Source organism: Oncorhynchus clarkii, chromosome 23 (assembly GCF_045791955.1).
Source record: "Oncorhynchus clarkii lewisi isolate Uvic-CL-2024 chromosome 23, UVic_Ocla_1.0, whole genome shotgun sequence".
In the NCBI taxonomy this organism is placed as follows: domain Eukaryota; kingdom Metazoa; phylum Chordata; class Actinopteri; order Salmoniformes; family Salmonidae; genus Oncorhynchus; species Oncorhynchus clarkii.
Genome location: NC_092169.1, coordinates 27,679,918 through 27,801,813, shown reverse-complemented (window position 1 = coordinate 27,801,813; position 121,896 = coordinate 27,679,918). Strand labels below are relative to the sequence as shown.

Sequence of the window (121,896 nt, the reverse complement as noted above, 5' to 3'; positions counted from 1 at the left end):
CTGTTAATCCGGTAAACTGGGAAGTGGGGAAAAAACGGGGTCAAATCATGACATCAGGGATTTTTAGGTCAGAGAAAGATGCCAGAGTTTCTGATTGGAATTCCGAGTTGGATGACCATTTAAAACAAAAAAAATCAGTCAGCTCATTTTTTTCAGAGTTCCCAGTTGTCTTGAACGCACTGAAGTTGGAAGTCAGAGATTGCCCACTTCCGAGTTGTTTTGAATGTGCCACTAGAGACGTAGGCTACCTCTTGTTTCTACCTCCAACAAAGAAGCCCTTGTGTCTGTATTGATGTGAGACATAGGCATATCTACACAGTAATGGTGGATGGCTACGATATCAACTAGCCTAATAGGTTTTGTATTGAGGTCATAGCCCTATTTTAGCAAAAACATTTTTGACCTCTGTCATTGCCAACAAAGGGTATATAACAAAGTATTGAGATAAACGTTTGTTCTTGACCAAATACTTATTTTCCACCATAATTTGCAAATAAATTCAATAAAAATCCTACAATGTGATTTTCTGGATTTTTTTTCCTCATTTTGTCTGTCATAGTTGAAGTGTACCTATGGTGAAAATTACAGGCCTCTCCCATCTTTTTAAGTGGGAGAACTTGCACAATTGGTGGCTGACTAAATCCTTTTTGCCCCACTGTATATGGTAGATACATGGGGTTTGAACTATGTTTTTCTGACCAAATTCTCTATTGAATTAACATATTTGCGTAAACCTTGAATAAATTAATCATTTTATGGGTGATATGGGGGTTGGATAATTTATTTTGACATTATAAAGAAAACCATCTCCCGACTTCATTCCTTGACTTTCCTCTTCAGTCAGTTGCTTCAACCTTACCACTCAAACAAGTCCGATGTCATGGTGATGTTGGCTAGCTAAACTCATTAGTAGAAACAATTAATTGGGTCTGTCATCTCGCGTCCGAACTGCGCATGTGCAGGCAGTCAACTCAAAGACACTCCTTCGGTGTAAAGTTGTTTTTAATGAAAAGGAAATCTTGTCAGTTTTTCACTTTCACAAGTGTGAGGTTCTGTGTTATGCACTATAGCCCGTTACCATATCATATGTGATTGAATATTATCTGATGTTGGCTTGTGTGGATGTATGTGTTATGCAACATAGCTGACTTGAGACATTGTTAACCGTTTCAGGGCCATGGGCCTTTCTCGTGATGGAAAAATACAGAATAATATTAAAAAACAGGAACGGTGCAATGAGTTGCGGGGGACACAAACAGAACGTAGTGTAGGTAACAAACAGTCTTTTGCTAGATAACAGGAGACAGGTGTGTGATAACTGTATCGAGAGTATGAGCGCACAGATATTCTACACAACGATGCCTGACCGCTGAAGCGCCTAGGGGGCTGGGACTAGCTCGTGCGTCAACAATCAACGATAGGCTGGGTGAGTTTAAACCACGCCCAGTCTCTACTCTGTGACAGGCCGGCTCGGAAGCAGGAACTACTTCGGTCAGAGTATATTATAATAACTTGGTCAGGAACAAGTCAGTTCTCTGTTCTACACTGCGTGGTTACAGCGAACCCGTATATACGAAAATTGCATTTACCACTTATTGCTTAGCTAATAAAAAGTACATAGTATACAATCGGTGACTCAGTGTTATATTTATCCTGATACCAGATTCGATTGACGCAACCCTTAACACAAGGTTGGAATAATAACACGTTCAAGTACTTAAGACGTTGACTTGAATCTAGGTTGTGCCGTTAGATTGAGAAAATTAACTAAGGATGAATATGTGTTTAGAAGTCAAAATATCGTAAACATTTAAAAATGTTTTTTTTGGTCAAGGTTGGTAGTGTGCTTGAAGAAGAATAATTGTAGAAATAGGCAGGGTTTATTACTGTGGCAACCCAATGGAAGGACTGGAGATATGATGCTACGCTGACATGCACGGGTAAAATAACATACATTGTGAATAAACATTAAAAGACAAATCACATTTTCTCTGACGATTTCACGCCTACATTTCCTCAAGAGATGTCATAACAAGCCATTTTTAAATATTAACATTTCAAAACGTAACTACAATTCGTATGGGTCTTTCTCAATATTTAAAGCAATGGGCTAACTAAATCTTATTGAATGTGAGAACAAGTGAGCCTAGGCTAGATTATGCACATGGAGTAATAAGTAGGGTTCTGTTTTAAATGCATAAGTAATTTTTGAAAATCTTTTTTTATTTAAACAAATTCTGCCTTCCAAATTAAACTAGTTTGAAAATTCAAACATATTTTATGGGAAAGAGATGTTTCTGGACGATGCATTATCAAATTAAAGCAATTAACAAAATTAGAGTGTCTATCCACCAATGAGTTTATTGAATATAAAACCAAAACAGAATTGATGTCAAAGACATGACCTTACAGCTTGTCCAAAAACAGTTATCAAGAAAAGAATGTGTCATTACAATACCACATAAAAATTTTTTTTGCAATGGCATTTGGTAACTGGCAGTTATGTTTGTACAATTTGGCCCAGCAGATAAACCAAGTCAACAGTATGGCCTCCCTCTCAATAAAAAAAAAGAGCCATGTAATTCAATACAAACAGTTGTTTAAAATAAAACTTGAACAATTAATAAAATCTAAAAGAATGCATCAAATACAAGTGTTTTTCTGTATTGCATTACAGAATGTTTCATGAAAGAAAGCACCAAGATAAATAGATTAAAACAAAAACAAGACAAATCGGCAACATAAAAACAGGGTTCAGCCAAAATATCACAGTGATATTTGCAATATAAAATGCATAAAGACTGGATAGGTAATTTAAACATCATGGAGGCGTTTTACAAAATCTATGGAATAAACATTCTACAAAGGCAACAAAGGGGGTGAGAAAGCTATGCAATAAACAAACCTGGTAGGGAATTTGTCACCAAACCAAATAAAAAAATAAATCTATTGCATGTGATAACACCAACTTTTTGCTGAATGCATTTAGCCATATAATACACATACATTGAAAATGTTGTACATTGAACAATATATACACAGAATAATACAAAACCAGGGTTATTGCTGTATAACACATACATACTTTGATATGAAAAACTGATGTTTTCCTTTTATAGGGAAAAGAGAAAATCAGGAACACAGACATCTGTACCAGGCCATAACACAAATGCCCCAAAGAGGCCACTAGCGGTGTCCATATTTGGCAGACCAGTCTGTGCGCCCATGGATGGCCTGTACTGGGGGGCGAGACCGTAGGCCAGATGTAGTCTTGGTGGGTGACGGCACATAGGATGAGGCACCCACCTGACTTCTGCTTGACGACCTCCAGGTTGCATAATCTGTGACAGCAGGGACAAGCCACATTATTACATTACTAAACAGCACTAAGCCTGGGTTGACAACTGTGCATTGAGACTACAAAGATCACTCACTTGATGCTGCGGAGTCCCCTATAGGTCCAAGTTGCACTCTTTGACCGGCAGAGTCAACCTCTTTTTTGAAATAGGATGGTACATATCCACTTGGAAGTGTATTTGAACCTGCGATTGGGCCATCAAAGATAAAGGACATTCAAGTTACATTTTTGCTGTAAACACAGACAGAAATCATCCTAGCTTTTACCACAGCCCTCTGTTTAGTAAGGTGACAGGACGTTGGTCTCAACCCAAACCGTTACCATGAGTGTTTCTGCTAGGAAACATCCCTCCTACAGGAATACTGCTGCTGCCCCGGAGGTTGCTTTCACTGTAGTCTTTGTTGGAATTTATTGCCATATTATTTTTGGTACTTAAACCTGCAGGTGAGATACGAGAGATTAGGAAGTAGGAGTTGAGAAAGTTTGCAATGTAACTTAATTCACAACAAGACAAGACTAAATCATCATGACTCAGCAACATTAACAAATCCTTAGATTATCATTGATAAATCAAGTGATGAAAATAATGTAGTTTCACCCAGATTAAAAAAAATATTTGGCATTCTATATCAGAGCATATGTCTCTGATTTGGTAGACAAATGGCAAATAAAGCGAGTTCAAAGTTCACTGATAAAAAAGTCTCAATGCCGAATAATGAGTGACCCCATTTTATGATATACATAAGCAGTAACTAGACGTTCCTTACTGAAAATATGAATTTGTAAAGGTGGTCATGTTTCTGTATTTTCTACCTGGTAGATATCTTGACTGCTTCAAGTAATGCTGTTTGGCAGAGGCTGTCCTCAAAGGCTCCTGGTAGGACATGGCCTTGTTCAGATTCAAAGGTGCATTGTCACCTGTCGACACCTGCCCCTTAACTTTAGGGTTGCTGACATCCAAAACAAGACAACAGACAAAGCAGAAATACATAAAGCCTTTATCTGAAAATATCAAACTGATAACACATGGGGACAGTCTCACCTGCTCAAAGTCTCCTCTCTTCGTTTTTCAGTAGGAAAGTTTGTTTTGCACAGAACACGTAGAGAGGTCAACTCTGTGTCCTCAAAGTCCTCCCAGCCGTCACCCTTTAAAAGGCCTGAGCCATGGCCCCATCGCCGGCGTCCTCCACCCTTAGGTTTCACCTGATAGCTTAAGAAGTTGGCATTTTCAGCCTCCTGGGTCAACTGGAAAAAGGAAATAGTGTATTAACAAATAAGGAAAATGGTTCAATTACATTTCATCAACTTTGCATGCCTAGCCATTGAATTGTGGATGAATTTAACAAGGTATTCTAACATCTAATGACATGACTACACTGATGACAAGCATTCGTGCTCAGCTAGCCCTGGTTGATGACCTCAAACTCACCTGGCTCGGCAAGCTCTTATCAACAATGTAAGGTAAACGGGTCAGTGGGACTCTCGCAGTCTCCTCCTGCTTCACAATGCGGTTGGGCTGCTCTCGCAGCAGCTCTGTGTGCCTCTGGTATAATGGAACCAGGGTGGGGGCTCGCTCGATCTGTTGCAGGGGCCTGGACGAGGTGAAATGTGGATTTGGGGTCACTGACTGGGGAGGGGGCACTGGTTTGAGCAGCAGTGGTTGTTGCTGCTGTGATGGTTGTGGAGGTAGAGGACCAGGCTGAGGCCTGCCCTGCTCCAGGATCTGCTGAGGAGTGCCCAATGCCTGACCCACGTAGAAGTACGAGTACCTGAGGGCCTGCAAATGGAGAATAAAATGATTGATTGGTTTCCATTGAGCCCTAAGCAGGACATATTAATCAGCCAACATGCCATTAAATGTTAGAATATCTACAATTGTTTAGCTATGCACAAGCTAACATAGCTGTAGATCTATTAATTATTTCAGTATTCACCAGTCTATTGGTGGATGTTAAAATAACTATTCTATGGATGCATGCATGTTCATATCGGTCCATTCTCAACATTTATTTTAGTACAGTTTATAACAGAGATATGTCCCAGCCAGGGTTAGCTACCTGTGCAGAGGCTGGCCTCTTCTTAGGGTCCCACTGGAGTAGGTCTCTCATGAGGTGGATGGCCTCAGTACTTGCGCTGGGAATCAGACTCCTTAGATTACTGGGGACACATTGAGGCCAGCGGAAATTCATGGCTAACGACAACTGGAAGCCCTCTGGCCAGTCATTCTAGAGGAAGTGGATTAAAACCTATTATTGAAATGCTTAAATTTCACCATACAGAAATAAAACAGAACATTTTAAAAATCTTATGACAAATTAAATTATTAATTTCAAAAGCATGTCACACAAAGACCAATCACATCTTCAGTGAGGTTTGATTTATGCATTTAACAACACCATGAGACATTCTACATGAAGATGTGAGGACAGTATAGCTTATAGTCAGGTTGATATACTGGATCTAACAGCCCCAGAGAACAAGGCTACCTTCTTCGGAGTTCCCAAGACTTGGCAAATTTTGAAGATGGTGTCCACTTCACTGGAGCCTGGGAACAGAGGCCTGAGGGTGTAGAGCTCTGCCATAATGCAGCCAACAGCCCACTGGTCTATAGGAGAGCTGTAGGTGGTGGACCTCAGCAGCACCTCTGGAGCTCTGTACCTGGAGATCAAACCAAAGTTTGTCGCATACACAGATTAGCAGATGTTAAAGCAGGTAACTAACTCCAGCAATGCAGTAAATGTCTAAAAGAACAATAGTAATACACAAATCATTCCCCCCTCCCCCCAAAAAAAGAAGAAACAAATATCAGAACTAGCAATGTCAGAGTTCGAGATATACTTGGGATGTATAGACAAATAGGGAAACCTTTACTTTTTCCACATTTTGTTACGTTACAGCCTTGTTTCAAAATTGATTAAATGTCCCCACCCCCCTCAATCTACACACAATACCCCATATAATGACAAAGCAAAAACAGGTCATTAGAAATTGTCGCAAATTCATTAAAAAAATGGAAATATTACATTTACATAAGTATTCAGACCCTTTCCTCAGTACTTTGTCGAAGCACCTTTGGCAGCGATTACAGCCTCAAGTCTTCTTGGGTATGATGCTACAAGCTTGGCACACCTGTATTTGGGGAGTTTCTCCCATTCTTCTCAGCAGATCCTCTCAAGCTCTGCCAGATCTCTCCGGAGATGTTCAATTGGTTTCAAATCCGGACTCTGGCTGGGCTACTCAAGGACATTCAGAAACTTGTTTCCCGAGGCCACTCAGGCATTGCCTTGGCTGTGTGCTTAGGGTCGTTGTCCTGTTGGAAGGTGAACCTTCACCCCAGTATGAGGTCCTGAGAACTCTGGAGCAGGTTTTCATCAAGGATCTCTGTACTTTGCTCCGTTCATCTTTCCCTCAATCCTAACTAGTCTCCCAGTCACTACCGCTGGATAACATCCCCACAGCATGCTGCCACCACCATGTTTCACCGTAGGGATGGTGCCGGGTTTCCACCAGACGTGACACTTGGCCTCGGCCGCCCAAAGCGTTCAATCGTGGTTTCATCAGACCAGAGAATCTTGTTTGAGGAGTGGCTTCCATCTGGCCACTGCCATAAAGGCCTGATTGATGGAGGGCTGCAGAGATTGTTGTCCTTCTAGAAGGTTCTCCCATCTCCACAGAGGAACTCTGTTACTCAGCTCTAGGAAGAGTCTTGGTCGGGTCTAAACTTCTTCCATTTAAGAATGATGGAGGCCACCGTGGGTATTGTGTGTAGGTTAATGGAGGGAAAAAATATATATTTAATACATTTTAGAATAAGGCTGTACCGTAACAAAATGTGAAAAATGTCAAGGGGTCTAAATACTTTCCAAATGCACTGTACATAAAGTGAGTAATCAATTGGTTTAAATCAAATTCAAACAGTATAATGTTGCAGGAATGCTAATCTTATCTTTGTCTAACTACAGAAACGATTTTTATAACAATAGACATTAGGTAAACATTAAAGTGAACAGTGTTCAATGACTACATAGAGCAGCAGTCTAAGGTCTCAACACAAGGAAGGGAGAAAGGCTTTATAGGCTGGTTGATGCTCCACATGAGAAAATACAAGAGGAATCATGTTGTCACAAGCTGACAGAAAAGGAGACCAATAAATTCAGATTGATCAAGTTCTGTCTTACTGATCAATCACAAAATGGTGTCATGGACACATCGTCTGAAGGTAACAAAACTAACCATCTTGTTGAAACATAGTCTGTGTACGGCGGCCGAGATCTTATCTCACGGGCAAGCCCAAAGTCAGCTATTTTCACCAGCTCTGGTCCCATGCACAGAAGGTTCTCAGGTTTCATATCCCTGTGAAAAAATCCTGAGGGGAAAATCATACAGCGAGCATACAAAGTAACAAGTGTACCTCATTTATAGAAAATGTGCAACTAAAAAAAAATCTCCATGCTAGTGTATTACTCTGATAAGTGGATCATACCATGCTTATGAATAAATGCTAATCCCTGCAGTATCTGGAACATAATATTTCGCACAGCAGATTCAGGGAACAGCCGAGACCTGTAACATGATACAAATAACAATAAATGAACCATGATTTTGACCTGACATACTGAGAAAAAGTATCCCCAAAGCATTGAACCCATTTCAAATAGCCTATATTTAGGCTGTGTGAATCAATTATTTTTATTAAATAAAAAAGTTACTTACCTGTCTTTCATTAGTTGATACAAGTTCTCCTTCATGTATTCAAACACAAAGTACAAATGGTCATTTTCCCGTATAACCTCCTTGAGTTTGACCACATTCGCATGATTGAGTTTCTTCAAGGACTGAAAGAAGGAACAAATTAGATGGTACCCCAGCAATCAAGAACAGGCATAAAGAAATCACCTAAATCTGTATATCATCAAAAACAGCTCTGCAACACTCCATGTAAGACTTCGATACATAAAACGTTAACACATTCAAGGCCTCACACAAACCTGCCATACAACAAAACATTTTTTGTTCAAAATCAAAACATGGTTTGACAATCAAAGCACTTCCCAGTGGTCACTGGCCAGGATGTCATCGTAAATAAGAATTAGTTCTTTATCGACTCACCTGGATAAATAAAAGGTCAGATTATATATTTTTAATAACCTGTATATCATCTTGGGTACAGTGTGGGAGACGACTGGTATTTCTAAAAGTGCAGCAATTAGTGATTGTTTATGCTTTTTAATGCTTTAAGGAAACTAGGGCAGCTCAACAATGTCAGACCCCAGTGGCTTGTCAATCTGGATGGAAAATTACTGATGATAATAGCACACGATATTGCCACATCTTCAATTTAAGCCTACTAGAAAGTGTGTGCCCTCAGGTGTGGAGAGAAGCTAAAGTCATTCCACTACCCAATAATAGTAAATCCCCCTTTACTGGCTCAAATAGCCGACCAAGCAGCCTGTTGCCAACCCTTAGTAAACTTCTGGGGGGAAAAAACGGTGTTGTTTGACCTGATACAATGTTATTTCACAGTAAACAAATTGACAGACTTTCAGCAAGCTTATAGGGAAGGAGACTAAACAAGCACAGCACTTACACAAATAACTGATGATTGGCTGAGAGAAATTGATGAAAAAAAGATTGCGTGGGCCGTCTTGTTAGACTTCAGTGCACCCTTTGACGTTATCGATCATAGTCTACTGCTGGAAAAACTTGTGTTATGGCTTTACACCCCCAGCTATAATGTGGATAAACAGTTACTTGTCTAACAGAACACAGAGGGTGTTCTTTAAATGGAAGTCTCTCAAATATAATCCAGGTAGAATAAGGAAATCCCCAGGGTAGCCGTTTAGGCACCTTGCTTTTTTCAATCTTTACTAATGACATGCCGCTGACTTTGGCAAAGCCAGTGTATGTATGGGAATGACAACACTATACACGTCAGTTACTACAGCAACTGAAATGACGGCAACACTTAAAGAGCTGCAGTTAGTTTCAGAGTGGGTGGCTAGGAATAAGTTAGCCCTAAATATTTCTAAACAGAAAAACATTTTATTTGGGACAAATAATTCACTAAACCCTAAACTAAATTGTGTAATTAATAATGTGGAAATTGAGATGACTAAACTGGATTGTAAACTGTCATGGTCAAAACATATTGATACAACAGTAGCTAAGATGGGGAGATAAAGTGCTGCTCTGCCTTAACAACACTATCAACAAGGCAGGTCCTACAGGCCCTAGTTGTCACACCTTGACTACTGTTCAGTTGTGTGGTCAGGAGCCACAAAAAACGACTTAGGAAAATTGCTGTCTGTCTGAACTACTGGCACACAGCTCAGACACCCATGCATACCCCACAAGAGGTCTCTTCACAGTCAGAACAGACTATGGGAGGCGCACAGTACTACATAGAGCCATGACTACATAGAAGTATATTCCACATCAAGTAACTGATGCAAGCAGTAAAATTAGATTTTTTTAAATTAACACACCTCATGGAACAGCGGGGACTGTGAAGCAACACAAACATCAGCACAGCCACATGCACACACACAGAAACATACACATGGATTTAGTACTGTAGATATGTGGTAGAGTAGGGGCCTGAGGACACCAAGTGGGTTGTGAAATCTGTCAATGTATTGTAATGTTTTAAAATTGTATAAACTGCATTAATTTTTCTGGACCCCAGGAAGAGTAGCTGCTGCCTTGGCAGAAGCTAATGGGGATCCATAATAAATACAAGTCCCAGTAAACGGGTGAAGCAGGACTCAGTTTTCCCATGCACTGGACAGTATGGAGGCAACTTTCAGCATGCCATATTTTCTTAGTAGAAGGGAAAGTCATTATGAGTCTTGGTGGTGGCACATGCTATTTACAGCTGACATTCCAACTAAGATCCCTCAGGGGCTGGATTATTCTAATATGTTGCTATGCTTCTTTGGTACCAAGCTCTAAAGGAAGGAATGAATGTCTGGCACAGGACCTAGAGTTCAAATCCAAGGGCAGTACACAGAAGAATCACCTTCTAGATTACTTGTGCTGGTTTGTGTGGTTCTGAGCTGAGGTGGAATTGAAATAGTCATACAAAAACTGTAACAGGTGAAACAGTCAACAGCTGTGGTAGGTTGTATTTAATATGTTTCCATGTTTTGGAATCAATAGGTGGAGCATTTTACCCACAAGCATCATATCTGGAAAGGAGCACTTACTATGACCTCACGAAGATTCATGCATTCTTCCCATGAGTAGAACTTTCTCTTCATTCTGAAACAAATTTGCAATCATTCACAATTAGCTTAACTTAAAGGGATATTTTGTCAATGAAGCCCTTTATCTACTTTCCCAGAGTCAGAAGAACTAATGGATACCATTTATGCTAACTAGCATTAGAGCAATGATTGGAAGTCTAAGGTATCTATCTACCAGCAATAGCGCTAATGCTACTTAGCAACTTCCTTGGGAAGTAAAACTGGTACCCACAAGTTCATCTTACTCCAGGGAAGTAGATAAAGGGCTTCATCGTCAAAGGGCTTTATTATCCTTTTAATAAAAGGGACAGACATCATAGATCCTTTTGATTATAAAACATACTGGGACTCTTATTTGATATAAATTTGAGTTATAAGAGATGAATACGTAGTGCGTAAAATATATGATTGAAAACACTAAACATGTTCATAACATATAGGCCTTCTCTATTTCAATCTCAAGACAGAGAAACAACCAACATCATGGATTTACACAGCTAATAATGGCTAGTCCAACATTACTATCTGTTCCAGCTGGCAGATTGCCGCTGATACGTTGGTAGTGAGGGATACTGCATGATTCTGGCATGTTCTACCTGCCCAGAGTCAGACGAACTTGTGGATAACATTTTTATATCTCTGCATGTATGGGTATGAAGGAAGTTAGTGGTAGTTTCACGAGCCAATCCTAACTGGCGTTAGCGCAATGACAAAGTCTACAGGTACAGTAGCGTTGCTTTTACAACCAACCTTTACTTGGCAATAGGCTACTTTCTCAATTCCTGACTTGGAAGCCACCTCTATCTTCTAAACTTCCATGGCTAGTTGCAGGTGGTTCGTGGGAATTTAGAAAATGCTCTGTTAAATAAAATAAATGTTTTGCTCCATGGTCGAAAATTTGCTGCTTACCCTAAACACTACCTACATATCAACAGCTATCCGCTAGCTGGAACAGATAGTAATGTCATTCTAGCCATTGATTTATTAGCTTGGATTTATGCTGCTCGTCTGCGGCTGACCCACACACTTCCTGTCAAAGCTATAAATAGAATCCAGACGCTTTTATGGTGCCGCCCAAAGGTACCGTACCCACCAAGATATGCTTTTTTATCAGCTAAATGGGTGGGCCTGTCAGTCATCTGTCCACTTTTATTTGTCTAATACATCTGTCTAGCCAGCTGTCAGCTTAACCACACGTACTGTGGGAGTGGCCACCTGCTAATGCCATTCCTAGCAAATCCCACAAGCACCGGCAGCTCATTTTACAACACGGCTTAGCAGCTACAACCACTTGTAGGCTAAAGCCCTTCAATTTAGCTACCAGAGGATAATATGTAGCCTACACTAGCTACCATCCCTGCAAGGATGGACTGGATAGGCACACAGAGATCAGACATATTTTTTCATAATAATAATATTTCAATGACAATGTGCCCTACACTCACTTCTTAATGGCAACTAATTCCCCTGATTCCAGGCTGCGGCCGAGGATGACTGAGCCGTAGGTGCCATCCCCGAGCTGCCTGAGAGTGGTGTATCTATTCATGGCGCTGCCCTCTCCTCGCCATTGCCTAGGGGAAGATCAGATCACTATGGGCAAGGGGAACACAGAGGTGGCAGGCTTGAAGCCCCCTGCATCTGTTGAGTGTAACCAGATTTTCCTGTGACAACAGCAGTGGACCACAGGCACAGCTGTAGGGCTCATGTTGTCATGGGCTTCTTGCCTCTTCCTGAGGAAAAGGGATGGGATGTCATTAGAGGAAGCCATAAAACCAGCAATGAAATCACAGAGGGAAAATATACACTTGGTAAATGCTAACTACCTTTAGCACCTAATTTAGGGATGCAAATTTCGGTCAATTTTGCTGCCGACTAACTGACCCTCAGTAACCTTAACAGGTCAACAAATATTTTTTACCCAGAAAAATACTATGCATGCATACAAGGAACGACCAATTTAAATTAAGAGTTTAATGGAAACATAAAACGTAAAACGTCGTTTTCAAACATTTGCCAAAAGGCAATTCGCGGGAAAACACCGTTCTAAACAGCGCACCTAACCTGAGCGGTTCCATGTGTCAGAGATGAAAATCTGTTAGACATTTTGAAGGAGGGGGCATCTAATAGCAACAACTATGATTAGTTGCTAATATGACTAGGATTAACGTTAGTTGCTAATATGACTAGGATTGTGCTTTTAGCTTCTGGACAAGGAAAGAAAGTTGACATGAAAACCAATAAAACAGGAAAGAAATGCTGGTTAAAGGCATGAGGAAGTCTCTAAAATAATTGCCTCCACGTTTCTGTGGATGGATTTTGGCAAGGCTACTTTGAATTAGGATAAAACATTATTTGAAGTAAAGTAAAAAAGCCTCAAGCTCACATTGCATAGTGGTGGGTGACAGTCTGCCTTACCGTTGACTATAGCCTATGCACTCGAATGGCAAACGGGAGAAGCGCTTTAATTACGAGTTGAGATGGATAAATAAAAAAAATACTAGTTTTAATCGTGGCCACCACAACAGTTAAACACGCGATTGCATTTATAATTGTTATTTTTTAGGCAATGACTAAGTCGGCTCTATATGCTGGCGCGTGTGATAAGATACATGACCACGAACGAAACGCACCAATGTCATTCCACAAAATTAAAAGTTAACATATCTAGCGCCTATTGATGAAGGCATCGGTTTTCTAAACGCGAACACGCATCGCTTGCGGTACGGTTTGGAAACATAAGGAATATCTTCCATATCAGCGAGAAATATTAAATAGAAAACGAAAGGTTAAATTACTAGGGTTAGTGTTACCACACAAACAGACCGGAGGCAGACCACCTGTGTTACAGTAATTAGCTATCTACCATGCTCCGAACACCGGTTTATGCGAAGAAGGCCTCCAGAAACCAGTTCCAACTGAAAACTACTGTGGGCTGCAACTGTCGGTAGGACACTACTAATTAAGAGTACATACTTTGAGTCTAGCTATTTCATCATTAGCTAGCTAGTGACCTAACGTTACCAAAATACATGCATAAGATTAAGTGTAAAAAATAACAAATAAACTGGTAAGATTTTACCATAATGTCATGTTTACATAGTTAGCAGTACTGTTAGATAACTTACTGCTGCAACAAGAAACAAAACAATACTGCAGCGAGCTAACGTTAACGCGTTGGTTAGCTAGCTAACGTTAGGAACACGATCAATCTTTGATTTCTGCTGATAATGACAAAAACTAAGAGTAAAAGGTGCTCACCCACTCTGTTTCAACTCGATGAACAAAGCATCGCTGAACTCCAATAGTCAACCACTCTCACATATGCCCATCAACAAATCACAGCTGCACGACCACCAAGGCAAGGGTGTAGCAGATTTGCGTATTCTTCTTCAGTGGTGTTTGGCAACCAATGTTATATTACCGCCACCTACTGGTATCATGGCATTCAAACATTTTGTTTGTGCATGCCACCACCTACTGTGCGGTAGTGTGTGGTCGATGACATTACATTTTGTGACACAAAAATAAAAAGAGGGAAAAGGAAAAAATGCACCACCAACTAACCCTACGCCTACAGTATATACCACTATTTCATCAAATTATCCTACACCAGGCCAACGGCCTGGGAGGACGGGAGTCTTTCGTTCAAAACACCTTGTAACTCTTGTGATTTATGTAACATTTCTGTAGTACAGTTGATAACCATGACAATGAATGCTAAGAAGCCAACCTTACTGAAGCACAAATTCGTATCACTCTGTATTGGCCTAGATCTACTACTCACTCTTGACCTATCATCCAATACTCTCTTCACTGCCTCAGCATCGGACACCGTCTGTTCTACTCTCACCCTGCCAACCTCAACCTGACTCACACCAGGCACTTCTGATCCCTAGCAACATGGGCACCCCCACAATTGACACACATCCACCGATACTACAAATTCCTTTGTCCCATGCCCTCCTGCACACTTCTCACATCTCAGAATCTCCCTCCTACAGACTGCTGCAACCTGACCATGAGCTTGACATCTAAAACACCTTAGTGGGTTCAGCACAAAAGCTGTCACAGAATAACTGACATATCCTAACATGACTTTGTCTGGTAAAGACTCTACTTCATAACGACAGACAGTGTCTTCTCAGTTTAACCAGATTCGCCACAGGTTCTGCGTCGCACCAAACGGAGACGCAGAACATGTGGCGAACCTGGTTAAACTGAGAAGACACTGTCTGTCGTCACGGACACAGCGAATCTTCCATTTCAGTTGCTCCACCTCAAGACTTAACTCCACCCCATCACTCCTTTCAAAGGTGCCTGCTCCGGACAGCAACACTAAATCAACCCCCCCCCCCCAAACAAAAAAAAATCACATGCGCCGAATACAACAGGTTACAGTGAAATGTTTACTTACAAGCCCTTAACCAACAATTCAGTTTTAAGAAAATCCCTAAAAAGATAATAAAAACAAATAATTAAAGAGCAGCAGTAAATAACAATAGCGGGGCTATATACAGGGGGTACCGGTACAGAGTCAATATGTCAGTTACAAAGAATAGTTCTCTAACATTCTCTGATTGGTACCCATCATCACATTTTTTAAATTTAACTAGGCAAGTCAGTTAAGAACTAATTCTTATTTACAATGACGGCCTAACCCGGACAAACCCTAACCCGGCGCCGCCCTATGGGACTCCCAATCACGGCCGGTTGTGATACAGCCTGGAAGATGCCAATTGTTGTGGAAATTCTTTCACAGGACACTCAATGTTAATATTAAATGAATCACTCTTTATTGTCAGCAAGCTGGAGAGGTCACAGTCAAGCTTAGATACATAAGTACCGGTCTGAAGTGAGATCTAAAAAGGGCGTTCCTTACATAGAGACTTATATACTGCTATCTAAACCTACATACACATTAATACTTGGATTGGATCCCACATGTGACTGGCTCCGTCTCTATCTCCCCCCCCCTTTTTTTTAATGCTCTACACTTGGTGCTTTCAAGACAACTGGGAAATCGGAAAAGAACGATGTCAAATCATGATGTCAGTGATCTTCAGCTCGGAGTTAAACAAATATGCCCGAGTTTCTGACTTGGAATTCCGAGTTGCGTGACCATTCAGAACGAGTTTCCCAGTCGGAGTTCGTTTTTCCCCAGAGTTCCCCGTTGTATGTAACGCAGTGAAGTCGGAGATTTCCGAGTTCCCAGTCGTTTTGAACACAGTATAAGTACTCAGCTGTTCGAGGCAAGTCGACGAAATGGCTGCATTTCTGCGATCTCTCAAATTTCCCCGATGTGTTGTCCGTTTTTCTGACCGTGATCTGTAGACACTCATTTGAATACGTTTACGGACAACAGAAGACCACGATGGTAGCTCAATGTCGTTTGCTATGGCTAAGCCTTGCACATAGGCAGTTGTTATCTAGCTAGCTAGGCTAACGTAGCTAGCCAGCAAGTATGGTCACTAACGCCTACTGCTTTGCTGGTGGTTGCATGACCTGTCTCGTAAACACGAAGGATACGAACTAACTCGCTAGTCAGCTACCGGTACCTAATGTATTGATAAATTAAAATGGCCAGGTGTCAACAGATGAATATACATACTAGCTAACTGTTTGACAAATAAAACATGGCAATGGCATGCTAAACCATGCTTGCTTCTTTAAGTAGCCAACTCCACGATTTACGACGGAGTTGAGGGCAACTAGTTTGGGCGGACTGGAGCTCCGACGTCCGATACGTTTTTATAAACATGTAAAAAACGACGTATTTCAGCAACCGAATAATAGCCTGCATTTACCCATGACAGTGTCCTCTGTGTAAATTAATGCTATTTCGTGCGGAAATACACATTTTGATCACTTTTATGTGACATAGAAACTCCAGTCCGCCGCACAAGTCGCTGTTCAAATCCATCATAAATCGTGGAGTTGAGTTTGCAATTGTTTAGGTAACGTCAACTAGCTAGTGCCATGTTGGGGATAGGTGAAGCCAAGAAAGGGTGCTTGTTTGTTTGCCAGCTATCTATTGTGGTGCCAAATGTGTTTGAATAATAGTGTTGTTAACTTGTGCATTTTTTTTTTGCATGCTCACACCTCAAAGTAACTTAAACACTTTTTCCTTCCTTGAATATTGGTTGGGTGTGGTTTGTCTGTCTTGTCTAACCGCTTCACGTCCATAAACACGGCTTGTATTTGGGAGAATGTGTATCAATATTTGCTGATGATTTAAGCCCTATTTGTTAAAACAGTCAGACACTCCACGTTTGATAGTCTGCCATGTTTAGGCCTAGTTGCTTTTTGTTTTTTTTAACAATACGTTTTTTTTTTTTTTCTGCAGGCTGAAAGCATTATCAATTCTCGTGGCATTGTAGAAGATCATGAGGGAGATAATGAAGATTCTGACTCAAACCTCCAAGTAAGATGGCCTATACAAAGGTCTAAACAATTGTCTCAGGACCGAGTGATAATGAAGAGTTTAATAGGAATCCATATTGGCAGTTTTTTTTGCCACGATAGCATACCTATACACTCAGTTGTGAACAAAGTTTACAAGATTGAGGATTATTGCATTTTGTGTGTACACAGGGATTGACATTAAAGTCTGAAATGCACTTGTCAGGAGTACTTTTTTTGGTTGCCTGAAGATCATGATCAATTAGCTATTTACACGCAGAATTGCCATATTATATTGCCTGCCTTTCACCTGCAAATAGGGGAAGAATCAGATCAGTACTGGAATTATTTTTTATTTAGTTATCAGTAAAAACATTCTCAGAGCAGGCTCAACTTGCCAGACTGCCATAAATTGTCTGTCTTCCACTTAAACAATGGGAAGGAACCAGAAATATCAGTTCTAGGCTCCTGGAATTCTTTGCAGTATTCTATATATTTTTTTTAATCACCTGCCCAATGGGGCAACCTCAGAGCATGCTAATCTTGCAAGACCGCTCAGTTCACTTAGGGAAACCCTTAATGTTAATCACTTATACACCGTTGTTCATGTGACTAGGTGGAGCTCAATGTGTTCAGGGCCCAATGGATGTCTGAACTGAAGCCCAACTCTGGGTCCAATGGGGGGAACAGAGGACTGTCGTCAAGAGCTGCAGACCTGAGAAGAAAACAGGAACTGGCCCGGGAGGAAAAAGTAAGCTGTTTTGTTAGAGCCATTTACAATGAACAAAAATATAAACGCAACATGTAAAGTGTTGGTCCAATCATGAGCTGAAATAAAATATCCCAGAAATGTTCCATATGCACTAAATGTATTTCTCAAAAATTTTGCACATACATTTGTTTACATCCCTGTTAGTGAGCATTTCTCCTTTGCCAAGATAATCCATCCACCTGACAGGTGTGGCATATCAAAAATCTGATTAAACAGCTTTAAACAGCATGATCTTTACACAGGTGCTGGGGACAATAAAAGGCCACTCTAAAATGTGCAGTTTTGTAACACAACACAATGCCACAAATGTTTCAAGTTTTGAGGGAGCGTGTTATTAGCATGCTGACTGCAAGAATGTCCACCAGAGAATTTTATGTTAATTTCTTGACCATAAGCCGCGTAGTTTTAGAGAATTTGGCAGTACGTCCAACTAGCCTCACAACCGCAGACCACGTGTAACCATGCCAGCCCAGGACTTCCATATCTGGCTTCTTCACCTTCAGGATCGTCTGAGACCAGCCACCCAGACAGCTGATGAAACTGTGGGTTTGCACAATTGAAGAATTTCTGCACAAACTGTCAGAAACGTCTCAGGGAAGCTCATATGCGTGCTCGTTGTCCTCACCAGGGTCTTGACCTGACTGAAGTGTGCCATTGTCACTGACTTCAGTGGGCAAATGCTCAGCTTCAATGGCCACTGGCACACTGAAGAAGTGTGCTCTTTACAGATGAATCCCGATACATTTTATCGATGGCAATTTGAATGCACAGAGATACCGTGATGCGGTCCTTAGGCCCATTGTCGTGTCATTCATCCGTCACCATCACCTCATGTTTCAGCATGATAAATCACGGCCCCATGTCCCAAGGATCTGTACACAATTCAGTTCTTCCATGGCCTGCATACTCACCAGACATATCACACATTAAGCGTGTTTTGTGATGCTCTGGATCGACGTGTACGACAGCGTGTTCCAGTTCCTGACAATATCCAGCAACTTCGCACAGCCTTTGAAAAGGAGTGGGACAACATTCCAAAGCCACAATCAACAGCCTGATCAACTCTGCAAAGGAGATGTCGCAATGCATGAGGCAAATGATAGTCACACCAGATACTGACTGGTTTTCTGATCCACACCCCTACCTATTTAAAAAAAAGAGTTATGTGACCAACAGATTCATATCTGTATTCCCAGTCTTGAGAAATCCATAGATTAGGGCCTAATGAATTTATTTCAATTGACTGATTTCCTTATGAACTGTAACGCAGTAAAATCTTTGAAATTGTTGCATGATGAGTTTTATATTTTTACTATCATAGAATATTAGTTTTACACCATATTTTACTGCCTGCTATCAGCATCATCTTCACTATCGTTCTCAACGTTTGTTTCTTTGTCTTAGGCCAGAGAGTTGTTCCTAAAAGCTGTTGAGGAAGAAGAAAATGGAGCTGTTTATGAAGGTATGTCTCTGAGACGAGATGTGCTACACAACATTTAATTTGTATTTTATGGTCAAAATGATTGACCTTTAAATGTATCGTTCAACCAAGTTACAAAATGACACATTGGTTTCCTTAATCAGTAAGCAGTCTATGGACAAGGTATGACCACAATCCATGCTTTGGTTTTATTTCCCTGCAACTGTTTCCAAATGCTAATGTTTTAGCATTTGGAGCATATCTCGTTCAAGTCATGGTACCATTTAGAATTTTTTGCACATCATGTTTAAATCATCTTAAAGTATGATTTTAAAAGTAATTACGATTTCAAATGTTAATATTGGTACCATGATTTGAATGGGATTATTGTGTGGCTATAGTTGGGATTGGGGAATAATGGTTTTACACAAAATAACAGCTAAACTTTTTCCCCTCCCTAATTTGCAGCAATTAAGTACTATCGCAGGGCAATGCAGATTGTGCCTGACATTGAGTTTAAAATCAACTACAGTCGTTCTCCTGATCCAGATGGTGGGTAAGTCTTAATATGTTGGTATACAGAAACACTACAATGACGACTACATACTGAAAGTGTCATGCCTCTTTTCCATACAAGTTCTACCATATGAATGATACTGCATATCTGTTTCCTAGCAATGAGAAGGACATGGATGGTGAAATAGAGGATCTACTGGCCTACTTCCATCAGCAGCTCACTCTGCAAGACAACTCTCTGAAGATATGTGCTCCTGAGGTGGAGATGACTCAGATGCACATCTCAGGTAGAGTTTCTGCAATAGTTAGAAAGGAACAATCCCCACATCCAATAACATTAAAGTTATGTTGGCAACTCTCATGCTACCACAGTGGTTTATTAAGATGCACCAGCATACAATGTTTCAATCCCAGTGGGATCTTGGTCAGGATTGGAACCACTCAATTAAACACTGTCTGGGAGAATATTGGATTTGCACTACTCAATTAGTATACTGGATTTTCTGTCTGGCCTTTACACAAACGTTGATGGACTTCTATACATTACATCATCTCTCTCACTGTCAGTCTGTTCCTTTGGGTTTCTGTCCACAGCCCTGCCTCCAGAGGTCTTGATATACATATTCCGCTGGGTTGTGTCTAGTGATCTGGACCTGCGTGCCCTGGAGCAGCTCTCCCTAGTTTGTAGAGGCTTCTACATTTGTGCTAGGTTAGACCAGTCATTACAAATCCAACATATTTTAAATGTACTTGCCACAAACATGGTTTTGATTAAGTTTAATTCATGCTGAACTTTCTAGTGCTGTGAAACACTGTCTATACACTATCAAAACAGGCTCCTGAATGATGTATTGTTTTTTTTTAAATGAAACAGATTGTTATGCCCTTGGTGTTGATTTCTCCTCAGGGACCCAGAAATTTGGCGTTCGGCCTGTCTAAGAGTGTGGGGCCGGAGCTGTACCAAACTGGTACCCTTCAACTCCTGGAGGGAGATGTTTCTTGAGAGGCCACGTGTGCGCTTTGATGGTAAACACTAAGGAATATTACTTATCATCCTTAGAGAAAAAAAAAACCTTCTAACATATGTGGATTTGTTTCATATACTTCTCAATTTTCTCAATACCAATGCACAATTGCCATGTCTAGCAAAGTTTGCATAGCTAAAACTAGATTGGTCCCATTTGATCAGATGCTTGTTATGTTTGGTAAATTCAATGTTGACTTTGCAGGTGTTTACATCAGCAAAACGGCATACATCCGTCAGGGAGAGGAGTCCCTTGATGGATTCTACAGGGCTTGGCACCAGGTGGAGTATTACAGGTCGGTGCTTCAGTCAGTCACTGGTGTCCTTGTTATGACATGCAAATGACTGTACAGTCGGACAAGACTAGCTATACTGTTTGTGTCCCCAGATATCTGCGTTTCTTCCCTGATGGCCAAGTCATGATGCTGACCACGCCTGAGGACCCACTGGTCACCGTTCCTCGTCTGCGTAGCAGGAACACCAGGTATTTAAAATGCAACATACACTGGCATCCAAGTCTGGGTAACACATTTGAGGGTAATAGTGTGTTTTTAGATGGTCACAACAGTTGGATTTGTAACATTCATGGCTTTTTTCCCTCTACACAGGGTGGAGTCCATTATGTGTGGTCATTACCGTCTGTCGCAGGACACAGACAATCAAACCAAAGTCTTTGTTGTTGTCTCCAAGAGAAAAGAAGAGGTGAGTGAGAGAAGTTACAGCATTGGACAGGGATTAATTGATGTGGGAAGGTATTTGCATATTTTGTTTTCCTGTTAACCCCTTTTTCTCCCCAATTTCGTGGTATCCAATTGGTAGTTAGTCTTGTCCCATCGCTGCAACTCCCATACGGACTCGGGAGAGGCGAAGGTTGAGAACCGTGTGTCCTCCGAAACACAACCCAGTTTAACCAGGAAGCCAGCCACACCAATGTGTTACAGGAAACACCGTACACCTGGCAACCGTGTCAGCATGTATTGCGCCCGGCCTGCCACAGGAGTCGCAATGGGACAAGAACATCCCTGCGGGCCAAACCCTCCTCTAACCCGGACAATGCTGGGCCAATTGTGCACCGCTCCATAGGTCTTCCGGTCGCGGCCGGCTGCGACAGAGCCTGGACTCGAACCAGGATCTCTAGTGGCACAGCTAGTGATGCAGTGCCTTGCGCCACTCGGGAGGCCCGTTTGTTTTCCTGTTATACCTTAAACCCAACAAGAGTCAGTTTCCTTACCTATTAACTGGTGCAGGACACAGGATAGGATAAAATACTTTTTGGACTCGTCACTGTTCACAGATGATTGAAGAGTGCTTTGGCTGTCCAGTTCTTACTGTCACTTATCTCTGTGTGCGTGTTCTCTCTTGACAGAAGGTGGCAGAGTACCAGAGAAACTCTCGGTTTTGCCGGCGGAACCCAGCGGCGCCTGAGACGGAGCACAGCTTTCACGTTGGACTGCAGCTGTCGTCTGGCGGGCGCCAGAGCTTCAACAAGCTGAATTGGATTCACCATTCCTGCCACATCAAGTACAGGTGATACACTGGGAAGTTAGGGTTTTGATTTGATACAGCTCATTCAATGAATGTCATTGCAAGAGAGAAAAGTGATTGGGAATTTAACTTTTCACTGAGTTCTCAGGTGTATCCATCTCCTAAAGCAGCATAAATTTGATTTTATTGTTTTTTTAGATCCACTGGAGAAACGGTTGTCACTGCCTTCGACTTGGACCAGATGTATGCATCTTTCTTCTTTGCACGTGTGAAAAGCTACACAGCATTTTCTGAACGCCCACTGTAGGGAAGCCTAGAGAGAAGAGATAAACATCACCACCCAACAGTTTACACAACACTTAAACTAAATGCATATTTCTCTGCCTGTTGGCTTTGGGCTGAACTATGATTTTTAATGAATGTATACCAATCAACCTGCATCTGATTCTAAACTTGTGTGTGTGCCGCATAGCCATTGTGTCTATGGCTGTCACAGAAAACAAAAATTATTCTACTGATTCTTCTTTTGAAGACTAGTCTAGTAGATACACTACTGATCAGTATGATGACATAAAATGTCAATAATAGATTTTTCACCCATTTCCAACAATGAATATGACATTGTTTTTGTTAATTCTCTAGTAATATATTTTCTCCCATATGGTAAATCAACTGGAATAAACAAAAGTGGGAACTGTGTAGTTTTTTTCACTATAAGGCGCACAACAAAGGCAGAACACTGATGGAGTTCCTCTTACCACACCCCCAATCGTAATACAACACTCTTCCTCGTCCCGAACACACATTTAAATTATTTCATTCTAAATCACTTTTCTTGACCAGGGCACACATAATCAATCCACTTATTGTATATTCTATGAACCCAGGGCTGAAATGGATTTCGATTAAAACAAATTTGATTTACTATATGTTTGTATCATATTACAAAATATGTCAAATATAAAAATTGTAAAGGCTCTCTTTAGTGATATTTATCTAAATGGACTTGATGAAATGCATAACCTCAAATCAGCGTACCTCTCAGATGATAATGGTGAAATCTTGTCTTTTCACATGACCTTTTGATAGTGTGTCCTCATAAGCGTCATAAATTGCATTGCCATGTTTTCCAATCCTGTTGTTTTTTTTTTAATCTTCAGAGCCATCATTTTTTTATAACCCATGGATCAGTCTATTGAAAAGTATTCCCCCAGGTGATAGTTTGGTCACATACCAGGGAAAATTAGCATATAAGAACAGGAAGAAATCATCTAGGATTTGTGACATGACAATCCCCACAAGCTTCAAATTATGATTACTTATGGGGTGATACGTATCTATATTTAAATAATAGGCTTACTGTATGATAGCTGGCTTAATAATAGGAAGGTGTGAAAGATGTGTATAGGGAATATCATTGTAAATGATAATTGCAATGGAGGTGATAAGATCCTAGTGCTATTTATTTAACTAGGCAAGTCACTTAAGAACAAGTTCTTATTTACAATGACAGCCTACCCTGGTTATTGAGGAAGCAGTACTGGCTTTACATGCCTGAAATACATCACAGGAGATACAGACAAAACATTCAGGATTTTATTATTTCCAATCTAGGACATTACAAATGCAACAGCTTCGAGACTGGCTTTACTTGCATTGTTAGAAAGCTGAGAATATTTTTTTACAGACTACTGTAGATACACTACTGATCTTGCAGTCCATTCACAGATTGGGAGAACATGAGAATGTTGTCATGCTGTTTCATTCTCATCTAGACAATTATTTGAGAACATTTCATCATTTGATTACATAATTCAAACAGCTAACATAGCACTTCCACTTTTCAGTATTATGTGGCTGTAAATGTCTTTCAAAGAGAGACATCTCTACAACATAATTTGGTCCCTTTTGTAATTAAGGCATATGTGGACTACAATACAACACCATAATTAAGGGAAAAAGTTAAACATGTACAAACATAAGTAGCAACATCTATTAAGGAAATGCTTTGGAGAAAATGAGTCACATTCAAACGTCATGGCTTGATGTAACTTATAGCCTGATTCAATCTAATGAGTGAAAACAAGGAGGCAAACACTTTGAGTGTAAGAGAGGTGTTGGTTTAAAACAGCATGAACCATGCACATATATATATACAAACAATATTAAATATGATACAGAATTGTGAGTTTAGTTTGTACATTAAATGTATTTATTATTTTATGCGTTCCATGGAGTTGAGGTTGAAATTCAAAGAATACAGGTAGTACCAGTAATACTAGGGTGACCTTGGGTAAATAGATACTGAGAATATGAGAATGTGTCATACCAGAGGCTGAATTCTGAGGGTGGAGTGGACACCTTTATCTACTTCATCATACTTCATTAATTTTCAACACAATCCATGACATTCTCAGTGTGATTTTTGCTGCATAATATGTTGCGATAAAGTAGGTCATAAATATACAAACTGGGAAACATTAAATAGAAACTAAATTGCTACTGTAGAGAAATGGTCTTGTGCAGTAGCTAGGGCTCTCAGACACCCATAAATAAAATATTACGTAATTGCATCTGTTCATGAGAGATTAAGGCTCTCATAAAATGTCCTCGTACATAAACTATTGTTACAACAACGGCAATATCTAAAGCAAGACCTAAAATATAAATGACAATTTCTAATATTTATCGTTCACAGAATTCATTGTTCTGATCAGTGCCATTTGATGCAAATACTTTCAAATATGATCAACTGATGGACAACAGACAAAGCTATTATTGCAACTGGTTTTGAGCTATAGCTCTCCTGAGTCATGAATTTACAGTGCAGGCGAACCTCTCTAAGGAGAGTTTCCATACTCACTGGATAAAGTTACTTACTGGATAAATTTGACACTGTGACAGCGTTCTCTATGCACCTGGTAGTTACTTGGCTCCAGACGACGAATACATAGATCATGTTAAATAGGAGTAATTCAACTTATCACGCACATGCAGAAGAATCTGACCCTAGTAACATTCCAGGGATCATTTGAGAGTGAAAGTACAGTCTTCACAGGTGTTTACCTCATTGCTGTATCTAAAACTTTAAAAGGTGCTGGACACAATGATCTCATAGTTTATATGGAATAAAAAAAGCCACCAATCCGTAAACCCATAATGCAAAATTTAAAAGAACTAGGGGGTTTGGGGCTCCCTCACTTTCAGAAATATTATTTGGCTGCAAACATTCATAATTTCATGTTTTGGATTCAGCCTCTTGACTTTAACTCCAGGGTCAATTATACAATCTAAATCCTGTATGGCCACATCAATAAGAGCTATCGTATGCTCTCCCCTACCAGCTCCATTTGCTACCTTCAGTAAAGATTACCTGGTCAGACAAACTCTCAAGATATGGAATAACCTAAGGCTGAACCTAGATATTAGTGATATTCTTGCCTACTCACCTTTAGTTTTTAGGCTATTTCCACCATCCCTTGCAGACAAAGCTTTTGATATATGGAGACAAAATGGTGTGAAATCACTCAGTGACCTCTATAAAGATGGCACCTTTGCATTATTACAATTTCTTTCAAATACATTCAATTTTCCAAATGCCCATTTCTTTAGATACTTACAAGCCTGAGATTGACCCAATATATATATATATATCCCACAGGTACCATCTCACACCATTTTGGGTGACATATTCAACACAACGCCAAAATTATGCCTATCCACTGTGTATTCAAAATTATTAACTTTTGGCACTCCATGCCTACAATCATTGAGATAAACTTGGGAACAGGATTTAGGATTTTAAATTAAAAAAATATAACTGTGAGCAGCAATGAACGGGGTTCACAGGATGACAGAAAGGACAAGATCAGTTGGATAACAAAGCAAGCACTCCATCATGTAGAAACAATATCTTTACGTGCAATCATGATTCTAAATACAAAATATGGAGTGGATCTGACATATAGTTCATTAGAAGATGATTGGAGATGATTTTCAGCATTAGCGCTACATATGTAAAGAATGAGTTGTTAAAAGTTTCCTTGTTTTTTGAGATATCAACACCAAATTCAGTGTGGGACGTCCATTGTAGTGATGTCAAGTTGATAGGCCAAGGTGGAGTGGATTTACAGAATTGGGCACTGATAAATGCCTAAATTGGAATGCAGTGGCTGTACAGTAACATGCTATACATGACATCAGAGCTCTAGCTCTGTGCTTCACAGCGCTGTATTGGTTTTGATGGACAGCCATTCTGAGCACCTCACACGAGGGATGGAAGTTGCCCCCATCCCCACAGCTAATTGGGCAACTGTTGCAAAAATATAAATTCTTAGTGAGGAAAATGCTGTAAATTAAGAGGACTGAGACATTGAGGATTATAATAAATACCGCTTTGATGTCATACAAGCAAGTGAAACACCCATGAGTCCAAATGTGCATGTCATATTTCCGTATAATAAAACTCATGTCAAATACAGTGTCAATGTTTATGATCACTATGTTTGGTGTACAGTTACAAGATGACATGGCGTCATACCCTTGGTTGTTCTGAACAGAATTACCCCGTTTGTCTATTGTGAAGAAAATTTTCCACGGTACACACACCTGAATGCACACGTCTCCTTTTTATGCACATCAAAATGCATGTTTCCCTGAATTGCATTGTGAAAGCATAACACTGAAATATCGTATTTTATAACTTAGCTAGTCATGTTGGCAATAGAACAGGATCCAAATAATGCCCACCTGACCCAGACTGTGATTTATAATGGACCGTTTTTGGATTACGTATACAAAAACAGTAATTGTGTGAGGGCGGGGTTGAATTGTTGTGTTCCAAACAAAACTACAAGTGAGCTTGGTCTAGTTCCTCAATGGCACAGCTAGGAGAGCTCAAAAAAGCACCACATAGTTGTTGACTCTTCTTTGAGTCATAAAAGTGCATTGAAATGACTTAGGAACAGTGCATATTTCAGACAGGTGTGTGGCCACCTGGAGATACCAGTTAGTTCTCTCACTCAAACCCTTGTAAAAATGTTTCGTCTTATGTTGCACCTACCCCACATTTTCCAGGAATACTCTTATCATGTTCCTGAACGTATCCAGAGTTTTTTCAGATTTCGTTATCAACAAATGAGGCAAAAAGTACAGTAAATGTCAATTGCCCAAAGTCTAATGTAATGTCTGGATTCATATGTGTGTCAACTGTTGTGACCTCACTTTTTGGTCTAATAATTTTCCCACAATCTCCAAACTGTACCCTTTCAATTGCTACCATGGTTATGCACATGCTTTTTTGGGGGGGAATGCATCAACACTATTTTCTCCAACTCTTTAGGGACTATTGTGATGAGTCCAAAAACCACATTTGGAGTGAATATTACTTTTAGTTCATGAGATTTCTTTATGATTATTTTAAGCATTAGCGTTGCATAGTCAAAAAAGTTCATTGTTAATCGTTTCCTTATTTTCTAAGATTTCAATGACAAACTTAACATGCTCCATCATGGTAATGTCTTTGATGACCCTAAACAGTTTGAAGTTCAAGTGAAGAGGGTTTATAAAGGATTTAAATGGACAAGTAAAATTAGATTTCCTCTCTTAACCAATCCCTTAATGTAGTTTGAGAAAAGCTAAGATATGGGCCTACATACCACATTTGGATAATCTATCCTGACAGACCTTATGGGTCCTTGAGGCAAATTTGTTCAGCATGAGGAAAGACACCTACATACAAGGTCTCTATGTCAAATATGGCTGCAGATATGAGGGTTTAAGTGAGACTGCTTGTAACAGCGCCACATTCAGGCCAATCAGTGCAATTCTTTTTCACCACGTTACTTATGGCGTATTTCTGTGTGCCAAATTAGAAAAAAAGTTCCCAATCTATGCTCGAGTTATTTGCCCATGTCAAGGGGGAAAAAAATCTAGGAATAACAATAGGTTTCACAGCTTTTATGTGAACCCCTAATTAACAGTTGTGATAAAACAAATATTTTTTTAAAAGCCCTTTTATATGTACCAGTCATGTTGTTACACACAAGTTACTACACAAATGCCAAGCTGTCTAAATTCTACTCCCAAGTTGACTCCAAATGTGAACAATGCCAACATACCTCTGCAACTTGTGAAAATATGTTCTGGTTGTGTGAGTGTCCAAAACGAAAAGGCTATTGGGATGCTATTTCTAATGCAATGTCCAATATAAACACAATAATCTATAAGTCCTGACCCACTAATATCTATCTGGGACAACTGTTGGTAGTTCTGGAATAGCAAAGGTGGAAGCAAATGCCTTGGTTTACGCCTGTCTGATTGCCAGAAACCTGATTTTGACCCAGAGGAAAAAGCCAAACACACCATTTTACAATCAGTGGGTTAATAGTATGTTTGCAAAGTCTCACTTTGGAGAAAATGAAATGTACACAAAGTGGATCCACAACTTTATTTTATAAGACATGGCAAACTTTTCTTTCTTTTGTTGAAACCGAAACCGGTGTCAGATTGATTATGTACCTGAGTTTAGATTTGTACTAGTGTGTATATACTCATGACGGGAACCTCAATAAGAGGATACAAAGAAAATAAAATCCTTGAGGAACATTGGGAAGGGAGGGTGGGAATGATACGGACACATAGTGTAAAAAAGAAAAAGATCACTATCTATTACTGGTATGTTAGGTAATAATGCTCAGCCATAAGTGACAATCCTGTTTGTTTTTTATCTTTCCTTTCTTGTATGCAAAGCCATTTTGGAACACAAATCAGTATCTAATTATTTATGTTGATATTGTACAGCTTGTGTATTTTAATACATTTTTTTGAAGCAACTCTTTTGCATACTTATGATTGTATGACCTTGTGGTCAAATAAAATATATTGAGAGAAATAAACAGATATAGTTTTTACAAAACAGAATCCCCAAAATATGTTTTTTTCCCTCATGGACAAGCATGTAGACAAGTGCATATGTTGTGAATTAAAACATAGAAAATAAGTTATTATTTCTGTATGGGTCAAGGTTGATTAAAGCTTTGTCCCCACCACACTGAAGACAGACAAAGTTGAACATCTTGTGCAGCATTAAAAGGAAGTGGGTCTCTGGGGTTACTGTGCTGTAGTTTACTCCCTATGCTATGCTTGTTTAGAAACTCTAATGAACTTTGATTCAATATGAATAATAACAGGTTGCGGTGTGCAAAATGTTAGGAATCTCTTTCAGATAAACATGTCTTGTCTTTTGTGAATTAACTAGCTTAGACTCTTCTAATACATTTCTTCATTAGTAATCCTCATGAAGAAATGTATTATCCCTTCTCTCCTGGCGACATTACATACAGTAGATATGTCTTACAGTTAAGATTGTAACAGTATTCAAGATTCAGTCCCCCCTCACTTTCCTGTGTGTAATGGTTTCCGTGGGTGTCACCCCATTCACATGGCCATTCAACGAAGCAACAGAGCCATTCTGATGATACTCCTTCTTTTGTGAAACAAGGTGCTTCTTGTAAGTCTAAAAACAGAGGGAAGGAGTCAATATATTAGGATGTGCTACAAATCTGAACCCCCCCCCCCCCAAAATGACTGACAACAATGCACTGTTATATTTAACCCCGTCACCATCATGGCAATGTAAAATACTTCATAAGACCATAATTCATTAATAATAATAACAATTACACTATGTCTAATTAATGCAAGGGTTTAAATTTGCTCACCTGAATGTAGAAGTTTGAGAAAAGGGCAATAAGTGTGACGACATAGAATATCTGGAAATACAGCCACCCTCTGGGGAAATCACATGGCCAAATGACTGCACATATCGTCTGGGACATGGTCAAAAAGAACTGAATCTAGAGAGTAAATGAGACAAAACTCAAATGACCTGTTTGTAAACTACGTGAATATCAAATACACATGCAGAAATAATCCAAGACAGTTTTGGAACATCTCCAAAATACATATTTCTGTAACTCAGGGCACTTAAAACACTGCTGCATCCATGGAAAACATTGCCATTGCATACAGTGCAGAAGATAATAGGGATCAGAATACACATGCTACTTTCACTCTGTACCAATGACCCAATGGTTCCTGTGGCCTTTGTTACATTCACTAAGACCCTGAGATTGGATGAACTATACACTGGATGATTACTATGGATGTGAAAGTCCACCTCTGAGGGTTTTAAACAATACATATGGAAATGCAGGCTCACCAGCTGTACTTGTGTGATGTATTTCTTCCACCATAGATAGGGCCGCAAGGCCGGGACAGCAGAGAGCCCATAGTAAGAGTACATCAGGACATGGATGAAGCTGTTCAGGGAGGCACCAAAGTAGGCTGAGGCAGAGACATAAGATAGGGGGTAAATGATTCATCTACATTAGCAGTGTCAGAGACTATGGGGTAGATAATTAATCTACATTAGACATCAATTCATGAGAATTATTGCTATCTCATGCCTGTTTTCTAATTTTCTTTGCATAGGTGATTAATATATTACTATTCTAGGACACTGTTTGCCACAGTGAGAGGGTAAAGAAATTACGAGGTGAGGGTACAGTATATCACAGCAAAAACATGCTGTGCCGTCCTGAAATAAAAGTAGGTTCAATTCACACTTAATTCTAACAACGGATCAACTTCACTTGAAGGTTTCTCAATCACAGAATCAAGTCAAGAAAAACATGTAATCAAACACACCCGTATGGCTACTTAGAATAATATACCATGTACAGTGCATTCAGAAAGTATTCAGACACCTTGACTTTTTCCCCATTTTGTTAGGTTACAGCCTTATTCTAAAATTGATTAAATTGTTTTTCCCCCCTCAATCTGCACACAATACCTACCCCATAATGAAAAAGCAAAAACAGGTTTAGACATTTTTGCAAGTTTATAAAAAATTTAAAAAAACAGAAATATCACATTTACATAAGTATTCAGACCCTTTACTCAGTACTTTGTTGAAGCACCTTTGGCAGCGATTACAGCCTTGAGTCTTCTTGAGTATTACGCTACAAGTTTGGCACACCTGTATTTGGGGAGTTTCTCCCATTCTTCTCTGCAGATCCTCTCAAGCTCTGTCAGGTTGGATGGGGAGCGTTGCTGCACAGCTATTTTCAGGTCTCTCCAGAGATGTTCGATCAGATTCAAGTCCGGGCTCTGGCTGGGCCACTCAAGGACATTTAGAGACATGTGCCGAAGCCACTCCTGTGTTGTCTTGGCTGTGTGCTGAGGATCGTTGTCCTGTTGGAAGGTGAACCTTTGCCCCAGTCTGAGGTCCTGAGCACTCTGGAGCAGGTTTTCATCAAGGATCTCTCTGTACTTTGCTCCATTCATCTTTCCCTTGATCCTGACCATTCTCCCAGTCCCTGCTGCTGAAGAACATCACAACAGCATGATGCTGCCACCACCATGCTTCACTGTAGTGATGGTGCCGGGTTTCCTCCAGACGTGACGCTTGGCATTCAGGCCAAAAAGTTAAATATTGGTTCCATCAGACCAGATAATCTTGTTTCTCATGGTCTGAGAGTCTTTAGGTGTCTTTTGGCATACTCCAAGCAGGCTGTTATGTGCCTTTTACTGAGGAGTGGCTTCTGTCTGGCCACCCTACCATAAAGGCCTGATTGGTGGAGTGCTGCTGAGATGCTTGTCCTTCTGTAAGGTTCTCCCATCTCTACAGAGGAACTCTGGAGCTCTGTCAGTTACCATTGGGTTCTTGGTCACCTCCCTGACCAAGGCCCTTCTCCCCCGATTCCTCAGTTTGGCTGGGCAGACAGCTCTAGGAAGAGTCTTGGTGGTTCCAAACTTCTTCCATTTAAGAATGATGGAGGCCACTATGTTCTTGGGGACCTTCAATGCTGCAGAAATGTTTTTCGTACCCTTGCCCAGATCTGTGCCTTCAACCTAATGGCTTGGTTTTTGCTCTGACATTCATTGTCAACTGTGGGAACTTATATAGACAGGTGTGCCCCTTTCCAAATCATGTCCAATCAATTGAATTTACCACAGGTGGACTCCAATCAAGTTGTAGAAACATCTCAAGGATGATCAATGGAAACAGGATGCACCGGAGCTCAATTTCGAATTTCATGGCAAAGGGTCTGAATACTTATGTAAATTTGCTAACATTTCTATAAAACATGTTTTCTTTTTTTTTAAGGGGTATTTTGTGTAGATTGATAAGGATATATATATATATGTTTTTATCCATTGTAGAATAAGCCTGTAATGTAACAAAATGTGGAAAAAGTCAAGGGATCTGAATGCACTGTATATACTATATATATGCTACTTGTCCAAGCCTATTTCAGGAATTGTGTAGAAAAGGTTCACCTAAAGCTCAGTGGATTTGACTTTAGTGGTTCTGAATGATTCATTGTGTAAACTGACTTGCTTATTCCACTGTGTTGAGGATAGAAGAGGAATTTTGTGTTAGAACACTCACAGTGACCACAGGGCACCCAGTTCATGACGAACCACCAGATGTTGAGCATGCTAGCATGGTGGTAGATGTGCAGAAACGTGATTTGATGGTTGTTCTTCCGCAGGATGAAGAAGAAGGTATCCATAAACTCTATGAGCTTGGAGAAGTAGTACCACCACAGCACATTTATGATCTGAAATGAGAAAAAAAGCGAAGAATAAGAGTCAAGCTTTCAGCCAATACAATACTTTTTCTAGTCGTTCACTTTATACTCAATACTCAATACTCATACATTGCCAGATTTATATTTCACCCTATGAGGAATGGCCAGTGAAAATCATTTGACCAGTTGTGTTGAGGGACAAAAAATTGTCATCTGTACTGAAATAATCTTGAAATCTCTATTAAGGACACAAATAAAAAATATGATCATCCACTGCTGTGACGGCAGGGACACTTTTACAAGTTTTAAATCACTGTAGAACAGGGATTCTTAAACTTTATCAGTTCGAGACCCAAATGAGAAATTGACCGTCCTCCCGTGACCCAAATCGTCCTCCAACAACCCAAATTAAGAAGAAATAGTGTGTGATTATATATGTATTCTCATAAATCACAACCCACCTCCCACAAACTCAGGGCCCACTTTGGGTCCCGACCCATAGTTTAAGAAACCCTGCTGTAGAACTGCAATCCAATCACACATTTCACTACTGATGACAGCAGCACAGATTAAATAGATGGGAAGCCACAGGGTCAGACAGCCAACTGGGCATAAACTGGTTGAATCAACTTTGTCTCCATGTCATTTCAACCAAAGAAATCTATGTGATAATGTTGAATCAATGTGGAAAACTGAATGGATTTGCAAAAAGTCATCAACGTAAGGGCTTTTCATATTTTTTTCACCCAACTTTTGACCTAAATCCAATGACATGGTGACATTTGTTGGTGATTTCACACTGAATTCGCGTTAGTTGACAATCAAAAGTAAATCAAAACTAGACGAACTGATGTCTGTGCCCAGTTGGTTATCTGTTAGAATTTGCAGGTACTGGCTGAGGTGAAATGTACCCGTAGAATTGGAAGCCACCAGGACAAGAAAATATCAATAAAAGTAGCTCAGTACATATTGATCTGGTAATTAGTTTATCTTTGAAGTTTGTTGTCAAGCTATTATTTGCATCTCTGGTAGTGAGCCAAAGGGTATGGAAATATCACGAAGAGAATGAACGAAAGGGTGAAGTCAAGCTGGTGTCTGGTGACAATGCATTTTTCACCTCACATACCATACACATTTTGAATCTAACAGATTGTTTTATATTAAATTCTATATAATGTGAACAGAGGGGTTACATAGAATGAGACTGCTTTACCTTGGTATCGGTTTCTCCTGCACTGTGTGTGTCTTGGCAAAAGAAGTTATAATCCCCGTGCCACACAGCAGACACCATCTGGGGACAGAGAACAAGGTGATTTAGAAAAACCTAGATCGTCATGTCTTTGGCATCTTCACACAGCTTGAATCACATTAATACCTCACTGCCCTTGTATTGTAATATCACATTTATTTCATTCTTGTATTGCAAGGGTCATAAGATTTTTTTAAACAAAAAAAAAAAAACACTTGCGACATCAATTTGCTTTCTCCCATACAAAATCTGATAGTAAACCTGTTAGAATTTACATTGGAATTTAGGATGCTAGCTTCGCATACTTGCTGCAGGCGTGGACAGTGGGCAATATTATATCCGTGAGTCATTTTGTGTCTCCTCCTCTCCATTTTAGTCTCATTTACCAGAGAGAATATCAGTACCCTTTTTGTTACCACTGCAACATTGTGACTGCATTGTTTATTGTTGTTGAGCAGACCAGTGATTCCACAGTTTCTAAATGGAGGCCTTGTTCACACATTTCATCTCATTTGGGATGGATGGAAATGGCTCTGCCTTTATCCACCACTGCCTTGAATAACTGACAAAAACAAAGGGTTAAATGTAACGAATTTAAAGTCCAGATTCAGGTTCAGCTTAAAGTGTATTATTTTAGCTGTGTTATGTGCTCAAACTCCAAGCACTACTCAGGGACAGAATTACCCCCCCTTTTTATGTTGTACTGAATAAAACATTTTCTGAAGAACATTCATCTTTCCCACAGGATTTTAGTGCATTTGAATCGAGACAGGACCCAGTCCAGAACAGGACGGTAAAAAAGCAGGGCAAAGCAGAGAGCTAATTATGTTGATGACTTCGAGGCAAACAGTGATATTATCCGATGATTGCGGCACCAGGAGCGTGACTGCCCTGTATGTGCCCATGGGGATGAAAGTAGAATAAGGACAGGCCTGTGATTGGCAAATGTTGTGCTCCACTACTCAACTGGGTAATCTCGTACATGCAGAGGACACATCAAATAACACTAAAGTCTCAACACAGACACTAATCACTTCAACAATGACATTGTTATGCCTGCTGTTGTTTTAAATGTAATGCTGCATGCCCACTTTTACTATAGCAAACGATTAGCAAAACGATTATTCACAACAATATACTGCAGACTAGGATATTTTTCCTTGACTTATAATACACCATTTATCAGTACTACACTAATACTAAATCTTCTTTATTCTTACTATGTAATTCAAAACGAAGGATATATGGGGTAAATGTCCATATACAGTACCAGTCAAAAGTTTGGACACCTGCCCATTCAAGCATTTTTCTTTGTTTTTACTATTTTCTACATTCACTAATGGTTAAGACATCACAAATATGAACTAACACAAATGGAATAATGTAGTAATCAAAAAAAGTGTTAAACAAATGTTATTTTTATACTTTAGATTCATAGGGCGGCGCACAATTGGCCCAGTGTCATCCGGGTTTGGCCAGGGACGGCCGTCATTGTAAATAACAATTTGTTCTTAACTGACTTGCCTGTTAAATAAAATGTTAAATTCTTCAAAGTAGCCACCCTTTGCCTTGATGACAGCTTTGCACACTCTTGGCACTCTCTCAACCAGCTTCACCTGGAAGGCTATTCCAACAGTCTTGAGGGAGTTCCCACATATATTGAGCACTTGTTGTCTGCTTTTCCTTCACTCTGCGGTCAAACTCATCCCAAACCATCTCAATTGGGTTGAGGTCAGGTGATTGTGGAGGCCAGGTCCTCTGATGGAGCACTGCATCACTCTCCGTCTTGGTCAAATAGCCACTACACAGACTGGAGGTGTTGGGTCATTGTCCTGCTGAAAAACAAATGATAGTGGGACTAAGTGCAAACCAGATGGGATGGCGTATCACTGCAGAATGCTGTGGTAGCCATGCTGGATAAGTGTGCCTTGGATTCAAAATAAATCACTGACAGTGTCACCAGAAAATCACTCCCACACCATCACACCTCCTCCATGCTTCACGGTGGAAACCACACACGTGGAGATCATCCATTCACCTACTCTGCGTCTCACAAAGACAAGTCGGTTGGAACCAAAAATCTCAAATTTGGACTCAGACAAAAGGACAGATTTACACCAGTCTAATGTGCATTGCTTGTGTTTCTTGTCCCAAGCAAGTATCCTTAGTATTGTTGTCCTTTAGTAATGGTTTCTTTGCAGCAATTCTACCATGAAGGCCTGATTCACACAGTCTCCTCTGAATGGTGTTGAGATGGGTCTGTTACTTGAACTCTGGGAAGCATTTATTTGGGTTGCAATTTCTGAGGCTGGTAACTCTAATGAACGTATCCTCTGCAGCAGATGTAAATGGGTCTCCCTTTCCTGTGGCGGTCCTCATGAGAGCCAGTTTCATCATAGCGCTTGGTGGTTTTTGGGACTGCACTTGAAGAAACTTAAAGTAATGACTGTTGTTGCTCTTTGCTTATTTGAGCAGTTCTTGCCATAATATGGATTTGGTCTTTTACCAGATAGGGCTACCTTGTCACAACACAACTGATTGGCTCAAACACATTAAGAAGGAAAGAAATTCCACAAATTAACAAGGCACACCAGTTAATTGAAACGCATTCTAGGTGACTGCCTCATGAAGCTGGTTGAGAGAATTCCAAGAGTGTGCAAAGCTGTCATCAAGGCAAAGGGTGGCTACTTTGAAGAATCTCAAATATGTTTTGATTTGTTTAACACATGATTCAATGTGTTATTTCATAGTTTTGATGTCTTCACTATTATTCTCTCTTTATGTGTATTCAGACCTTGAAGTTAAGCATGATGATGGCATTCTAATTACCCGCTATTCGTTTGGGGTGGAGATCGATTTCATGAAGTTTTTTTTTTTTTTTTCACCATTATTTAACCAGGTAGGCCAGCTGAGAACAAGCTTTCATTTACAACTGCGACCTGGCCAAGATAGAGCAAAGTAGTGCGACACAAAGGACACAGAAGGAGTGTTGTGTGGCATTGAAGCTCATCTGGAGGTTTGTTAACACAGTATCCAAAGAAGGGACAGAAGTGTTCAGAATGGTGTCGTCTGTGTAGAGGTGGATCAGAGAATCACCAGCAGCAAGAGCGACATCAATGATATTTTCAGAGAAAAGAGTCAGCCCGAGAATTGATCCCTGTGGCTCCCCCATAGAGACTGCTAAAGGTCCGGACAACAGGCCCTCCCCTCCGATTTGACACACTGAACTCTGTCTGAGAAGTAGTTGGTGAACCAGTCGAGGCAGTCATTTGAGAAGCCAAGGCTATTGAGTCTGCAGATAAGAATACGGTGATTGACAGAGTCGAAAGCCTTGGCCAGGTCGATGAAGACGGCTGCACAGTACCGTCTTCTATCGATGGCGGTTATGATATCGTTTAGGACCATGAGCGTGGCTGAGGTGCACTCATGACCAGCTCGGAAACCAGATTTGCATAGCGGAGAAGGTACAGTGGGATTCGAAATGGTCTGTGATCTGTTTGTTAACTTGGCTTTCGAATAACTTAGAAAAGCAGGGTAGGATAGATATAGGTCTGTAACAGTTTGGGTTTCGAGTGTCACCCCCTTTGAAGAGGGGGATGACCGCGGCAGCTTTCCAATCTTTAGGGATCTCAGACGATACGAAAGAGAGGTTGAATAGGCTAGTAATAGGGGTTGCAACAATTGCGGCAGATCATTTTAGAAAGAGAGGGTCCAGATTGTCTAACCCGGCTGATTTATAGGGGTCCAGATTTTACAGCTCTTTCAGAACATCAGCTATCTGATGGATTGGGATGAAGGAGAAACGGGGGAGGCTTGGGCAAGTTGCTGTTGACCAGTGTAGAGGTAGCCAGGTGGAAAGCATGATCAGCCGAAATTCTTGATTATCGTAGATTTATCGGTGGTGACAGTGTTTCCTAGCCTCAGTGCAGTGTGCAGCTGAGAGGAGGTGCTCTTATTCTCCATGGACTTTACAGTGTCCCAGAACTTTTTGGAGTTTGTGTCACAGGATGCAAATTTATGTTTGAAAAAGCTAGCCTTTGCTTTCCTAACTGCCTGTGTATATTTGTTCCTAACTTCCCTGAAAAGTTGCATATCGCGGGGGATATTCGATTCTAATGCAGTAAGCCACAGGATGTTTTTGTGCTGGTCAAGGGCAGTCAGGTCTGGAGTGAACCAAGGGTTCTTAGTTCTGCATTTTTTGAATGGGGCGTGCTTGTTTAAGATGGTGAGGAAAGCACTTTTAAAGAGCAACCAGGCATCCTCTACTGACGGAATGAGGTCAATATCCTTACAGGATACCCGGGCCAGGTCGATTAGAAAGGCCTGTTCGCTGAAGTGCTTTAGGGAGCGTTTGACAGTGATGAGGGGTGATCGTTTGACCACGGACCCAATATGGACGCAGGCAATGAGTGATCGCTGAGATCCTGGTAGAAGACAGCAGAGATGTATTTAGAGGGCAGGTTGGTCAGGATGATATCGATGAGGGTGCCCGTGTTTATGGATTTAGGGTTGTACCTGGTAGGTTCCATGATCATTTGTGTGTGATTGAGGGCATCTCGCTTAGATTGTAGGACGGCCGAGTTTAGGTCATCTAACAATACGAACTCTGAAGATAAACGGGGGACAATGAATTCACATATGGTGTGCAGGGCACAGCTTGGGGCTGAGGGGGGTCTATAACAAGTTCCAACAGTGAGAGACTTATTTCTGGAAAGGTGGATTTTTAAAAGAAGTAGCTCAAACTTTTTTGGGCACAGACCTCGATAGCATGACAGAACTCTGCAGGCTAACTCCACCCCCTTTAGCAGTTCTATCTTGGCGGAAAATGTTGTAGTTGAGGATGGAAATTTCTGAATTTTTGGTGGCCTTCCTAAGCCAGGATTCAGACATGGCTAGGACATCAGTGTTGGCGCAGTGTGCTAAAGCAGTGAATAAAACTTAGGGAAGAGGCTTCTGATGTTAACATGCATGAAACCACGGCTTTTACGGTTACAGAAGTCAACAAATTATAGCGCCTTGGGGATAGGAATGGAACTGGGTGCTACAGGGCCTGGGTTAACCTCTACATCACCTGAGGAACAGAGGAGGAGTAGGATAAGGCTAAAGGCTATAAGAAATGGTTGTCTAGTGCGTTGGGGACAGGGACTAAAAGGAGCATATTTCTGGGCGTGGTAGAATAGATTCAAGGCGTAATGTACAGACAAGGGTATGGTAGAATGTGAGTACAGTGGAGGTAAAGCTAGGCGTTGAGTGACGATGAGAGAGGTTTCATCTCTGGAGGGACAAGTGTGTGGTGGAGGTGTGTCTACAGATTTGCAGTATTATGTCCTTGACTTAATTCCCTAATTAAGTCCACTACCTTTACAATCAAAAAAAACATGAATAAGGTCCAGCAACCTGTCGGTTCCAAGTGGAAAAAGCATGTACTTTATTTCTCCCGATAGGAATAACACCATTCTTCATGCACTGTAATTTACATTTTGATACGAGTAGGTAAATTAGTAATCCATTTGGATAAGGGAATTGAAAATCAAATAAAAAATTTAATGACATTAACATTAATTGACACTAATTAAATTGTTCTGGAGCTGAGTGCAGACCAACCCATAACAGTTTGAACCCGACACATTGCGCAATACTTTGCCGTGTCATCACACAGATCAATGGTTAGTGCAGGCAATAGACGAGAGTATAGCCTACTAGTATACTATTTTTTCTATTATAATTCTGTCAAATCAAATGTTATTTTTCACATGTGCCGAATACAACTGGTGCAGACTTTACAGTGAAACGCTTGCTTACGAGCCTTTCCCAACAACGCAGAGTTTAAAAATAAAAATAGTAACACAAGAAGAATAAATCTACACAAGAATGGAGCTTTCAACAGGGAGTACCAGATCAATGTGCAGAGGTATGAGGTATTTGAAGTAGATACTGTATGTACATGAAGGAAGGGTAAAGTGACTAGGCATCAGAATAGATAATAATAAGAGTAAAATAAAGAACTGAGTAGCAGCAGCAAATTATGAGTGTAAAAGTGCATGTGTGTGTAATGTGTATGTATGTATGTGTGTTTTTGGTGTGTCTGTGCATGTTATGTGTGTGTGTGTGTGTGTGTGTATGTGAATGTGTGTGGGTGAATGTAAACTAACCGTCCAAAATTACCATGGGTTGAAAAACTGAATGTGACCATTTTCAGAATGAATCGAACCAGTTCTTTCTTTTTGTGTGTACAGGCTCTCCAAATGCATTTTTTTATGATTCATAAATACTTTCCTAACCCTAAATAATCTACAAGATCAGAATATTTTTAAATCTACCAATTGTTTCTGAAACTGAGACAAATATGCATACATTTAGATGGCTTTCTCTCATTGTTGCCTAATATTCTGAACCCGTTCTCTCTATATATTCTAGTGAGTCTGTTGACAAAATTGTAAAAAGGTACACCGTATTTAAAGGAATAACTTAAGATAAATGTACTGAAAACCCTATTGAATGAAAACTCCACAACAAAATCTGTTGGCCAGCAAGTTGGAGGGTTTTCAGCGGTTTAATAAAATGTATTCACAGCGTGCAAGGTAGCCACACCTGCAGAATGAGTTACGCGACTGAATAAGGTAAGTCTGAAAACCCAAAATACTGAGAAAGCATAAGAAATGCATGTGTAGGAAAGGCGTGCGTAGGAAAGGCGCACATTTCCTAAGTCTGAATCAGCCCCTTGGTTGTTTGCTATTCAGTATGGTTATTTTAAAAAAACATCACATTGTGAAAATGCTATTTCTAAGTGCCAGGTGACAACAACAAGCAACGACTTAGTATTTTCTATTTTTTTTCGTGGTATCCAATGGGTAGCTACAGTGCGTCCTCCGAAACACAACCCAACCAAGCCGCACTGCTTTTTGACATGATGCCCACTTAACCCAGAAGCCAGCTAAACATATGTGACGGAGGAAACACTGTGCCCTTGGCGACCGTGTCAGCGTGCACCGCGCCCGTCCCGCCAATGGGGAAAGGACATCCCTGCTGGCCAAACCCTCCCCTAAACCGGACGACGCTGGGACAATTGTGCGCCGCCCCATGGGTCTCCCGGTCGCGGCCGGCTGCGACAGAGCCTGGACTCGAACCCAGAATCTCTAGTGGCATAGCTAGAACTGTGATGCAGTGTCTTAGACCACTGCGCCACTCAGGACGCCTAACTACTTCGGATTTAAATTGGGTGGCATTGATTTCAGAGGACTAAAAGCAGGGGTAATGTCAGAATCAGCAAGATTAATTATTTACACAGCATGGGCACAGCCAATCTTTTTATGTAATGCAAATCAAATTGGGCCAATTTGGCCACGGTGGTATGAACGGAAAAGACTTTAGACTTACAGGTGGAGAACAGACTTTGTCCCTCATTTGTATAACTACAGGGCATTCGGAAAGTATTCAGACCCATGTACTTTTTCCACATTTTGTTAGGTTACATCCTTATTCTCTCTCTCCCCCCCCCCCCCCAACTTCAACTTTCTAATAATAGCAGCAGGTTTTCAGAAACAATTGAGGGCTGTGTTGATGTTGGGTGAGAGATTTGTTTGTGTTAACAATGATCCTGTCAGAGACCAGCTGTGCCCCACTCACTCCCCCACAAGCATTGTCTTCTGGGGTGGCTTCAGTGCAAGACACCATTTTTGTCTAATCAGAATCACAATTTCCCTAATCCTCACAGAATCCTTCAACAAAATTAGCCAAATAAAACAATCATTTAGACACGCCTACCAGTCACCCGATCCTCTCACTTCCCCTTATCCGCCTGCAGTGTTGCATTGTGATGATACCAACACCTCCTTCGGATGTCTATCAGTTCAGATCAGGAGTAGCCTGCCTACCTCATAGAACATATAGAAGGACAAGATCGTGAGGCCCAGATTGTAGACCAAGAGGAGACCCCGGCAAGACACTGGCTGTCTGTGTCTCATGTACTTGGGCCCCATCCATACGATCAGCAGATACATGACTGTTAGTGCAAAGGTTGGAGGGTAGTTGTCCAGAAGCAGCCATCCCTGTACCCGCTCATCTGAAATACATGGACAGAACAACCTGATCTAACAGTGTAAGATGCTTCTTCTTTTCTGCACGCTATTCCCATATTTACTGTATTTCCTTTCCAGTGAGATAGAGAGCATAGAGAGGAGTAGTTACATTGCAGGACAGGCATATTGGTTGAAGGGGGTAAAAGGACACAATACAGTTTGAATGAGAATTGGCTGTGACTACAAAGCATGTTTGTTTAACTCCAGGAAAGGTTGCGCTAGAATCATAAAGGTGCAAAAAGACCTGGTGTATTCCATTGCATGTATTAACACACAATGCAAACATTTTGTGAGGAGATATAGTGTCATAATTAATTGTATGTTAATAATTAAGCATTTATTCATATGATAATTCCTAAACTGTAATTTAAAATCGCATAATGAAACAGTAATAACACTTACCTCTGGGACCCATCCATGAGTCTATGTACATGTTTAGTTTATAATTAAAAGTCTCCATTTCTGACCTAAATAGACAGATGAAAGAGGAGAGAGTACCAAGTCACACATTGCAGCTCATCACCAGAGCCATAGTTATACATTCTGAAAGACCTGAAATGTATGGTAAACTACCACTTTGGTATAAATAAAATATCATATTCAAGCAGCACTGCTGGAATGTGACTAAATCAGCTTAACTGTGTTGACAATGTTTCTCTTAAATTACACACAGCAGCTTACGGGAAATCAAAGCTTGGTTCATTGTACCAGAGGTACGATCATTCCAACTTTGGACTGAAAGAACACGCAAAGATGCCAGTCTGCTTTCTGCTTAGGCAAGCTATAAAGTCCATTTCAGAAGGTTAAGATTTAAGCGATAGTCCGACTACGGGCCCAATGCAATTGGCAGTCAATGTGACAAAAGTGTAATGCATTGCCATTTATAAGAAGATAACGTCAAGTTCATCAAAGGCTATAGAATTTGGTTACTTCTTGACCACTCTTAGATATTTTTCATCATTCGGATATTTCCTTTATAATTAGTATGGTGCTGAAGTAGCTGTTCAAGCAGTCCCAAACGGTTACAAATACAAACATCAACATTTAAATTACTCTTGCAAGGTAATTTATGGGTCAATAGAGGTTAATAATGACCTCTCTTCATTGTAAGTGATACTTGTAGTTATTACTGACTTGTCTCCAAATGTTGTCATTTAATCTAAACAGCACCTAAACATCTTGTATAAAGTTCGCTAATAAAATCAAAGCAAAAAGTAAATAAAACAGAGAGCCTCATAGCCTAATAGCGCATCAACTTATTATAGCAGGAAAGTTGGATAGCCTATGTCTGCTGTGCTGGATCAGGATGTAGTTTACCATAACCTCACTACTGTTTAAATGTAGCCGTGTAGCCAAAGCCTGTATTACTATTACAATGTTGTCGTTAACAAAAAGTACAATTTTGTCTAAATCAGCTGCCCAAATCCGGACACATATGGCAAATAACAATCGCAATCGTTCGCATCAGAGGCCACCGACTAATCATCAATTGTTTTACATAGCCTAGCTAGAGGACCTAGTTGGCGAGACATGAACTTTGAAACCGCTTCTTAAATTATATTACCAAATGTATAAATTATGTAAATATTGTTAGCATATCCACAACTCAATGAAAACGAAGACCATCTTATTCCAAACCACATTCTAGCTCATTAAACGTACCCCTGGAAGATGCGTAGCCTTGGCTGACGGGTCCCTAAACACAAATGTGGAGCCTCGTCAGTCAGTGAAACAGCGGGTGAAACACAGGGCGCGTCGAGCAGATCACTTTTGTCAGGTCAACGCCTTGTGAGGTGTGTTGCATTGTGGGAATAAAAAAATCCGATTTCCGACTACAGATGACGACAGCATGAACTTTACAAAAACCATGTGATCAAAGGTCATGAAGTTATGACTTCAGTCGACTGCACATTTCTGCAGTTGCTCTTCACCACTTTATCATGCAGTCATCACCTGCATTATGGGAGGCTCTATTGTCAACCAATCATTAGGGTGTTCTTTTTTGACCCATGCAAGACTTGACTGAAACAGGAACTAACTTTGCCGCAATTCATGCATAGAGTGGATATGTACAATTGAATATGACATTTGACGCTCAATTCAATTCCAAGGGATTTATTGGCATGGGAAACATGTTTACATTGCCAAAGCAAGTGGAATAGATAATAAACAAAAGTGAAATAAACTATCTGAAATCAACAGTAAACATTACACTCACAAAAGTGTCAAAAGAATAGAGACATGTCAAATGTTACATTACTGGCAAATAATTGAAGTACAAAAGGGAAAACAAATTGACAGACTCTCAGTCTCTCTCACACCAAATTAATAGTACAATGTACACGCATACACTCGCCAGACAGTTTATTAGCTACACCACCAATTTCACAAAAATGTATGGCTCCTACAGACAGTGGGTCACATGGCCATGGCTTGCTATATAAAGCGGGCAGGCAAGCATCAAGGCATTCAGTTACTGTTCGATTGAAGTTAAAAGGGGCAAAACGAGTGACCTAAACAACTTTGAGCGTGGTATGATCGTTGGTGACGGGCGCGCCGGATCCAGTATCTCAGAAACGGCCGCCCTCCTGGGATTTTCATGGCAGTGTCTTGGGTTTACTGAGAATGGAGCGACAAACAAAAAACATTGCCTGGAACATGGCAGCGAGTTCAGTTAATTTGAGTGGCCTGCTCAGTCCCCAGACCTCAACCCATGTTTGGGATGAGATGGAACACATTGTTTGCTCCATGAACGTACCGCTCTCCAATCTACAAAAACTGTGTGATGCCATCACGTCAGGAGGCAAAGGGGGTCTGACCCAGAACTAGATGGGTGTACCTAATAAACTGTCCGGTGAGTGTATATTTACAGTTTGTGAGTGTGTGATATGGGGGTTGGAGACATGTTTATTTAGACATTACAAAGAAAACGTTTTATAAACAATGGCAACACTGCTATGCAATGTTCCTTCTAAAAAAAAATGAGGCACTGAGCAAATTTCAGGTCTGCTGAGTGCAAACTTGAACATTGAAAATTCTGTGCAACTTCCAGCGCACGATTACTGTGAACAGTTAGTTTCAGACAGTGGTCTAGTAGGCTACTGTGGCTATTTCATCATAATGTAGGCCTACCAGAGAGGCCTACCATCAAAAACTACAGAGAAAATGCATCCCATAACATTTTAACATGGACATAGCTGTTCTATAGTTCAGCCTACAGTAGCAGCCAATGTGTGGTGTTCAATTTAGGTCTACATTCCATGAGACTTTTGAAAAAAAACATGCAGGGCTTGACATTAACCTGTTTATCCACTTCTCCTCCAGACAAGAAGGAGACTGAAAATGTTGTTGTGGTGTTTGATAGAAGAAATAACTTCACAAAATAAAATGTGTTATTATTCCCATAGCATTGTCAGACAAATTATGCTACCTTCTGCCTATTGGCTACTTAATTTATTCAAGCATGTCTCAAAATACAACACTGCCACTTTAAGACAAAAAAGCTATTTACCCTACTCTTTCAAAGATGTCTAGAAATGTACATGTTTTGTGCTCTTGTAGGAAACAATATCTGCCCCATTGCTCACTACAAATGATCTATAACTGGACTAATAACTCACTAACTATCAAAGGATATGAACAAATGTGCCCACATGGCTACATGCAGCTCTCACTTTGATCTCAAAACAAGCCATCTACTCACTACCGCTCATGCAGTAAAGGAAGTACAGTTGAAATTGAATGGCACAGATCGATCTATGGCAATGGCCTATTTGCATATAGGCCTACTAAAGCTCTGATTGGTTATGCCGCACCGGTTTGTGTGTGGAGTATGGGCTGAGTCTTGTGTGTCAATCTAGTAGAATCCTACTCCGATCCATTCTGCCTACAACATCTCTTGAATAGTTAGTTTTGCATAGTTCATTTTGTGTATGTATGTTGCATTAAAATTGGCTATTGTTGCGTTGATTCGATCACAAATCCTACTGTAAAGTGAAATGTTGATTGTGTTAACTAAGGGAGAAAACTAGAAAGTTGAGTGAACTTCAAACTATGCTTCTCTGCACAGGCTGATATGTATTCTGCACGCAGTCCAGGGAGAACAATGCCAGTTTAGAGGGAACATTGTTGCCATGTTGCACTGCGCCTTGCTGTTGGAAAACCTACTTTCGACTGTGGCAGATGCACCTGCTATGATTTCACTCCTCGATTTTCGTCTGCAGTCTGTTGCTTTCGCCTTACTCAAACGAGACTATTTTTTTGTCCATTACCTATGTGCAATGCAAGGAAGTGAAGACTCTTCCATCACAAACGGAATCTCTTCGCCAAACCCCTTCCCACCTTCCGCGAATTTCACCCGTGTTTATAATGGCCAAAAAGCAATTTTTTGTTTTCATGAATTTTAGAATACAGCCAATTATGACTTTGTGGCTGTTGAATCTAATGGAAACCATGTATCATCTGCACATGGGTTTGAAAATCACCGCACCAGTTTAAACACTGCCTAATCCTAATTCTTCCAAATACTCGATGACGAAAATCACACATAATTCTACATTACCAACGACAGATTCTCACCGTGTCATCTGTCGACGAGAATCTGACCACGAGAAATTAGCCAGAAAGTGATTTCCCCATCTGCTGATGTTGGCGTGCCACAGAGAGACATGTTCATTATAAATGCCCACATGCACATTTACACATGCCAAAGACCTATTCTTTTTTAGACAATTTGTTTATTTAATAATATTTGTGCACTATTTTACGTGTAACTTTATTTGCCAATGACGGTTGTGCGACATTTTTTAAATGCAGAATCCGGGGAATTGTCCTATGTATGGACAAGGTTACTCTTGGGGGTTTTATAAAATCCTGGATTTATAAAAAGTAACAAGAAAATGAAACGAATAGCCTCTGCCCCAAGACATTGGCCGATCATGTGCGGAGATGTCACCCCATTCACATCTCGTCAGTGGAAACCAATCAAATCACTGCATCACTCACATGGGCTATGCAGAGCAGAGCTCAGTAGCAGCTGATATGGCAATAGGGTCTGGCCATAGAGAACGATAGAGGCTTTTTCGCGATTGAGTGCTTCCACCACTTAATTTATTTTTTATTTTTATTAATATCAAATCAATACATAAAGCACATGAGGGAACACAACTTCCACCACTTTAATGTAGTCAACTGGGTGGGACTTCCAACGTCATTGCCTGACCCCGTTGGAGTCATGTCCAACTGGGTCATCAGGAGGGATCAGCCAATCGACTACTTTATGGAGATAGCCTCAATGGCTCGGCAGGTAGCCTAGTGGTTAGAGCATTGGGCCAGTGACCAAAAGGTTATCCGATCACATCCCTGAGCTGACACGGTAAAGATATGTTGTTCTTCCCCTGAACAAGGCAGTTAACCCACTGTTCCCCGGTAGGTCGCCATTGTAAATAATAATTTGTTCTTAACTGACTTGCCTAGTTTTATTTTTTTTTTATGTTGTCACAGCTGCTTAGTGCTCACCAGTTTGTAGTCCTAAACCCCAGAAAAGAGTCACTCCTGGTTTGTTCAGCTATTCCTATATTGAAAGAATAGGGTTTTGGGATAAATGCAACAAACAAAAAAGGTCTGAGTTTAACACAGGCTTAGTAGATCATATACGTTTTGTTCTATGAGATAATATCAGTCAGATAAAAGGACCTTGATGAATTATGAAGCCTTTATGTGCTTTTTGATTACATAAATGCTTAATAAAAAATAAAAATGAAGTGATGTTAGCTGATGAAGATTATCTCATATAACAAAACATATCAGATCTCCTAAACCTGTATTTACCACAGACCTTATTTGGGGTGTTTATGCAAAAAACCCTACAGAGAACTCAGGAGTTAGTGCCTACAAAAATATGCCATTACCATTGCTCTCTATAATTGCGTAAATACAAAGATGATTCCTCTATCTATCTCTATGGGTCTGGCTCCAGCAGAGATCTGTATAGCCTGATCTACAGTGCCTTGCGAAAGTATTCGGCCCCCTTGAACTTTGCGACCTTTTGCCACATTTCAGGCTTCAGACATAAAGATATAAAACTGTATTTTTTTGTGAAGAATCAACAACAAGTGGGACACAATCATGAAGTGGAACAACATTTATTGGATATTTCAAAAAAATTTAACAAATCAAAAACTGAAAAATTGGGCGTGCAAAATTATTCAGCCCCTTTACTTTCAGTGCAGCAAACTCTCTCCAGAAGTTCAGTGAGGATCTCTGAATGATCCAATGTTGACCTAAATGACTAATGATGATAAATACAATCCACCTGTGTGTAATCAAGTCTCCGTATGAATGCACCTGCACTGTGATAGTCTCAGAGGTCCGTTAAAAGTGCAGAGAGCATCATGAAGAACAAGGAACACACCAGGCAGGTCCGAGATACTGTTGTGAAGAAGTTTAAAGCCGGATTTGGATACAAAAGATTTCCCAAGCTTTAAACATCCCAAGGAGCACTGTGCAAGCGATAATATTGAAATGGAAGGAGTATCAGACCACTGCAAATCTACCAAGACCTGGCCGTCCCTCTAAACTTTCAGCTCATACAAGGAGAAGACTGATCAGAGATGCAGCCAAGAGGCCCATGATCACTCTGGATGAACTGCAGAGATCTACAGCTGAGGTGGGAGACTCTGTCCATAGGACAACAATCAGTCGTATATTGCACAAATCTGGCCTTTATGGAAGAGTGGCAAGAAGAAAGCCATTTCTTAAAGATATCCATAAAAAGTGTCGATTAAAGTTTGCCACAAGCCACCTGGGAGACACACCAAACATGTGGAAGAAGGTGCTCTGGTCAGATGAAACCAAAATTGAACTTTTTGGCAACAATGCAAAACGTTATGTTTGGCGTAAAAGCAACACAGCTCATCACCCTGAACACACCATATCCACTGTCAAACATGGTGGTGGCAGCATCATGGTTTGGGCCTGCTTTTCTTCAGCAGGGACAGGGAAGATGGTTAAAATTGATGGGAAGATGGATGGAGCCAAATACAGGACCATTCTGGAAGAAAACCTGATGGAGTCTGCAAAAGACCTGAGACTGGGACGGAGATTTGTCTTCCAACAAGACAATGATCCAAAACATAAAGCAAAATCTACAATGGAATGGTTCAAAAATAAACATATCCAGGTGTTAGAATGGCCAAGTCAAAGTCCAGACCTGAATCCAATCGAGAATCTGTGGAAAGAACTGAAAACTGCTGTTCACAAATGCTCTCCATCCAACCTCACTGAGCTCGAGCTGTTTTGCAAGGAGGAATGGGAAAAAATTTCAGTCTCTCGATGTGCAAAACTGATAGAGACATACCCCAAGCGACTTACAGCTGTAATCGCAGCAAAAGGTGGCGCTACAAAGTATTAACTTAAGGGGGCTGAATAATTTTGCACGCCCAATTTTTCAGTTTTTGATTTGTTAAAAAAGTTTGAAATATCCAATAAATGTCGTTCCACTTCATGATTGTGTCCCACTTGTTGTTGATTCTTCACAAAAAAATACAGTTTTATATCTTTATGTTTGAAGCCTGAAATGTGGCAAAAGGTCGCAAAGTTCAAGGGGGCCGAATACTTTCGCAAGGCACTGTATCTATAAGTACCTAGGTGTCTGGCTAGACTGTAAACTCTCCTTCCAGACTCATATCAAACATCTCCAATCTAAAATCAAATCTAGAGTCGGCTTTCTATTTCGCAACAAAGCCGCCTTCACTCACACCGCCAAACTTACCCTAGTAAAACTGACTATCCTACCGATCCTCGACTTCGGCGATGTCATCTACAAAATAGCTTCCAATGCTCTACTCAGCAAACTGGATGCAGTTTATCACAGTGCCATCCGTTTTGTTACTAAAGCACCTTAAACTACCCACCACTGCGACCTGTATACTCTAGTCGGCTGGCCCTCGCTACATATTCGTCACCAGACCCACTGGCTCCAGGTCATCTACAAGTCCATGCTAAGTAAAGCTCCGCCTTATCTCAGTTCACTGGTCACGATGGCAACACCCACCCGTAGCATGCGCTCCAGCAGGTGTATCTCACTGATCTTCCCTAAAGCCAACGTCTCATTTGGCCGCCTTTGCTTCCAGTTCTCTGCTGCCTGTGACTGGAACGAATTGCAAAAATCGCTCGTTGGAGACTTTTACCTCCCTCACCAACTTTAAACATCTGCTATCTAAGCAGCTAACCGATCGCTGCAGCTGTACATAGTCCACCGGTAAATAGCCCACCCAATTTACCTTCCTCATCCCCATACTGTTTTTATTTATATACTTTTCTGCTCTTTTGCACACCAGTATCTCTACCTGCACATGACCATCTGATCATTTATCACTCCAGTGTTAATCTGCAAAATTGTAATTATTCGCCTACCTCCTCATGCCTTTTGCACACAATGTATATAGACTCTTTCTTTTTTTCTACTGTGTTATTGACTTGTTTATTGTTTACTCCATGTGTAACTCTGTGTTATTGTCTGTTCACACTGCTATGCTTTATCTTGGCCAGGTCGCAGTTGTAAATGAGAACTTGTTCTCAACTAGCCTACCTGGTTAAATAAAGGTGAAATAAAAAAATAAAAAATTCAGGGCGGGATGTAAATGTAAAATGTTCTTTGTATAAAATAAATCACTGCACTTGACTCACACAGCCTCAGTCACTTACTCACCTTGTCCACCGTGTTTGTGCCTCTCTGTGACATAAGCTAAACATCTAGCTGGCTAGCTCATCATGTCTCAGTCTAAACTGTACACTCAAAAATACAGAAAGGAGTGGGAATCAAACCCTGAATTCAAAGGCTGGTTGAAGCCGTTTATTGGAGATGATACACTGGCATACTGCCTGTTTTGTAAGGCTGATTTCTACGCCAAACTTAGTGATGTAAAAAAACACATGACAACTCGAAAACAGTTCCACCCAAAACAAGCTGCCATTTAAGGTTAAAAATGGACTCTGCAAAAAAGGCTGAGGCCGCCATGGCATTAGCTATTGCTGAACACTGTTCCATGCTGGCATGTGATCACATTCGAGAAGCATGTAGAGCTGCTTTCTCAGACTCCACTGCTGCTACCCACTTCAAAATGCACAGGACAAAGTGCACAGAAATTATTAATGGTGTTCTAGCACCATACTTTCTGAAAAAGTTGGTTGCAGATGTGGGTGACCAGCGTTTCAGCCTCCTCCTCGATGAGTGCACGGATGTAAGTGTTTCTAAGTACCTGGAGGTTGTGATAAGGTACTTTAGTGACACCAAGCAGACAATTGTATCAACATTTCTGAGGCTTGTTGAGTTGGAGGAGAGAGATGTCAAATCTATAGCCTGTGCTGTTGTGGCTTTCCTCGAGAAGTGTTGTCTTAAAAAAGGGAAACTCCTGGGGATAGGGACTGACAATGCCTCTGTTATGACGGGGATTAACAATGGGGTCCATAAAGTGCTGAAGGAGGAGTATGGCCTAAAAAATCTGGTTCTTATTTACTGTGTATGCCACTCTTTGCAGCTTGCTGTAAGTTATGTTTCTAATGTCACCATCCCCCGTAGTGTGGAGTACTTGGTACGAGAGACTTATAACTGGTTTTCAGTGTCTTCAAAGCTCAGGGAGGCCTCCAAGGCCAGATAAAAAAAAAAGTTTTTATTTATTTATTTAACCTTTATTTAACCAGGTAGACAAGTTGAGAACAAGTTCTCATTTACAACTGCGACCTGGCCAAGATAAAGCTAAGCAGTTCGACACATATAACAACACAGAGTTACACATGGAGTAAAACAGACATACAGTATAAAAATAAGTCTGTATACAATGTGAGCAAATGATGTGAGATAAGGGAGGTAAAGGCAATAAATAGGCCATGGTGGTGAAGTAAATACAATATAGCAATTAAAACACTGGAATGGTAGATTTGACAGTAGATGGGTGTGCAAAGGAGCAAAACAAATAAAGAAATAAATACAGTAGGGGAAGAGGTAGTTGTTTGGGCTATTTATAGATGGGCTATGTACAGGTGCAGTGATCTGTTAGCTGCTCTGACAGCTGGTGCTTAAGTGAGGGAGATGTGTGTTTCCAGTTTCAGAGATTTTTGTTGTTCATTCCAGATATTGGCAGCCGAGAACTGGAAGGAGAGGCGACCAAAGGAGGAATTGGCGTTGGGGATGACAAGGCCATATATAAGACCATCAACTGTGGGGAGAAACCTTTACAGATATTCAAGGTGTGTGCCACACGTTGGCTCTCCATTGAACCCACGGTTTCACGCATTTTGGACCTGTGGTAGGGGCTTAGGCTACATTTTGCAGTGACCAAGTCCAGTGAACACTGCTACATGGCTGAGGTTTTATAGTGCATGCACAGTGATCCTCAAAACATATTGTATCTGACTTTTCTGAAGTTAGTGCTGGGTGAGGTACAGTTGGCCATCAATACTTTTGATGGAGAGCAAGTAGATCCTCTTAAGCTACTTGACAGCTTGGTTAGCCTGATCAAATCTACTGGCAAATGTTGATGTCCTCAAAGGGCCAATAGATGGATATATCAGTCCCAAACCGTACCTTGGTTACCTTTTTGAGTCAAAGGCAGCTGAGCTCAACTTGCGCCTGAGGATGAAAACATTGTCCGAAAGCAGCGTGTAGCCTTCACCATCTCCCTCACTAATGAGTTGAGGGTGAGACTGCCGGACAACATTGAAGCATTGCAGTACATGTCAGTTTTCAATGTGGAGGAAACTCTAAAGCAAAAAAAGAGCCCTGGAGAAATAGAAAAAATAGCCAAGCTCCTTGGCTACTCCCCTGCAGAGATAAACAAGCTTGTCCAGCAATGGCGTGCCATCCATCTTAATAAATGGAATGAGACAAAAAACACACTGGGCTTCTGGAGTGAGATTTCAGGGATGCAGCTGATATCAACCCGTTTCAAGAACTTGCCATGGCTGCTGTGTCTGTGTTGTCCTTGCCACACTCAAATGCTGAAGTCGAGAGAGTATTCAGCCAGATGAGTGTGGTAAAAACCAAACTTAGAAATCGGACCCTAAACTCCATCCTGTACATTCTATATGGACTTAAGCTGCCTGGTGAGGCTTGCTATGAGCACCAGCTGCCTGATAATGTTTTGCAGCTTTTTGGCACATCAGCTGCTTACTCATTTAAGTCAGCTCCCTCAGTTGCTGAACCTACCATAGAGAGCCTTGACCAAAATGACGACGACCCACTCTTTCTGTGAGCCAGCACAGCCTGGGTGTGTGTGGAGGGGGGTCTGGAAAAAAACAATTAACCTGAATTAGGGCCAGACTAGTTACCTTAATTTTCTCACATTGCCATTGACAGTTTTTTCTATTGTCTGTTTTTGGTCCATTTAGATTGTTAATGTAGATTGTATACAAAAAAGAAAATATGGTTAAAAATGTTTATGTTCTACTGTGACCATAAGGTTAAAAACCAAACCAAATTAATAAAAAAATATAAAATAAAAATAAATAAAAAACTAAGTAACTCTGCCAGTGTCTCTTTTGGGTCACTTTTGCCAGTCCCAAGCCCGGATAAAGGAGGAGGGTTGGAATTTTGACATAAAAAAAAACCAAGAATCGACAGAAGAAAGTTAATTTGTAGTTCTAAACATATTTAGGGTGTCTTTACTCACTTTTTGTCTCTCCCACGACTTTATTCCTCTCTCCTACAGCGTCTATCACAATTACATGCACATGGCCAATTATGCAAATTAGGCGATGACATCATTTAGAGACTTCTAGAGACTTTCAGGACAGTCAACAGCTACTTTCTTGACTGAGGAGTTGGCAACACTGCGCAGGGGGGGAGAAGGGGCAGTGGTTGGAGAAGTCAATGAGAGACGTTAGTTCGTTAGTTATTAATTTTCTCAAAATGTAAAGGCACAACCTAGATTCGAGCCAATGTCTTAAGTAGTTGAACATGTTATTACTCCAATCTCGTGGAAGTTACAAACTGACACGTTTTCATTTTAGTCAAAAACAACTTTAAATCAAAGGAGTTCCCACATATGCTGAGCACTTGTTTTTTTTCCCTTCACTCTGCGGTCAAACTCATCCCAAACCATCTCAGTTCGGTTGAGGTCGGGTGATTGTGGAGGCCAGGTCATCTGATGCAGCACTCCATCACGCTCCTTCTTGGTCAAATAGCCCTTACACCGCCTGGAGGTGTGTTGGTCAATGTCCTGTTGAAAAACAAATGATAGTCCCACTAAGCGCAAACCAGATGGGATGGCGTATCGCTGCAGAATGCTGTGGTAGCCATGCTGGTTAAATGTGCCTTGGATTTTAAATAAATCACAGACAGTGTCACCAGCAAAGCACCCCCACACCATCACACCTCCTCCTCAATGCTTCAGGGTGGGAACCAAACATACAGAGATAATCCATCCACCTACTCTGCATCTCACAAAGACACAGTGGTTGGAACCAAAAATCTGTCATTTGGACTCAAAGGACAGATTTCCACCGGTCTATTGTCCCTAGAATTCCTAAGCAAACAGCTGGAGGCAGGGCTTTCTCCTATAGAGCTCAATTTTTATGGAATGGTCTGCCTATTCATGTGGGAGACGCAGACTCTGTCTCAAACTTTAAGTCATTACTGAAGACTCATCTCTTCAGTAGGTCCTATGATTGAGTGTAGTCGGGCCCAGGGGTGAGAAGGTGAAAGGCAAGGCATTGGAGGAACAAACCGCCCTTGCTGTCTCTGCCAAGCTGGCTCCCCTCTCTCCACTGGGATTCTCTGCCTCTAACTCTATTACAGGGGCTGAGTCACTGGCTTACTAGTGCTCTTCCATGCAGTCCCTAGGAGGGGTGCATCACTTGAGTGGGTTGAGTCACAGACGTGATCTTCCTGTCCAGTTTTGCAGGCTCGTGTGGTAGAGGAGATCTTTCTGGGCTATACTTAGCCTTGTCTCAGGGTAGTAAGTTGGTGGTCTGTTGATATCCCTCTAGTGGTGTGGGGGCTGTGCTTTGGCAAAGTGGGTGGGGTTATATCCTGCCTGGTTGGCCCTGTCCGGTGTTATCATTGGAAGGGGACAGTGTCCCCCGACCCACCCTGCAGTATCTATGCTGCAATAGTCTGTGCTGGGGGGCTAGGGTCAGGCTTATCTGGTGTCCTGTGGGAATTTAAGTATGCTCCCTCTAGTTCTCTTTCTCTCCTTCTCCTTCCCGAGGACCTGAGTCCTAGCATCATGCCTCAGAACTACCTGGCTTGATGTCTCCTGGCTGTCCCAGTCCACCTGGTCGTGCTGCTGCTCCAGTTTCAACTGTTCTGCCTGCGGCTAGGGAACCCTGACCTGTTCACCAGACGTGCTGGTTTTGACTCTCTCCCCCCTGCACCTGCTGTCTCAAACTCTAAATGCTTGGCTATGAAAAGCCAAATTACATTTACTGAGTTACTGACCTGTTGCACCCTCTACAACCACTGTGATTATGAACCACTGTGAATATGATCTATGAACGTTTGAATATCTTGAATAATCTGGCCTTAGGTTTTTCCTAGCCACGTGCTTCTACATCTGCATTGCTTGCTGTTTGTGGTTTTAGGCTGGGTTTCTTTATAGCACTTTGTGACATCTGCTGATATAAAAAGGCCTTTATAAATACATTTCATTGATTGATTAGGCCTATAATATGAATTACAGTGACCTCTAATTATTGGGACAGTGAAAGACTTGTTCTTTTGGCTCTATACTCCAAACGTTTGGATTTGAAATCAAACAATTAAAATGAATTTCAAGTGCAGACTGTCAGCTTTCATTTGAGGGTATCATCATCCATTTCAGGTGAACCGTTTATAAATTACAGCACTTTTTGTATATAGTCCCCCCCCATTTTAGGGGAGCAAAAGGATTGGGACAAACTCACTTGTATGTGTATTAAAGAACTTGGTCCCACATTCATAGCACGCAATGACTGCATCAAGCTTCTGACTCAACACATTTGTTGGATGCATTTACTGTTTGTTTTGGTTGTGTTTCAGATAACTTTGTGCCCAATATAAATGTATGGTAAATAATGTCATTTTGGAATCACTTTTTTTGCAAATAAGAATGTTTCTAAACACGTCTACATTAATGTGGATGCTACCATGATTACGGATAATCCTGAATGAATCTTGAATAAAGAGGAGTGAAAAAGTTAGACGCACAAATATCATACCCCAAGACATGCTAACCTCTCACCATTACAATAACAGGGGCGGTTAGCATTTTTAGTGGGGTATGATATTTGTGCATCTATAACGTTCACACTAGTCATTATTCATGATTCATTCAGGATTATCCATAATCATGGCAACATCCACATTCATGTAGACGTTTTTAGAAACATATTACATTTACAATACAAATGATCCCAAAATGACCCCAAAAGGGTCAAATTACATTTTGTAGAAATGCAGGAAATGAGCTTTAGATGCCCAAAAAATTCTGAGGGAGGACCCCCAGACCCCCGCCAGTTTAGGTCCCCCCACTACTAAAACCAAAGTTGCCCCCCTCCCCCCTGTATAGATGACATTGATTTTATAATTGGCAAATTGGCTTAGTCTCATAGTGAGGAGCCTGTACAAACTACAAAACTAGCTAGCCAGCTTGAGTAATGGTAGCTAGCTACATGACAGGAGAGCTAGCTACGTTAGCTTGCTAATGTAGGTACATTAATAGCTTTAGGTTGGTTGTTTTTAATCTCAACTTTAATATTTCCACTAAGGACGGTGCCTCTCTGACCATCACTCTCCCTCGTTTGGGCAAGGGACATTTAAGGTACACTCGGATGTGACGATGTAAAACCTCATTCAAGTGCCGAGGGTTTAGGGCCTAGTGCTGTCTACTTTGAGTTTGGACTGCAGCCCCGGTTGCCTCAGCACGCATAATCTGCAGCTGGATCCTTCTAGCGGGGAAGAAGGTCAAACTCTAGTGTGTAGGTAACTAAACATGAAGAAATACATTTTTTATTTTAAAACTATGTTTTGTATATGGCTTATATTTATTTTGTCATTTAGCAGAAACTCTTTTGAGCCGAGTAGGGGAAAAATCTGTCTGTGCAAGGCAATTAACCCTAATTGCTTCTGTATGTTTTGTATATGGCTTATATATATATATATATATATATATATATATATATATATATATTGTCATTAAGCAGCAACTCTTATCCAGAGTGACTTACAGAAGCAATTAGGGTTAAGTGCCTTGCTCAAGGGCACAGATAGATTTTTCACCTACTCGGCTCAGGGTTCAAAAGAGCGACCACTCGGTTATTGACTCAACGCTCTTAAAAACTAGGCTACGACCCACCCATATCTACACATCAAATGTACAAAGTTCAACTGCGATAACATACCATAGCCTACTTGACCTGCTCTCTGGAAACTTCAAAGCCTGATAAAATACATTAAGTTTGAACTGCTTGCCTTACAAAAAATAACAGCATCTTTAAAAACATTTATGAAAAATATGGCCTGGGCCAAATCATTGAACATCAGCAGTATGATAGCAGGGGCAGACTGGGACAAGAATTTGGCCCTGGCATTTTATCCGCACAAGCCCTTGATTTGGTCAGACCCAAATGATGAGTAGACCTAATCATCTTATAAAGTCATTCATACCGCTTTATTAAGAAATGTAATACTGGACTACTGAGGTATTCAATAAATAAATAATTCTAACACATCCAAGCAGAAATGCATGATTCAAGATATTTTGATGTGCAACCTAATCCAATGATTGTCATATATTTTGGGTTGACAATTACACTATAGTTGCTATATTGTACTGTCAAAATAGGACTCCAGAATTTCCTGATAGTTTTTGTTCAATAAAGATTAATTACAAATCTTTATGTGCACTAATATCATAGGCTATTTAATTTGGGATTCAACACCTGAGGAATTAGAGACTCAATACACTAGATCTCTAAAATACTTAGACCTATAAGCCTATGCTCTCGCAATGGATGTGTGCTGCACCATATCAAATATCATGGTTGTAAAATAGTTGCTATTGAGCTGAATATTGAGAGTTAATAAATAAAGATTATATCTACAGAAAGCTGAGACCCTCTTCTCTTCAACGGGGACAAAACTTCCAAAGCGGTGTTTTTCCTACAATTGTATTTTGAAATGTTATACGATCAGAACAAATGTTTCTCTCGCGCGCATGGGGTAGAGGAGTGGCTTTCGCTTCACAGCCACAGGCCCCAGCAATACAGGGACAGGGGCAATGCAGTTTCAATACAGGAATAAGGAAAATGCACTTTACTGTTTGACCAAATCCTGGTTTCAGCTGCCCAAAATTGACTTTTGAATGAGGTGACAATGTAGAATGTGCTCCATCTGCGTTTCTAGGCAAACTACCTGCCCTCCAGGACACCTACACCACCCGATGTCACAGGTAGGCCAAAACGATCAAGTACAACAACCACCCAAGCCACTGCCTGTTCACCCCACTATCATCCAGAAGGCGTGGTCAGTACAGGTACATCAAAGCTAAGACCGAGAGATAGAAACTATTTTTTAATCTCAAGGCCATTAGACTGTTAAACAGCCATCACTAACATTTATGTACATATTCTTATTCATCCCTTTACACTTGTGTATCATCAAATTGAAATCAAATCAAACCAAATGTATTTATATAGCCCTTCGTACATCAGCTGATATCTCAAAGTGCTGTACAGAAACTCAGCCTAAAACCCCAAACAGCAAGCAATGCAGGTGTTGAAGCACGTTGGCTAAGAAAAACTCCCTAGAAAGGCCAAAACCTAGGAAGAAACATAGAGATGAGGACTGGCCACCCCTCATAGCCTGGTTCTTCTGGCTGTGCCGGGTGGAGATTATAACAGAACATGGCCAAGATGTTCAAATGTTCATAAATGACCAGCATGGTCAAATAATAGGTCTGGGACAGGTAGCACGTCCGGTGAACTGGTCAGGATTCCACAGCCGCAGGCAGAACAGTTGAAACTGGAGCAGCAGCACGACTAGGTGGACTGGGGACAGCAAGGAGTCATCATGCCAGGTAGTCCTGAGGCATGGTCCTCGGGCTCAGGTCCTCTGAGAGAGAGAAAGAAAGAGAGTAAAAGAGAATTAGAGAGAGCATACTTAAATTCACACAGGACACCGGATAAGACAGGAGAAGTACTCCAGATATAACAAACTGACCCTAGCCCCAAGACACATAAACTACTGCAGCATAAATACTGGAGGCTGAGACAGGAGGGGTCAGGAGACACTGTGGCCCCATCCGATGATACCCCCGGACAGGGCCAAACAGGAAGGATATAACCCCACCTACTTTGCCAAAGCACAGCCCCCACACCACTAGAGGGATATCTTGAAGCACCAACTTTCCTGAGACAAGGCTGTGTATAGCCTACAAAGATCTCCGCCACAGCACAACCCAAGGGGGGCCGCCAACCCAGACAGGAAGATCACATCAGTGACTCAACCCACTCAAGTGACGCACCCCTCCTAGGGACGGTATGAAAGAGCACCAGTAAGCCAGTGACTCAGCCCCTGTAATAGGGTTAGAGGCAGAGAATCCCAGTGGAAAGAGAAGAACCGGCCAGGCAGAGACAGCAAGGGCAGTTCGTTGCTCCAGAGGCTTTCCGTTCACCTTCACACTCCTGGGCCAGACTACACTAAATCATATGACCCACTGAAGAGATGAGTCTTCAATAAAGACTTAAACGTTGAGACCGAGTTTGCGTCTCTCACATGGGTAGGCAGACAATTCCATAAAAATTGAGCTCTATAGGAGAAAGCCCTGCCTCCAGCTGTTTGCTTAGAAATTCTAGGGACAATTAGGAGGCCTGCGTCTTGTGACCATAGCGTACGTGTAGGTATGTACGGCAGGATCAAATCAGAGAGAGAGGTAGGAGCAAGCCCATGTAATGCTTTGTAGGTTAGCAGTAAAACCTTTAAATCAGCCCTTGCCTTGACAGGAAGCCAGTGTAGGGAGGCTAGCACTGGAGTAATATGATCAAATGTTTTGGTTCTCGTCAAGATTCTAGTAGCAGCATTTAGCACTAACTGAATTTTATTTAGTGCTTTATCCGGGTAGCCGGAAAGTAGAGCATTGCAGTAGTCTAGAAGTAAAAAAAGCATTGATACATTTTTCTGCATCATTTTTGGACAGAAAAGTGCTGATTTTTGCAATGTTACATAGATGGAAAAAAGCTGTCCTTGAAACAGTCTTGATATGTTCGTCAAAAGAGAGATCAGGGTCCAGAGTAACGCCGAGGTTCTTCACAGTTTAATTTGAGATGACTGTACAACCATTAAGATTCAACAGAAGATCTTTGTTTCTTGGGACCTAGAACAAGCATCTCTGTTTTGTCTGAGTTTAAAAGTATAAAGTTTGCAGACATCCACTTCCTCATGTCTGAAACACAGGCTTCTAGCGAGGGCAATTTTGGGGCTTCACCATGTTTCATTGAAATGTACAGCTGTGTGTCATCCACATAGCAGTGAAAGTTAACATTATGTTTTCGAATGACATCCCCAAGAGGTAAAATATATAGTGAAAACAATAGTGGTCCTAAAACGGAACCTTGAGGAACACCGAAATTTACAGTTGATTTGTCAGCGGACAAACCATTCACAGAGACAAACATATATTTCTGACAGATAAGATCTAAACCAGGCCAGAACTTGTCCGTGTAGACCAATTTGGGTTTCCAATCTCTCCAAAAGAATGTGGTGATCGATGGTATCAAAAGCAGCACTAAGGTCTAGGAGCAGGAGGACAGATGCAGAGCCTCGGTCTGATGCCATTAAAAGGTCATTTACCACCTTCACAAGTGCAGTCTCAGTGCTATGATGGGGTCTAAAACCAGACTGAAGCATTTTGTATACATTGTTTGTCTTCAGGAAGGCAGTGAGTTGCTGCGCAACAGCCTTTTCTAACATTTTTAAAATAAATGAAAGATTCGATATAGGCCGATAGTTTTATATATTTTCTGGGTCAAGGTTTGGCTTTTTCAAGAGAGGCTTTATTACTGCCACTTTTAGTGAGTTTGGTACACATCCGGTGGATAGAGAGCCGTTTATTATGTTCAACATAAGAGGGCCAAGCACAGGAAGCAGCTCTTTCAGTAGTTTAGTTGGAATAGGGTCCAGTATGCAGCTTGAAGGTTTAGAGGCCATGATTATTTTCATCATTGTGTCAAGAGATATAGTACTAAAACACTTGTGTCTCTCTTGATCCTAGGTCCTGGCAGAGTTGTGCAGACTCAGGACAACTGAGCTTTGAAGGAATACACAGTTTTAAAGAGGAGTCCGTAATTTGCTTTCTAATAATCATGATCTTTTCCTCAAAGACGTTCATGAATTTATTACAGCTGAAGTGAAAGCCATCCTCACTTGGGGAATGCTGCTTTTTAGTTAGCTTTGCGACAGTATCAAAAATAAATTTCGGATTGTTCTTATTTTCCTCAATTAAGTTGGAAAAATTGGATGATCGAGCAGCAGTAAGGGCTCTTCGATACTGCACGGTACTGTCTTTCCAAGCTAGTCGGAAGACTTCCAGTTTGGTGTGGCGCCATTTCCGTTCCAATTTTCTGGAAGCTTGCTTCAGAGCTCGGGTATTTTCTGTATACCAGGGAGCTAGTTTCTTATGATAAATGTTTTTAGTTTTTAGGGGTGCAACTGCATCTAGGGTATTGCGCAAGGTTAAATGGAGTTCCTCAGGTGGTTAACTGATTTTTCTCCTCTGACGTCCTTGGGTAGGCAGAGGGAGTCTGGAAGGGCATCAAGGAATCTTTGTGTTGTCTATGAATTTATAGCACGACTTTGATGGTCCTTGGTTGGGGTCTGAGCAGATTATTTGTTGCAATTGCAAACATAATAAAATGGTGGTCCGATAATCCAGGATTATGAGGAAAAACATTAAGATACACATTTATTCCATGGGACAAAACTAGGTCCAGAGTATGACTGTGACAGTGAGTAGGTCCAGAGACATGTTGGACAAAACCCACTGAGTCGATGATGGCTCCGAAAGCCTTTTGGAGTGGGTCTGTGGACTTTTCTATGTGGATATTAAAGTCAGCAAAAATGTGAATATTATCTGCTATGACTACAAGGTCCGATAGGAATTCAGGGAACTCAATGAGGAACGCTGTACATGGCCCAGGAGGCCTGTAAACAGTAGCTATAAAAAGTGATTAGGCTGCATAGATTTCATGACTAGAAGCTCAAAAGACGAAAACGTCTTGTATAAGGTAGTTGTGAAATTGTTAGATTACTTTTTAGATATTACTGCATGGTCGTAACTAGAAGCACAAGCGTTTCGCTACACTCGCATTAACATCTGCTAACCATGTTTGTGAGATAAAATTTGATATATTGGACCAGCTAATTTGGCATTTTCCAGATGGCCAATCCGCCCCTGTGTGATAGGATGGAGACTTGCTTAACTAGACTAAAAGTTGCCACTTCTATACTATTCAAGCGTAGGCCTACATTTTTAGGGCGTGGAACATAATTCTTTACATCTGCACTGATTTTTTTTATCTATGTAAATGAGCAAATTTGATCCATCCTTAATATGTAACGTATAAAAGATGTTTACATTGATAAGATTGGTTCCTTATGCCATTCAACAGTAATGTATATTTGGTATGCCACTAGCACCCTCTAGTGAATTAAAGGTCTCATTCCACAATGAGCATTTATTGAGGAAACATAGAACCAAGTAACCAAGATAAACTCTGTACTTAGTGCTGTACACAGATTTATTCAATGAGACATTCCAACCAAATGCTAACATTCACTTCAATGTCATACTAATTTCTTAATGTTCTACTATCATGTCAGCACAGCAAATCACACTTCTTTCATTTTACATTTCTCACAAAAACAAAAATTATTTCAGACAAATGCAGATATACCACATTTGGAAACGTAAGAACCGTTGTTAATGTTTGTAGAGCAGATGGAAGTATAGTTTACACTTAAATATTATAGTGAACTTGTGTTCATTACATTTACCATGAACAGAAGAAAAATATTTCCATATCCAATTACACATCAGATTGCATTTTGTTATGGTTTATCTGTAACAGTATATACAACTTCAATACACCGGCTTCACCTTCGCAATGCACACATGCAATTCTATGTTCTCCATTAAAACTCAATTACACTGAAAAAAATATAAATGCAACATGCGACAATTTCACTGAGTTACAGTTCACAAGGAATCAGTCAATTTAAATCAATTCATTAGGCCCTAATACATGGATTTCACAACTGGGAATATAGATATGCATATTTTGGTCACAGATAAATAATGTAAATAAAAGTAGGGGCGTGGATCTGAACATCAGTCACTATCTGGTGTGACCACCATATGCATCATTCAGTGCAACATCTCTTTCGCATATAGTTGATCAGGCTATGATTATGGCATGTTGTCCCACTCCTCTGAGGTGGTGGTGGATGAATGGCACGATAATGGGCCTCGGGATCTCGTCACAGTATCTCTGTGCATTCAAATTGCCAACGATAAAATGTAATTGTGTTTGTTGTCCGTAGCTTATGCCTGCACATACCATAACCCCACCGCCACCATGGGGCACTCTGTTCACAACGTGGACATCAGCAAACCGCTCACACACACACACACACACGATGCCATATACACAGTCTGCACGGTACAGTTGAAAACGGGATTCATCCGTGAAGAGCACACATCTCCAGCGTGCCAGTGGCTATTGAAGGTGAGCATTTGCCTACTGAAATTGATTACGACACCGAACTGCAGTCAGGTCAAGACCTTGGTGAGGAACGAGCACGCAGATTAGTTTCCCTGAGACGGTTTCAGATTTTTTTTTGCAGAAATTCATCAGTTGTGCAAACCCACAGTTTCATCAGCTGTCTGGGGGGCTGGTCTCAGACAAAGAAGCTGGATGCAGAGGTCCTGGGCTGGCGTGGTTACAAGTGGTCTACAGCTGAGGCCGGTTGGACTTACTGCCAAATTCTCTTAAACGACATTGACATGACTTACGGTAGAGAAATTAAACATTAAATTCTCTGGCAACAGCTCTGGTGGACACTCCCTCAACTTGACTGCACAAAGGAGAAATGCCCACTAACATGGATGTAAACAAATTTGTGCACAAAAGTTGAGATTAATACGTTTTTTTGTGCGTACGGAACATTTTTGGGATTTTTTATTTCAGCTCATGAAACCTGGGACCAACACTTTACATGTTGCGTTTATATTTTTGTTTAGTGTAGTTTGGACCACTTCTTTGTTCAGCCAGATATTTAGGCTCTCTTTTCACGTACATCATTGATGATGGACAACACATTAATTCATTGATTACAGCTGTGACAATTGGTTTATTTGCCCCGATTGACTGGGTCTCCAAAAAGTTCTGGGCATCGCTCCTCTCCTTTTGAGATACTGTCACACTTGCGGAGTAAGTCATAGTTTATTTTGTCAGTTATTACGCTGTCCTGCTTGTATTGAGTGTGCTTGTCGACAAACTCCCTCATCCACTTTGCTATGGTCATCAGTTCACCTACATCAGCAACAAGGAGAAAGAGAGAAATATCATGATTTGGGGGGGGGGATTTGATCATTAAGATGTTACACTAACATATACACCAAAAACAAACAAGTTAATGTTTGGCATTTATAATTCTATACATTTTCATGTGGCTTCAGTTCAGATTCAACATTAATGCACAAAGAGCTACCAAACCTTTTTGACAGTGTTAGGGAGCAAAATGTGCCTTCCACTATTAGAATGCTGCGTGCTTTTCCGAAATCCTATGGGCCACAAAAACATGTTACCCAACCCAGTGTCAAATTGTCATTGTCCATTTGCTAAATATAGTGTACCTGAGGCGCGTCTCTTGATGAGCTTCAGGTAGTTCAGGATGGTGCATCTTGTATCGACGTCCACCTCCATGTTTTCCAGGTAGCAGTTAAGGATTGGTATCAGCCCTTGAAAAACTCCTTCCTAAATGATAAGAAACAACAACTGTTATAGTTGAAACTCAAGAGTGCAGACAGAATGTTATCCTACGGAGCAAGCTAGATCTACTCCGGCTTTTAGAAATCTAGCCAGCTTCACATTCCAGGTCAGGGTATTATTGTCCGCCCAGGGTCGCCATGTCCATGGTTTGCCCGCAAAAATGGGCTACTTTGAAAACAATGTCACAGGGTGAAAACGTATTGGTCGGAGGTTGCAGGATTTTGGTCCACTTCTAAATTGCACCGCAGCTGCCATGGAATTTTTCTTTAATTATTATTATTTTATTTCACTGTGACCTGGTACGGCTGACTATCAGGCAGTGAGTGGTGGGGAGGGAGGCAGTCATGACAAGTGATTTGAAAACAACAAACTATTTAATTAGCACTAGCTAGATACTTCTCCCACTATAATTCTTGTTTGCCTCATTCGTTGTATCCTGACCGCCCCCCCAGTCCTACTAATCACTAGCCTACTAGAGGCAACACAGCAAAGGAGAGAAACTAAGAAATAGTGATCCAACAGTTTCAGAGAGAAGATCAAAGAATGTGCTTTCTCACTTGGTATGTTGCCAGGGCTTTAAATTAAGGTTGTCCAGTTCTCCCGGGGACGCAAAAAAAAAAAAACATGTCTGGGATGGTTTAAACAGATTCTGGGACAGTTCTGGGACAACTACCGTACATCAAATATTTAAAAAGCAATAATGCTAATGCAACAGATCAGAACATTTATCTTAATGTTTATAAAATATTATTTCTTCACATTATAAGTGCAGCAATGCACATAGGTTACGGGAGAAGGTTCCAAAATGCAATTAGCGGGAACACACTGTTCTAAAACGCGCATGGCACATGCAAGCGTTTTCATGTGACAGAGATTAAAATATGTTAGAAATTTAGAAAGCGGAGATCTAAAGATGCAACAACTAGTATGGGTGTCTAATATGAGTAGGATGTGCCTTTGCCTGGTGGACAAGGAAGTCGATTTGAAAACCAATAGAATAATAGAAAATACTGGTTTCAATGGCACATTTTATAGTGTTTATAAAATAATTCCCTCAACATATGGTCTGATTTTTGCCTTATAAAATGACGTAAAACCTCCAGGTTTTGAACAGTTAGGTTTATGGTTAAATAGTTGCAAAATGGGCGTTGTGCAAGACACTGGCCTTTCTCTTGGCTCATGGCCATTTGATCTGAACTAATCATTCAGAGTATATCAACATAATCAAGACTTTATGTTAATTATCTGACATTACTGTCAAACATGACTGGCTTTTAGACTTTATGTATTTCAAAGTTTCATTGAAGTTAAGCTACATTTTCTGGCGCCTCCATGTCAGCATCGGTGTGGACATGATAGGCTGTAGCTAATATGCATATAACCTAGGCTACACTTTTACATGTAGGTTAATTATTTCTGCACATTTATGCAAAATATTATTCCAATGTTGGCCTTTTTAGAGGATAATTTTTTTATGTACATTTCTGGCTCAGTTGACAGCTGTATTTATCTATCAGTAGTAGGCAACTCATTAACTTTTGTGAAGGACCTAGGTCCTATGACCATAGCCATGTTGGCATATCAACCCCCCAAAAAATAAACTTGGCAAAAAAAGAAATCCCTTTCAAAGATAATTTGTAAAAATGCAAATAACTTCACAGATCTTCATTGTAAAGGGTTTAAATACTGTTTCATAGTCTTGTTCAATGAACCATAAACAATTAATGAACATGCACCTGTGGAACAGTCGTTAAGACACTAACAGCTTGCAGACGGTAGGCAATTAAGGTCACAGTTATGAAAACTAGGACACTAAAGAGGCCTTTCTACTGACTCTGAAAAACACCAAAAGAAAGATTCCCAGGGTCCCTGCTTATCTGCGTGAACGTGCCTTAGGCATGCTGCAAGGAGGCAAGAGGACTGCAGATGTAGCCAGGGCAATAAATTGCAATGTCCATACTGTGAGACGCCTAAGACAGCGCTACAGGGAGACAAGACGGACAGCAGATTGTCCTCACAGTGGCAGACTACGTGTAACAACACCTGCACAGGATCGGTACATTCAAACATCACAGCTGCGGGACAGGTACAGGATGGAAACTGCCCGCGTTACACCAGGAACGCACAATCCCTCCATCAGTGCTCAGACTGTCCGCAATAGGCTGAGAGAGGCTGGACTGAGGGCTTGTAGGCCTGTTGCAAGGCAGGTCCTCACCAAACATCACCGGCAACAACGTCACCTATGGGCACAAACCCACCGTTACTGGACCAGACAGAGGCAGGTAGTGTTCTCCTGGCTTCCGCCAAACCCAGATTCTTTCGTCAGAATGCTAGATGGTGAAGTGTGATTCATCACTCCAGAGAACGCGTTTCCACTGCTCCAGAGTCCAATGGCGGCAAACTTTACACCACTTCGCGGCTGAGCCATTGTTGCTCTTAGATGTTTCCACTTCACAATAACAGCACTTACAGTTGACTGGGGCAGCTCTAGCAGGGCAGAAATGTGACGAACTGACTTGTTGGAAATGTGGCATCCTATGAAATGTGGCATCCTATTTAATTAGTCTTCAACTCGTGGCTCAGACACTTCATTCCGGATAAATGGAGTTATCCCTGAGTTAGCCTGTTCGAAGCAGGTTAGTTCTGAAGGATTTGTTGCCATAGACATTTACCTGGCTAAAAGGTGAGCCACTTTCGTGGTACCGGTTATCCACATTTGAACTCAAGAGTTGACTAAAGTTACCTTACGAACTCCTCAAACCTGATTTGCAGTAAAGGGCTCAGGAGAATGATATATTAAATTAGAAATATTATTAATAAGCACCTTTCCATTGATGATTGTGTCAATGCTCATCAGTATGTACTCATTGTCACCCTCACTGTCCAAGCCGTTCTGGGCCGCTGAGGTGCTATCGAGGACAGGGTTACAGCCTATGATACAAGAGAAGAGGAAGCATTAAACTGTTTAGGCATTTTGATAAAACGCGCCCAGACCAGGTTTCAAAACACTGGACTTGTATCATCTCACCTTTATAGATGTCCTTCCGGAAGTAAAACATGCCCTCTTGGACTGCATTTCTTTCCTGGGCCACTTTCATGTTTTCGTCAACCTGTTCAAAGACAAGACAAAGCACACTAAAACAAATGGTGTTATATCACAGACCTATACAGTGCATTCGGAAAGTATTCAGACCCATTACATTTTTCCACATTTTGTTAGGTTACAGCCTTATTCTAAAATTGATTAAATAGTTTTCCTCATCAATTTACACACAATACCCCATTATGACAAAGCAAAAAACAGGTTTAGAAATTTTAGCAAAGGTATTAAAAATAAAAAAACAGAAATACCGTATTTACGTAAGTATTCAGACCCATTGCTATGAGACTCGAAAGTGAATGTACTGGGAACTCCACAAAAACAACCAGTCTATCTTAATTGAATTTCATAAAATTCAGCGAATGAAAAGTGTAACAAGAACAACCACATTCTCACCTTTGACAAGGGGATGAGAAAGTCTAGTTTATAGGACAGGATAACCCTGGTGAGCAGGACGATGAAAACAACGTAAGCAGAGTTTTCAAAATCGGTAAGTTGCACCTGAAATAAAAGAAAACGTCCACTAAATATTTCTACACTAACATTGTACAAAAATAAGTTAAGACACAGTACATGTAAATCCTGTTGCAAGTATTGTTTGTTCACGTAACACTATTTTGACATACATAAATTGCCAATGAGCGCATTTCAGGTAAATATCCAAATTATATTCAATCTTTTGTGTCAGAGTTGTAAGGCTTATGCTACCTCCATGGGGCGGAACTCAACTCGCCATCCGATGTCCGAGTTTGGAGGAGGAGGTTTGAACCTCATTGTCTGCCAGTTGGTTGACTGCAGATTCTACAAGAGAGACGTGACATGGAAAATACATTTTGATTATATAAACGAAAAATCCTCCTTTTAAAATCTGTCACAAGCATTGGTTTGGTTTTCATCAGTAATACAGCCACAGTAAGTCAGTATAGGGTGGGTATCATTTTAACCTCAAAGTGATCCGACTCGTTTTCATCATCCAGGTGAATTTTCTCCTCAAAGAGTGACAGCGGATCCCGGATGAAAAGATGGGCTATGTGTTGGGCCAGCAGTTTGTCGATCCCTACAAAACACAGATTCTGATCACTTCTCTATAGAACATTTTATGATTAAAACAAATCCAATAAAAGTTTTTTTAAACATTGTCGTACAGGCAGTTTTAATGCTTAAACAATACATCACTTTTTGTATGATTATTTTACTACTAATTTTAAAATAATATTTTCCCCAGTCACTTATCATTCAACATGTTATATTACTGATGTCTTTGTTACAGTGTTTACCTGCATCCAGCAACTGTTTGTTGATCTCCTCGTCTATTGTCAGATCTATGTCATTGTACTTATCGCCACAACTGGAGAGGTAGCTGTCGATTGAATCATATCTTGATTTCAAGATTCGAAATTTGTTGCTTTTCAAAGGCTGCAAAGACAACATTTTCATAGAAATTAAAAGACCATGAATATGAAAAGTAGGAAAATCTTCTGACAATTCAACAAACAAATAACTGAAAACCTGCTCTGACTAACGTTACAATTGAACACCAGGAAATCAACAGAGAAATTCATAATGCCTATCTGAGCCGGACACTCAACCCCCTGAAGCAACTAGTGGCAAGGTCATGTTTCTTTAATTAGGGGACAGTTTTTCATGATTCATCTGCTCACCTCCAGCCCTCTCTCTTCCCCGGTCCTGTCATCCACCGAGGCAGAAATAACTCCCCAGCGACAATCAATGTCTGACACATAGCCTCTGTAAAACGGCGAAGCAGCACTGAGGGCCATCTGTAAACGATCAACAATTAGCTTTCCAGTTTCCACCACACAAAAAGCACTCGAAACAACCAAAGCATTATTGAATACTGTAATGATTCAAACAAAGCCATTTACGAAACCTTTGATTAAAAAAATTACTACTTGATGCAATTTTTTCTGTACATTTTCTAAGCATATCTTACCACTATGGGGCAGAATGTTGCTAGTTGGTCATAAAGGTACCTCGCCTCTTCAATGCTGCAAGCTTGGAATGTCACCTGGAAAAACATAAAAAGGTTCAAGTTAATTTAAGGACTAATCAACAGGCTTATATAAACATGCCCACAACCTTTAAAAAATATTATGTAGTCTAGTTTATGAACACGTAATTTATGATGTGCGACTGAAAAAAGGAACATGCATCCAAAGACAAACAAATAACGACAGTATACAATGTTACTATTAGTATAATGTGTAGCATATACCTGAAGACAGCAGTTGCCCATTCCGAAGCCCATGGCATCCATGTAGATGTGATCAGGGAGAGCTGCTCTGGCGGCCTCCCCATCATCCTCCGGAAACTTCTCCACAAATGGAGATGGAGTGCACTTGTCTTTAAAGACTAACAAGGAGAAAGAAGCACAGTGAAAAATAGATACCGATAAGTATGTATCCTAAATTTGACCAGTGAAAATGACAAAATGTATTTGACTGAGTGGTGTAATTGTTAAGTGCAAATGGTGAAGACCGGTTTTTATTTACACTTACTGGGTACGTTGATCACTACCTTCTCTCCTCTTCTGTGACGAATGTTTCTGGTCAGGGTGCTGAAAAAACATTCACATTTCTGTATTCAAGGGAATTCAAAAAAAGAGCTCAAACTTGACATATCATAGCAGTGAGACAACATACTGCAAATATACACACAAAAGTATGTGGACACCCCTTCAAATTAGTGGATTTGGCTATTTCAGCCACACCTGCTGACAGGTGTATACAATCGAGCACAAAGCCATGCAATCTCCATAGACAAACATTGACAGTAGAACAGCCTTTCTGAAGAGCTCAGTGACTTTCAACACGGCACTGTCATAGGATGCCACCTTTCCAACAAGTCAGTTCATCAGATTTCTGCCCTGCTGGAGCTGCCCTGGTCAAGTGTAAGTGGTGTTATTGTGAAGTGGAAACATCTAGGAGCAACAACATCTCAGCCAGACCTCAGTAATGATCTTGTGGCTGAATAGAAGCAAGTCCCCGCAGCAATGTTCCAACTAGTGGTCGACCGATTAATCTGAATGGACGATTAATTAGGGCCGATTTCAAGTTTTCATAACAATCGGAAAATCGGTATTTTGGGCGCCGATTTTGCAGATTTAAATGTATTTTTAGACCTTTAACTAGGCAAGTCAGTTAAGAACACATTCTTATTTTCAATGACGGCCTAGGAACAGTGGGTTAACTACCTTGTTCAGATTTTCACCTTGTCGGCTCGGGGGATCCAAACTTGCAACCTTACAGTTAACTAGTCCAACGCTCTAACCACCTGCCTCTCATTGCACTCCACGAGGAGCCTGCCTGTTACGTGAATGCAGTAGAAGCCAAGGTAAGTTGCTAGCTAGCATTAAACTTATCTTATAAAAAACCAATCAATCATAATCACTAGTTATAACTACACATGGTTGATGATATTACTTGTTTATCTAGCATGTCCTGCGTTGCATATAATCGATGCAACGCTGGGGGATGATTTAACAAAAGCGCATTTGCGAAAAAAGCACAATCGTTGGACGACTGGACCTAACCATAAACACCAATGCCTTTCTTAAAATCAATACACAGAAGTATATATTTTTAAACCTGCATATTTAGCTAAAAGAAATCCAGGTTAGCATGCAATTTCAACCAGGTGAATTTGTTTAATTTCTCTTGCGTTCATTGCACGCAGAGTCAGGGTATATGCAACAGTTTGGGCAGCCTGGCTCATTACGAACTAATTTGCCAGAACTTTACATAATTATGACAAAACATTGAAGGTAGTGCAATGTAACAAGAATATTTAGACTTAGGGATGCCACCCATTAGATAAAATACCGACCGGTTCCGTATTTCACTGAAATAAACGTTTTGTTTTTGAAATGATAGTTTCCGGATTCTACCATATTAATGACCAAAGGCTCGTATTTCTGTGTGTTATGTTATAACTAAGTCTGATTTGATAGAGCATTCTGACTGAGCGTTGGTAGGCAGCAGCAGGCTCGTAAGCATTCATTCAAACAGCACTTTCATGCGTTTTGCAAGCAGCTCTTGGCAAGCACAGCGCTGTTTATGACTTCAAGCCTATCAGCCTAATGGCTGGTGTAACCGATGTGAAATGGTTAGCTGGGTGTGCGCTAATAGCGTTTCAAACGTCACTCGCTCTGAGAGAAATAGTCCTATAAATACTATAATAACTACAACCTAAAACCTCTTACCTTGGAATATTGAAGTCTCATGTTAAAAGGAACCACCAACTTTCATATGTTCTCATGTTCTGAGCAAGGAACTTAAACGTTAGCTTTCTTACATGGCACTTTTACTTTCTTCTCCAACACTTTTGCATTCTTTAAACCAAATTGAACACGTTTCATTATTTGAGGCTAAATTGATTTTTATTTATGTATTATATTAAGTTCAAATAAGTGTTCATTCAGTGTTGTTGTAATTGTCATTATTACACATTTTAAAAAAGTTAAAAATTGGCCGATTAAATCGGTATCGGCTTTTTTGGTCCTCCAATAACCGGTATCAGCGTTGAAAAATCATAATCGGTCGACCTATGGTTTCAACATCTACTGGAAAGCCTTCCCAGAAGAGTGGAGGTTGTTGTGGCAGCAAAGGGGGGACCAACTCCATATTAATGCCCATGATTTTGGACAGATGTTCGACGAGCAGGTGTCCACATACTTTTGGTCATGTAGTGTATATGTGGAACAAAGGTAGCGCAGTGTCTTATACTCAGCTGGCCCCTCCCCAGATTGTGTTAAACGCTCTACAACAAAGCTTTTAGTGTCCAACATGCTTTCTCTGCCCTTAACCTTGTTCTGAACACCTGCAAAACAAAAGGTCATGTGGTTTGGTAAGAAGAATGCCCCTCTCCCCACCAGTGTGCTTACTACCTCTGAGGGTTTAGAGCTTGAGGTCATATCTGTACTTGGGAGTATGGCTAGATGGTACATTGTCCTTCTCTCAGCAAACATCAAAGCTGCAGGCTAAGGTTAAATCTTGACTTGGTTTCCTCTATTGTTGTCGTTCCTCTTTCAACCCAGCTGCCAAACTAACGCCGATTCAGATGACCATCCTACCCATGCTAGACTACGGAGACGTAATTTATAGATTGGCAGGTAAGGGCGCTCTCGAGCGGCAAGATGTTCTTTACAGTTGGGAATCAGATTTTCCACCAATGCTCCTTATAGGACACATCATTGCACTCTATACTCCTCTGTAAAATGGTCATCTCTGTATACATGTCTCAAGACCCACTGGTTGATGCCTATTATGCCTATCCTCTTAGACCTCCCTCCCCCTTATCTGAGATAACTACTGCAGCACACATCCTCCAGATACAACACCTGATCTGCCAGTCACATTCCGCTAAGGATCCCCAAAGCGCAAACATTCCTGGGTCGCTCTTCTTTTCAGTTCGCTTCAACAAACACTCAAACTGGACTGTTCTCTCTCCATTCAAAGACTCAATCTTACTGACAGTTGTGCCTGCTTCACGTGATGCATAGTTGTCTCTGCCTTCTTTCCCTTTGTGTCGTTGTCTGTGCCCAATAATGTTTGTAACATGTTTTGTGCTGCTACCATGTTGTGCTGCTGCCATGTTGTGTCGCTGCCATGCTGTTTTCTTAGGTCTCTCTTTATGTAGTGTTGTCGTGATGTGAGTTTTGCCCTGTTTTTTTTAAAATAAATAAATAAATGTGTATATATATATATATATATATATATATATATATATATATATATATATATATATATATATATATATATACACACATTTGTTTTTTTAAACAGTGCCCATCCCCGCAGGAGGCCTTTTGGTAGGCCGTCATTGTAAATAAGGATTTGTTCTTAACCGACTTGCCTAGTTAAAGGTTAAATAATACACACAGAGTTGAAGTCGGAAGTTTACATACACCTAAGCCAAATACATTTAAACTCAGTTTCCCAATTCCTGACATTTAATCCAAGTAAAAGTTCCCTGTCTTAGGTGAGTTAGGATCACCACCTAATTTAAGAATGTGAAATGTCAGAATAATAGTAGGGAGAATTATTTATTTCAGCTTTTATTTCTTTCATCACATTCCCAGTGGGTAGGACGTTTACATACACTCAATTAGTATTTGGTAGCATTGCCTTCAAATTGTTTAACTTGGGTCAAACGTTTTGGGTAGCCTTCCACAAGCTTCCCACAAGTTGGATGAATTTTTCCCCATTCCTCCTGACAGAGCTGGTGTAACGGATTCAGGTTTGTCAGCCTCCTTGCTCTCACATGCTTTTTCAATTCTGCCCACAAATGTTCTTTTGAATGGAGGTCAGGGCTTTGTGATGACCACTTCAATACCTTGACTTTGTTGTCCTTAAGCCATTTTGCCACAACTTTGAAAGTATGCATGTGGTCATTGTCCATTTGGAAGACCCATTTGTGACCAAGCTTTAACTTCTGACTGATGTCTTGAGATGTTGCTTCAATATATCCACATAAGTTTCCTCCCCCATGATGCCATCTATTTTGTGAAGTGCACCAGTCCCTCCTGCAGCAAAGCACCCCCACAAGCTGCCACCCTCGTGCTTCATGGTTGGGATGGTGTTCTTCGACTTGCAAGCCTCCCCCAAGCCTCTACCCTCCAAACATGATGGTCATTATGGCCAGACAGTTCTATTGTTGTTTCATCAGACCATAGTACATTTCTCCAAAAAGTACAATCTTTGTCCCCATGTGCAGTTGCATACCGTAGTCTGGCTTTTTTTATGGCGGTTTTGGAGCAGTGGCTTCTTCCTTGCTGAGCGGCCTTATGTCGATATAGGACTCGTTTTACTGTGGATATTGATACTTTTGTACCCGTTTCCTCCAGAATGTTCACAAAGTCCTTTGCTGTTGTTCGGAGGTTGATTTTCACTTTTCACATTCCTCTCTAGTCTCTAGTCTCCTTCCTGAGCGGTATGACGGCTGCACGGTCTCATGGTGTTAATACTTGCGTACTATTGTTTGTACAGATGAACGTGGTACCTTCAGGCGTTTGGAAATTTCTCCCAAGGATGAATCAGACTTGTGGAGGTCTACAATGTTTTTTTCTGAGGTCTTTGCTGATTTCTTTTGATTTTCCCATGATTGTAACATGTTTTGTGCTGCTACCATGTTGTGCTGCTGCCATGTTGTGTCGCTGCCATGCTGTTTTCTTAGGTCTCTCTTTATGTAGTGTTGTCGTGATGTGAGTTTTGCCCTGTTTTTTTTTTAATAAATAAATAAATGTGTATATATTGTAACATGTTTTGTGCTGCTACCATGTTGTGCTGCTGCCATGTTGTGTCGCTGCCAAGAGACACTGAGTTTTTTTTTTTTGTTGTTGAATTTTACCCCTTTTTCTCCCCAATTTCGTAGTATCCAATTGTTGTAGTAGCTACTATCTTGTCTCATCGCTACAACTCCCGTACGGGCTCGGGAGAGACGAAGGTTGAAAGTCATGCGTCCTCCGATACACAACCAACCAAGCCGCTGCTTCTTTAACACAGCGCACATCCAACCCGGAAGCCAGCCGCACCAATGCGCCGGAGGAAACACCGTGCACCTGGCCACCTTGGCTAGCGTACACTGCGCCCAGCCCGCCACAGGAGTCGCTGGTGCGCGATGAGACAAGGACACCCCTACCGACCAAGCCCTCCCTAACCCGGGCGACGCTAGGCCAATTGTGCGTCGCCCCACGGACCTCCCGGTCGCGGCCGGTTACGACAGAGCCTGGGCGCGAACCCAGGACTCTGATGGCACAGCTGGCGCTGCAGTACAGCGCCCTTAACCACTGCGCCACCCGGGAGGCCCTTAAGAGACACTGAGTTTGAAGGTAGGCCTTGAAATACATCTACAGGTACACCTCCAATTGACTCAAATTATGTCAATTAGCCTATCAGAAGCTTCTAAAGCCATAACATCATTTTCTGGAATTTTCCAAGCTGTTTAAAGGCATAGTCAACATAGTGTATGTAAACTTCTGACCCACTGGAATTGTGATACAATGAATTATAAGTGAAATAATTGCATGCATGACACAAGAAAAAATTACTTGTGTCACGCACAAAGTTGATGTCCTAACTGACATGCCATAAACTATAGTTTGTTAACAAGAAATTTGTGGGGTGGTTGAAAAACATGTTTTAATGACGCCAATCTAAGTGTATGTAAACTTCCGACATACATACATATATACATTCAAGCCTACCTGAATCTTGGGTGTCCGTTTATGGCTTCATCTGGGAAGAACAGTGATTTGGACACTCCTTTTTCAACAGGTGTTGGGTTGTACTCTGGCTGGGTGAAGCCTGGACAACCTAACCTAAAACCATTGTTACAAGAATAACAATAATGTTAAGGTACTATAAATGAAATAAACAAAGTTTCAAATGGTTGAGTGAGTGACAAAATAGGTACTAAACTACCTTGGGAATGATGTGATGGTGGCAAGGGTTTCATTCTTATTCAGCACAGATGAGGCCTCTCGCCTCCTCTTTCCCATGTTGTCCTCCACTGTGTTGAACTCTGACATCGTCCCACCGTATGGCTGCCCCGGAGTCCCTTCGATCATGTAGCTGCCATACTCTGGCCTCCAAAGGGTAGGATGGCTACAAATAAAAACAAAGCATTATAAAAAATAAAAAAGTAAAAGCCAACTTCCATATTTAGAGGCCAAATTAATAATGTTGTCTAACAAAACAAGGTCCTTGATCAGATGGAGTCCATTGTGGTATGCTGATCTTTCACATTAAAGTAAACATGTTTTTTTAAATCTAAATGTGAGACACTATGTCAGCAGGGGGGGAAAATGCTGTGTTTGTGCTTCAGGGCACGTGCTCTTCAGTATGTGCGACAGAGGCAGTAATGAGGAATGCTACAGCTCTAGCTACAATTCCCCACTGACACTGGTATTTCCCCTGGGTTAAGTAGGCTTCACAGATTTAGGACATCATGGGCAGTTAGCAAGCAGACCTTTACTGTGGGGCTTGTACAAACACAAGTACATCAAATAGAGATAAAGGCTTTTTAACCTGCAGAAGGAATTTAACAGCCCACGGTGTAGCAGGCAGGGTGACTCAATAGTGTATTTGTAAGAGCATAGTTTCTTTTTTTTTTTAAGAAAGTAAAACTCATGCTGAAGTTGCATACATGTAAAGTAGCTTTTGCATGAGCGAGCCATAAGGGAAGCTCCTTCATTTATTTTTAAAGTTGCTAAAGAGGCTAATGGAACAGTGTCTTATGCAGTGAAAATATGTCTTTAGTACCTGCAATGTAAAAAAAAAAAAATACAAAAAAAAGACATTTGGTTGTTAAACTTTATGTAAATGACATGTTATAGAAGGAGCAAGACACATTTTGTGATGATTTCACTTGTTTGAGAAACCTCTAACCAGTGATTCACTTCCTCATCCTCAGTGCGCAGTACAAAGCTCTGAAAAAATATGAACAAACACTCCAGAAACACCCAAATACATCCTTTTAGAAACCTAAACGCTCAGTAAAGTGATGCAGGTCTTTAGATGTTGTACACATGAAATTGTGTCATTCCAAACTATATCCGCAACGTTATATTCAATTTTGTGCGACTCAAGCAGTTTTCCCCTATCCAGCTGTTCCATTTGAGTCGCAACAAAATGTAATATAGCGTTGCTGATAAAGTTCAGAATGACAGTACGGGGAAACAAAATATATTGGAAAATACAGTTGAAGTCAGAAGTATACATACACCTTAGCCAAATACATTTAAAAGCAGTTTCACAATTCCTGACATTTAATCCAAGTAAACATGCCATGTCTTAAGTCTGTTAGGCTCACCACTTTATTTTAAGAATGTGAAATGTCAGAATAATAGTAGAGAGAATTATTTATTTCAGCTTTTATTTATTTATTATGTCCCATTCCTCCTGACAGAACTGGTGTAACTGTCTGGTTTGTAGGCCTCCTTGCTCGCACACTTTTTCGGTTCTGCCCACAAAATTTCTATGGGATTGAGGTCAGCGCTTTGTGATGGCCACTCCAATACCTTGACTTTGTTGTCCTTAAGCCATTTTCCCACTTTGGAAGTATGCTTGGGGTCATTGTTCATTTGGAAGACCCATTTGCGACCAAGCTTAAACTCCCTGACTGATGTCTTGAGATGTTGCTTCAATACATCCACATGTTGTTCCTTACTCATGATGCCATCTATTTGTGCAGTACACCAGTCCCTCTTGCAGCAAAGCACCCTCACAATATGATGCTGCCACCCCTGTGCTTCATGGTTGGGATGGTGTACTTAGTCTTGGAAGCTTCCCCATTTTCCCTCCAAACATAACGATGGTCATTATGGCCAAACAGTTCTATTTTGGTTTCATCAGATCAAAGGACATTTCTCTAAAAAGTACGATCTTCGTCTCCATTTGCAGTTGCAAACCGTAGTCTGGCTTTTTATGGCGGTTTTGGAGCAGTGATTTCTTCCTTGCTGAGCGGCCTTTCAGGTTATGTTGATATAGGACTCATTTTACTGTGGCTATAGATACTTTTGTACTTGTGAAGATCCAATCAAATTTATTTGTCACATACACATGGTTAGCAGATGTTAATGCGAGTGTAGCGAAATGCTTGTGCTTCTAGTTCCGACAGCGCAGTAATAACCAACGAGTAATCTAACCTAACAATTCCAAAACTACTACCTTATACACACACAAGTGTAAAGTGATAAAGAATATGTACATAAATATATATGAATGAGTGATGGTACAGAATGGCATAGGCAAGATGCAGTAGATGCTATCGAGTACAGTATATACATATGAGATTAGTAATGTAGGGTATGTAAACATTATATTAAGTAGCATAGTTTAAAGTGGCTAGTGATACATGAATTACATAAAGATGCAGTAGATGATAGAGTACAGTATATACATATAAGATTAGTAATGTAGGGTATGTAAACATTATATTAAGTAGCATTGTTTAAAGTGGCTAGTGATATTTTACATAAATTTCCATCAATTCCCATTATTAAAGTGGCTGGAGTTGAGTCAGTGTGTTGGCAGCAGCCACTCAATGTTAGTGGTGGCTGTTTAACAGTCTGATGGCCTTGAGATAGAAGCTGAGACTGAAAAAAGCTTCTGTCTCTCGGTCCCTGCTTTAATGCACCTGTACTGACCTCGCCTTCTGGATGATAGCGGGGTAAACATGCAGTGGCTCTGGTGGTTGTTGTCCTTGATGATCTTTATGGCCTTCTTGTGACATTGGGTGGTGTAGGTGTCCTGGAGGGCAGGTAGTTTTCCCTCCCCGGTGATGCGTTGTGCAGACCTCACTACCCTGTGGACAGCTTTACGGTTGTGGGCGGAGCAGTTGCAGTACCAGGCGGTGATACAGCCCGACAGGATGTTCTTGATTGTGCATCTGTAGAAGTTTGTGAGTGCTTTTGGTGAATTTCTTCAGCCTCCAAAGGTTGAAGAGGCGCTGCTGCGCCTTCTTCACGACGCTGTCTGTGTGGGTGGACCAATTCAGTTTGTCCGTGATGTGTACGCAGAGGAACTTAAAACTTACTACCCTCTCCACTACTGCCCATCGATGTGGATAGGGGGTGCTCCCTCTACTGTTTCCTGAGAGTCCACAGGTTTTGGTTGCGGGCCGTGTCAGTGGCACTGTATTGTCCTCAAAGCGGGCAAAAAAGTTATTTAGTCTGCCTGGGAGCAAGACATCCTGGTCCGAGATGGGGCTGGTTTTCTTTTTGTAATCTGTGATTGACTGTAGACCCTGCCACATACCTTGTGTCTGAGCCGTTGAATTGAGATTCTACTTTGTCTCTATACTGACGCTTAGCTTGTTTGATTGCCTTGCGGAGGGAATAGCTATACTGTTTGTATTCGGTCATGTTTCCAGTCACCTTTCCCTGGTTAAAAGCAGTGGTTCGCGCTTTCAGTTTCACACGAATGCTGCCATCAATCCACGGTTTCTGGTTTGGGAATGTTTTAATCGTTGCTATGGGAATGACATCATCAATGCACTTTCTAATGAACTCGCTCTCAGAATCAGCGTATTCGTCAATGTTGTTGTTGGAAGCAATGTGGAACATATCCCAGTCCACATGATGGAAGCAGTCTTGGAGTGTGGAATCAGATTGGTCGGACCAGCGTTGAACAGACCTCAGCGCGGGAGCTTCTTGTTTTAGTTTCTGTCTGTAGGCAGGGAGCAACAAAATGGAGTCGTGGTCAGCTTTTCCGAAAGGAGGGCGGGGGAGGGCCTTATGTGCGTCGCGGAAGTTAGAATAGCAATGATCCAAGGTTTTACCAGCCCTAGTTGCGCAATCGATATGCTGATACAATTTAGGGAGTCTTGTTTTCAGATTAGCCTTGTTATTAAAATCCCCAGCTACAATAAATGCAGCCTCAGGATATGTGGTTTCCAGTTTGCAAAGAGTCAAATAAAGTTTGTTCAGGGCCATCGATGTGTCTGCTTGGGGGGGGGGGGGGGGAATATATACGGCTGTGATTATAATCGAAGAGAATTACCTTGGGAGATAATGCGGTCGACATTTGATTGTGAGGAATTCTAAATCAGGTGAACAGAAGGACTTGAATTCCTGTATGTTGTTGTGATCACACCACGTCTCGTTAATCATAAGGAATACGCCCCCGCCCCTCTTCTTACCAGAAGTCGGCGCGATGCGTGAAGAAACCAGCTGGCTGCACCGATTCCGTTACGGTCTCTCGAGTGAGCCATGTTTCCGTGAAGCAAAGAACATTAGTCTCTGATGTCCCTCTGGAATGCTACCCGTGCTCGGATTTCATCAACCTTGTTGTCAAGAGACTGGACATTGGCGAGTAGTATGCTAGGGAGTGGTGCGCGATGTGCCCGTCTCCGGAGCCTGACCAGAAGACCGCTTCGTTTCCCTCTTTTACGACGTCGTTGTTTTGGGTCGCAGGCTGGGATCCATTCCGTTGTCCTGGGTGGAAGGCAGAACACAGGATCCGCTTCGGGAAAGTCATATTACTGGTCGTACTGATGGTGAGTTGACGTTGCTCTTATATTCAGTAGTTCTTTCCGACTGTATGTAATGAAACCTAAGATTACCTGGGGTACCAATGTAAGAAATAACACATAAAAAAAAAATTACTTGGTTTCCTAGGAACGCGAAGCGAGGCGGCCATTTCTGTCTGCGCCGGAAGTATGTGATGCTGGAGGAAACAAGGTCCTTTACTGTTGTTCTGGGATTGATTTTCACTTCTCACACCACAGTACGTTCATCTCTAGGAGACAGAACGCATCTCCTTCCTGAGTGGTATGACGGCTGTATGGTCCCATGGTGTTTATACTTGCGTACTATTGTTTGTACAGATGAATGTGGTACCTTCAGGTGTTTGGAAATTGCTCCCAAGGATGAACCAGACGACAATTTTTCTTTTGAGGTCTCTTGATTTTCCCATGATGTCAAGAGGCACTGAGTTTGAAGGTAGGCCTTGAAATACATCTACAGGTACACCTCCAATTGACTCAAATTATGTCAATTAGCCTATCAGAAGCTTCTAAAGCCATAACATCATTTTCTGGAATTACAAGCTGTTTAAAGGCACAGTCAACATAGTGTATGTAAACCTCTGACCCACTGGAATTGTGATACAGTGAATTATAAGTGAAATAATCTGTCTGTAAACATTTGTTGGAAAAATTACTTGTCATGCATAAACTAGATGTCCTAACTAGAGGTCGACCAATTAATCGGAATGGCTGATTAATTAGGGCCGATTTCAAGTTTTCATAACATTCGGAAATCGGTATTTTTGGGCGCCGATTTCCGATGTAATTTTTTTTAAAACCTTTTATTTAACTAGGCAAGTCAGTTAAGAAACAAATTCTTATTTTCAAAGACTGCCTAGGATCTGTGGGTTAACTGCCTTGTTCAGGGGCAGAACGACAGATTTTCACCTTGTCAGCTCAGGGGTCCAATCTTGCAACCGCACAGTTAACTAGTCCAACGCTCTAACCACTGCACTCCACGAGTAGCCTGCCTGTTACGCGAATGCAGTAGAAGCCAAGGTAAATTGCTAGCTAGTATTAAACTTATCTTATAAAAAACAATCAATCATAATCACTAGCTATAACTACTAATCCAGTTTAGCAGGCAATATTAACCAGATGAAATTGTGTCATTTCTCTTGCGTTCACTGACACGCAGAGTCAGGGTATATGCAACAGTTTGGGCTGCCTGGCTCATTGCGAACTAACTTGCCCGAATTTTACATAATTATGACATATATTGAAGGTTGTGCAATGTAACAAGAATATTTAGACTTAGGGATGCCACCCATTAGATAAAATACCGAACGGTTCCGTATTTCACTGAAATAATAAATGTTTTGTTTTCGAAATGATAGTTTCCGGATTCAACCATATTAATAACCAAAGGCTCATATTTCTGTGTGTTATTATGTTATAATTAAGTCTGATTTGATAGAGCAGTCTGACTGAGCAGCAGCAGGCCCGTAATCATTCATTCAAACAGCACTTTCATGCGTTTTGCCAGCAACTCTTCACAAGCACAGCGCTGTTTATGACTTCAAGCCTATCAGCCTAATGGCTGGCTGGTGTAACCAATGTGAAATGGCTAGCTAGTTAGCTGGGTGTGCGCTAATACTGTTTGAAACGTCACTCGTTTTAGATTTGGAGTAGTTATTCCCCTTGCGCTGCAAGGGCCGCGGCTTTTGTGGAGCAATGGGTAACGATGCTTCGAGTGTGGCTGTTGTCGATGTGTTCCTGGTTCGAGCCCAGGTTGGGGTGAGGAAGGGGACGGAAGCTATACTGTTATACTTGCAATACTAAAGTGCCTATAAGAACATCCAATAGTCAAAGGTATATGAAATACAAATGGTATAGAGAGAAATAGTCCTATAAATACTATATTAACTACAACCTAAAACCTCTTACCTTGGAATATTGAAGTCTCATGTTAAAAGGAACCACCAACTTTCATATGTTCTCATGTTCTGAGCAAGGAACTTAAACGTTAGCTTTCTTACATGGCACACATTTTTACATTGCACATATTACTTCCTTCTCCAAAACTTTGTTTTTGCATTATTTAAACCAAATTGAACAGGTTTCAATATTTATTTGAGGCTAAATAGATTTTATTTATGTTTTATATTAAGTTAAAATAAGTGTTAATTCAGTATTGTTGTAATGGTCATTATTACAAATAAAAAACTATATATAAAAAAATAATTAAATAAATAAATAATAATAAAAGAAAGAAAATCGGCCGATTAATCGGTATCGGCGTTGAAAAATCATAATCGGTCGACCTCTAGTCCTAACCAACTAGCCAAAACTGTAGCTTGTTAACAAGAAATGAGTGGAGTGGTTGAAAAACGAGCTAATGACTCCAACCTAAGTGTATATAAACTTCAGACTTCAACTGTATATGCAATCACTACTCTAAGTTGCTCTGGATAAGAGCATCTAATAAATTACTAAATGTTTGAGCCCCCATACTGCACAACGAGGATGAGGAAGTGAAATCGCTGGTTGGGGCAAGTTTCTTAAAAATAAGTTAGACCGCAAAAACTGTCCGTACCCTTTTATAACATGGCATTTACATCAAAAACAGCGATATGAGTGTAAAATAGAACTATTCTACTTTAACATAAGGCAGATAAATAGCAGCCAGTTTAAACTCAACACGATAATCGTGTCATTTTCTAAACAGATTTAAAGCTGACTTACTTGGGGTTTGTCTTTTCACCTTTGTCTTGAAGGGTTTCCAAAACCTCCCCACCATTGAGAACAAGACGAACCTTTTCATTTTTCTCATCCATTTCAATCAACATGTATTCCACCTAAAAAGGGGAGAAAAAAAAACATTTTGCATAACCAGTTTATATTTGAAGCCTGAAAAACTGTGTGCAAATGCAATGCATTTCATGCTGAAATCCATTAGGCCTACAGCACATGTTGACATCACTGACAGCACCCATTGGCTAAAAACTGATTGGAAGTAGAATCAAAGCTTGTGTTGATTAGTGTTAACATAATGTAGCCCGATGCTGCATTCATAACCAAGTGGGAAGGTGGGAATGACCAGTTGTGAAGTGAATAAATCCTAGGGTCGTTTCACCTCAAAAAACACAAGAAAGAGGACACCCACCATCTCAGATAGATAGTTATGAAATCTTTTCTATCTAATCAGTGTGTCGGCTGCAAGCAGACTAGATATTTGGCTAAATGAATTGAGCTGCGAGTTGGAGAGGCTGATCTTTAGTCTCTCTTTCGTCACATATCCTGTGTGTGTGTGGCTGCGGGTTTACCTCCGTTTTCAAAATGTTTGAAGCCTACTATCGTCAGTGTTAATTCTAGGAGATGGGAGCAGGCGATACACAACATGACCAAAAATATATGGACACCTGTTTGTCGAACAAAATAATGGGCATTAATATGGAGTTGGTCCCCCTTTGCTGCTATAACAGCCTCCACTCTTCTGGGAAGGCTTTCCATTGTTGGAACATTGTTGAGGGGACTTGCTTGCTTTCAGCCACAAGAGCATTAGTGAGTGGGGCACTGATGTTGGGTGATTAGGCCTGGCTCGCAGTCGGCGTTCCAATTCATCCCAAAGGTGTTCGATGGGGTTGAGCTCAGGGATTTGTGCCGGGCAGTCAAGTGCTTTCACACCTATCTCGACAAACCATTTCTGTACGAACCTCGCTTTGCGCACGGGGGCATTGTCCTACTGAAACAAGAAAGGGCCTTCCAAACTGTTTCCACAAAGATGGAAGCACAGAATCGTCAGTGCTAAGGGCCTATCCCAAACCATTAAAAATAGCTGCCAACCACTATTCCTACTCCACCAAATATTACAGTTGGCACTATGCATTGGTTCTCCTGGCATCCAGTAGGGTTCTCCTGGCATCCTCCTGGCATCTGCCAAACCTTGATTCGTCTGTAGGACTGCCAGATGGTGAAGTGTGATTTATCACTCCAGAGGACACTGCTCCAGACTCCAGATGTTAATGCGAGTTTAGTGAAATGCTTGTGCTTCTAGTTGCGACAGTTGCGACAGTGCAGTAATATCTAACAAGTTAACTAACAATTCACCAACAACTAGCTAATACACACAAATCTAAAGGGAGGAATAAGAATATGTATATATAAATATAAGGATGAGCGGCATAGGCATGGTGCAATAGATGGTATAAGGTACAGTATATACAGTGCCTTGCGAAAGTATTCGGCCCCCTTGAACTTTGCGACCTTTTGCCACATTTCAGGCTTCAAACATAAAGATATAAAACTGTATTTTTTTGTGAAGAATCAACAACAAGTGGGACACAATCATGAAGTGGAACGACATTTATTGGATATTTCAAACTTTTTTAACAAATCAAAAACTGAAAAATTGGGCGTGCAAAATTATTCAGCCCCTTTACTTTCAGTGCAGCAAACTCTCTCCAGAAGTTCAGTGAGGATCTCTGAATGATCCAATGTTGACCTAAATGACTAATGATGATAAATACAATCCACCTGTGTGTAATCAAGTCTCCGTATAAATGCACCTGCACTGTGATAGTCTCAGAGGTCCGTCAAAAGCGCAGAGAGCATCATGAAGAACAAGGAACACACCAGGCAGGTCCGAGATACTGTTGTGAAGAAGTTTAAAGCCGGATTTGGATACAAAAAGATTTCCCAAGCTTTAAACATCCCAAGGAGCACTGTGCAAGCGATAATATTGAAATGGAAGGAGTATCAGACCACTGCAAATCTACCAAGACCTGGCCGTCCCTCTAAACTTTCAGCTCATACAAGGAGAAGACTGATCAGAGATGCAGCCAAGAGGCCCACGATCACTCTGGATGAACTGCAGAGATCTACAGCTGAGGTGGGAGACTCTGTCCATAGGACAACAATCAGTCGTATATTGCACAAATCTGGCCTTTATGGAAGAGTGGCAAGAAGAAAGCCATTTCTTAAAGATATCCATAAAAAGTGTCGTTTAAAGTTTGCCACAAGCCACCTGGGAGACACACCAAACATGTGGAAGAAGGTGCTCTGGTCAGATGAAACCAAAATTGAACTTTTTGGCAACAATGCAAAACGTTATGTTTGGCGTAAAAGCAACACAGCTGAACACACCATCCCCACTGTCAAACATGGTGGTGGCAGCATCATGGTTTGGGCCTGCTTTTCTTCAGCAGGGACAGGGAAGATGGTTAAAATTGATGGGAAGATGGATGGAGCCAAATACAGGACCATTCTGGAAGAAACCCTGATGGAGTCTGCAAAAGACCTGAGACTGGGACGGAGATTTGTCTTCCAACAAGACAATGATCCAAAACATAAAGCAAAATCTACAATGGAATGGTTCAAAAATAAACATATCCAGGTGTTAGAATGGCCAAGTCAAAGTCCAGACCTGAATCCAATCGAGAATCTGTGGAAAGAACTGAAAACTGCTGTTCACAAATGCTCTCCATCCAACCTCACTGAGCTCGAGCTGTTTTGCAAGGAGGAATGGGAAAAAATGTCAGTCTCTCGATGTGCAAAACTGATAGAGACATACCCCAAGCGACTTACAGCTGTAATCGCAGCAAAAGGTGGCGCTACAAAGTATTAACTTAAGGGGGCTGAATAATTTTGCACGCCCAATTTTTCAGTTTTTGATTTGTTAAAAAAGTTTGAAATATCCAATAAATGTTGTTCCACTTCATGATTGTGTCCCACTTGTTGTTGATTCTTCACAAAAAAATACAGTTTTATATCTTTATGTTTGAAGCCTGAACTGTGGCAAAAGGTCGCAAAGTTCAAGGGGGCCGAATACTTTCGCAAGGCACTGTACATACAGTTGAAGTCGGATGTTTACATACACCGTAGCCAAATATATTAAACTCAGATTTTCACAATTCCTGACATGTCATCCAAGTAAAAATTCCTTGTCTTAGGTCAGTTAGGATCACCACTTTATTTTACAGAATGTGTAATGTCAGAATAATAGTAGAGAAAATTATTTATTTCACATTTAATTTTTCATCACATTCCTAGTGGGTCAGAAGTTTACATACACTCAATTAGTATTTGGTAGCATTGCCTTTAAATTGTTTAACTTAGGTCAAACGTTTTGGGTAGCCTTCCACAAGCTTCCCGCAATAAGTTGGGTGAATTTTGTCCGATTCCTCCTGACAGAGCTGGTGTAACTGTCTGGTTTATAGGCCTCCTTGCTCACACACGCTTTTTCAGTTCTGCCCACAAATGTAGTATAGGATTGAGGTCAGGGCTTTGTGATGGCCACTCCAATACCGTGGCTCTGTTGTCCTTAAGCCATTTTGCCACAACTTTGGAAGTATGCTTGGGGGCATTTTATAAAAGTGGCCAGTGATACGAGTCTGTAGTTAGCAGCCTCTCTGAGTTAGTGATTGCTGTTTAACAGTCTGATGGGCTTGATTGTGCATCTGTTTGAGGGTTTCAGGTGACAAGCCAAATTTCTTCAGCCTCCTGAGATTGAAGAGGCGCTGTTGCGCCTTCACCACACTGTCTGTGTGGGTGGACCATTTCAGTTTGTCTGTGATGTGTACGCAGAGGAACTTAACTTCACACTTTCTCCACTACTGTCCCTTTGATGTGGATGGTGGGGGTGCTCCCTCTGCTGTATCCTGAAGTCCACGATCATCTCCTTTGTTTTGTTGACGTTGAGCGAGAGGTTGTTTTCCCTGACACCACACTCCGAGTGCCCTCCCCTTCTCCCTATAGGCTGCCTCGTCGTTGTTGGTAATCAAGCCACTACTGTGGTGTCGTCTGCAAACTTGATAATTGAGTTGGAGGCGTGCATGGCCACGCAGTCATGGGTGAACAGGGAGTACAGGAGGGGGCTGAGCACACACCCTTGTGGGGCCCCAGTGTTGAGCGTCAGCGAAGTGGTGATATTGATTCCTACCTTCACCACCTAGGGGTGGCCCATCATAAAGTCCAGGACCGAATTGCACAGGGCGGATTGAAAGCCAGGGACTCCAGCTTAATGATGAGCTTGGAGGATACTATGTGTTGAATTCTGAGCTTAGTCAATGAACAGCATTCTTACATAGGTATTCCTCTTGTCCAGGTGGGATAGGGCAGTGTGATGGCGATTGCGTCGTCTGTGGACCTGTTGGGGGTGGTATGCAAACTGAAGAGGGTCTAGGGTGGCATGATCCTTGACTAGTCTCTCAAAGCACTTCATGATGACAGAAGTGAGTCATGGTGGCCATCTTGTCAGGACAGCAGACTGGGATATTTAATATGTCCGTAAACACACCAGCCAGCTGGTCTGCGCATGCTCTGAGGATGCGGCAAGGGATGCCGTCTGGGCCAGATGACTTGCGAGAGTTAACACGTATAAATGTCTTACTCACATCGGTCACGGAGGAGCGGTGTTAGCGGGCCGCGATGGTGGCACAGTATTATCCTCAAAGCGGGCGAAGGTGTTTAGTTTGTCTGGAAGCGAGATGTCGGTGTCCGTAACGTAGCTGGTTCTCTTTTTGTAGTCAGTGATTTCCTGTAGACCCTGCCACACACGTCTCGTGTCTGAGCCGTTGAATTCCAACTCCACTTTGTCTCTATAGCAACATTGCTTGTTTGATTGACTTGAGGGAATAACTACAGTTAATATTAATTCAGCCATATTCCCAGTCCTCTTTCCATGGTTAAATGCGCTTTCTGTTTTGTGCGAATGCCACCATCCATCCACGGTTTCTGGTTAGGGTAGGTTTTAATAGTCAGTGGTACAACATCTCCAATGCACTTCCTTATAAACTCACTCACCGAGTCAGCGTATAGATCGGTGTTATTCTCTCAGGCTGCTCGGAACATTTCCCAGTCAGTGTGGTCAAAACGATCTTGAAGCGTGGATGAATGCATGTATGCCTTGTATGCATCATGGAAGTTAGAGTAGCGGTGATCAAGTGTATTGTTGCTGCAATCAACATGCTGATAGAATTTAGGTAGCCTTGTTCAAATTTGCTTTGTTAAAATCGCAGGCTAAAACAAATGCAGCCTCAGGATTTTTGGTTTCCAGTTTGCATAGAGTCCAGTGAAGTTCCTTGAGGGTCGTCGTGGTGTCTGCTTGAGGGGGAATATACACAGCTGTGACGATAACTGATGAGAATTCTCTTGGGAGATAATATGGCTGGCATTTGATTGTAAGGAATTCTAGGTCGGGTGAGCAGAAGGACTTGAGTTCCTTTATGTTGTGATTACACCATGAGTCGTTAATCATGAATTATACACCCCCGCCCTTCCTCTTCCCAGAGAGGTGTTTATATATGTTGGTGCGACGCATGAAGAAGTCCGGTGGCTGAACCGACTCCGAATCCCGAGAGAGCCATGTTTCCGTGAAACAGAGAATGTTATAATTTCATCTACCCTGTTGTCAAGAGACTGGACATTTGCGAGTAGTATGCCCGGAAGCAGTGGGCAGTGTGTACATCTACGGCGTCTGACCAGGAGACCAATCCGTCTGCCTCTTCTGCGGCGACGTTGTTTTGAGTCGGCTTCTGGGATTAGATCTAAAGTCCTGGGTGGTGGTCTGAACAAAGGATTAATTCTAGAAAGTCGTATTCCTGGTTGTAATGTTGGTAAGTTGACATTGCTCTGATATCCAATAGTACATCGTCTTGGCTGTGTGCTTGGGGTTGTTGTCCTGTTGGAAGGTTGAACCTTACCCCAGTCTGAGGTCCTGAGAGCTCTGGAGCAGGTTTTCATCAAGGATCTCTCTGTACTTTGCTCCATTCATCTTTCCCTTGATCCTGACTAGTCTCCCTGTTGCTGAAAAACATCCCCACAGCATGATGCTGCCACCACCATGCTTCACCGTGGTGATGGTGGCAGGTTTTTTTTGGTACTCTTCCCAGATCTGTGCAGCGACACAATCCTGTCTCGGAGCTCTATTCCTTCGAACTCATGGCTTGGATTTTGCTCTGACATGCACGGTCAACAGTGGAACGTTATATACAGTCGTGGCAAAAAGTTTTGAGAATGACACAAATATTAATTTCCACAAAGTTTGCTGCTTCAGTGTCTTTAGATATTTTTGTCAGATGTTACTATGGAATACTGTAGTATAATTACAAGCATTTCATACGTGTCAAAGGCTTTTATTGACAATTACATGAAGTTGATGCAAAGAGTTAATATTTACAGTGTTGATCCTTCTTTTCAACACCTCTGCAATCGGCCCTGGCATGCAGTCAATTAACTTCTGGGCCCCATCCTGACTGATGGCAGCCCGTTCTTGCATAATCAATGCTTGGAGTTTGCCAGAATTTGTGGGTTTTTGTTTGTCCACCAGGCTCAAGGATTGACCACAAATTCTCAATGGGATTAAGGTCTGGGGAGTTTCCTGGCCATGGACCCAAAATATCGATGTTTTGTTCCCCGAGCCACTTAGTTATCACTTTGCCTTATGGCAAGGTGCTGGAAAAGGCATTGTTCTTCACCAAACTGTTCCTGGATGGTTGGCAGAAGTTGCTCTCGGAGGATGTGTTGGTATCATTCTTTATTCATGGCTGTTTTCTTAGGCAAAATTGTGAGTGAGCCCACTCCCTTGGCTGAGAAGCAACCCCACACATGACTGGTCTCAGGATGCTTTACTGTTGGCATGACACAGGACTGATGGTAGCGCTCACCTTGTCTTCTGCGGACAAGCTTTTTCCGGATGCCCCAAACAATCGGAAAGGGGATTCATCAGAGAAAATGACTTTACCCCAGTCCAATCCCTGTACCTTTTGCAGAATATCAGTCTGTCCCTGATGTTTTTCCTGGAGAGAAGTGGCTTCTTTGCTGCCCTTCTTGACACCAGGCCATCCTCCAAAAGTATTTGCCTCACTGTGCGTGGAGATACACTCACACCTGCCTGCTGCCATTCCTGAGCAAGCTCTGTACTGGTGGTGTCCCGATCCCGCAGCTGAATCAACTTTTTAGGAGACGGTCCTGGAACTTGCTGGACTTTGAGCGCCCGGAAACCTTCTTCACAACACTTGAACCACTCTCCTTGAAGTTCTTGACGATCCGATAAATGGTTGATTTAGGGGCAATCTTACTGGCAGCAATATCCTTGCCTGTGAAGCATTTTATGTGCAAAGCAATGATGACAGCACGTGTTCCCTTGCAGGTAACCATGGTTGACAGAGGAAGAACTGATTCCAAGTACCACCCTCTTTTTGAAGCTTCCAGTCTGTTATTCAAACTCAATCAGCATAATAGAGTGATCTCCAGCTTTGTCCTCGTCAACACTCACACCTGTGTTAACGAGAGAATCACTGACATGATGTGAGCTGGTCCTTTTGTGGCAGGGCTGAAATGCAGAGGAAATGTTTTCTGGGATTCAGTTCATTTGCATGGCAAAGAGGGACTTTGCAATTAATTGCAATTCATCTGATCACTCTTCATAACATTCTGGAGTATATGCAAATTGCCATCATAAAAACTGAGGCAGCAGACTGTGAAAATGTATATGCGTCATTCTCAACTTTTGGCCACGACTGTAAACATCATCCTTTCCAAATCATGTCAAATCAATTGAATTTACTACAGGTGGACTCCAATCAAATTGTAGAAACATCAAGGATGAGCAATGGAAACAGGATGCACCTGAGCTCAATTTCAAGTCATAGCAAAGGGTCTGAATACATACGTAAAAAAGGTTTTTATTTTTTATACATTTGCAAAAAAATTCTAAAAACCTGTTTGTTTTCGGTTTGTCATTATGGGCTATTGTGTGTAGATTGATGAGGGAAAACAATTTAATCCATTTTAGAATAAGGCTGTAACGTAACAAAATGTGGAAATGTCAAGGATTCTGAATATTTTCCATATGCAATAAGTTAATCAAAATAGTTTAAACTATTCTAGCAAATGTTGATTTTAGCAACCCGTTACCAACTGACAGCTAAGTTATCTAGCTAGCTAAAGTTAGCATAGAAGGCAGGCTAACGTAACTTGCCAGTCCATTTTTTTTTTGTTTTTACACCTTTATTTAATCTTTATTTAACTAGGCAAGTCAGTTAAGAACACATTCTTATTTTTAATGACGGCCTAGGAACGGTGGGTTAACTGCCTCGTTCAGGGGCAGAACGACAGATGTTCACCTTGTCAGCTCGGGGGATTCCGATCTTGCAACCTTTCAGTTAACTAGTCCAACGCAATACCGACCTGCCTCTCTCTCGTTGCACTCCACAAGGAGACTGCTTGTTACGCAAATGCAGTAAGCCAAGGTAAGTTGCTAGCTAGCATTAAACTTCTTCTAAAAAACAATCAATCAAGCCTCCCGGGTGGCGCAGTGGTTAAGGGCGCTGTACTGCAGCGTCAGCTGTGCCACCAGAGACTCTGGGTTCGCGCCCAGGCTCTGTCGTAACCGGCCGCGACCGGGAGGTCCGTGGGGCGATGCACGGGTTAGGGAGGGTTTGACCGGTAGGGAAATCCTTGTCTCATCGTGCACCAGCGACTCCTGTGGCGGGCCGGGCACAGTGCGCGCTAACCAAGGTTGCCAGGTGCACAGTGTTTCCTCCGACACATTGGTGCGGCTGGTTTCCAGGTTGGATGGCGCTGTGTTAAGAAGCAGTGCGGCTTGGTTGGGTTGTGTATCGGAGGACGCATGACTTTCAACCTTCGTCTCTCCCGAGCCCGTACGGGAGTTGTAGCGATGAGACAAGATAGTAGCTACTAAACAATTGGATACCACGAAATTGGGGAGAAAAAGGTGTAAATTTCAACAAAAACACAAAAAAACAATCAATCATAATCACTAGTTAACTACACATGGTTGATGATATTACTAGATATTATAGCTAGTATGTGTTGCATATAATCTGACTGAGCATACAAGTATCTAAGTATCTGACTGAGCGGTGGTAGGCAGCGGTGGTAGGCAGGCGCGTAAACATTCATTCAAACAGCACTTTTGTGCGTTTTGCCAGCAGCTCTTCGTTGTGCTGTTTATGACTTCAAACCCATCAACTCCCGAGATGAGGCTGGTGTGACCGAAGTGAAATGACTGGCTAGTTAGCGCGCGCTAATAGCGTTTCAAACTTCACTCGCTCTGAGCCTTGGGGTGGTTGTTTCCCTTGCTCTGCATGGGTAACGCTTCTATGTGGTGGCTGTTGTCGTTGTGTTGCTGGTTCGAGCCCAGGGAGGAGCGAGGAGAGGGACGGAAGCTATACTGTTACACTGGCAATACTAAAGTGCCTATAAGAACATCCAATAGTCAAAGGTTAATGAAATACAAATGGTTTAGAGGGAAAAAGTCCTATAATAACTACAGCCTAAAACTTCTTACCTGGGAATATTGAAGACTCATGTTAAAAGGAACCACCAGCTTTCATATGTTCTCATGTTCTGAGCAAGGAACTGAAACGTTAGGTTTCTTACATAGCACATATTGCACTTTTACGTTCTTCTCCAACACTTTGTTTTTGCATTATTTAAACCAAATTAAAACATGTTTCATTATCTACTTGAGGCTAAATTGATTTTATTGATGTTTTATATTAAGTTAAAATAAGTGTTCATTCAGTATTGTTGTAATTGTCATTATCACAAATACATTATTATTATTTATTTTATTTTTAAAATCGGCCGATTAATTGGTATCAGTTTTTTTGGTCCTCCAATAATCGGCATCGGGGTGTTGAAAAATCATAATCGGTCGACCTCTAAAAGAAATGTCTCAAAATAAAATCTCAATAGGTGCAAACCATGACAAATAAGCATATTAATTCAGTGAAACACTTAGTTACCAAACCCTTTTTAGATGAAGATGTTCTAAATGTCTGTCCTATTGAGGGTTTCAGGTTCCCATGAAATGTAAACCATCTTATAGAGAACAAAATCTCTCCATTTTCTAAGAGACTAGTATTCATACAAATGGTTCCATAGCCTAAATAACTGAATAATAAATAAGTTACTGAACAAAGTTGTCTAAATCAAAAACAGTTATGCATTGGTCAGCTGCTTTGAATGGGTTCAATGTTTATGGACAGAGTATAAACATCGAAGCATCCATTTGCAGGGGTGGAAGTAACGAATTAAAACTACTCACGTTCCTGTAATTGAATAGCTTTTCTGTGTACTTTTTCAAAGGCTGTACTTTCACTTAAGTACATTTTCAAAACTATCCATTACAGAGTACAATCTGGAAAAAGGATACACATCATGGCAAGCACATAAATGTTGCGCCTTTTGTAGCATCTAGAAATATTCACTTGTTTGTCAGTGACAAGTAACATGACCAGATGGACCAATACAATTCAATTCCACGCATCGCACAAAAACAGCCCAATCATAGCTGTGTACGCAAACTAAATGATGATCGGTAGCAGGATTTTCTGGCTGTAAAAAAAGGCCATGCCATGAAAAAAAAAAAAAGGTTTCCTAATCAACTTGAAAAATAAATAATAAGCTCTGCTTATCAAAGATGGTGGAGGTGGCTGGCTACAAAAATTCTGCATCAAACTTGAGGAAACATGTAATGGTACAAAAAGTAAATGTATAAATATATTTTATCACCATGAATGGTGTTTATTGTGTAGGCTAACAAAGTGTTGCTATGAGCCATTTGCAATCAATCTGTAGCATAATGCTAACATTAGCTAGCTCATCCTGTTGCTAGCTAGTTAGAAGCTAACCCTGACCAACGTCTTTACACAGCTGAAGGAACTATAAGCTGTAGTGCGGGCTACAACCGCATTGACATTATAGTGGCTAGTAGCTAGCCATCTGCGTGGTGCCTCTCACAGGCAAATGTTGACAAGCGTGTCATTAATTTGATCTGTGAGGGCCAACAGCCATTCTCTGTGGTCGAAAAACCAGCTTTTAAAAAGTTGGTAATCACCCTGCATCCTCAATGCAAAGTCATCTCCAGACCTACTGTTCGTTCAAGAATACATGAATCTGCCAATCACACCTTGGCAGGGTAAATTATATTGACACCATCACCGATTGTTGGACAGCTCGTCAAAGGAGTTACATCGTGGTCACATGTCACTGGACAGATGAAGAAACTCTGGTGAGAAGTTCTGCTGCATTAGTTTGCAAGAGATTGAGAGGTTCCCACACATTTGATGTGCTTGCAGGTGCCCTCGATGACATCCATTGTGCATACAGGATCAGGGGGAAAGTGATAAGATCCACAACAGACAGTGGATCAAACTTCATCAAAGCATTCAATGTTTTTGGTGAGCAGAGCCAGCAGACCGAGACTCAGATGCTGAAGAGCCAGCAGAGCAGGTTGAATACCAAGACTCATATTCCATCCTGGTTAATGGCCTAGAATATAAACTCCCTCAGCATCAACGGTGTGCATGTCACCTGCTGAACCTCATTGCTACAGATTCTGTGTTGGCAGAAACAAATAGTGATAGCTACAAAAGGTTGTCCAGGTCATCTTTTGCCAAATGCCAAGCGGAATAAAATGGGGCGGTCAACCTTAGCTGCTGAAGTTGTAGAGAATGAGTGCAAACTGCAGTTCATCCATCCAAATCAAACACGTTGAAACTCAACTTCCCTGGCTGTGGAGAGGATCACACATAATTCAAGAGAAGGGGGAGGATGCCAAAAGAAATGAGTGTGAAGAATTAAAAGTGAAAATGTGAGTAGCAATTATTTGAATCAATGTTATGTTTTCCTATTACAGTAATATTTATTGTCCATGAAATGTTAGAATTCTAAGAGGTACTACATTTACCTTAATCTTTCAGGCTGAGCCCAGCAGAAATGTCCTTCTTGAATGAAAACTTCAAAGTGATGAAGCCTTTGGTCTCAGCTTTGAACATTCTACAGTCTGAGATCAACACGCATATGTGGTGGCTGCTGCCAGTGATCTTCTTACTAAAAACAAAACGTCAAAGGCTGGAAGCATCTTGCCAAATGTACCTACCACTTATCAGAGCCATTCAGAACAGTCTCCAAAAGCACTTTGGAGAAATGATGGAGGAGCCACAGCTTATTGCTGCTGCAATCCTTCTGCCAAAGTTCAAGACGTCTTGGACTGACAAAGCTGATGTCATCACAGCCGGTATGATTTCTTTACTCCAAAAGGTTTTAACCTCATTGTCCATATGATGATATATTTTAGTCTGAGTCTTTTCTTTGTTTTTTTGTTATGTTTTCTTTTTTTCCATTATTTACAGGTACTGGACAATAACTGTCCAGCACAACAGGTGCTGGACAATAACCTTTTCATATAACTATGTTTGGGCACAGCCAGACATGGACTCACCTCATTAGAGAATTTGTTGGGTCTGAATGTATTTGAACAACTCAAATCAATCTCAGTATCTCAGAATAACAAGGGCCGGAAGTCTGTGTTAGAGCTATTGCAATGCCAATAATATGATTGTGTTGCCAGCCACATACAGAGTATGCTGAAACACTGAATATGTGAATGTTGTGTTGTTTCCAATGTACAGGTTTGGCGTACCTGAAGAATCATCTTGACACAATCACACAGGACGAGACTGCTCATCCAAGGCAGCATTCATATGATGAAGAGGATTTCTTCACTGACAACCAAACGGTCAGAAGGTACAGGGGAGCTGGATGGGTATCTTGCTAGTCCATTGGACGAAATGGATTTACTTCATTTGTTTCCGTACATAAATAATTTGCCGCCTGTGAGCGTCTTTGTAGCTGTGCTGGACTACGCTTCACTGCAAAGTGAGCTAGGATAGACTCAATTAACTTCGAAAATCAGCTCCTACTGAAACTGAATGGCAAATTCAGAGACAACTGGAGTGAGTTAAGTGGTCAATAGGCAGTTCCACAAAAAAATATGCCTTTGGAACATTTGTATATGTGAAGTTGAAGATGTAACATTAAAAATCAGCTGTGCTGAATCTTATCTTGTTGGATATTTTCTGGTGTTTTATGGAACATTTAGCTTGTCAAGCATTACATGTAAACAATATTACATATACAGTAGTATATATAAAAGTTTTTGTAAAAGTTCTTATAAAAGGAGAATAAAAATAACCATCAAAATGAAATTTTCATATAGCTAATTATTTTTTAACTTCGTAACTTTTACTCCGAGTACATTTAAAAAAAAAAGTGCTACTTTTTACTTTTAGTTGATTCATAGTTTTTTTTTTTTTACACCAGTACTTTTACTTCTACTTGATTACAATTTAATTAAAGTAACAGTACTTACTGCTTGAGTAGGATTTGACAGTACTCTTTCCACCCCTGTCCATTTGTGTGATTAATGGAAACATTTGTATGATTATCATTTGTATGATCTACTGTACCTATGCCCAGATGTGACTGATATCAACACTAGTTACTGTAAATCGGTTACACATTTCACCATCACAATCAAGTTGGCACGTTGTCAACATAGTTGCAACTTCATTGGTGATAGAGCACACTCACTGACTGACATTACTGAGATCACATGGAATGAAAAAATACGTTTATGTAAAAGTTCGGCCATGGCAGCCTTACCTCATCGCCCCATAACAATACATCCTTCTGTCGTTCTTTCACCTTGTTATAGATGTTGAGAAACTGAACGATGCCATGCTTCCTGACATGGTCTGCATACTTTTTGGTTTCTTCCCAGTTGAGCGGTGACCCTTGTGACAGCAAACCCATAGCACAAGCGTTCGGCACCAACAGCGAGACTAGCGCGTACAATTTTGTTAAGCTACCGTTAGCTATTAATTTTGCTCGTTAGCTAACGTTATTTAGCCAAGTTCAGCAATGTTGAAAGTAATTAGCTAGCTACAAAACAAAACTCAAGCAAAATTAACACTGATGTAGTTATTTAAATTGTAACGCTGATACTAGCTAGACAAAAAGGGGGAGGCCTTCACATATCTCTTGCTATCTAGAAAGCTAATACAATGTCCCACGCGCGGAATAGAAATGCCAAGGTTGTTACCCCATGCAATACCTATTTAATTCAGAATAGCAATTACACTTAAATATATTTCCCCGTGATTGAATCACTTCCTTATAACGTTAGTGAGAAACGGTCAATTCAATCCGCTAGCCAAGCATCCACTGTTTGAGTGTGCAAAATGTCCTAGTTCACAGACTTAACGTTGACTGAACACACGTGACCGTGTGGCGCGCGTCATGTTATGACTCAGCAATCTTTCCCTCCTCCCTCAAAACCTTCAATGAACATTATTCTTAATTTGGCATGGCAAAACCAGTCTACTAAGTATGTATACAATTTATATATATATATATATATATATATATATATATTTTTTTTAAAGATTATTATTATTATACGTGTATGTGTATTTCTTTCCATTGTATTGTAAAATAATTAATAAATCATCTTACAAAAAAAACTATATATTTTTGTACACACACTTTAGTAGACTGGTTTTGGTAGGTCTACTATAACATAATGTTAATTTAAGGTTTTGGGGAGGAGGGTAAGATTGCTGAGTCATAACATGACCCACCCCCACACAGTCACTTGTTCAGTCACATCACCACCCCAGACCAGCTGCTCACACCCCAGCTCCAGCACCCACATCACTCTCTGCCACATGGCCTCAAACTGGACCATTTTGTTTATCTCCTTCACCCACACACTTTCAACATTTAGATAATAAGCATTTTACCTTTCCATTGAGTTAACGATGGAGGGCTGGTTGATTTCCAGTTTTTAAGTCTGTGTTGACGAGAAAAGTATCTTTCAACCCATTGGGTATCTCACTGCACCTTCATATGCCATAACTTTAAATATGCAGACAGACAGATTAAAAGTACATTTCCATTGTAATACTTCCAACAGCCAACTTTCTAACTCTGCCCATAATTTTGGGACTTTATAGCATTCCCAGAAGCCATGGACTATTGAGTCATTGTTAGTTTTACACTAAAGACATACCTCTGCTATTGTGCTGTAGAATTTGTGAATTTAGTCTCTTGTGTAATACATTCTATACATTAATTTATACTGGATTAAGCACACATTTTCGTTAACTGCAATTTAGTTAGTTACGTTCCAACATCCCCTCCATCTTGTGCCAATATCAGTTATTTTTAAGTCTTTGTTCGAATAGTTTATGCTTTTTCTTAGGGAATGTCAGTTGGATCGGTCTCTCCAAGGTTTTGTATATCGTAGCAATCATATAAATATAATTTTCTGACACAAACAGGATTCCCTCAAGATTGTTCTTATGTCCAAAGATTTCAAATAGAAATGTCTGCATACAAAACTTTTAAGTTGCATGTATTTGAAAATATCTACATAGGACAGTCCAACATTGCTTTTTAATTCTGTCATGGAAATACATGTATTTCATATTACCAAGTAATTTACGGTTTCTATGACATTAGTTCTCCATGTGGACCAATTTATGGGTGAATTCGGAATAACTATGAAAGGATTGTTCCATAGAGTTGTGTTTTAGGGAGTGATATTTGTTCTTGTACAATACGTTTCATTTTCTTCCATATTGTTATAGTGTTCTTAACTATGATGTTGTTAATGTTCTTAGCTTGATCCTTTGAAAATAGACATGTGAAAAGATTCTGTGGATGACCATCCGTATCTTCAATATGTACCCATTGTTCCTCTTTAGTGCATTTTACTATACACTGGTTACAGTGTCGATTTTAGCATCTAAATCTTGGTGGGGCTAAAAAAAAACATGCCAACAAAGCCACTGCACTACACAACCCTAAACAATACATTAATTGCACTATAACAGTGACAAATGATGCCCACAAACTGTTACGCCCTACATAAAGCTGTCCCAACAGCAGTTTTCTTTTCAGCACCATGGAGTGAATCCTTACCACCACTACACCTGGTTATCAGGAGCCTTGTCTGGCAGCAAAACAGTTAATTCAGACTCATTTACTGCCTTTAAAAAAACATAGCTGATATGGCTGACTTGCTTAAACAAATGTGGTTTCTGCTGACAATTGAGATGTACAAACTATGGCATAAGGGAACGATGAGTGGATAAGAGACAATCCGTAATTTCGATTAAGACATTCATGAGCAATCTAAGATGGGCGTAGTCAATATAACTATTTGTTAAGAACTTTTGAAATGTACAGCGACAGAATTCAGAACATGGGCCGTTCTTACAGTATTCTCTCTGTAAACCAAATCAGAACCATGGATAAATAAAAGGGGCATATAAGCAGACAATGAAAGCTCTTACAATATTCGATGAGGACATTTCTCTAAAACAGGCTATAGGCCTGATGTGCACCACCAAGTCAGCACAGTAGGCTAATTTGGAAAAGGACCAAATTATTACGGTGAGGCACATGGGCTGCTAACAGCTTACTACACAACATACCCTTAATATTACTTTCTTAGCTACAGTATACATATCTCTCTGTCATATTACATAATTTATGCATACAATAAATTTTTGGACTCACCTTATTGTGCTGTGCCCACTTGAACAGGAAGGTGGAGCGGCGGTCCTTCTTGTGGGTAAATTCTGTCATCAAAGTCATTGGTGGAGTAGAAGGCTGGTGGTCTCTATAGGCCAGTAGGTAGACAGTGAGGCCATCCTACCTTCGCACCTCTCAAGGCATGTTCTCTTGATAAGTGTGTGAATTGGACAATTTTCCAGCCCTGTTACACCCTGATCTGCTTCACCAGTCCTTGTGATTGTCTCCACCCTCCTCCAGGTGTCGCCCATCTTCCTCATTATCCCCTGTGAATTTATACCTGTGTTCTCTGTTTGTCCGTTGCCAGTTCGTCTTGTTTGTCTAGTCAACTAGCGTTTTTGTTCTCAGCGCCTGCTTTTCCCAGTCTCTCTTTTTCTCTTTCTCTTTTTCTTTTTCTAGCCCTCCTGGTTTTGACCCTTGCCTGTCCTGACTCTGAGCCTGCCTGCCTGACCACTCTGCCTGAGCCTGCCTGCCATCCTGTACCTTTGCCCCACCTTTGGATTGTTGACCTCTGCCTACCCTGAAACTGCCTGCCATCCAGTACCATTGCCCCACCTCTGGTTTACTGACTCCTGAATGCCTTGACCTGTCTATTGCCTGCCCCTGTTGGAATATTAAACCATTGTCAATTCGACGTGTCTGCATCTGGGCCTTTCCTTGATTCCTGATAGGTCCTGCTAAGCATTTGAAATGTAACGAGTACTTTTGGGTGTCAGGGAAAATGTTTGGAGTAAAAAGTACATTATTTTCCTTAGAAATGTAGTGAAGTAAAAGTTGTCCAAAGTATAATTGTAAAGTACAGATAACCCTGAAACTACTTAAGTAGTACTGGACATTGGGCACAGATTTGTGCGGCGATTGTTACGTACATTTGGGTGCGTACCATTATCTTCCACAAGCACTTACCATTCCCCCATTGGACACATGACTCACACTGTGATTCATGCATCCAAGGTAACCCAACAGTGGCGGTTAAATAAAAATAAACAAATCAGAATAACAAATAAAATTAGAATTACAACCCTTGATAACTCCATAAGGAAATAATTGTTTCCCATAAGGGAATTCAAGTAATAGTAAAATAGACTAGAGACAGGTTTCCCTCACACCACTCATGCACTTGTTGTGTGTGAGTAGCTCACCTGCCCCTCCCTTTGTGCTTTCTTCACAGTTCAGGGTCAGCGCTCCGTCTTTCTCCTTCTCGCCCATCCAATTCAGAATTAGAACTATTGATTCATTATAAATGGTAAAGAAAAAAGGCCAGGTATATAAACACAAATCTGGTGAGATTTGTATCAACAACAATACCCTTCTTAATTATCAGCGTTTACATATTATATTTAAATTTTAACCAATGTCACTGATCTTTCTAGCGAGGGTGATCAGACCTCACCAGAAGTTTAGGACAGAGGTCATTCAACACCATTAAGTGAATCTGTTCTTAACCTTTTATTTCGCTGTATGTCAAACATTCTCTATACCAGGGTAACATTGGGTTCTTCAGTACATTTCTTATCAGGAGAACTTACATGTGTTCAATCAAAATTCAGACAATAGACACTTCAGAAATTGACATTTGTGTGCCATTTAAGGTGCATCCTTTTTAACCTGTGAAGAACCTACTAAAGCCAAATAGAAAAACCACACACAATAAATCAGACAGTAATAACACCACTACACATATTCATAACATGTGGGCTGCGTGTGTATACTGTTGTTTGGTTAAACGTAGGGCAAAAACAAACAAATTGCCAGGCCTACTTAATTTGGGAGCTCCCTTGATTAACAGCCAGATCCAGGTACCTTTATACTTTATAGTACTGCAGAATTTCACTAATTGCTCTTCCAAGGCAGCAGCCTCAGGAAGCATTTCAAAGGAAGAGATTCAGAATCATTGTTAAACTCATCAGAATACTTTGTAGAGGACATTCCATCAGTCCTGGAAGAGAAAATAAACAGTTAGTTTTCATTATACTACATCTTAATCAATCCTAAAAATTCACAATTTTATTTAAGTTCTAAAAATTTCCTATTTGGTACTACTATGCCTATGTACCTCACTCTCTTTTTTAATCAAGCTTACTGCATTTTGGGCAGGAAGCCTCAATAAAACCATGTGTATACATAATCATACTGAAGACAGATGATTCAGGGTCCAATTAAGCAAAATAGACACTAAAGTAAACAATCCCAGAGCTCCTTTCACTTGCGATATTATCATCTAGACCTGTTATATTGACATATGGCTTGCATTCTGTACTAATCAAAATATGAAACCTGTTGTTTAACAAATCTTCTAGGGCCTGCAAATAGTTGCTGCTGGCTTATCAGGGGGCCATTCCGGAGTGCTTGAAAAATATGTCTCTCATCCTGCTCGAGAAACTATATGCATCTTCACCATCAGTCATAACACAGGATGTAATTTTGGTCCAATCTACTCGAGTAGGGTAATAGTAACACTACTGCTGTTACGGCTTCTATTTCCCCTGGCAGGTTCTGTGGGGGTCTCCCAATCAGCGTCCCTAGCCAATTGGGTGCAGCAACTGCATCCTAATCAATTCTGGACTAGATGTACAACATCTCCAGTTGTGCAGGAATAAACGTTTACAATGTTTGTACTTCGATGAGCTGGAGGAGGAGGTGGAGGAAAATCTGAAGGACATTTCAATTTTATGTGCTCCAGTGGAAGATACAAAACCACTGGAGTTGGGGGTTGAGGCTGTGTACGGGGGACCTAAGGGAGGGGTCAGTTTATCTGCACCTTGTGGATTTTTCCTAGCTTGATTTAATTCTTGATGAAGGCTCTGATTAACATGGCGATGATATTTGTCGTCGGAGGCGATTTTAAAATTAACTGGATCAGCACCTTCAACTGTACACTTAGAGGGTTTAACACCCATGATTTCTAATTGATTTCTTAGTCCTCTATTATTACACAAAATCTCTGGTAACCCATTATACACACATGCAACTTGATAACCCTCTCATGTGTGCAAACCAATTATATATATTATGATACTTCTCTACAATCCCATTATACACACATACGACATGATAACCCTGTCATGTGTGCAAACCGATTACTTATATTATAATACTTCTTTGGTAACCTATTATGCACACAAAGGACTTGATAACCCTCTGATTATATATATAATTGTAGGCTATTGAATTCCTACTTGCAGGCTATCCAAATCCTGCTGTAGGCTATCCAATTCTTATTTGCAGGCTATCCAATTTCTTCTAATATACCGTTCTAATAGTATATTTCACGTGTTTGTAGGTAATCCAATCCCTACTATTGGAGACACATAATGTAAATCAGTTTCCTTAGATTTACTCTCTGCATCTATTTCCTTAGATCCTCTGAACCGATTTCCTTAGGTTCTACTGTTCACCGGCCAGATGAATTCTAGTTCAATAGTTCTGCAAATTTAACCCCAACATTTAATGGATGAGGAGGACAAGAAATCCCTTATCATTAACGCTCGACTGGAAAACAGTCCCTCACTGAGATTTTTGAATGTCTCTTCTTAGTTGTGACCGGAGGGATGCCTGGGTCAAAGACAAGTGAAACGGGTCAAGAAGTCAGATTGCTCTCATCCAGGTCACGGCACCAAATCTTGTGGAAAACTGCATCCAAAAACTCTAGGCAGAGACTATTGAAGGGATAATAGTGAATATTTAATAGCTTTAGCTTGAAGAGTAAGTAGTTCTCTGCCCCTTATAAAGTGGGAGGTAATAATACAATCATATTGTTACACAACAGTTATTTTACACAAGCAACAGTTCCAGAACACAGAACAAAGTATAAACCTTGAGAAGTTACAACAGCTCACCCCAATTCTGCTACCACAATGCTACTTATCCCTGGAGCTGGCCCTGCACACGTCTGGAAGTCACTTTGGACAAGCACCTCTTTTATCTCAAGAGTTTTCTGAACTATTAACCTCTGTATGCCCCACCTTCTCCAACATTTTAATTTTGGGAGACTTTAACATCCATGTTGACTCACCCAAGCATGGCTGCTGACTTTCTTAACTTTCTGGACTGTCTCTAAACCTTGTGCAATATGTAAATGTTCCCACCCACAATCGTGGACAGACCGACTATATTATCCCTGGAGATGTCCCTGCCTTGATCTTGGATGTCCTGACCTGGAGCTAGGCATCTCTGACCACAAGGCTGTGACACTGTCTCTGACGGATGCAACTCTTCTCCACTGCCCAAAAAGGACCATTAAATTCTGTAACCGGAGGAAACTTAACCTATCCCAGAAACACATCCAGCCCACCTTTGAGTCTGACTCAAAGGTCAGACTCAAAGGCTCACTGCATTCTTTTAGTCATGTAGTGTATGTATGTGTGGGGAGGAAAGCCTACTATTATCTTCCTACAAACTAGTCAGGATCATGCTATGCTGCCTATGTTGTTCCTGCTGTTACCCCAGTACCGCCAAATCACCCTTTCTCCCACTTGTATAGGAGGACCATTGTAGCCGGCCCTGCAAAACATTTTTTCTCTGCATTCATTCCCAATTAAGGCATAACAACTGTGCTTGATTCCATTAGGGAACTAGCATGTCTGCACCCGAACACAAGGCCATTGTGTTCTGGAACTGTAGCTTGTATTAAATTACTGTTGTGTAAATGATATGATTGTATTATCACCTCCCACTATATAAGGGACATGGAAGTCTAGTGATGCACCGATATGACATTTTTGGCCGATACCGATGTTTTCCTTGCCAAAAAAACCCGATACCAATAACCGATATTAAGGATCGGACCCTTTTTAAAAATGTTTTGCCTAAAATGACATACCCAAATCTAACTGCCTGTAGCTCAGGCCCTGAAGCAAGCATATGCATATTCTTGATACAATTTGAAAGGAAACACTTTGAAGTTTGTGGAAATATGAAAGGAATGTAGGAGAATATAACGCATTAGATCTGGAAAAAAAAACAATTCTGTACCATCATCTTTGAAATGCAAGAGAAAGGCCATAATGTATTATTCCAGCCCAGGTACAATTTAGATTTTGGCCACTAGATGGTAGCAGTTCATGTGCAAAGTTTTATACGGATCCAATGAACCATTGTATTTCTGTTAAAATGTTTGTGTCAAGACTGCCCAAATGTGCCTGGTTTGTTTGTTATTAACTTTTCAAGTTCAAAACTGTGCACTCTTCTAAAACAATAGCATGGTATTCTGTCACTGTAATAGCTACTGTAAATTGGACTGCGCAGTTAAATTAACAAGAATTTAAGCTTTCTGCCAATATCAGATATGTCTATGTCCTGGGAAATGTTATTGTTACTTACAACCTCATGCTAATCGCATTAGCCTATGTTAGCTCAACCATCCCGTGGGGGACCCACCAATCCTGAAGTAGTTTTAATGGTGGTCGGACCCATCTATGTGAAGCTAGCCACAATAAGGATTAGCCACAATAGTGGACTTTGCAGTTAGCCTTCAAAATAAAAGTTTGTCATTGACATTTATGCAAATGAATACAAATAGTAGAATTATGCCATAATTGAATAGATCATGCTAAACTAGGTTGGAATGATGTTATATAAAATCAACAGAAGACAATCATTTGTTAATTTGTCAAAAATCTGTTCAAATCACACTGGATGTATTATACTTTATAATTGCATTGGGGCATACTTATTTCACTGTACAGCCTTACCAATGGATTGTGGATCAATGACATGGGGTATCAATCTATTCAGTGTCACCCAGAGAACATTAGCGTCGTTGCTCTTATTGCGGGACTCTGAAACAATTGTGAATTGAGACACATTTATTGTCAACCTAACCTACACTATTCCTGAGGAAAAACAATACAGTGTGTATGTTTTGGAGAAAAAAATTGCTTGGGTATTGAGTAGACTGATACCCCATTTCATTGATCCCCAATCCTTAGGTAAAGCTGTACAGTGCAATATGAATGTCAATACACACAATAGGCTGACTGGGGAGGTGATTCACACAGTCACAAAAAAAAAAAAAAAAAAAAAAAGAGCAATAGTACAACGCTAATATTTGTGTAAACTCTGCACAGTTGTGTTCTGTGGGTGCTGCCGAGTAGACTGATACCCCATTTCATTGCTTCACATTCCAACCTTGTTTCACGTTATCTTGTCTAAAAATGTCATGATTCCACCAATTGTAACCTTTCAAAGGGGTACTTTTATTTTGAAGGCAAACCGCAAATTCCACAATTGTGCCTAATCCTTATTGTGTCTAGCTTCACAACACATAACCCGGTCTGGTCGAGCCTCACTAGCCAGTTGAAGCTAGGTGGCTGCTTATAACATCAGCTTTGGGCAACAGGGTTAAGTAGCTGGCTAGCTATTTATTTTCATGAACTGAGGTTCAATTTCAATAGGCGAACAACAAGTGGCTACCTAGCTAATACTTACAAGGATTCCTAAATCATTGCTAAGAATAATGAAGATGACTGCAGTTTCTACTGGTCATTGTTTTCGGGCTGGTTGTATTGGTGCTAGCTAGATACCAAGCTAAAGCTAGCTAGCTACCCCAGAAGTTGCGATCAAATAAATAATGCTTTATTACCAACGCGGTATTGTAAACATATCGTTCGTGGCTGGTGTTTGCTTGTTTGCAGACTTTTTGGTACAGCTTTGACAGTCCTACTGATAGTTGTGGTGGTGCTTGGCTTGCATGTGCAAATTCAGAACACACAGCATTCTATAATAGAACTGTGTTATTTGATGTGTAAAACTAATGCTTATTTAATGCATCAAGTAGTGTTATTATTAACTAGTGTTATTTGACTTATCTTTTTTGACACAGAAAGACCCAAACGGCGTTCCATAGTATGTCGTGAAACTAATTGCAGTGACGCTTTTACTGTGTATCACCGGTAGGGCAACATCTGAATGCTATTACTGTGTAACTCCGGTAGGGTAACATCTGAAAAATAACTCACTTGGTAGTGTGTACCGGTGCTCAACCAGTCACGAAAGCCAACATCACCCACGACAGAGAACGGTTGATTGTCAAGGGCAATGAATTCCATTATATTGGTGTTAATGGATTTCGCCTTTGAGTTGTCTCGCTGACATTTTCTTACTCTTTCAAATGACCGCTCGATTTGTTGACTGCTTGATCCACACAACAGACATTGTGGGCTAGGTTAAGCATGCTGTGTTGCACGTGTAGCACAGCATTTTACGTGGGTCATTACGTCAAAAAACTCAGCAAAACAAGAAACGTCCCTTTTTTAGGACCCTGTCTTTCAAAGATAATTTGTAAAAATCCAAATAACTTCACAGATTTTCATTGTAAAGGATTTAAACACTGTTTCCCATTTTGTTCAATGAACCATAAACAATTAATGAACATGCACCTGTGGAACGGTCATTAAGACACTAACAGCTTACAGACGGTAGGCAATTAAGGTTACAGTTATAAAAACGTAGGTCACTAAAGAGGCCTTTCTACTGAATCTGAAATACACCAAAAGAAAGATAACCAGGGTCTCTAATCATCTGTGTGAACGTGCCTTAGGCATGCTGCAAGGAGGCATGAGGACTGCAGATGTGGCCAATAAATTGCAATGTCTGTACTGTGAGACGCCTAAGACAGTGCTACAGGGAGACAGGACGGACAGCTGATCGTCCTCGCAGTGTCAAACCACGTGAAACAACACCTGCACAGGATCGGTACATCCGAGCATCACACACGGCACAACCCAAGGGGGGGGGGGGTGACGCACCCCTCAAGTGACGCACCCCTCCTAGGGACGACATGGAAGAGCACCAGTAAGCCAGTGACTCAGCCCCTGTAATAGAGTTAGAGGCAGAGAATTCCAGTGGAGAGAGGGGAACCAGCCATGCAGAGACAGCAAGAGTGGTTAGTTGCTCCAGTGCCTTTCCGTTCACCTTCACACTCCTGGGCCAGACTACACTCAATCATAGGACCTACTAAAGAGATGAGTCTTCAATAAAGACTTAAAGGTTGAGACCGAGTTCGTGTCTCTCACATGTGTAGGCAGACCATTCCATAAAAATGGAACTCTATAGGAGAAAGCCCTGCCTCCAGCTGTTTGCTTAGAAATTCTAGGGACAGTAAGGAGGCCTGCGTCTTGTGACCGTAGCTTACGTGTGGGTATGCACGCACGGCAGGACCAAATCGAAGAGATAGGTAGGAGCAAGCCCATGTAATGCTTTGTAGGTTAGCAGTAAAACCTTGAAATCAGCCCTTGCCTTAACAGGAAGCCAGTGTAGAGAGGCTAGCACTGTAGTAATATGATCACATTTTTGGGTTCTAGTCAAGATTCTAGCAGCCGTATTTAGTACTAACTGAAGTTTATTTAGTGCTTTATCCGGGTAGCCGGAAAGTAGAGCATTGCAGTAGTCTAGAAGTAACAAAAGCATGGATTAATTTTTCTGCATAATTTTTGGACAGAAAAGTGCTGATTTTTGCAATGTTACATAGATGGGAAAAAGCTGTCCTTGAAACAGTCTTGATATGTTTGTCAAAAGAGAGATCAGGGTCCAGAGTAACGCCAAGGTTCTTCACAGTTTAATTTGAGATGACTGTACAACCATTAAGATTCAACAGATGATCTTTGTTTCTTGGGACCTAGAACAAGCAGCTCTGTTTTGTCTGAGTTTAAAAGTATAAAGTTTGCAGACATCCACTTCCTCATGTCTGAAACACAGGCTTCTAGCGAGGGCAATTTTGGGGCTTCACCATGTTTCATTGAAATGTACAGCTGTGTGTCATCCACATAGCAGTGAAAGTTAACATTATGTTTTCGAATGACATCCCCAAGAGGTAGAATATATAGTGAAAACAATTGTGGTCCTAAAATAGAACCTTGAGGAACACCGAAATTTACAGTTGATTTGTCAGAGGACAAACCATCCACAGAGACAAACTGATAAGATCTAAACCAGGCCAGAATTTATCCGTGTAGACCAATTTGGGTTTCCAAAGGGTATCAAAAGCAGCACTAAGGTCTAGGAGCACGAGGACAGATGCAGAGCCTCGGTCTGACACCATTATAATCTCATTAACCACCTTCACAAGTGCAGTCTCAGTGCATTGATGGGGTCTAAAACCAGACTGAAGCATTTTGTATACATTGTTTGTCTTCAGGAAGGCAGTGAGTTGCTGTGCAACAGCTTTTTCATTTTTTTTGAGAGGAATGGGAGATTCGATTTAGGTCGATAGCTTTTTTATATTTTCTGTTTCAAGGTTTGGCTTTTTCAAGAGAGGCTTTATTACTGCCACTTTTAGTGAGTTTGGTACACATCCGGTGGATAGAGAGCCGTTTATTATATTCAACATAGGAGGGCCAAGCACAGTAGTTTAGTGGAATAGGGTCAATATGCAGCTTGAAGGTTTAGAGGCCATGATTATTTTCATCATTGTGTCAAGAGATATAGTACTAAAACACTTGAGTGTCGCACTTGATCCTAGGTCCTGGCAGAGTTGTTGAGACTCAGGACAACTGAGCTGTGGAGGAATATGCAGATTTAAAGAGGAGTCCGTAATTTGCTTTCTAATGATCATGATCTTTTCCTCAAAGAAGTTCATGAATTTATCCCTGCTGAAGTGAAAGCCATCCTCTCTCGGGGAATGCTGCTTTTTAGTAAGCTTTGCGATAGAATCAAAATGCATTTTGGATTGTTCTTATTTTCCTCAATTAAGTTGGAAAAATAGGATGATCGAACAGCAGTGAGGGCTCTTCGATACTGCACGGTACTGTCTTTCCAAGCTAGTCGGAAGACTTCCAGTTTGGTGTGGCGCCATTTTCGTTCCAGTTTTCTGGAAGCTTGCTTCAGAGCTCGGGTATTTTCTGAATACCAGGGAGCTAGTTTCTTATGACAAATGTTTTGTTTTTTGTTTTTAGGGGTGCGACTGCGTCTAGGGTGTTGCGCAAGGTTAAATTGAGTTCCTCAGTTAGGTGGTTAACAGATTTTTGTACTCTGACGTCCTTGGGTAAGCGGAGGGAGTCTGGAAGGGCATCTATGAATCTTTGGGTTATCCGAGAAGTTATAGCATGACTTTTGATGATCCTTAGTTGGGGTCAGAGCATATTATTTGTTGCGATTGCAAACGTAATAAAATGTTGGTCCGATAGTCTAGGATTATGAGGAAAAACATTAAGATCCACAACATTTATTCCATGGGACAAATCTAGGTCCAGAGTATGACTGTGGCAGTGAGTAGGTCCGGAGACATGTTGGACAAAACCCAGTTGATGAAAGCCTTTTGGAGTGGGTCTGTCGACTTTTCCATGTGAATATTAGTCACCAAAAATGTGAATATTATCTGCCATGACTAAAAGGATCGATAGGGATTCAGGGAACTCAGTGAGGAACGCTGTATATGGCCCAGGAGCCCTGTAAACAGTAGCTATAAAAAGTGATTGAGTAGGCTGCATAGGTTTCATGACTAGAAGCTCAAAAGACGAAAAGGGCTTTTTTTTTTTGTAAATTGAAATTTGGCGTCATAAATGTTAACAACACCGCCTTTGCGGGATGCGCGGGGGATATGGTCACTAGTGTAACCAAGAGGTGAGGCCTCATTTAAGACAGTAAATTAATCAGGCTTAAGCCATGTTTCAGTCAGGCCAATCACATCAAGATTATGATCAGTGATTAGTTCATTAACTATAACTTCCTTGGAAGTGAGGGATCTAACATTAAGTAGCCCTATTTTGAGATGTGAGGCATCACAATCTCTTTCAAAAATGGCAGGAATGGAGGAGGTCTTTATTCCAGTGAGATTGCTAAGGTGAGCACCGCCATGTTTAGTTTTGTCCAACCTAGGTCGAGGAACAGACACAGTCTCAATGGGGATAGCTGAGCTGACTGTGCTAGTGGCAGACTCCACTAAGCTGACAGGCTAGCTAACAGCCTGCTGCCTGGCCTGCACCCTATTTCATTGTGGAGCTAGGGGAGTTAGAGCCCTGTCTATGTTCGTGGATAAGATGAGAGCACCCCTCCAGCTAGGATGGAGTCCGTCCCTCCTCAACAGGCCAGGCTTGGTCCTGTTTGTGGGTGAGTCCCAGAAAGAGGGCCAATTATTTACAAATTCTATCCTTTGGGAGGGGCAGAAAACAGTTTTCAACCAGCAATTGAGTTGTGAGACCCTGCTGTAGAGCTCATCACTCCCCATAACTGGAAGGGGGCCAGAGACAATTACTCGATGCCGACACGTCTTTCTCGCTGATTTACACGCTGAAGCTATGTTGCACTTGGTGACCTCTGATTGTTTCATCCTAACATCGTTGGTGCTGACGTGGATAACAATACCCCTATACTCTCTACACTCGCCAGTTTTAGCTTTAGCCAGCACCATCTTCAGATTAGCCTTAACGTCGGTAGCCCTGCCCCCTGGTAAACAGTGTATGATCGCTGGATGATTCATTTTAAGTCTAATACTGCGGGTAATGGAGTCGCCAATGACTAGGGTTTTCAATTTGTCAGAGCTAATGGTGGGAGGCTTCAGCGTCTCAGACCCCATAACAGGAGGAGTAGAGACCAGAGAAGGCTCGGCCTCTGACTCCGACTCGCTGCTTAATGGGGAGAATCGTTTGAAAGTTTCTGTCGGCTGAATGAACGACACCGGTTGAGCATTCCTACAGCATTTCCCTCCAGAAGTCATGAGAAAGTTGTCCGGCTGCGGGGACTGTGCGAGGGGATTTATACTACTATCTGTACTTACTGGTGGCACAGACACTGTTTCATCCTTTCCTACACTGAAATTACCCTGCCTAAAGATTGCGTCTGAAGCTGGGCTTGCAGCACAGCTATCCTCGCCATAAGGAGATTGTTCTCCTGTATATTATGAGTACAGCGACTGCAATTAGAAGCCATCATGTCAATGTTACTACTTAGCTTCGGCTGGTGGAGGTCCTGATGAACCACGTCCAGATAAAACGTCCGGAGTGAAAAAGTTGAATGACAAAAGTAGAGCGAGGGAAAAACAAAAAATATAAACAGTAATTAAAAAGTAAAAACCCTAAAGTTGTCATGTAGCAAAGTAAGGTTAGCAACAAAACACACAGCAGCACGTAAACAAGTCTGCCAGAAATGTCCGGGAACTTGCAGGGGCCTTGGTGGAAGAGTGGGGTAACATCTCACAGCAAGAACTGGCAAATCTGGTGCAGTCCATGAGGAGGAGATGCACTGCAGTACTCTGATGGCCACACCAGATGCTGACTGTTACTTTTGATTTTGACCCCCCTTTGTTCAGGGACACATTATTCAATTTCTGTTAGTCACATGTCTGTGGAACTTGTTCAGTTTATGTCTCAGTTGTTGAATCTTATGTTCATACAAATAGTTACACATGTTAAGTTTGCTGAAAATAAACACAGTTGACAGTGAGAGGAAGTTAATTTTTTTGCTTAGTTTAAGTATGCACGTCAGCTTTGACATTGGTTTTGCACATCGGCATTAAACTAGACATCGGGCCGATATCGATGTTGCCATTTTTAGCTAATATTGGCCGATTCTTATATGTTCACCGATATATCGTGCATCCCTACATGGAACGATTTAATCTCTGAGCTCCTGAGATCAGAGAGGGATCTACCTTGTAGTTGCTTGTATTAAAGATTCACTATTATACCTTAAATAGTCTCTGCCTGGATTCTTTGGATACAGTTTTCCACAACAGAGGCATAAACGGTTGCTTAGGATCCTCGGCCACTATGGGGCCGCCGACTCCTGAGTTTTTTTAGAAACTCAGTCGGGGATCTCAACTTACTATTGAGAGCTGAATAGTAGAATACACAAGGTGCAAGTTCGAAATTTGGTTGTGCATCAGCAGTTTATATCTTGTTTTGTCAGTCACTGACAGTCTCTCAATTAACCATGTCAGCTAATAAAGTTAGTTAGTTAGTTTAGCCAGTTATCTATATGGACCGGGAATGCAGGGCACATGCCCAGGTGCCCTTACCTCCAGAGAGCCCACATTGTTTTTCTTAGTCACCCTCACTCAGATATCATTAACATGGTATATGCCATGGCAAAATTAGTAGAACTGCAGGAAATATGGTTTAAAACAGAAAAAAATGGTCTGCCCTATGATAAAATTTGTAGAATTACATTAAATGTATTATGAAATTGCAAACATTTTTCCTCGCCCCACGGCAGAATGAGTAGAATTGCATGGAATTTGTTATACAACTGCACAAATGTCTCTCTGCCCCATGGCAAAAGGAGTAGAATTGCATGATATTTGTTATAAAATTGCAAAATGTGTAAAACTGCTTTAAACTTGTTTTATAACTGCAACATTTTCTCTACTTCCTTTTGCAAATGTGTCGAATTTCAGTATGCTAACTTTAAAAAGTGACTGCCCCTAAAAAACAACTAATCCCTTGAAAATGGCCTATCCGGCATCGATATGAGTCAGAAACTGAAACGATGTTCGCTGAGAGTCAGGAAACATTTCAGGGAATGAATGTTTTAATAAAATAAACAGAACAGAATATAATACAAAACAAGAACTTCGAACAACGCACAGACGTGAAACAGAAACAATGATGCCTGGGGAAGGAACCAAAGGGAGTGACATATAGGGCAGGTAATCAAGGAAGTGATGGAGTCTAGGCGAGTCTGACTATGCGCAGGTGCTTGTAACGATTTTTATTTATTTTTATTTCACCTTTATTTAACCAGGTAGGCAAGTTGAGAACAAGTTCTCATTTACAATTGCGACCTGGCCAAGATAAAGCAAAGCAGTTCGACACATACAACGACACAGAGTTACACATGGAGTAAAACAAACATACAGTCAATAATACAGTATAAACAAGTCTATATACGATGTGAGCAAATGAGGTGAGATAAGGGAGGTAAAGGCAAAAAGGCCATGGTGGCAAAGTAGATACAATATAGCAAGTAAAACACTGGAATGGTAGATTTGCAATGGGAGAATGTGCAAAGTAGAAATAAAAATAATGGGGGTGCAAAGGAGCAAAATAAATAAATAAATAAAATACAGTAGGGAAAGAGGTAGTTGTTTGGGCTAAATTATAGGTGGGCTATGTACAGGTGCAGTAATCTGTGAGCTGCTCTGACAGTTGGTGCTTAAAGCTAGTGAGGGAGATAAGTGTTTCCAGTTTCAGAGATTTTTGTAGTTCGTTCCAGTCATTGGCAGCAGAGAACTGGAAGGAGAGGCGGCCAAAGAAAGAATGGTGGTGGTGTGTCACGATGGTGACAGGTGTGCACCATAACGAGCAGCCTGGTGACCTAGAGGACGGAGAGGGAGCACACTGACAGAAACAGTTATTCTAGTGGCAAAATTACTACAAAGTGCAAATAGGATCATTTTGGATATAAAATCAGTCTGATCTAAAACCTCGGTTTGTCACAACGAGTAAATTATGGTTGGTTTTGGATTACAATTATGTCAGCAAATCATGCCCCCTTTTGCCAAACTCCACTTGCAAATCGCCCCTCTGGCCACTTCGCTTCCCATCAATGAATGGGGCTCCCATGTTTCATAGCCCCCAACCAAAGTGTTCAACGGATCACGGCCGTTTGAGACTGAAAAGCCCTTTACGGATTGACCATGCAATGCATGCTAGCAGCAGGATGCACTGCCAACAACTCAGCTTTGGCTTGGAAACATTCCAAAAGAAAGCAAATTATTAGTAGGAAAAACATTTGCCATGATTGTGATGTCGCCAGATTGACTTTAGATATGCAGTATAACTTTAGCCAGCTAACTAAGATTGATGGGACCACATTATTTTAGCTAGCCAACTTTAGCATTTCTAGCTATTTTTGACTAACTTTGATAGTAACAGTAATGGCAACATTGCCATCTCTCTAAAGTAAATTTTACAACATCATAATATGGCAAAGTTGTTTCCTACTAGTTATTTGCCTACTTTAGCAAAGTCATCGTATTTCCATGCCACTGTAAATCAGTGTAGTTTACATGAAACAGTCACATTAGCCTCCGAGGTGCAACCCATGTCTAGGGCGCAAATAAATATTGAATGCAGCTATGGTGCAGCCTGGTCTCATAGCCTAGATGTAACATAGTAAATGTAAATCCGGGACACTCAAATTAGCATGATATGTTATGTTTGGTATGGTCACATAAGACAGAAGGTTACTTAAGGCAAAAACGAAGGAAGAATGGTTGGTCGAGGTGGATGGGTAGACATATAATGTGAACAAAAGGTTGCATGTTCGAATCTCATCACTGACAACTTTAGCATTTTAGTTCAATGGAAACTTTTCAAGCGCTTACTACTTTTTTGCTACTTAGCAACTACTTAGCAACTACTTAGCATGTTAGCTAACCCTAACCTGTAACATATCATACGTATTGCAAATTCATAACATACTGTACGAATTGCAATTCGTAACATATAATAAGATTTGTAATTTGAAACATATCACATGAAAGGGATGATGGACATCCACAAATTAATACATACTATATCATATTAAATGGATATTGTCCCGAGTTACTGCCCTGATGACACAGATGACTTCATCAACAACGACAGGTAATGTGTGTAATGTAAAATGTGAAAAGCTGATTATTTTTTTTACCTGGCTTGATAAAATAGTAGGCTAATTCTTCAGTAGACCAGTAGAGTCATTTTGGTTGTGAAGTGCATTATTAAAAAGCTTTGTCCTTTCATTAGAACAAAATGCAATTTACCACTTGGCTGTCTATTATATCACCCTGTCGCAGGACATCCCAGTCATCACCACCTCATACGATTGCATGCTGCAGTTCTTTGAGAGATGTCCAGTATGCAGGTGAACATGCAGCATAGAGGAGACAAGCAAGGGGGCCCTCATCAGCATCATGCAGACATGCAGACAGGTTGTCAGCAACCTTCACCTGTCAGCGGCAACAGCTTTCACAGGCTCATCATTTGTACAAATACAGAAGGTAACCCACTTCATTACTTTGATACATTTGATAACCCAATTGTGAAACATAATATATGTAAACTGACATTATTTGTTGCGTATTTCCTACTTAGAAGCATAGAATGTCCAGGGCATAACCAAGCTTGATGGAGCCAGCCTAAGTGCTGTGTCCACTATTCTATTTCACTTCACATTTTATGATATCTGAAGTAAAATATAAAATGGCTGTTGGTTTCACCAGGCTAATCATAGCCACCATTGATAATGAAATCAGTGCTCTCTGTGTGTGTGTTTGTGTGTGACTGACCTTGGTGGTTCCAAACGTCTTTCATTTAAGAATGATAGAGGCCACTGTGTTCTTGGGAACCTTCAATGCTGCAGATATTTGTTGGTACCTTTCCCAAGATCTGTGCCTCGACACAATCCTGTCTCGGAGCTATACAGACAACTCACGTTTGGTTTCTGTCATGGCCGCCAGCATTTCTTGAGGAGCAAACCAAAAAATGAGGCTAAATTAGTGGGTGCAGTTCCCCTTTTAAGCATACATTTTTCTTTCTGCCTTCAAAGTGGGGGTCATCATAGAATTAGGAATTAAAATACTAGAATGAACCTTCTTATGATGGGTTAAAGGTCAGCCTTTGTGGTCAGAAAATTGGTCAACCATGGTTTGCCAGTGCTATGATAAGATATTGTTTAAATAATGCATTTAAAGAATGTATGTGCACTGTATGTTTGTTAGCTAGCTAGCCAGACAGTTTTAGAGGAATGATTCCATAAATGTTTCTTTATTTGCTGCCAGTGTGCCAACATTCCAATCAAACAATGCAGTCAATCCACAGGTTTACACTGGCTGAAATCAGTTGATGATAGGACAGTTGTAAATGCAACAAGTACTGATATTGTATCATATTTTAGCACTCACACAGCTTTCCACGAAAACCAAAAATGCATATAAAGTATATAAACTGTTTGCATATATTTTAGACACTATTTATACATACAATTTGTATAAACCCGTATAAACCATATTTATAATTGCATTACTATATTTTAGGTTGACAATAAATCTATTACACAATTTCTGATATATCACGCCTTACTTTTATTTTCCTGCATAAGTAATATCTGGATTATGCCTCTACTGCCTTTCATTCCAATTAGACTGGTATGGATTTCTCACTGGCTGTCATTTTCACCCCATTCTGTAAGTTTGAAGGTTTATGACACAGCCTGTCTAGTCATTTAATAGGATATCTATGAGGGCCACTAAAAAAATTGCCCGCTTGGTGGGGGGTCCCCCACCTTGCCTCGTCTCTTTCTGGAGGTAGAGGGTTCTGTTCTGGAGCCAATGGGCCTTCTTCTCTACCTCTATTTATTTCTCCCTTTGTCTCCTTCTCAAGTAATATTATTGTTCAAGTTGATCATTAAACATCTTTATAACTTAAAAATGTTTATTTTCTTAACCAAACTACTATATAGTAAAAAACAACAATATAGGTTTTTCAGATATCAAGACAGAATCGCTCTTTTGAAAATAGCAAAATGGGGCAAGCAAACTTGATGGAATAATGAGTAAGTCATATTGCCATTTAGAGTGACCTACATTGCTGACGTTACTGTACATATACACACTGTTAACCTTAGATCTGTAATTTATTACTGACATCTCACAGATGTTGGTTTTGAGATGATCTGTATTATCGATGCTGCAAGTTACAGGGCTAAAATTGTTTTTGCACACTTCGACACTGTGAAGAGAACTGAAAATGTCGCCCTCTGTAGTCTACTTCGTGTACTTCTTCTCTACATGAGGTTTGAACCTGATAGTCACAACGATTCAACAATGTGTGGAGTTAGACCATGAAATAAGGTGGCTCATGTATGATTACTCAAGTTCATAGGCAAATATGTCTCACCGCCATGGGATTTACTGCAAATAGGCCAAGTAAGCTCAGACCTGTTCTGCAGACCTGGGTCAAATACATGTAATATACTTTCAAATATAGAAAGTATTTGAGGTGTGCTTGATTTAGCTCACTCATTTAATTAGACTATTCCCTGGGTTCCATTGAACAGGTCAAACTAAATCAACTACTCATGTACAGTTATTATACTGATTGATGATGAATAACTTTTTTGTAGATGTATGCCTACAAATGAAATGACCTGGCTTCTGTGGCCTCATGAAAGTTAGCAAACTCATATCAAAGGTAAAATGAAATATGTGTTTGCATATAGGACAGTAAATTATAGCTTTGTATAAATAACAGAGAAATAGTCAAGTTCAGACAATATTTATGTCATTTTTTTTTTATAGTGGTGTATGGCCTTGAAGAAAAAGGCTATAGGTGCAGTGAAAGGTGTTGTTTTACAGAGTCAGCCATAGTAGTACAGTATGATGAGACAATCCAGACAAATTATGAGCTTTCAGGGAAATTAAGAGGCACTGTTGCAGAGTGCCCACACCCTTAACAGCTCAGGCTAATAGCTTAATGTTCCAGTATTCACCATTTTTTTACAAAACATATTTGACCACTGTCAAATTCATTTTTGACCCCATTCAACCCTCATCATAACTACTTTCTCCCAGACAGTACATAGGATCATAATTTGACCTATATTGTCACAGCAAAATAATCCTGCAGCAACAGGATTTGAATGTTTAGTCCACAATGTTGCTTAATCGGTGGTTAGGCTATTAGCTGGCCAAAAGTAGTCTACAAGAAAAGTGCTGTTAATATAACCAACCATGTGTTAGTATGGGTTTTCAGTGAATTTATGGGTTTCACTAAGCTCATCTGCATTTCCTGCTATGCAGGCAGATCTCAAAAGAGTGATCAAATTCATCCCAATTCACATAACTGTACTGTGTAGTGTGTTAAATGCTCAAGTAAAAGAAGCAACAAATACTAACCAACAGCAACTACTCCTGGTAGGTACAATATATAATTTCTTCATGATTTATTAATCCAGCAACAGAGTAATTCCTTTACCTTCTGCATTGACATCTAATTTCAGAGACATTTTCTTTTCAAGTTTGAAATGTTATTTCACAGTTGTATACCTGTATATGATGTTTTAAGTATACAGTATTCCATCATCATATGTCCAGTCTTTGTTTATACTATATACAGTGTATTTAGCTTTATGTTACTGGACAATAATGATAGTGACATTATAATAAGTGTTCAATATATGGGCATGTGTATGTGTATTGTACAAATAATGCTGTTACTATTAGCATATATACCGTCAAATAAGTATTATATTGGGAATAACAGCTATGGTCGGTGGAGTATAGGCTCATTCAACTATTATGGCTGAATAGGCCCCAAAATAAAATAAATGTTCCCATCATAATAGAAGATTTTAATTAGTCTCACAACACAAAACAACTTTCTGAATTGTCACACATTAAAGCCTTAATAAAAGTAATGAAAATAATTTGAATATATCTGATTCAATTCCAGATTAGTTGCATGCGTGACATTTGTATGTTATCACTTTTCTTTCTGACCTTAAGTAGGGATGATCACTTTCTGCATTGAAAGCCATAAAGGATTTTCTGAAATGAACTGGCTAGGGAATTTTTGGTCTTGCTTCAATTAGCAAGTAAACTACTTTTCAAACGACCTACCAGACTCTATATGCTGACTGGAGCAGATAAAACTGAGCTGGACCTGGACTCTCGTGTTTTGCGTGTGGGTATGGTAACGACACAGCATGAGATGCCAACTGTAGCCTCTGGCAACTCATCGTCCTCAGTCCATTCATTGAGGTCAGGGTTATACACCTGGATGCATTTCTTGTACTTCTTCTCAATCTCGTTCCAGCCTCCAAGAAGATAGATCTTATTATTCATGCTGACGATACCAGCAGTGCTCACTCCTGTGTTCAGGGGGGCAGAGTAGCTCCACTGCCCATTGTGAGGGTTGAAACACTCAACAGCTAAGACATCCACCCTCTCTCCACGGCCACCCAGCTGGCTGCCACCAATCACGTAAGCCCGTTCTCCGACTGTAGCAGCGGAATGCCAGCCTCTAGGGGAGCTCAAACTGTTCTTATCCTGCCACACATCAGTGGAAGGATCATAGCTGCACACAGCCCTGGAGTACGCATTGTTGATGTAACCACCGCTAACAAGGATTTTGCCATCAATGACGGAGCTGGCGTGGCAGCACCGGGGGATTTCCATGGGGGCTTTCATCTGCCATTGGTTGGAGGAGGGCACGTAGCACTCCATTGAAGCCTGGCATCCATCAGAGTTACGACCACCAATAGCGAACAAGAGGCCATTGAAGGTGTTGAGACTGAAGTGGGTGCGCTTCTGGATCATGTTGGTCAAATGAATCCAGGTGTTGAATCGAGGATCATACCTAATTGCCCCAAAAAATCTATTAGATACATATTATTATTCAATACACAATTGAATGTACAGTACAATAGCCTATCATGGTCTGTGTAATATAAAATACATTTACAATAGAATAAGCTTATATAGAATCAAATCCTCACCTGCAGAAGTTGCTGACAGCATGTTTAGCCTGGTTCCTGGCATCATTCTGGTCTTCACCACCAGCAACATAAAGGAAGCAATCCAGGACTGCCACACACTGATTGAAGCTCTTGGCTGGCATCTCTGTGAGCCTATTCCATACATCGTCATCATCCCTGTAGAGGACCTCTTTGCTGAGAGACTTTTCCGTCAAGGCCGGTCGTCCACCCACTGTCAGCATGACCCGGATGCCACCACGTACCTTTGTTCTGCGGGACTGCAGAATGTTCTGCTGGTAGGGCAACAGGTGGTAATTCATGGCGTCCACTAGGAGACGATGGCACTCGGGGTCCTGCATCATTCTGGGCACACTCTGGACATGGTTGACCAGGTCCATGGCTGAGATGGTCCCGAAGCGGATGTTGGTCAGAAGATCTGGGGCGTATTTCAGCCTCTTCTCGTTGAAGTCCAACCACTTCATGGCTATCTGAAAGGCTGTAATCTCAGAGGGCAACTGCAGGGAATCATCACTGAGGAAGTCGTTGATCTGCTCGTAAGTGAGCTTCAGGAACTGCTCCATCTCAGAGAACTCTATAAAGTTCTCCCTCATGAACTTCTGGGTGGCCTGCTTTGTTTCTTTGAGGTTGTAGGTGTCGGCGATGTTGGCCACATACATGCAGTTCTCCGCACTGAGCTCCTGCATGAGGAAGTCGCTGCACATCTTCACCAGGGTGTTGATCTGCAACAACATGGCTGCTGCGATGGTGCTGCCAATGCTGTACAACGACAGGGTTAGTTTCCCTGAGTAGGCGTATGTGATGGCTGTGGCCAGGCCT

At 40.9% G+C, this 121,896-nt stretch overlaps 5 protein-coding genes across 11 annotated transcripts in view; 1 reads left to right on the top strand and 4 right to left on the bottom strand.

The window, feature by feature from the left end:
* Positions 1-2,338: 2,338 nt before the first annotated feature.
* On the bottom strand, positions 2,339-16,043 carry LOC139381225 (serine/threonine-protein kinase ICK-like). Of its 2 annotated transcripts, none has more exons than XM_071124686.1 (15): positions 15,284-16,043; positions 13,861-14,224; positions 12,048-12,332; positions 10,564-10,618; positions 8,072-8,193; positions 7,842-7,921; positions 7,592-7,724; positions 5,845-6,016; positions 5,416-5,583; positions 4,788-5,135; positions 4,401-4,603; positions 4,172-4,308; positions 3,680-3,796; positions 3,435-3,542; positions 2,339-3,341 (listed from the first exon to the last, which is right to left on the bottom strand). In XM_071124686.1, the coding sequence occupies exons 3-15, from the start codon at positions 12,146-12,148 to the stop codon at positions 3,187-3,189; spliced, it is 1,899 nt and encodes a 632-aa protein (XP_070980787.1). In that variant the 5' UTR covers positions 12,149-12,332; positions 13,861-14,224; positions 15,284-16,043; the 3' UTR covers positions 2,339-3,186. The 2 variants fall into 2 exon arrangements, with proteins under 2 accessions (XP_070980787.1, XP_070980788.1); XM_071124687.1 differs by having other exon boundaries at positions 13,865-14,224; positions 15,284-15,969.
* On the top strand, positions 15,803-26,705 carry LOC139381226 (F-box only protein 9-like). The gene is made up of 13 exons (XM_071124688.1): positions 15,803-15,976; positions 16,946-17,023; positions 17,618-17,752; positions 19,178-19,235; positions 19,662-19,749; positions 19,869-19,996; positions 20,304-20,418; positions 20,617-20,735; positions 20,939-21,029; positions 21,122-21,217; positions 21,342-21,435; positions 22,100-22,260; positions 22,417-26,705. Exons 1-13 carry the CDS (start codon positions 15,974-15,976, stop codon positions 22,523-22,525), a joined length of 1,275 nt encoding a protein of 424 aa, XP_070980789.1. The 5' UTR covers positions 15,803-15,973; the 3' UTR covers positions 22,526-26,705.
* A 1,947-nt stretch (positions 26,706-28,652) lies between these two features.
* On the bottom strand, positions 28,653-44,050 carry LOC139381227 (very long chain fatty acid elongase 5-like). Its single transcript, XM_071124689.1, has 8 exons — positions 43,806-44,050; positions 42,546-42,610; positions 41,940-42,127; positions 34,030-34,107; positions 32,675-32,846; positions 30,440-30,564; positions 29,940-30,074; positions 28,653-29,734 (listed from the first exon to the last, which is right to left on the bottom strand). Exons 2-8 carry the CDS (start codon positions 42,601-42,603, stop codon positions 29,603-29,605), a joined length of 888 nt encoding a protein of 295 aa, XP_070980790.1. The 5' UTR covers positions 42,604-42,610; positions 43,806-44,050; the 3' UTR covers positions 28,653-29,602.
* Positions 44,051-62,897: 18,847 nt separating this feature from the next.
* LOC139381168 (glutamate--cysteine ligase catalytic subunit-like) lies at positions 62,898-98,348 on the bottom strand. 3 transcript variants are annotated; one of them, XM_071124548.1, is made up of 16 exons: positions 97,729-98,348; positions 83,998-84,110; positions 76,707-76,889; positions 76,490-76,603; positions 70,785-70,843; positions 70,502-70,638; positions 70,220-70,294; positions 69,930-70,046; positions 69,546-69,684; positions 69,213-69,325; positions 68,977-69,069; positions 68,665-68,769; positions 68,197-68,278; positions 67,993-68,099; positions 65,033-65,153; positions 62,898-64,709 (listed from the first exon to the last, which is right to left on the bottom strand). In XM_071124548.1, exons 1-16 carry the CDS (start codon positions 97,876-97,878, stop codon positions 64,528-64,530), a joined length of 1,890 nt encoding a protein of 629 aa, XP_070980649.1. In that variant the 5' UTR covers positions 97,879-98,348; the 3' UTR covers positions 62,898-64,527. The 3 variants fall into 3 exon arrangements, with proteins under 3 accessions (XP_070980649.1, XP_070980651.1, XP_070980652.1); XM_071124550.1 differs by having other exon boundaries at positions 97,771-98,301; XM_071124551.1 differs by lacking the exon at positions 97,729-98,348 and adding an exon at positions 95,972-96,114.
* A 20,511-nt stretch (positions 98,349-118,859) lies between these two features.
* LOC139381495 (kelch-like protein 31) overlaps positions 118,860-121,896 on the bottom strand; it is a 4,906-nt gene continuing 1,869 nt past the window's right edge. For all 4 annotated transcript variants that reach the window (XM_071125089.1, XM_071125090.1, XM_071125092.1 and 1 more), the window contains 2 exons: positions 121,081-121,896; positions 118,860-120,941 (listed from right to left, as the gene is read on the bottom strand). The exon at positions 121,081-121,896 is cut by the window's right edge. In XM_071125089.1, coding sequence (XP_070981190.1) covers positions 120,209-120,941; positions 121,081-121,896 — 1,549 coding nt within the window. In that variant the 3' untranslated portion in view covers positions 118,860-120,208. The remainder of the gene's footprint in view (positions 120,942-121,080) is intronic.

Excerpts from the sequence above, each read along its gene's own strand:
- LOC139381225 (XM_071124686.1), bottom strand. The coding sequence starts at position 12,148 with ATGAATAGATACACCACTCTCAGGCAGCTCGGGGATGGCACCTACGGC. Across the intron at positions 3,797-4,171 it reads GCAGTCAAGATATCTACCAG|GTTTAAGTACCAAAAATAAT; the intron begins GTAGAAAATACA and ends TCTCACCTGCAG. Across the intron at positions 3,342-3,434 it reads AGGGGACTCCGCAGCATCAA|ATTATGCAACCTGGAGGTCG; the intron begins GTGAGTGATCTT and ends CTGCTGTCACAG.
- LOC139381226 (XM_071124688.1), top strand. Across the intron at positions 17,753-19,177 it reads AACTGGCCCGGGAGGAAAAA|GCCAGAGAGTTGTTCCTAAA; the intron begins GTAAGCTGTTTT and ends TCTTTGTCTTAG. Across the intron at positions 21,436-22,099 it reads TCTCCAAGAGAAAAGAAGAG|AAGGTGGCAGAGTACCAGAG; the intron begins GTGAGTGAGAGA and ends CTCTCTTGACAG.
- LOC139381227 (XM_071124689.1), bottom strand. The coding sequence starts at position 42,603 with ATGGAGACTTTTAATTATAAACTAAACATGTACATAGACTCATGGATG. Across the intron at positions 34,108-41,939 it reads CCTTCTATATGTTCTATGAG|ATGGTGTCTGCTGTGTGGCA; the intron begins GTAGGCAGGCTA and ends CTCTGTCCCCAG. Across the intron at positions 30,565-32,674 it reads CTGGGTGCCCTGTGGTCACT|CCTACTTTGGTGCCTCCCTG; the intron begins GTGAGTGTTCTA and ends TCTCTGCCTCAG.
- LOC139381168 (XM_071124548.1), bottom strand. The coding sequence starts at position 97,878 with ATGGGTTTGCTGTCACAAGGGTCACCGCTCAACTGGGAAGAAACCAAA. Across the intron at positions 76,604-76,706 it reads ACCATCACATCATTCCCAAG|GTTAGGTTGTCCAGGCTTCA; the intron begins GTAGTTTAGTAC and ends CAATGGTTTTAG. Across the intron at positions 64,710-65,032 it reads CATCAAGAGACGCGCCTCAG|GTGAACTGATGACCATAGCA; the intron begins GTACACTATATT and ends TTGCTGATGTAG.